This window comes from Perca flavescens, chromosome 22 (assembly GCF_004354835.1).
Source record: "Perca flavescens isolate YP-PL-M2 chromosome 22, PFLA_1.0, whole genome shotgun sequence".
NCBI lineage: Eukaryota > Metazoa > Chordata > Actinopteri > Perciformes > Percidae > Perca > Perca flavescens.
In genome coordinates, this window is record NC_041352.1 from 298,527 (window position 1) to 442,705 (window position 144,179).

Genomic DNA, 144,179 nt, shown 5'->3' on the forward strand with positions numbered 1-144,179 from the left:
TGCTCGGTCATAATGACATCCTTCTGGGTACAACATGATAGGTCACCGCAAGCTGCACAGCTGTGATGGGTCAATTCTTTGCTGTCAGTTCTGACATCCTCCAGATGTACTTTTAAAATCCATTGAAGCAATAGATTCTAGAGGGAGTGTAGCACTCCCTCTAGAATCTGGGGATCAAGCCACACTTGTAGAGAACAGAAGGGAGATTGTTATTCATACATTATTGATTTGCTGTTGTAGTGGTTTCTATTGCTTTCGTTGGTATTAGCAAAGTCTTTTTTCAGTTTGGTTGTCTGAGAGAACATAAAAAGTAAAAGAAGGCACATGTTGATATGATTTTATCAGGCAAAATATAACCTGAGTGTAGCTGTAGCTGAAAATCCAGTCAAAATAACTAATATATAGCGTAAACACAATGTCTCCAGTTTCAGAAGAATGTGTTAACGTGCAGACAGACAAACAGCATTATGACAGTGGGCCCAACTATTTTTCCAATTATTTCACAAAGGATGATGAAGCCATAATAGCAGAGCCAGAATTAGCAAAGTTGACCATTTTCCTATTTAAGATGGGTGGGTGAAGATCATTTTTTGTATTCTGCAAAATCTGAGAAGTTGATTGACAATTTAGGCAACCAAATGCCTTCTTTTTCTGGTGTATGCTGGTGCAATGGAATGGAATAAACTACTTTTAAACTAAGGAGGAGACAAAACCCCTTATCTTCAAGGTAAAGGTTAAATGCTATTTGTTTTCAATAGTTTTGATTGTGCGTGGTTGGCTGTGAAAACACTGTTGTATTTATAACGATAAATAAGTCCAGGACTTTATCCTTCTATCCCTGGGAAAGTCTGATATGGTTTTTTTGACAATAAACCAAATCAAAAGCCAAAGCCAAAGCAATAACAAGTTTTCTACAGTGAAGTCAAACAGGGAAAACAAGTGTTCAGATCATAAGATAGCATTTAAACAAGCCAACAATCTATCCTGAATATTTTTACCTCTAGTTCCCAACATTTTTGGGTTGTACCCATTCTAGCTAAGAAATGTCTACAAACGACCCCTCATCGCAGGTTGCATGAGAAAAAGCAAAGATTTGAGAAAAGTCCAAAAACAATGGAGGACATCATTGTGTGTTTAATTGAAGATTTTTTCTCTTCTTCTTCTTCTTCCCTAAGTTTTAAATCATTTTGTAATCCATAAGATTTATCTTGTGACTCTCCAGGGTTCAAACCTCAATTTGGAGGTAAAAACAAATATGAAAGGCACTCAAAAAGTCTGTTATAATTCTGCAGGAAGACTGTACGCAAGCAACTATGGTTAGTGAGGTATGTCAAAGTTGAAGCAAGAAATCTGTCTGTAGCCTGTGATTGGTGTTTAATAATTTTACTGTGCACCTGTATTTTCAGGCCAATTGTGCAAGCAGCTCATAACGACCCATATTAACGTTTGCTGCAACCTCTTGTGGCCGAAGTAATTATCGCAGGAGCACAGGAGGAAGTGAGGTAACAAATAATGCCAAATTCCATGTAAGCCAGTAGGTTGGGTTAATGAAAGGGTCAAACAAACACAGGACTTTCACTCAGGAGACCGGGTTCGGTGTCAAATCTGCATCAAAAAGTCTCTTTTTGAAACTAACCAACTTTTACAGACTTTAATACATGACGCAGTGCGGCACTTTGCTGCATGTCAATTCTCCTCTCTTTCCCCTTTCCTGTCTTCAGCTGTCCTGTTTAATAAAGGCCTAAAAATTCCCTAAGAATAATCTTTAAAGAAAACAATCGGCGGCCGTTATGTTAAATAGAATGGTCATATGATTCAAACTAGCACCATGGTCGTCTGTTACAGTCACGTGTTAAAAACAGCCGATAGATAGATAGATAGATAGATAGATAGATAGATAGATAGATAGATAGATAGATAGATAGATAGATAGATAGATATGTCGTTTTGGGAGTCAATGAAAATGTACATCTGTTGATTGAGTATGAGGATGTGTTTTCAGCCCAGCTCTGGATTGTCTAGGCTGGGGGATTGCCAATTTGGCCTCAAGTGGTTTTGACAAGTTCCCAGATCTCCAAAATGAACATGGTAGGTATTATCCAACATAGTACAATCAAGGTAATTGTTCATTTGCTGCTGTCTTTTTTTTTTTTTTTTTTTTACCTTGCAGTATGCGCTATTGAGACACATGTATACTTTTAACACAACAATGACGCCTTAGCAGGACATTGCAATCCTCTGCGCTGAAAGGGATCCGCTGGAGTTATCTGTCTTTTATTTATGATTCTTACGCAAATGTACAGTAAGGACATTTATTCACTGTCTGTCATACTGAATCTAAAAATATGTGTATAATGTCTGTTTGTTCAGATTTGACTGAGTTATATATATATATATATATATATATATATATATATATATATATATATATATATATATAGGAAGGAGTAGAATTGTTGATGCAAATTGCAGCAATCAAGTGCTAAAGGTTTTAAAGTAGCTTGTGTGTCACAGCAACTGCTGCTGCTTCTGCTGACCTTGTATGTGAGCGATCAGGGGCGTTTCTAGGACTTGAGGAGGTTCGGCGCTTAGCCTGGACCAATTTAAATAAAGTGATTGCTATGCAAAACAGCAATTGGCTTGCCCAGCTTGTTAATAGCCAGTCTATGTTCATTTTAGCTTCCAGTTTGTAGATGTTATTTAGATGGCACTAACATTTGGCCTAATCATAACTGGCCTGGCAACACAAAGGCCAAGGTTTTCTTTCCAGATCTGTGTGGTGACTTACAATGTGCGGGGTCTGGGGGTCCTCCCACAGAAAATGTTGAACGTTAAACACTTCATTTCCTGCATTCAGGTGAATTTTTATGCACTTATTTCTACCTTTTTCTGAATCAATTCATGCTGGAAATATCTTTATGTAAAGGGAAACATAGGGGACAATTCAAAATATAAAACATAATGTAATATATTGCAATAAAGCTCTCAGGCATTCTGTATTGCATTCATCTATTTATTCTCCTTTGGATCGACTTTTCTAATTATATCTGAGTCAGCGCACATGTAGCCTAGGCATCATTTACTCTTCCCTCCTCTTATGCATCATTTGTTGAGGAAGTAACCTCCTTAAATGTGCATATGACAATTATTCATCTCAATGATATTCATTTTAATTTAATTTTTAAACCCCTGGGCTGTAATATTTCAGATGTTTGAGCAAGATTTCCGCTCATGTTCAAAACTCTGTGCACATTCAAAATATAACTCATTCTCTGACATTTGAGTTGTGGAGAAGTAGGACTACTTAAACTTATGCTGTCCTTTTCTTTCACCTTATACTCAAAACATATTCACTCCCTTATGGAGTTAGATTCCCCTTTACACCTTGTAACATGTAACAACCAGAAACACCAGCACATTAGATTCATCCCCAAAACATGTAGGCTAAGCACTGTAATGCAAGGTTAATAGAGCTGAGTCCTTATAGTTGCAATTTCCAAGTTGAACCACTTCTCACACCACTTTAACTTGAATGTAGCCTAATGGTAGAGCGCTTCTTGGCTTCAGCTTGAAAAGTTGCGCTTTCAACACAGTCTAATCACTGTTGCTTGCAGTTGCTATGGCGACAACACGTCACAGCGAGACACGCGATCAAGCACAATGGGAGAGACCAACTGACGGACAGAGAGAGAGTAAGAGAGAGAGAGAGAGAGAGAGAGACACACACACACACACACAGCCACATATAGGCTACAATTACAGGGCGCAGAGAAATAAGCGTCCGGTATGAATGGCCAGGTGATCAGGCACGTTAACATAGGCTATTGTCCGGTTTCATATTTAGTGGGAATGCTGTTCAACAGCATTCCAACTATTGTTATTCGTTTTTTATTAGTGGGAATGCTGTTCAACAGCATTCCAATGATTGTTATTCGGTTCTTTATATACTTCTTCTTCTTCTTCTTCTTATTTTTATTATTCAGTAAGTTTTTTGGCTCTCCGTAACTTCTGCATACTTTCAGCTATTTAAACCATTCAACTTTTCAAATGTTCAGCTCTTTCAGCTAATGATGGGACTTCTTCAACTTTTTTTCTACTATTTATACTTTTTAAAATGTTAAGCTTTTTAACACTTTTTTTTAACATTGAAGTGAATGAGAGCAGCCTTCAACTCCTTAAAATCTTCTTCCGCTCCCAAAATTTTCAGCTCCTTCATACTTTCACCTACAGACGCCAAACAAACTTTAAAATGTTCACAAAATATTCAGCTATCAGGCTATATCTTTTCAGTTTGATACCTTTAACAGTTTTTGTTAAAAAGCTTGCTAGAGTGGATGATGTCATAGCTAGAGGGTGAAGCTTCGAAAAAATTATCTTTGTCCCTTCTCAATAAATTGTTCTCACGCCCACAATATCTACTTGTCATACACAATTTATACATCAAAACGTAGGTATTTTTGTCTAATTTCAGCCAATCTGCTCAGTTTTGTGATATGCCGGTTGAGCTTCCAAATGACAAGAGGTCCATATCTTTCTCCATTGGCTTCAATATTAAAACTCCTGGATATTTCCCAGCGAAACACTGAACAAACCACTTTTTGAAATTGCTGAAATGGCCACATTTTTACGTTTATCCATATATCCAAATATCTACTTGTCATACACAGTTTATACATCAAAACGTAGGTATTTTTGTCTAGTTTCAGAAAATCTGCTCAGTTATGCGATACGTCTCATACTTTTGGCTCAGCGAGCTTCCAAATGACGAGAGTTGAAAATATTTCTCCATCCGCTCTCATGTTAAAAATCCTTTATGTTTCCCAGTGAAAAGCACAGCGAACCACTTATTTAAATCGCTGATATGCCCACATTTCTAAGTTTATCAACATAAATTTTATACCGATACGTTCACAAAGGCCTTGTGGTGCTCAGGATCACGTCATTTGACTGATAGCAGTTATAGTTTTGCCAGTCCGAGGCTTTGTTTGAGAGCTTGCTCTCAGTGTCTGAATTGCTGCGGTGTGCTACAGAAGACATTAAGACCAGGTGCTATCGTTATCAGATCAAAGAGATGTTTATAAACATGGCCCAGGCCCTTAGTAACCATGACAACCCTTTCACAGACAGTCTACCTGATTACTCCAGGCTTGCTGTAGGAGTCAACTAACTAGACTAACTATGATCATCAGGCTATATCATTTGCGTTCCACTTCTGTCTGTCTGTCTGTCTGTCTGTCTCCTTATCTGTCTGTCTCCCTCCCTCCTGTCTCCCTCTCTTTCTCTATGTCTCCCTCTCTCCTTTCTCTTTTCTCTGTCTTCCTCCCTCCTCTGTTTCCCTCCTTCCTTCCTTTAGTCTCCCTCCCTCTGTCTCTCCCTCCCTCCATCCTTCTCAATCTTATCAATTTTAAATTGTTTTACATGTACTGTAAATGTTTTTTGTTTGCTGTGTCTGTTTTTGTGATTCTGTGTAACTTGTGTACTGTTGCTCCAGGGCTCCCTTGTAAAAGAAATTTGACTATCTCAATGGGACATCACCTGGTAAAATAAAGGATAAATAAAAAAAATAAAAAAATCTCTCTCTCCTTCCATCACTCCTTCTCTGTCTGTCTCTCTCTCTCTCCCTCCCTTCCGCTCTTTCACTCCCTCTCTCCCTTCATTCTTCTGTCTCTCCCTCCAGGGTCATTTGTGATTTCATCCATGTATATAGCCCGTTTCTTTTCAGGCAATATATCCACCTCTCAGTTCTTGAGGTTCATGCTTGTTTGTTCTACGCAATGGATATGGCTGATAATAATACAAAGTCTTTAAACTTTCAGCCTTTTTAGTCAATTTTAGTCAATGTTGCTGTCTTTCTTTTCCTCTCCTCTCTTTCCTCTCTCTCTCCTTCTCTCTTTATTCTCTTTCTCTCCTCTCTCTTCTCTCTTCTCGTCTCTTCTCTCCTGCTCTCCTTTCTTCTCTCTTTCTCTCCTATTTCCTCTCTTTCTTCTTGTTCAGACCCATTCTTTTCACCTAATATATTTCACATCTCATCTCAGCTAGATTGATGCTTTTTCTTTCTATGCAGTGTATATATCTGATAATAATAAAAATATTTCTTCTTTCAGCCTTTTCAACTTTCATCTTTAACAGTATTACAGTATTTATTTGTTTCATTTTTCTGCATATGTGAGTCATTATCAGTTAGAAAATCTACTCAGACCTCACAGTGTTCTACATATGTTATCATTATTCAACATTTAAAGCAAACAGTTCAGTTTAGCATAAACTTTTAACTTTTTAATGAAATTCATACTTATTAAATCAATTTCCGCTTTTTCAACTATTTTCACTACTTCAACTTCTTCTTACGGATTTAAGCTATTCAACCAGTTTAGCTTTAGCAATTCAGCTATTCAGCATTCCCACGCATTTTCTGCAGGAAATGCATTTTCTAGTTGTCAGTTAACTTTTCTAAATACATTCGGAGCTACACTCAAAACATTTGAATAATAAATCAAATAAATCACACATCATAACTGTTGTTATATATGTTTTCTCTGTTTCCTTATTTTTGAGTTTATGTCATCTGTGGTAATGTCTCATGTATGTTTGTTGGTGTTATTAATCTCATGTATGTTTGGATGTATGTGTATGTCCTCATTTTGGATGTATGTGTATGTCATTCACTGTTTTTGGATGTATGTCTACGTGCTCATTTTAAACAAGCTACCCAGGGATGTACAAAGAATTTCAGCCTTCGGCTGACAATAAAGTTGTATCGTATTGTATTATCTCAGCTATAATATTTGTGTGAGCTGTTTTTCACTTCGAAATTAACCTTGCCAGTGAGCATACTAAAGACAAAGGTACCTTGTGTTCCTGTGCTACTTTTAGAAAACAACAAAGGAAGAACATTTATGAATTATTGTTGTTTTTGTACACTATGCATTTTAATTGCTGAGTAAATAAAAAAATACAAAAAGAGTCCAGCAATACAGCTGAATACACCTACCTTGTATGTGGGCAGTAGTTGCATTATTTCATCTATCAATCATCACACATCACTGTGGCTACAAGCATCTCCACACAATTCATGACATAGTGTGGTTGACAAGGTCACTCTACATGCCATTTTACATCTGAATTATTACATGGTTATTGAGTTGAAGAAGGGAATCTCAAAGAGAAGTGAAAGCTGAAGGAAAAAGTTTCCATGGCAGATATGATTTGGAGACGTCTGACTTTTTATAGGATGTCTCAGGGTTTTGAACTGCACGATGCATTTCCTCCATGTATTTTCCTGGCTTTCCTCCACAGGACTGCAAACTACTTTAGCTCTGTAGCCGTAATGAGTGAGAGTATCTGTCTGAGCTAGTAGAAACCTTTTCAGGCTTTCTCGGTGCATGCTGTCTTTGAATAGACCCACACTGAATGCTCTTCATTTTGTCCTACTTAACCTAACATAACTCTACATTTTGCCAAAATGTTTTTGGCTCAGTGAAATGGTGATGTTGAATATCAATTCCAGGCCAGCGAGGCAGTCAGGTTCAGTGAGGTAGGGAGGTGAATCACCACAGCACCTCTACAGGGAGCTCAAACTGGCTTAGTGCCAGTTCCATCTATGCTGATCCCTGGCCGGCTGACTGGCTAGCTGACTGTCTCTTTGACTCGCTTGCTTACTTGCCTGGTGGCTCTGTTATGAAACCTGCTGTCTGATTTGCTTGTGGACTGATATACTCTCTATCTGACTGTCTGGCTGCCTAAGCCATGACTGGGTTTTTGGCTGACTGACTGGTTAAATACAACTTGATGTCATTCTCTTGCAGCTTGACTGTTCAACTGTGGATGAGGGTAAATGTGATAACACAGTCTGGTGGGTAATGCAAAAGCTTCAAAATTACCATCCACTACGTTTGGAAGGATCCCACCAGCAGTTTTGTGTGTTTTAGCTGACATTACTGCAACCATTTTCCAAACCATCTAGCCATAAATGACATGAGGAACAAGCAGCTGATTAGGGCTTAATGTGGGGCCCAGCTAAGGGGTATCAGTATCACTGTTTTCTTCCTAAACCAAAAATACAGATTCTATGAATGTTTTAGCTTATGCCAACATCCAGTTGTTGCCTAAGTACTAAGTAACATCACTGTGGTTGAATGTAACAAAGTACATTTATTCAAGAACTTGTGCTACTTGAGTATTTTGATTTCATGCCACCTGCTACTTCCGCAAACACATTTAATTGATTCTCAGCAGAAAACTAAATACATTATGATATCCAACAGAAACAGCTCTGCATACATACAGATATACATGCATTTACATTAGAAAATAAATAAATGAACAAAACAAATCAATCCATCCTGTCCTGCCCATCCCCCTATGCAAAGATAAACACAACCAAAGTATGTTTAAAACACAGGTGAGCAACTCCACTGCTGTGGAATCTGCTTTTTAATACAAGTTCTTTAAGGTCATCAGGTAAATAGTCCAACAAGGGAGACCACATCCTCGTGAAGGACATCTCATTACCTTTAAGAACTATGCTAATTATCTCATCAGGGAGAACCCTGAAGCTCAGGACAATAATGCCTGAGCCTGTTGGACATAAACTGCTACTGTTGCAGACATTTAGCCATTTATTGTGAGGCTTCAGTGCATCTTCAGCTCAGAATTGAGCTTTTCCCCCCATGTCTTTACGTCTTTTTGTTAGGACACATAGACAGTGTTGGGCAAGTTACTTCCAAAATGTAATACATTATAGATTACTAGTTACTGTCATTTGAGAGTAATTAGTTATATTACAATATTACTGTCTCTGAATTGTAATGCACTCACTACTTTTGAGTTACCTTCACCAAAATAACAGCAGAAGTTTGACTTGGCAGCTAGCTTGTGAATTTCACCACAGGATCAATTAAGTCTCATCTTTTTCCACTTTAATACATCATAGATTATTCATAATATTTTGTATAATTAATATGAATATGCAAAGTAACTAAAGCTATAAAAAATAGATAAGTAAAATGTACAATAGGCAAGGAGGAGAAAATTATAATACTCAATTAAAAGTAGTGTTGTAAAATGTTCGTTTAAAGCACTTGAATAAGAAATTCATGTTGTTTAGTTTAAAACAGTCTAAAGGAAATGGTCAATTATAGTGTGATTAAAACTCACTATTTACATTATTACATTACAGTACTTGATTTACAGCTGATATGTAAAAAAATTATTTAAGAGTAATTTAGTTTTACTGCGAATAAAACTACTGGAAGTGCTTTTATTTTGAAGTAGCCTACACGGAAGGTGTCTGTTGTGTACTCTTGCTAGCTTACTGAGATGAACGTGAGACGCTAGATGCAAAACATGTCAACCAAGCTTAAGTTGCTCACTTTTTTGTTTGTAAAACTGCAACATATTGAAGAGTAAATGGTCACAGTAAAAGACAAGTATTTTTGGTTGTCATTCGAAGCCATTCCACTACAGGCATAGTTACTTTCCACGGCTGATAAAATGCAATGGTATTTACTTGTAGCAAGCCTAAACATTAATTCCCAACACGTTTATATCTCTCAGCAGCTCGAACATACTGCTGTCCGCGCTGACGTACCGTCACCTGTTGGGACACAGATGTCTCTGGTTCTGGCTCTGATCACTGGAACAGTGACAGGACACAGATGTCCCTAGCCTACCGGCTCTGGTTCTGGCTCTGACCACGGGGTGTAACGGGACAGCTCGCTTCAACACAGCGTAATAACTCCTGAAAATAATATCCATCTCGCAAATGTATCCGTCTTTTCAGTCATCTCAACCATTGAATACAGCAACAGGAAATAATACTCACAGCTTTTTTTTTTCCTGTGAAAAAATGTTTCACGGTGTTGGTGAATTCTTAAAAAATCAAAACACCACTAAATGTTGCGCTAAAATGTGTTGTAACTCGCGTTACTGAGATTGTAACAAGTATAATATTACCAAAGCCGGTCTACGGAAAGCCGTTCCACTCCCTATCCAGCCCCATTGTACCGGATTTGGTTGCAGTTCCACCAGAGTTCCACTGGGGGTGATCGCGGTCCAGTGCAAAATGAATGGGACCCTATGGAGCTAGACGGCTAAATGTGTATCTTTCGTCTGAGTGTCGTTGAGAAACCTCAGATTTGATAGTAGATTTTGCAAGTTCAACATAGGTTATAGGTCGAAAGTTGAATGAACGAGTACTTATGTCCTTTTGATTTCTTACAGGTGGAGTCGTTGTAGCCCATAACACGCTAGCATTCTGCTAATGAATGCTGATTGGTCAGTGAAGGACTGATTACGATCGGAGATCCAGCTTGACGGCATCTAAAGCAGAGCCAGAATGTCAGAGTGAATATTTCGGCGTGGTCTTTAAAACATTAGCAAACCTCTTTCTAGCATCTGTATTGACAGGGAGAGCCTAACCTGTTAGCTGTGTTGTCGATGCCTCAAGAGAACGAAGGAAGGGACTCCGAGCTTGCCGTAAAGCAGTATCTCTGGCCGTATATGTGTATGACGTCATTGACATTTTAAAAGGCTTTTTAGAACAGAAAAGCGACTTTAAAAAAATCTAACACCCAGCAGTGTGTATTTTCTTTGCCTCCCCTTTCGAATGCAACATTCAAATTACTAGACAAAAAATTATATCATGAGAAAAGTGGATTTTGAGGGGTATAGTTCCATAGAGTCCCATTCATTCTGCTCTGGCCTGTGCATTCTTTGATATTACCGAAATTTAATTAGTATTATGTAATATTACTAAGTTACAGCAAAAAGGAATACATTACTGTAATTGCGTTACTTTTGTAACGCGTTACTCCCAACACTGCCCATAGAGGCATCCACATGAACTCGAAATGACACATTGACATTGCGTGCGACTGCTTGAGCAATATGAATGCAGCCATGAACAGCAGTCCTGCGGTTCCTAACCACCTACTGGAGTGATGACTCATTGGTGTTCTTTCCTTAGACATATGCAATCGAGGCAGTTTGAAAAAATATGGTGGTTCTTTAAAACAAGGTCAGTGATTTTTTTGTTTGGATGAATGCTTATGCAATAAGCTGAGTCCATATTTGTTTTTCTTTCATGCAGGAACCAGGCTGGCCTCGGGACTGGGGGGACAAGTCTGGCATAGGGGACATTCTTCCTTTTTTTTGCTTGCATTCAGCTCTAGTCACCTCTGTGCCTTGAGAAAACAACACTGCCAGGAATGATGGCCGAGCTGTGATCTAACAGCATCTGACACCCTGGTGGGGAGTAGCTGTGGACACTTGGTTCCTGCTGCTGCTGCTGCTGCAGCAGACGCTCCACAAGGCACAGTCACATTCCCCCCATCTGGAAAGTGCCTCATTGTTTACAGATGCAGCAATGCGGAAAAGGAAAATATCTGCACTCTCCCAGGTTTAATTTCATCTCAGCCCATTTACCTATTGTTGCTCATCTGCCTCAAACCTTAGCGCGGCTGTAATAGAACTCTGTCGCCCTCAGCCGTAACACCTCGGTGCCACTCAGAGAAGGTGGCTTAGGCTGCCTGAGCAGACACGGAGAGGCATTTATCAGTGTCAGACACACCGCACAGAGGACTCACTGCAACACAGTTGTCAGCATAATTTGGCTGCCTCATAATCTCTGACTCTGCAGCCCCGGGGATTATTCAATTTTCTACCTCTATTCAGTGGCAAGTAATATCTTTCTGTTTTGCTTCAGGGTGCAGAAGGCTATCTGAGCCCAGAGCAGGGCCGACTTTGTGTTTGAACTGTCTGACCAGGAAGAAAATGATTGGCATTTATAGATGAGGAGGAAGGGTACTGTTGTAATATAGTTTGATAGTCAGTAATGAAAATAATGCAAAGAGGTAATGAGAGAAATTCACACTGAGCAAAGACTGATTTCCTCTATCATGCTGACATGAGAAATAGATGAAGTGCTACAAAAACACAAACTTACATCACATACATGTAAATGAGGCATTATAAGTGATGGGTAATTGATAGCCAATTCTGTATTTTTAAGTAGTATGAAAATACAGCCACATTTTAGTTCAGTTAGGTTAGTCCACATATTTTGGTTGAGATTAGGGTAAGGTTTTTACTGATACTATTGTGACAGCCCTCTCCAGAAAAACAGCATTGATTGTTTATTTTCATGACCACAAGAAGTTGGTCATGTCTGAACAATCTCTCTTAGTAACAAAGATGGCAGTAGTGTGCCATTGCTATACTGAAAACCCTCTTAGGGAGATGGTAAGGGTGGCTGCATGGGCGTACAAAGTGTTTAATCATAACGACAATCATTCCCTAATCTTAACCAAGGTTGATTTGAAAGGCAATAAACAACCTGTTGTGTCATTTAGGACTCAAACCTTGGATGTTTTCACTTATTGGACTATATAAAAAAACTGATATGGTCTGAACCTTTTCGTCTCTGAGGGTTAAAAAATAAATAAAAATAAAAACTAAACTAAAAAAATAAAAAAATTTTGTTTCGATCTTGCAACAAGGCAGGCCAGGTTGGTTCTTTCGGAGAATGATTGTAAAGATTTACAAAGAATATGTTTACAGCATTTACTCTCTAACTGGGACATTTTGGGACCGCTCGATGGATGATACACTGGTAAGAGCTAATTAAGTTTAACCATGTATCCAGCGGAGTGGCCTCTGGCTCACCCAGTAAGAGCATGCGCACCATGTAGTCCTTTGCAGCAGCCTGGGTTTGAGTTCGAGCTGCGGCCCTTTGCTGCATGTCATCCCCTCTCTTTCTCTCCCCCTTTCCTGTCCAATATTTTAATCTGCTCTTCTGCAGTCTCTCATCCACTGTTATGTTTTACACGAGCACAGCGCACTAGCTCAGCTAATAGCGAATTGTGACGAGCTAAAACATTATCTTAGTTTGCCACATATCTTAAAATTTGGCAAAGTCTTGTACGCTGGCTGAGACTAACTAGCCCCACCTATATCTTTCAGTAAATCAACATGGCAAATTATTATTCACGTCAATGATGTCATCGTACCTCAGCAGAGTGAGGAGGACAAAGGGCAGTATGAATGACTGATAATGACTGATGTCTGTGATAAATACATTTCCGGGATCTTCATTCTTTCTAAACTTAACTAAGTATTTTGATGTCAGGAATATTATTTTATTGCTATTTTAGATTGTTTCCAATGAGATATTAATATGTTTATATAGTGACTTTGCTGTTGTAAACATTACTGTTGCTGCTATAGAAATAGTATTTTAGCCTAGTGATATTGTGAATTTTCAATTATAATCCAGATCTGAATTTAAAGATAACCAGGCTGACATAGGACATATATAGTTCATATGCACACTTAAATATTTGTGCGTGATCCGGCAGAATTTCCAGCAGCACTGGAGCAAGTGAAACGTCGTGGATATAGACTAACTTCTATATAACTGCAGCAAGGTGAGAGGTTATAGCACTAAAGCTAAAACAAGATTTTCAACTGGTGTTAATTTAATCTTTTATCAAATTATTTGTAAAATGACAAAATAAAAGTGATTCAGGTGCCCACATAATATTGAAGTCAACTTATAAAAGGCTGCACAAAAGATTCTACAAGTTATTTGTGGAATACCCTTTTAAAACGGTTGACAAAGTTAAGTAAGGAAATACACATGTTGAGCTAATTGCAGTTATTTAACTTGATGTTATATTAAATATACCCATAACTCCTTACAGGTCAATATGTAAAGTGTTTTCTGTCTCTGCTGCTATATTTATTAATCATGCCATATTTCATTAACAATAACAGTTGGCTGTTCAATCATTTGATCTAGTAAAAACGTGAACCAAAACAAACATAGACTCCAATTTGGTTGCTGCTGGTAACCAATTTCAATAAAAGAATTAGACATATTTAAGATTGCTTCCATACTATCTTTATCATTAAAAAACTAATCAGCAGTCTCATTTAACTTACACACATTTCTGTTAATACAGTAATTTGATCAACCCATAAAGCATTAATTTTCAATGTAAATAAATGATTACAAAGAAAACATGTAAATTATTTAATTATTACGTATACAAATATTTTTAAGTAAAACTTTTGATGTGCCATAGCTTTAGGGAAATATGGAAATATTACTGTATTTTACAGATTGATTGCTGCATATTATCTCTTATTTAAAGAAAGGGCTTCCTTGAATAGGTGAAATCTGTTCATGTTTGTCAAAGAAATCCGCTAGGAACACAGCTGACCTCAACAATAATGAAAGGGTTCGATTATCCTCCACTAGCTTGGTGTGCACGTTTTTCATTTCTTGCAAAGGCTGATGATGTTTGCACTCACCGAGACAACTCAATAGCTACGTATTACACTGCACACATCTTTGAAAGGATTTCAGCCTTACTGTGCTTGATGAAAGACAAAGGTAACATTGATATTCTTTGCAATCTGCTGAATGTAATTACAGACTGGGTATTAGATGATGGAGACGTACTGCAGTTAATCTCATTAATTCCAGTTGTTAAAGTTTAATGAAAATAATGATAGCTTAAAGTCAGTATGTTTAGCATTTTTATATTTATAGCATCTGTCAAATTATTCTAATGGCGTTTTTTTATGCAGAAAAATTTGATAATTTTGGAGAAAATCTGTGTTGCTTTCAGTACCTTATTTACAGTATCCCAGGTTCATATTCAGAGGTGTCTTTCCATCAATATGGGCATGTTCAAATTCTACCCACAGCAACATTTTAAGCAATTGAGGATAATAAAAAGGAGCAATGACATTCTTACCAAATAAATGTGGAAAATTATTTAGAAATGTGCTACTGATTTGGACTAGCCTACTCAGCCAGGGAGTCCCATAGCCGAGCACCCTGCAGCAAGGATACCCTGGGTAATAAGGTGAGTTTTAAGAAGCACCAGAGGAGGCCTGCCTGGGTATCTCAGAAGCTGATCATGGGGATAACTATTTTTTATAATATAGCTGGGAGCCTGACATGTAGTGCTTTAAGATTAACAGTAACGTCATAAAATCAAAACTTACGAGCAGCATGCAAAGGGATGCATAAAGGGTGGAATTTGTTCTCATCTAATAGAATTAGTTAAGAGCCTAGCAGCAGCGTTTTAGGTATGCTGCAGGCAGGCAATTGACTTCTAATTTATGCCTCAATAAAGAGAATTGCAACACTCCAAACAAGATAAAATAAAACCACCGACTTCTTCAATATCTGTGGTGACTGAAAAAAGAACAAATTTTGGCTCTGATCGTCATCTGAGGGAAACAAGATTGCATCACCCTAGCCCCTTGCTTATCAATGGTTATTATTAATATTATAGTTTCTCTAAACAGATTGTACTTGTGTAAGTAAGAGGAAGAAGCAGAGCTAAATAGCGGGGTCTCATATTTTGATTCATTGATAGTGACACAGTGACAAGGCCCGCCACATGGTTCTCCAATTGGGCTCCATAAGAATGCATGCCCATTATAACTTCCGCAATTATGTAATTGCAACTATAAGAAGAATTTTAGACGGCAAATAATTTCAAAATACTTCTATAAGGATTCTTGACAATATTGATATTAACTAATTATTTGTCAGAATTAAGGTAAAAGCGTCTCTATATCTGAGATGCTGAGCTATCATATTTTCATAAAACTTGAGGATCATCACACCTTGGAAGCTGAGGATTTTCCTATGACACACTGAGCTTCTCTCTCCTCTCTTTCTCTCCATCTGTGTGCATTCAAGTCCCATTATTGCATGTTACTAACTCAGATTCTTCCCTGGAGACCTTGTGCTTTCTCGCCTTGCAGATGCTCTTGGATTGTGGTCCTGCTCGATGCCCACTGCTATTATTTGTCATACTTATCTTTAGTGTTACTATAATTGCCACTGTTCAACATGTCATTCCATTATACCCACTGCTATAATTATTATGAGTCATATTTGTGTGTGTAAATAATACAGAAGTATTTATAATATGACTGATATCGTGATGATATCTGGACATGATGGTGGAGACTTTGACACATGACAAGTTTGATGTATTTTAGATTAAATGCATCTTTATTCAATATTGGACAAGTTTCTCTCCGAGAGAGGGAGATAACCATGTGTACACACTCCTAAGAGCATGTACCCATAGTGTCTCTACGGACATCAAAATAACTCCTCCTTTATACTTTTTGGGGCTTCACACATTCCAATCTATCTATTTTTGTGGGACAATATTACCTCAAAAACTAATCCTTATATGGAAATACTTATAATAGATTCACACATTCCAGGCTCTAATTCCCTGTGTGTGGTTGTCCTCATACAAGACCTTAGATAAGATATGAAAATACATTTGAAACGTGAATATCCAATCCCCCCAGTTTAAAGCTCTGATAAAAAACTGTTTAACTGAATAGTGCATTTGTATTATGCATCTATTGTCCCTTGTCTGTTTTTATTTTGCTCTATTTTAGGACTTCCCAATTAAATAAAGGTTAAATGAATAAAGTAAAAAATGCGAGTCTGTGCGTCTGTTTTCTAAAAAGGCCATTTTACACTGGACAGCTATATAAATGCATGCTGAAGTCTGTTGTTGGTTGTTCTCTATCTCCCCCAAACAACTTTTTTTTAGGTAGGTGACTCACAAACGTGTCAAACACATCAGGAACATTGCAGACCAGGCTATATGCTGGTAGTAAAACTCTGACTACAGTTCTTTTTGTCTTCCACTGTGCCCTCATTAAGTAACCTTCCCCCAGGGCCTTACCTGAGCTGGGGTTGTGTTTAGCTGTATTGGAGGATGTGTGAGAGGTGGAGGTGGAGGCCACTCTCTGGTCTGAACTCATGCTGTCCTGGCCCAGAGGGGAGTTGGACTTTCTTGGCTTCTTGTCTGTCAGGTGCAGCGGGGAGCTTTTCTTGGGAGGCAGCAGTGGTCGTCGAGGCCTGGCCGTGGCATTAACCTTCAGCCAGGCTTGGGCTTTGTACTCCACAATCTCTCCGTAGTTAGCTCGTGTCACCCGGCACTCGTACAGTCCTTCGTCACTCTTGCCGACTCTTGAGATTTGCAGCTTGTGTGAGATGTCGTTGCCCTGGACTTTCACTGTCTGTTAGAGTGATTGAAAGAAACCAAAGTGTCATAACAGTGATGGAACCCAACAAGATTTCACGACACATCATGCCAATTTATTCTGCAACATACCTCATTGTCATTATATTGTGACATTTGGATACAAACATATTGAGGGGAAGTTGGACTCGGACTTATAGACATATAGACAAGCGGCAATGATAATTACAGGTTCAAATATGTTGCTTGATGCACAGGTCAAAGTTTGAATAGTGGCTCTTAACTGCGTTCCATAAGCATACTGTATACAGGTTTTCCTTCTCTCTTGTGGTAAACCTTAAGGGCTCCGGACTACTTTTTTTCTTTTCTTCTTTTTTCAATAATATTTTATAAATCTTTACATTAACAAACAAATGTAATGTAATGTAAATAATGTACATTGTACATGTTACATCAACACATATTAGGATCATATCATATACGTTATTATTTTTGAGCTAAACATTTTTGATTATATTAGTAAGAAATTGTGATAAAAGTTGCAATGTGTTTTGTATTTTTGTTGCAATGAAGTTGAAGGAGACAGTGAAAATTGCAAAAAAAAAAGTTTTCCTAGTAACCTTACTGTCAGGGAACGACCAGGAGACAGACTGGAGTAGTTAAACAGAGCTTTATTTCAATGATCCAAAACTGAGAACAGAGAGAACAGGCTGGAATCCGGCAACAGAGTAGGTCAGGCTCAGAGCAGCAGGCAGACAACAGGATACAGGACTACAGGTAAGGTGAACGTGGAGGAACTAGACATACGTGAGTGGTCAGAGCGTCGTGTAGAAACGAGACTAGACAAAGTGCATGTGTGTCTGTGCTGCTTATGTAGGTGGTTGTTGACTAGCTGCAGGTGGTGAACTGAGGATGTGGCTTGATGAGGTGCAGGTGTGTGTAATTAGGACTGAGGGGACTGGGAGCGTCTGATCTGCGTGAGTGACGAGGAGTATGAATCAGTGGGAGGAGTGTGTGCTGGTGACGGTGGGACCCTGACACTTATAAAAAGGTACAGGATGCTGCAAATGTTGATATAGTATGAAAATGGCTGATGGATAAAAATTAAATAAATAGAAAACAAAAAATAATATTCATATGGTTTGATAAAGTACTTATTGGACTTTAACGTATCATTGCACTTACAAGCTGTCCTTAATTTAGATCATCCTGTAAGTCTCATCTCCATTTTTTCCTGCATCTACCGTGTGTGTTTGTGTGTGTGCGTGTGTCAGTCGCAGGGGGAACTGAGCAGCAGCCCCGCCCGCTGCAGAGAGCCCACAGGATTGAAACAGCAGCAGCTTTCAGCGACTTTAGAGTGAAAAAATGTAGCGTACACTGATGTTAAAATGTATACAGGTTGGCAGGACAGTCTGAAATGTTTTGCATGTTCTTTCGCTGTACATTTTGTTGATAAATGTGAGATGTTCGAGTCACACACGTCTCGTCTTCATATCAGAAACAAGCAGTGTTTCCCACACATAGACTAATGTGTGGCGGTGCGCCTCACTATCAACATTGGCACATGGCATGAAAATTTCACTTTATGAGGTTTTTTAACATTAATATGAGTTCCCCCAGCCTGCCTAGCCCCAGTGGCTAGAAATGGCGATAGGTGTAAACCGAGCCCTGGGAATCCTGCTCTGCCTTTGAGAAAATGAAAGTTCAGATGGGCCGATCTGGAATCTTCTCCTTATGAGGTCATAAGGAGCTAGGTTACCTCCCTTTTCTCTGCTTTGCCCGCCCATAGAATTTGGCCCACCCATGAGAGAGAGACATCATGGCTTTCAAACGAGAAAAGTGGCAGTTGGTTCAGGCCACACCCCTATCCTCCACCTTGTCCCCCCCTCTCCTCAATAGCTCGAGACACAGAAATGGCTCATACTAAGGAAAGCTCATTGTGGGACTGGCTCTAGTGGCTATAATTCTGCACCAACTCTGAATTATGGCAAAGAGACTTCAGATACAATATTAGGGGACCACTAAGGTCTATATAAAAGAGACTTCAGATACAGTATTAGGGGACCACTAAGGTCTATATAAAAGAGACTTCAGATACAGTATTAGGGGACCACTAAGGTCTATATAAAAGAGACTTCAGATACAGTATTAGGGGACCACTAAGGTCTATATAAAAGCATCCAAAGAGCACCATGTCATGGGACCTTTAAACGCTATTTAAAACACATTCTTCTGCATTTCCTTTCCCTGCTCTCCTCCATCTCTCTGTCACTTGTGTCTCGCTCACATACACACACACACACACACACACACACACACACAGCTCCTCCCACCGTGCGGTGTTAGGTGTTTTTTGCCCCCAACGTCTCCTCCCAGGCAACGCGGCAATGGTTATGTTTAGGGTTAAGGCATAGGATTAAGGTGAGAGTTTGCTGCCTGTAAGGCGATGTTGGAGGCTTAAAACACCATCGAGCCCACCGTGCACACAGCGTCTGTCTCCATCAAGGAGATAAGACGGCTGGTGAAATTCACAAGTTCACAAAAGGTTGGCATCTATCTCGTGAACACCTTTACACAATCACACATTCACCACCACAGACCCGACTCTTAGCAAACAAGCGATTGTGCCTGCTTTAGAAAGTTAACTAGTCGCAAGTTTGCGGTAAAATGCAGTTGGGTTGTCACGGTCAAAACACTATATAACAGCTGTGAATTAAATAAACGTATTATACTGTAAATAATGTTATGTAATTTTTTACTCTTACACTGAATGTTTGCTGCTTCAATCCAGAGGACTATTGAAAAGTATTTTCCGCAACTGAAAAAGACCCGTGTTGAGGATGAGGACCAGCCTGAACGGAGGTATCAGTCTGAAACCAGTGGAATTAGTTATGTTATTAATTTGTTTACAATATTTTCAGGTTTCAACCAGTGAAAGACAGGGTCAGGGAGAGAAAGAGAGATTCGTTGGGCATTGAAGTAGGAGAGGAGGACAGCATCCAACAGCGTGTCCGAAAATAAGTAAGTTGCGGTGATTGGTCAAAAATTGTGAGTTGCACCGAATTCACGGTGATTGGTTGAAATCGTGTGAATTGTTGCGATCGCGACATCGCAAAATCCTGGAGGGACTGATACACCGCTTCGCCAAAGTTTATACTCAAAAAAAACAAAACTGGGTCTAAGGTAATTGTTTTGTGCCTTCCCCAATGTTTCTTTCCTAAACCCAATCGCAAATTTGTTTTGTCTCCAGCTGTATACAGCATAGACATATAAGTGGATAGCTCAAAATGCGTACAGATAACACGGCATTTGGCTTTAGGAAAGTGGCGTGTATGTTTACACAAAGTCATGATGCCATGTAGGCTTTGTGAAAAATTTAACTAAGCTCCTTAGGGGCATTGCCAAATTTAGTGGTAGTAGGTTCCTATTGCTTTATTACATTTAACACAAAGCGGGGAAACCTGGGGATTCATTTCATGTAAAAAGTGAGGAGTACACTGCATTCTGTATAATATTCTATCTTGACTCTCCCGAAGTCTATTGCATGTAAATATTTTCTTAGCAGATACAAAAGCAGTGGACCACATCTCTGTGCTAAGTTCAACCTCCAAGTTCTTTTCCCATAGCTCCCTCGCCTTGTCAGCATTGACAGACATATAAGAGGTTAATTTTCCATGTAAAAAAGAAATGAATTTCTTCTCATTAAAGACAGTTAAATTAAAATGAAGGACAAAGCTTTCAATAGGACTCGACTGGTTGATCAATTGGTAATTTAAGATATGATTTTACAGAATGCCTCACTTGGAGAAAATCAAAAAAGTGCTTACGTGATACTTTGTACTTAATTAACAAATCCAATCCATCAAGTGTGTTAAGTATAATCAACACCAAGCATCCATGGGGGGGGGGGTTCCCCTTGATGTAGGAAATATTTAAACCAACCTGATATTATGCGGCATGACAAGCCTAATTGTAGTAAAGAAAATTAGGGAGCGCTTGACCGACCCCCCTTGTCTTTTGGTAATTGTAAAGTCTTAATTTTCAATCTAGATTTCTTTCCATGCCATATGAATTTCGACAGCAATCCTTCGATATCCAAAATGACTCTCCTATTGATCTTTAGTGGCAGCATTTGCATAGGGTATAATATTCTGGGAAGCACATTCATCTTAATCAAAGTTATTCTACCCATCCAGGACAATGGGAGATCAAACCACCTGTCAATGTCATTTTTAATTGATGTCAAAGGTGCCTTAAAATTTAGTTTGGACAGCTCTTTAATATCTCCTGAGACTCTGATGACCAAATAAGTAAAACCTGAAATTGACCACCTGAAAGGTAAATTGACAGGAGTTGCCCAGTCCTTAGAGCCACCCAATGTTAAGGTCTCTGACTTGTCTAGTTAATTTTATACCTTGAAATCAGGCAAAAACTGATTAATGACCGATATTTGAGTTGGAATGGAGTGTTTAGGTTTAGCAATAAACACTAATATGTCAGATGTCAGCATAGCAAAATTCTGTATTCAATGTCTCCCAACTTGACACCAGAAAGTTCCTGGTAGGTCCTGACGTGTATCAAGGGGAAAACGTCTGACACCGAGCCATTCACTAGACTCTCACAGCCGGCGATTTGTACAACACTTTGACCCACTCAACAAAACCGGACCCAAACCAAATCTGTTAACAACATTAAATAGATTCATTCCAGTGACACTGCAATAACCTTGTTTTTTATATTTTGTAAAAAAAATTGTATAACATTCAGAAGCTGTCGGACATTGGAGTGAGAGTATCTACCCTTGATAAACCCTGTCTGGTCTGGTCTCACCAAAGTGGGCAGCACCTCCTCCAACCTCCTAGCCAGAAGCTTGGATGGAAATTTAAAGTCAACCCCAAGCAAGCTTATTGGTCTGTAAGATGCACAAAGATCAAGAAGTTTATTTTTCTTTAATATCAGCGGGATATGGGCAAGAATTAAAGTTGGTGTTCCCTTCAAATGACTCCATAAACATGTTGGTTAAAGGACCCACCACAGACTTTGCACAGATCTTTTTTTTAATACAATTCAGGCCCGAATCCATCAGGGCCTGGAGCCTTACCACTCTGTAGGGATTTAATGGTCTCCAGGACTTCTTGGGCTGTGATCAGCGTATTTTGACACTCGGATGAGTATAATTCCTGGTAGAACATTATTTACCAATAATTTTTGTTTCAAAATATTGTTTACCCTTCTTATCTCTGAGCGAGGATATTGCATACATTGCCCTGGGCTAGCCGAGCAAGTAGCATGCCAGGTTTGTTACCGGATTCAAATAATCTGTGCTTTTTGAGTTAGCAGTTGATCTAAAGCAGATCTGGCTGCTTCTAATTTCTTCAGTCCAGAGGTGGAGGGAGATGCCTTAAAAGTTTCTTTCCAGGCTAGCAATGTCTCGCTCAAGCTCTAATTGTTTAGCTAATGTACTATTCCTTTTTGCTGCTGTGTAGGAAATGATGGACCCTCTAAGAAAAGCCTTGCCTGTTTCCCACAAAGTAGCAGCAGAGACCTCAGGTGAATCATAAGATTGTAGAAATAAAAAGTTCCCATTGATTTTCTAAATATGTCAAGAATGCAGAGTTGCTAAGAAGAGATGGATTTAAATGCCAGTGTCTAGAAAAAGGGCCAAAGAGTGGTCTGGGAAAATGCATGTATGCACCTCCTAACAAGGACAGATCTAAAGACAAAGATATAATCAATTCTAGAAAAAGAATGATGGGGACATGAGAAAATGTGAAAATCTTTCTCTTGTTGATTAGTGACTCTCAATGCATCAAATAGGCCAAGATCAGAGAAAAGCTCAATTTTGGCTCTCACCATTTTGGAGGGAGGTTGGGTTTTAGATAGACTATAATCCATCTCAGACGCCAGACTTTAATAATTCACCAAAACGTGCTTCTGAGAACATTTTAAGCAAGAAATAGGCCATGCAGTTGCTGAATCTGTCTTCATTTCAGATTTACAAAGGTCAGTTTAAAAGATTTTGTCAGATTTTGAGAGGCGTTCGTCACACTCATCCCACTCATCATTTCCAGTAATTGGTCATTGAGTGCAACTGCCCACTGGCCGATTCAACAAGTCAAATCGGCCCAAATGAATGCCGACGGCTCCTCCAACTGACGACGGCACGGAACACACCAAACAGACTCAGGTCACCGACCTCGCCAGACTGTCCGACGGGCTGAAATTCGGGTTGGTATGTTAGCGCCTTAAGGTGGGGCTCTTGTAACAATGCCACTTGTACCTTATCTTTTTTAAGCATGTAAAGTATATTGCGTCTCTTAACAATGTGGTTAATTCCTTTAACATTTAACGTTATGATGTTCTAGGTAACTCATTTAAGTAGGTGATTGATCAGACAAAAACAGAAAATGATCCAGATCGAACCAAAAAATTATAGTGAATACAGCACTATACAGAGAAATTTGGCACGAGCTCAATGAGCTGTGCTGGTATAAACATTTCCATCTTCTAATGTAGGAAAAAACAATTAGAACCTTGTTCACACTCAAAAAATATTGTAAACATAAACAAACATCAATGTATGAGAGTTATGAACCAACAAAACAAAAAGCTACCCACTGGGTAGTTTTATAGGAGCACATGCTGCTAAAAGAAGTTTCCACTTCCGAGCGAAGAATGAAGATCCGCTGTCCGTCATGTTCCAGATTAGGCATTGCCCTCACTGCAGCCATTATTCTCGGTTTATCCCTGGAGTTGTGTAGTTTAATAATCACCAGGCGGGAACGCACGCCTCTCGGCCCCAAGCTCCTGTGCGCCCGGTCAATTTTAATACAGGCTTTAACACCTGGACTTGCTTCTACACCGAGCACGGTGGGCAGCCGTGTTTCAAAGAAGTGGATAAGGCATTTTCCCTCAGTACCTTTTTTCAGGTTGAGAACACAAATGTTATCCCGCCTGCTGCCGTTCTCCATCCATGCAATTGGCTATTATCTTAATTTTCCTCTCTGATTTAGCGAGCCTTCTCTCTAGACCGGTCACCGTATCCTCCACATCCGACACTCTCTGCTCTGCCTCAGTAATGGGTTTCGACTGGCTTTCCCGTGTCGTGGATATTTTTTCCAAAGTTTCTGCTCCTCACCTGTAAATGGCGAGTCTGTTTTTTGGCTAGTAGTTGTAGCAGTAGTCATTCTTTGTGAGTTGATTTTCGTCTGTTTCATCACTTGTTGTCAGAAGGGTACTTTTTCTTCTTGCCGCTGATTTTTACACTACTGAATCATTATAATAAGCTGAAATGGGAACAATAAAGTGAGTATAAATATAAATGGGAGTGGGAACTCGGTGGAAACACGCCTTTTAGCCAGCCATCATCACGTGACCCCCAGACTACTTTTTTTATACCCGGTGGCACTTGAGCCAATGTCTTTTGCTTACTGGCTTGAGCACATCTTATGGTGTCTTGAGATGGGTGATCTAAATAAAATCCTCTATCACAGTACATGTATTTGCTTTGATATAGCAAGTTTTTTTTATCTGTATCATTATAGAGGAAGTTTTCTGGAAAGTCAGTGGAGAAACTGGTAATAGATAAAATAGCTAAATGGTAATATGTGTTTTTGGCAGACATTAAGGTACTTAATCACAGAGATGCAGCAATCTTGTAAACCCAATAATACCATTAAGCAGTCATGCTCATTGATTTGCAGTGTTGCCTACAATGGTTTATTACAACTCATCACATTTAAAAGGATATTTAATCTTGGCCTTTTTAGGTGTAGGGTTACATTTGGTGAAACACCTGAGTAAATTGGTACAACCCCTGGAAACCTGGTTTCACACTTTGAGTATTTCTCCATAACATAAAATATTCATAACTAATAAGCAACATCCTTACGAATAATATAAAATGTTTAAAAAATGTCTGATATATGAGCGAGTCTGCAATTGTGTTTATATATAGCTATTTTGTGTCGTTTATTTACCATATACTTTTGAAGGAAATATAATATATTTGCCATTAAATTATGTTCAATGGCAAAAAAAACATTTTCAGTCCACATAATGCTAGATTTTCTAACCTTACAGAGATCACAGACAGATGATTGGGGTAAACGGCAAGCTAATAAAGCACAGCACTTTGACACTGGAGCAAGCGGCAATGTCAGGGTCTGCAATAAACCTGCATTCTATCTCATTTCCAGCAAGGGGCAACTCCACTGGCTCCAAAAAGAAGTCAGTTTCTATAGAGGTCTATGGGGAAATGACCCTACCTCTCACGTGATTTATTGACCCAGTAGCTTAACATTTTTTATAAGAGTTTATGGTCTTAATCGCTAGTTTTTAAGTCTTCTTCAATACAGCATGATGTTCATTTTGTAAATGATGTTCCCAATTATTTTAAAATAGACGATAAAGCAGAGGACATGCCGACCTGTCAATCATGATGAGGCTTAGCAATGTGTATACATAGCACTGTGGAAATTAAATAGCTGTGAACTTGTTTTCGGGGTGCTGTCCATAGCTACCCGTAGCGTTAGCTGGTAACTTAAGGGAAAGTCAAATTTTCAGTACTGCTGTACATGGAGATAAATGGCGCCAGTATGCGGAGGTCCGCGTTTGACCGCCGGTGAAACTCTGCTTGATGACTCGTGCCAGAAGGGTTGAAAATCGGCAACTTTCCCTCTTTAGCATTTAGCTTAGTGCAGCGCCGTTGAAAACATAGAGACACTGGTGTAGCCGCGTCATTCTCCCCCAGCTCCGGCCTTTTTTCCCAAAATGGTCCAAAATACCAAGATGACAACTGCCAAAATGCAAACTTCAGTCTTCAGAACGTCAGTCCACAAACCAATGGTCACTGATGCTACGTCCATTATTTTTTGTCTATGCTATGGAAACTTGTGTTTACATTCTGAGTGCTGCATGTTACAGTAGGTTTAGAAATGTAGGGTTAAGAAAGGTTGTTGTTTTAGTTCAATACTGAAATAGTGAACCTATCCTGTTTTCTGCTTCAAATCACTGGTAACCATTTTAACTTAACAAACATGTTAATAGATGTATGCCATTACTTTATGATGTTAACATAACTCAGAGAAATGATAACCCAATTTGCAATAAACTATAATTTAAATTTAAAAACATCTGTTACCTTGATGCAAGACCTGTCACTTTACATTGCACATGACTGTTTGACTATCTGTGGAGTGGAGACCAGTGAGGTCATTGGAAGGAAGTGTGTTGCACTGGGCACAGAATGCACATACAGAGAGACAGGAGAAAGGGGCAGAACGGTTGGCAGGGCAGGAACGCAGGAAGGGAACCACTCTGACAGTAATAATACACTGCCACTGATTTCACTGATTAGCTCCTTTCTCCGGTTGAAGGTGTATTATTCAGGGGAAATCAGCTGCTGTTGTGTTTGCTCGGAATGAAACGCTGCCAACAACGCGGCACACATCTGAGAAGCACTAGGTTGCAACTAGGAACGCATGACGTGCTATTCAACTCACACTAATTTTTGTCCCCTCGTCATCAGGATCAGGCTCTGGTATCATCTCCATCTGGGAACACACAAAACAAGAGAAGGGGAAAGAGAGCATTAGCGTGCTGTAATGTCTGCTGCAGTGTAGCTCTCAAAGAGCCACATTCAAGTATGTATGTTATGCAAGTCTACTGTCAGACTCCCTAAAACCAGCTACAAGATTACTACGACAACTTTGAAAAAAAGGCATCATCTATCTGCTGACGGTTATAAATATTTCATTCCAACATCAACACACAGTTTACAAACTGTTCTTCTGCCTTTAAAAGTAAATGCACAAAGATGTTGCTCTTGCAACTGTTTTTGATTTATTTTTAGATTCTTTGAGTGGGTCTGAAGAGAAAATAAAGACAGTTTCCAGATGATGCAGTGAATCAAGGGGAAAACTGGTTCAGACCAGGATGCTGTGTGACAAACTAACAGCTTTCTGAGATAAATGATGCCTCAAAACCTCCAGCAGTCTCTGCAGTAAAAGTTATATTATCAATGAAAACTTATGACCAATAATTAAATGTCAGAAAGCCTGGAATAGCTTTTCAGGAAAAGAAGAAAAAAAGAAGATGAAATTCAAAGCACAAAAAGTACTTAACAGCAGCGTAGTTCTGGGGCTCAAGAAATGCCCCTGTTTGAGCTACGGTGGCATAATTCTAGCACGGTGGCAAGCACTAAGCCTACAGCCTACATCATGGACTGGGCATTGATTTTAGAGGCTATAATTTATTTATCTTACATCGGATGCCAAATGGATGTTTGCCCGGAAAAAAAGTCTGCTGACTACAAAGCTGAGCATGAGCAGTGCAGCAGAAAAAGCTTGAGAGGAGGAGGAAGTTTCTCCAGATGACATTAGGGCTCCATGGCTGAGACAAAAAAGGAAGGGTAGGAGAAGGATAAGATGGCTACTTATGAGCATTTGCAGCAGATAGCGTGTCTTGAAGTGCTGTAATTACCTCAGAGGAAACAGGCGCTTTTCTCTCGAGGATGTTCGGCAGACAGGTGATTAATGAGCAGAATTAGGAGCCATAGCTTTCTCTGTCTGCATGTATGCATGACTCTTACATCTTGACTTCACAGATGGACCTGGCATCCGCTTTTGTATCAGGGAGATGTCTTTAACTGTGAGGAAGGATTAATTGTCCTCAAGTCTTGGTGTTGGGCTGATTCAAGTCATCAATTTCAGGATCCTCTTTTACAAACTCTCAGTGGTTATATGGGCTGGGTGTGCAGTCTATATATGTCACCTGAGGAGAATAAAGTTAGGGTTCCACTTGAAGACAAATGCTCTACTCAGGTCTACACATAGTGGTTGCTGCAGGAAAACATGGTCACAGTGATGAAGATGGTGGAAAACAGTTTAATTGCTTCTCAAACATTTCATTATGGAAAGTCCTATGGGGCTATTAAAATAGCTTTTCATTACTGCACAGCTGAACTCTAGGCTATTATTTTCCAGTGTCCAGTGTTTAATCAATGTAATACAAAATTGTTTAATTATTCCTAGTTCTTTGTTTTAATTAAAATCCTTTACTGACTTTTGTCAAAGCAGTAACACAAGCAACATGTTTTCATTGCTTCATTGATTGTTGCAATTTGCATTATTCTCTTCTGACTTAATATGTTCTTTAACTATTTATAATTACTGTAAGTGTGTCATTGTCTTTATCATTGCAAACGCTTTTGATGCTAAGAGCACCAAGCTTGGAACTTTGGGCTCTATTCTGGTGTTGGACCACAATGCACCACCGCATCGGCGAGCTGGTATTTTCCTGTGGTGCCCTGACGTTTTATCTCTTCGCCTGCGCTGGTTTGGTATCATAGTGCACGCACCCCAGCAGAAGCAGAGGTGCAGGAGAGGGTGTCGATGAAAATCCAGTGGTGCACTGCGATCTCACACACCTATGTAAACCTCCCTAACATTACACAAACTCATTTATTAATGTTTTGTTAATCTTTCCAGCCTGTGCTGAAGGCCATTCCTTTTCTCTGGTGACTCTTTACAGCCATCTGAAGGCAGCAGGTATCTGTTCCATCTGCAGTCTCTAACTGAGTGATGATGTGCAACGTCAAGGGGCAATTGTGCACAGCAGATCAATTGGTTACATTTTGTGCAACCAACACCAGACTATTACAAAATACCAAACTTGTCATCTTGATGAATTATTCTACATTTTCAACACATCACCAGTTGTGTTGGAGATGGATGCATTCACAGTTTTATGAAAAATCATAGATTCCTTTTAACTTCTTTCTGCGCTAATAACTCCCTCAGGGCTGTCCGTATCCTGCCAGTTCTCCCTCTGTGTCTACATCCATGTTACAGTAAAAAGTGCGGTTTGAGAGACAGCAAGATGAATGGATAAATACATATTTGCCTTCAATACCAGCAGCCCAATTTGTGTCCTGTCTCAGACTAGAGATGGTACGTGGTGTATTTCCACACTTACCATTCATTGTCTATTTGAGCAGCTGTGCAATGCCTTCTGGTAGCGTTGTGGCGACTTTCGAGAAGCGGGGCGTCTAGTTGCCCACTGCTCATTTGCATAAAGTTGAATCCAGACTACTTTATGCAAATCAGGGACTGCCGGCTCGACACGCCGCCTCTCAAAAAGTCATGCATGGATTATTTTTGAATAAAATGTTTCCAGAATAAAATAAGAGATTTGATGAAATCTGGGAGCAGACAGCCCCACGACTGAAGCTTTCGTCCAATCAGGTGCAGCCATCGCGGTTGTAGGAAGGTGTAGCCTGTTTTCTTTGCTTGTCACTGGTCATTGAAGATAAATTGATAACTGCTAATGGCAAGCCCACAAGCATCCAATGCTGAAAAGCATTTCCCAATAAAACATTTCCTGAGGGTAATTACATGATTTTAGTTGCCTAACTTTAAAATACTGTTGATGCTGTATGCAGATGTTGTAGGAGTGACCAAGTAAAAAACGCTGGCTGAACGTTTTGCACTGATTTAATTAAAGAATGAGTACACTGACTATACTAAATATGTTGAATAGGTTTTAATATCTGTGTCCAAGGCTTAAAATAAACCCAATAGAGGCCAATATTTGGTGACTAAAAGTTGTCCATCATATCAATGGTAAAACACTAGCTTGGGACAAAGCTTCTTTTCTTTTGGTTAACAATTTCAATTCCTCTTCTTCTTTTATTATTCACCAGTATGTCTCACGCAGCAACACACAATTGATGCCAACGGTCACCAGTGTCAATCACAAATCACTTCTGCACACACGCTGAAGAATGTCCAAACAGCTGACATGTTGCAGGTTAATTTACGAGGTTCCCTAGTGCGAGAATAGCGCGGACACGCGCTTCACACATGGCGGAAAAGTTGAGAGAAAGGAAAAAGAGACTGGTGTGTGCGTCCTTGAGAACTGTAACCCGTATAACTTATGTTGTCAGTTAATTGTAGCGTTGACCGGCATGAAATTGGCTTATGTCAGACTGACCTGCCGGTCGCCGGTCATAGCTGAGCACGTGAAAACCGGCCAATTCCGGTCACCGGCTGGTCTATCGGTGCATCTCTAGACGAAACCGTTTTAAAACGTCGCAGAGAAAGTTTGCTGGGGTCTGAAACGGCCCATCTCAACTCGACATAAACCAGTTGATGGCGTCGCCTGCGACTCAGCCTGTCAAGTCGCCAGTGGCTGGTTTTAGAACGTAAGGGACATCACCTGCCAATAGAGAACTCAGCTTGTAAAGTCAGCTTCAAACTATAAAAATAAAATTATTCATAATTCCATTTTTATTTCTGTTACAAACTGTAAACTGGTCGAAATGGAGTTTTAGACCAGTTTACAGCCCGCCAGCAGGGTAACGTGGTCAAGCGAGTGATTGAAGAGAGGGAGTGCCTAGAACAAAGTTGTGAATCAGAGAAATACAACTTTTCGCTGATTCACCACTAGAAATGCAGCTGTAGCAAGCATCTCACTATCATTAACGTTATTTGCATTCATATTTTGACACAACAAATGATATCCACCTAAAAAAGAGCCAGAAAGTCCCAAGTTGGAACGGAAATACAAAGAGTCGTTGCTATGGAGATGATACACTGTCTCGTCGCATTGATGTAAACTGGCAGGTTTCTGAACATTGCAGAACAGCACGTTGCAAGTAGTTGAAAGTTTTAACTTGTCTCAACGCAAAACTTTGGTCTGAACTGGAATCGAATTGGCTCAACTGTCCTAATGTGTAGGAACTAACATTTCCACCACTGTGGGCATATGTAAACTGGGAGTTTGATGCTTTTATTTGTTAAAATGCTAAATTACCAATTTTAGAAATATGTACTAAGCAACATGCACCCATCCCCAGATTTATTTTTTGATTTAATCATGTGTTTCTTTACTTTTGGAGTTGGAGCTGCTCCTGAGCTAATAGACATCCATTAAATTAGCAAAAAGAGCAGACTTTCACAAGACAACATACTAACTCAAAAAACTCTCCCTCAAGGTTTATCAGGACACAGACTAATCACACAAAGCTGTATTTTAAGGAACAAACAGCTAAATGTGTGCGCGGAAACAGTGGGGGGAGGATAAAAGGACTGACAATATGAATCATTTTTGTTTTCAGGACAATATCTCTCTGCTCGGTCCCCGGGTCAGCTGACTGTGCTCACCTTGTTCACATATTGGTAATAAATCCACGTCTGGTTTCACCTCTGCCTTTCAAATATTTAAAAATATTTTATCCAAATTGACTCTTTGAATTTACAGGCACTAAAACAAAAAAATGAGTCAGTATTTTATGAATGTGAACCCTTTAGTCACCCAGCACTGTGCAAATGCAATTAAGGTAATTGTGACATAATGAATGTCCAATATCAATTCAGAATCCTGGCATTTATGATCCGCTGTAAAAGGCATTTATCTGCCACTAAGATGTTGCTGCTGTGTGTCATCAAAAAGAGAGAAAGAAGAAAAAAAAACCTTAAACCTTTTATAGAGAATAATCACTCTGTTGCATTTAACAACAACAAAATAATGACTTTTTCTTTATCTAAATGTACCTGACAAATGTTCCCAGAAGTAAGTTTGGAGCCTGTGACAGCAATGTAAAAGTTTTCAATGACACTGTCGGAATAAACCTCCATTATTTTCCCATTTATATTTCATTTCTATCGCATGAGTGCCTTCTGAGCCAAAGCCACGGCTGCTCACAAGTATCTCAATTTCAATCTCTTGTCTTTTTATTGCAAAACCCTTCCACCATGACACGCTGCCATTCTTCATGCAAATCTCAAATTGACTTCTTGTAAAATGTGCTCTGCAATTATTGTGCATCAAAAGAGCTCCATTGAGTTGCTGCGACTAAATTAACGTCACATGAAGAAAAATTTTTATCATTTAAACTGAAATATAGACTAGACCACCCAGTGTTGCTGTGATTGTATTACAGCTCTTACTGTGACGGGACAGGATATCATGTGAAAGCCCTGACCCTGGATGATAAGACATGCACGGCCATTGAAAACACATTAAAAAGACCAAATATTTAAACAAGTTTATCCAGCAATCATCAGTTTTACAAACACCAACACTCAGATGAGGTTAAACTGCGGTCATGGACTTCATATGACACATTAAACCCTGTAATCTTAAATTATGGTGGTGGAGGAAATGGGTCATTATAATACTGCTGTGAAAAGCTTATCATCACCAGTTTCCATAATGTGATGCCATTTTAGTATTTCATTGAAAGACAGATAAACAAAATAGATAACCCTGGACACATAACCCTAACCCTAACTCTAAATTGTCCTTTACATATCATAGGAAGCAGTAATATTCCACTTAAATGCATCTGTGATGTGATACACGACAAAATTAATCTCAAGACTTATGGATTTAAGTATATGTTTGTGTAAACCGTGAATGAAGCTGCATACAGAGTTAAACTCTACAATTAATTTCAGAATTAGATTAGACCACCTTTAAAGGTACAGGATACTCAAAATCAGTGGGACTGTGGGCCTTCAATTGGTCCATGGTACCACACCTGGCAAAAAACAATCAAATACAGCAATAAAAAAAATAGCCAGAACCTATGGAAGTTAAGCATATTAATTCATTATTACATTTACTGCAATTATTTCTCGTAAGTTTCATGTGACAAATGTATTAATTGATTGACACACAAAGGCCATTCTGAAAAAAACGCTACATGTAATGACATTACATCTACAGGTAGCTCTTTGACCATTTTTGTATTTTTTTAATCAGTATTTTGTAAGTATTTCTCATGTCACAGAAACCACTGAGTGAATTATGTGTTTTAGATGTCATTATCATACTGTCTGTGTTTTTATGACGGTGCTCTGCACAGTCTCTAACAACTGACATGCGCCTGCTGTCAACCCATCCCCAGCTCTCTGGAGCTCGGTGCCGTCGACAGGCCACCAGATTCTGGAATATGTAGAATATTACTTGAAACATTCATGTAAACTCACGTCACAACATCTGCTGTATTGTTCTGAGCAGATAGAAGCCCAGCAGACCAGCCTGATTAAGCTGCCTCTAGCTAGCGTGCAGTGTTGCCAGGTTGGTTGAAAAACAGGGAAATGACCCACTAATACCAGTTAAAAGATTTAATACCAGTTAAAAGATTTAATACCAGTTAAAAGATTTAACTGGTATTAGTGGGCCATAAAATACACTTTAAATTGTTCCCTGTCATTTCTAGTCGTCTGTCAATGACAACTTTCTTTTTTTTTTTTTTGGATTCTGGAGACTAGACACTGCAATGGAGTACTGGTGCCCCTGACAACTTTCGCAGGATGCTATCCAAGTATTTGAGAATTTTGGAAGATGTTGGAAAATGATCCCACCTACAACTTAACAAAATATGATTGGCTAATTCTTACCATTTTACCCTTTACACAAAAATGTCTATCTCTGTACGATCATTTCAATAATGTTGTCAGACAGTTTTAATAACAATCTGAGCCTGTCAGTGACAGCACATTTAGTGGATGGAAAAGTGATGGTGTACATTTGCCCTATCCTCATATTAATGTCTTTAGCCTGACTTAGGTCCAAGTAATGTGACTCTTTATAGGAATGTATTTTGTTGTTGTGTGTGGCTTTAAGATACTTTGTGTTAATTGTTTTTTAACTGATATTTGATGTTTTGTGAAACTTCTAATGCTCTGCACTGAACATCACACACATTCTATATTTAGATGTGAAAAAAACCCTGTACCTAAAGTTCCTAAACAGTTTAGCAGCTCTTGGCTATGTGCCCTGCACATCTGGCTCCATGTTGTTGTTAGCTGGTGTCTCTCTTGTCTTACAACTGGCCAAATGTGCACTCTGTGACACAATGTCATGATATTTCCAGTGCAGCATCAACAGGGTTTAATAGCAGAAAATGTCTCAACAATCACAACAATCTGAACCACCACATTTTGGTGTCAGTCTCTCAGAATCAAAGAGCAAGGCTTTCTTTGTAGAGCCACCATTTGCACTGATGCTCAACAATGATAAAAGGAGAAATCCATGATGTTAGAGGTAGAAAACCGACCAGCATCTATTGTAGCAATATGATAAGTTTTGCTTGAGACAAATGTAACCCACCTGTGAATGTTCTCAATTTTGAGCTAATTATATTTCTGTACAATCACTTTGATTGGATGCAACAAGATCATGGCCCATTGATGAGGAATGTACAGTAGGACCTCACGAGCTGAAGTTGAGGTGGATGAAGCAACATTGACACATCGACCATCACAAATTAATGATGTTTAAAAATGTAAGAGTATCTCTGGAAATGTTTTATCTTTGATGCTGGGAAGGAATATTCTGCAATAGGAAGCATGGAAGCTAGAGTCAGAATAGGTTGTTTGATTTGACTAATATCATAAAAAGACAGCTGCCATAATAAAAACACAGAGATGGATGGATGGAGTCAAGCCAACAAGAGACAACAATCCAGAAAAGTATTGACATGGATACTTACATCCAGTGGCATTTTTATATCAAAGAAATTGGTGGGGCACAATTTCAAAAGATGCTACATACCAGTAATACTAGAATACTTTATCTCACTATGTTAACATGTCAACAAACCGCATGGCTCCACAAAACAGACAGCGCCGTAACGTGAACACATGCAATGTGGCTACCAGCGCCAGTTGTTTAGCAGTCAATAGGTAACTTCAAGCCCAGTTACAGGTACCTCCAGATGACGGTGCTTTTAGGGTCCATGGTAGTAACGTTAGAGTTCAGCCAGAAAAAGTTAACGTCATGTGGCGATGCATACAAATTCATTCTATCACAACAACCGAACCTAACGTAGCTAATCAATCGATCCAACACAACATAATCAACATACGGACCAGCACCACAAAGGCAGGATGATAAAATGTATTTTCACTCACCAAGGCTGAGGGCTCTCTAAGAGACAGGCGACGCAGCGGTTCTTCCTCTGGGCAAACTTGACTTATTTTGTAAGCTTGGCCACGTTTAACCGCGGTTACTTTTACCAGCAGTTTGAGTGATGACAATATTGCAGTTGTGCCCCACCTGCCGCCACTGATACTTTAAAATAAACAATCTCCAACTTGAAATACAAGACATGTCATCATCTTAAAAGAGGCAACCTGTCTGAAAACTGATCAACAACAAATCAAATGCATGGTGCAAGACATCAAATGCTTACTTTAGCAGGCTTCTCTGCCCACTGCCTTGAAGACCAGTGGGTTAGACAAGGCAGTCAGCCTTAATACAGTACATATAATGTCATACTCTAGTTGTTGCTATCAATACTGGACATGAAGCAATTCCTTCCCAACGTGATTCCAACCCCAGAAATTAGGAACAAATACACACTTGTCTTATGGTCTATGAACCCTGATGGCAAGAAAGTCCATATTGGACAATTCTGCCAAAGCTTGGATTATGTTCAAGATACCCACTTGATTTGGACAGAATGCTAAGCTTCATATTGACTTCCACTGAAGTTTAGAATAAATTTTTGCACATAAGGACTGTGGGTTTTTCTACAATGGTGTAGTCAAAAGGAAGTACTTCTCAGCCAGTATAGACAAGAGGAGTCATTACAGCAACCAATAACTCATACACTCAGACAGCCTTGAAAAAATCCAAACCTGTCCATGCACGCTGCTTATTACATCTTATAGCACGGGTATACAAAAGAGAACCTTACCAGTTCTGCTCCTAAATCTGTAAAGGTTTACGTTTGCTACAGTTGTTCTGCCATTGTGAGACTGACCTTCTCTTACCTTCTCAAAATAAGTGGGAGATCTTCCATGTAAAATCCTGTGAACTGTATAACGTTGGATTTGATATGCTCTTTTCCTCAATTCAAAACAAGAGTAGTTCTCTCAATTTATACAACTCCACTTATCCAGTGCAAGCACAACACTCGTGAGTTTGTTTACTTAGTTCAATGCAAAATAATTCATCTTATGAATACATATCACCAAACCTCTAGGGCAATGCAATAGAGAAGTAATCACTGCATGTGTAAGGGACCTACAAATTGACAGCATATTGATACTCAGTGACACATCTCCAATTATGATGGATGTGTTTGGCGCCATCAAGATCTATTACAGCCAGGACAACTTAATCACATCCGATAATGAGCTATGAATGTTTTTAATGAATTTCACATTCAATCTCTCCTCCAGCTGAGGCTATCGGTGGCAGTGTGCCTCCTCTTTAAGAACAAAGTGAGGCTGTAGCGGGTGTAAAGTTAGAGTACATAAAGCACAGTAGTGTGCCCTGTAAAGTGTTTCCTAATTACAATGCTCACTGACTCCCGCTTGAAGATGTTTTGGGTCTAAGCTTAGTTGTTAACCCTAATTACATCCCACAGCTGACATGGGTCCCATTCACATGCAAACAGTAATCCCCTTCACAGTCCATTGGTTTATGACAAGAGCTATGTTAATTACATGTAAAGCCTGCAATTGTGCGTGTAGAAAACATGAAAGTGCTTGAATTGTGTACAATTACTCCATTACTTAATCCAGTGAAGAGGAAATGATCCTTTGACAAGCCAATGTTACAGGAATTAAAGACCAAAGGAGCGATCTTATTGAACTGTGAGATGCTCTCAAAGCAACCAAAAGAAGAGGTACAAGATGGTTTTGGGACTGACACTAAAATGCCATAAAGTCACATGCACTGATCACTGTTATCATTTCAGCTCTATTCATGACACCCATACACACTTTGGCAGCCATATTACTGTTGCAGTGAGGACACAACAATCCCAGTGTGCAACAGCGAGGTCAAAATCAGAGATTTGCCCTCTTTTCAGCTACTGCTCTTGAAACAAGCCGTGCAGACATATCAGACATGCACTTGACTCTCTTTGTGTCGTTGCATCAGACTCCCATAGCGTTAGCTTCATCAAATTACAATTAGTCGCCCCGGGCCCAAAGAGCTGCTAGAATGCTTTCAGCTCTTCCATCATCTTTTCAAGTTTCATCAAAATTGCTGCACTTAGACAAATACTTTTTTGTGTGATTATGTCTCAGGCATTTATCAAAATTCCAGTTTATAATTTGCCAAATGCTTCTCTAAAACATGTCTTTTTATTTAGGTAATTTTGTTATTTTCGTAAAAATATTAGTAGTAGAGGACCTTTGATGACTATCACCCACTTAAAAACCTTTTAGTTTGAAACTGCCTTTCTATGCCATAAAATGCACAAAATGGTGGTGCTTTATCTTCTTTTTTAAACTTCAACACACACAAAAATAACCTTACATGCTACAGCGTTGCAACCTTGATGCAATGTTACCACACTGCACATAGCTGTACATACTGTACATACTGTATCTGTCTATATGCTTCATTCAGAATATCCATATTTATTCTGTTTTTCTTATTATATATTCTGTTAATACACTGCATATATCTATATCTATATTATTCTTACTACTAGTATAATGTCACTGCTACTATATTATACACATATCTGTACATGTTCATACATTGTCCATATTACATAGCCATATTTATTCTGCTTTTATAACACTGCAATATATTTCTTTTCCTGCCTATGCACCACCTGTCTATACTTTGTATATCACATTGCACTTTTCTGCTTTTTTTGCACTTCTGATTGGACGCAAACTGCATTTTGTTGTCTTTGTACTTGTACTCTGCACAATGACAATAAAGTTGAATCTAATCTAATCTAATCTAATCTAACCTTCAGACACACATACTCACAAGAAAGCCAACAAACAATGTACTACAAATCCTTTAACCCCACACTTCTGTTCCTTAAAATAATAAGAACAAACTTGCCAAGTATGAGAATCCACTCATTGAAACACAATTTAGATTTTTCTTTTCCTCAAATATATAGACTGGAGCCTGGTCACTGTATTGCTACCTGCAGATTTCATTACTCATAACTGGGTAATGTCCCCTGGACAGCACAACAACCCCAGCCAACAGGAAACACATGTGCAGTGAAACTGAGGGCCCTATCTTGAACCCGCAGACCAAAGCCCGACGAAAGTGTCTTTGCTAGTTTAAGACCAACGAAGTTGTCAATTTCCCGTCCAGCGCCCCTGTTGTTTAAATAGCAAATGCACCAGTGCTGGTCTTACAGGGAGATGTGTTCAGGTGGATTCTTGGCGTATTGCTATCTTGAGGCAGTGGAAAGGGACCAACAAAAACCTGGTCTAAAGTCAATAACACAACATTTCATTGTTATTTTTACAGCAAATTAGTAAAATGCGCCTAGGCTTATGCACAGCGCACGCACACTATGCTTGTTACACACACAGGGACATGCAGCAGCACACAAACATGCAAAACATTAAAAATAAAAATATTACAATGATCTGCTTGCAAGCTTTCACTTCACGCACGAGCAGATCAGTTTCTTCTCCTGAAAATCTCCTCCATCATAATAGCAATTCTCCAAGGTCCAAACGCGCCTGGCTTTTAAAGGGAATGGGAGATGACACTCTGATTGGTTTATTGAATGTTATGCCCTATGATTAATTAAGACACTAAGTACAACTCTTTTGAAACATGCGCCTGGCACAAAGTGGATTTGGACACGCCCTAAAAGCATCTGCGCAAAGCGCTTCCTGCTGCGTGCTTAGATTGTTAAAATAGATCCCTAAGAGTCTCACTGGCCAATAAGTAACTTTGTATTGCAAAGTATTCATAATTCTTACTATAACATACAAGGAGGAGAAGAGGAAGAAGAAGAAGCAAAAAAATGGAAGCGGAAGATGACAACGCTGTTAATAGAAGGTACAGGGAATTTGTATCGTGGCTTGGTGGTTTACGACACATACAATATGACCACATATAATTGAAAGGCCTCTTTCCAGATGGGGACTTTTGTTATGTTAGCCACCTCTCTATCTCCCCACATGTTTCCCTTCCCTGTCACTATTCAAGACTGTTTAAAATGAAAAAGATTTTTCATATGATCGTTGGGGCAGTAAACCAGACTAATGCTAGTGCATTCGAATAATGCATCATTAAGTTTGCCAGCAGTGGGCCACAAAAACAGTTTCTTCCCCTCTGCAGTCAGCCTTACTAACGAGGCTCTGGACTCCCACTGACCTTGACTCTTAATCCACCCCACCCTGCACTAAACCATTCAACCTCTTTCGTCTTAATGTTAAATGGCTATTTTGTATATATGTTTTTCTGTATTTATTGTTTATTTCATGTTCATGATTTATATATTCATGTTCGTGTATGCACCAACCACCAAGGCAAATTCTTTGTAAGTGTTTTCTGATTGGGATTCTGGTTCATAGCAGATAACAACAGGTATCTTTAAAGGGGCTATACACGACATTTAGAACATTAATATAGCAGCAAACAACTATTTACAAAAGTAATAAGTTACTTTGATGAAGTCATTTAGTTCAGTTCAGTTCAGTCACTTTATTGGGAACTTAATATACTTAATACTTGATATGCAGTCAGGAATGCAAGATACAAAGAAACACATTCAAACAACATACAAATAAATAAACAAGACAACAATACAAAGACAGGAGTAGAACAATGTTTCCTGTATGTAATACACACAACACAATTCATCACTACTGGAACAATCTCTAAAAAAAGTTCTACATTACATGTACAACTATGCCGAGTTATTGCACATGGGACAAAGGAGTTTTTACTCCTATTGCTCTTGAACTGGAGTACTCTAAATCCGCGATCTGAGGGGAGTGTTACAATGGGTGGTTTGTGCAGTCTAATATAGACCGGGCCTCGCGGAGTACTTGCTGGTCAAAGATAACCATCAAGGGGGACTGTGGAAAACCTGTCACCTTGCCAGCCACCTTTACAATATTGCTGAGGTGGTTTTTGTCCCTGATGTTCAGGTTACCGTAACAAGCAATCATGGCAAAAGAAAGAACTGATTCAATAAAGGACTTATAAAATAAGGACATCATTTTCCTATCTACATTAAAAGTGTTTAACTTCCTAAGGAAGTACAAACGTTGCTGTCCCTTCTTACAGACTGCATCACAATTGACATCAAACAGGATTTTATCAATGACGATTCCCAGATACTTATACTGTTCAACAAACTCAATTCCAGTTCCCTTAATGAAAGTCTGAGATGGTGGGAGGGATGATTTCCTAAAATCGATGACCATATCCTTGGTTTTTGTGGCATTTAATTGGAGAAAAGCCTCATCACACCATTGGACAAACTCATCCGCCACTGGCCCATGCTCAGATTCGTCTTTACGGAGCAGGCTAATGATGACCGTGTCGTCAGCAAACTTCAGAATGTGCCTGTCCCCATGCTGACTTCTACAGACATTGGTGTAAAGAATGTACAGCAATGGGGACAGGACACAGCCCTGAGGAGAGCCAGTGGAAGAGGAGCGCTGTTTTGACAGAGAGCCATTCACCCTAACCCTTTGAGACCTAAGTGTTAAAAAATCAACAATCCAGCCGACAAAATTTACATCAAGATTAAAATAGGTAAGCAGTTTCCGACCTAAAATATGTGGCTGGATAGTATTAAAAGCTGATGAAAAACCCATAAATAAAAGTCTGGCATGAGTGCCAGGACCTTCCAGGTGCTTATAAGAAAGTTAAGTAAAGTGATTGAGGCATCTTCAACCCTTCATCCCTGCCCTGCATGGGGTCCAGAGTCCATACTTAACTGTTCCATTTTGACCAGCCTTTCAAATCAATGCCACTGGTCTGAGGTCATTTAGCACCTTAACCTTAGGGATTCCGCTTTTAGCCACCAGAACAACAATGGACTCCTTCAATAATTTTGGGACCCTTTGCTGCTCCAGAGACATCCTAAATATATTACAGAACACCTCACAAAGCTGTTCTGAACAGTGCTTAAGCAATCTTCCTGTAATAACATCTAGCCCCATGCTCTTATTTGTCTTAACTCTCTGAAACTCTGCCTTAACATCATGGGCATCAAACATCAGGCTTAGCTTTGGGGAAGAGGAAGACTCTTTGCATATTTCTCTAAGTTGCTCTGTGAAGTCATGAGTATCAAATCTTAAATAAAAGGAGTTAAGTGCTTCAGCTAGATCTTTGTTGCTATCATAGCTTGCAATACTAACTGGCTTGTTTTCAGTATTATTATGCTGGCCCGTTATTTTCCTCATTCCGTGCCACGCCGTGGCCCTCTCAATTTGCAGTCTGATCTCTCTCCTTGCTTCCTTTTTTTCTGTCTGTTCACCTTTAAGAAAGGCCTTTTGATTTCTATTCAGCGCATTTTTCAGAGATTTAGTGACCCATGGCTTGTTATTAGGGTATACCTTAACATGCTTTTTAGGAATATCAGTATCCTCACAAAATGTAATATAACTGCATACAGTGTCAGTGGGTTCATCAATATCTTTGGCAGAGTCCTCAAACACAGTTCAATCAGTCCAATCAAAGCATCCCTGTAATTTAGAAACAGCATCTTCATTCCAGACCTTAACTTCTTTTGTCTTCACCTTCTCCCTCTTGAGCATTGGCTTGTACACAGGGGGGAGATAGATGGTGCTGTGGTCAGACGAACCTAATGGGGGCCTAGAATAAGCTTATATGCTCCAGAGTGTTATTTTTTCTAGTTGGGCAGGTGATGTACTGGTAAGTTGTGGTTTAGGGATTTGCTCAGTTTACAATTAACAAATATCCCGCATTACCAAGCCTGGGGCATCAAGGGAAAGGGACTGGAGTCTTAGCTCTGTAGACAGTGTCAGCAGCAATCTCTAGGGAGATCAAATGGACGGATAGAGACAGACAATTTGTTAGATGTGCATATGGGCTCCCTGATTGTAACATTATTGCACCCCTGCTAATTTATATATAAACAGACTCCACCTACTTGAGATTTTCCCGTGGCATTCACACCCCTATCCAGCCTGAGAGGCTCTCCAAAGCCGCTGATTGTCATTTCCGGGTCTGAGTCTGTAGCGGTCTCACTGAAGGCTAATAATGCAAGCATCTCTGTACTGTGTAAATAGTTAGTGTTTGCCTGCAACTCGTCAGTCATGTTCCTGAGTGACTGAACATTGGCGAGGACTATAGAGGGGAGCGGGATGTGCCACAGTTTCTGACGTTTTAATCTCATACAGAAGCCTCCTCTTTTCTTCTCATTTTAGCTGAGTTTTTACAATCCCATTCACAAGACTTGTGCTTGGCGATCTCCACAATTTACATCTTGAATAAGGAGCAGATCGATATGCATGTGCACTCGGTTTGGATCGTCCCATTGAATCAGAAACTCTCAAGAATATTGCCTTAGTGGGTGGCTTGGTTGAGGTTGGAGACTCAGACTGCATGATTCCATAGCATCCATAGTACCACTACGTAAAATATACGTAGTATATTTCGCAATCCCTTCCCCCCCCACCCCCTTGTTGGGCCAGCGTTGGGCATAGCGGCGCAAAGACGGTGACAGATTAACCTCCACTTAGCCTGGCTTTTGCCGGGTACACACCACACAAGAATCAAGCCAATTTTGGGCCTGATTTTCCAGCAGTTGTTAAGATATTTTAGTCTGGATCAAAGTGGTGGACCGACTGTCTGTGTTTCATATCAGATAAATATGTGAAACAATGTCTGTTTTGTTTTTACTTTTACTGTGAGTGGATTGTAAATGAGCTACTTTTGCTGCTTGTCCTAAATCAAATTGTACTGTGCCTAACTTCAATGGCGCTCTTTCCAAACCCTGCATGAAAATGCTCTGTTCATATTCAGCAACTCTCCTTTTAAATGTCTATTTTTGTAGGTTGGCACATAGCAAAAGTGCAATCAATAATCCAAGGATAAAAACAGACAAGTGTAGAAAAGGGCGTGATGAACAAGCACGAAAATGAAACTGCACCTTTGAGAAGCCTTAATTGATTTGGCAGTTTAATTTTTGTCCTGTCTGGCTAATCCATTTCCAGGGAGACAAAAAGGTGAAATGGCATGGCTGGAAATGAGGGGACAGAGGCAAAGGCAGTCTCCGAAGAATACTGAATGAAATGAGAGACACTGAGTGAAATGTCAATTCACGTCGACGGCTAGCAGAATGACAAAGTAGTTACTACTCGCAACAGGAATGCCTAATGAGAGCCGAGAGGTGACATTTGAGGGTAACGCGGAATTGTGACAGCTTTAGTCAAGTTTTTAAAGCTCAACTAGACTATTTTGTACATTGACAACTCCGATTGACAACTGCTTGAAAAAACCTGAACTGAAATGCCTAGAAATCCTCAAAAATGTCATCATTCAGTTTCCTCCCTAGTTTTATCTGGGCTGTGAATTGCTCACTATGTAGGAGAAACCTTTAGACAAGTTTAGATTTCTCTCTTCCTGTGGACAGACTTTTCCATCAGTGACAACAAAGAGAATAGCATTTAATTTGGACAAACGGGTGAAACTGCAGCAGTTCAATTAACGGGTAGCCCTTTTCTCCTCCAGCCACACTTTGTAATTTAGGTGGGTCACTTTCACATCAATATTTTGCCTATTACAGCTTTACATCAAGCCTTCCGACTTCCAAATGAACTCTCTATGTGAGGAATCCAATCAGCTCATCTCTTTAGATACCTACATTAGAATATGTAGCAATCTTGGTTGAACAATAACTAATGAGATTGCGTATATTTTAGATCCAAGCACGATATGGTCCAAACACATTGAGGAATCTACAGGATAGATTCCTAATGAGTTCACAAAAACTTTAAAAGATTTGATGCATACCCCACAAGACTTTGGGAGAATATCCTCTGTTCAAAGCACTACAGATGGCTGTAGTTTGCTTACAGTAATTGTGTAAGACTGTTAAAAAAGAGCCACTGGGGTGGTGCAATCTTAGAAGCCCCACATGAAAAAGGACTTTGAAATGACTAGATCACAATTAGAAAGGCAGCCACACAAGCAAGTCAGATCAAGTTGAATGACAATTAGCAGTATATCTGTCAGCAGGGAATAAGTAGACAAAGTTTGGCAGTCATTACACAATGTGTTTTTACAGCCACATGAAGAAAGTAATAGATTACAAGTTGCCCTGACCTGCAAGAGAACTGGTCGCAAAAACAGCCTAACCCTTTGAACCATTTGGCTGTTTACAGTAATATTGATAAATCAATGTTAGGCTTGAATTTGAAGAAATAGCTATTACTGGAAAGAGCAACTACACTAATTCCACCTAAATGCACACTACCTGATGTATGCACATCCTAAATTGAATAAATACTCTGATGAAAGATACATGTTGGCCTACACTGGTCATTAAAGGTTTAATGCTTGCTGAAGAACAACTCTGGAAAACAAGATAAGCAGAAGAACAACTCTGGAAAACAGATAAGCAGGGGTGACAAAAAAAAGCTCACTGTCGGAGTAGAAAATAAATTAAACTGTAATCTCACAAATTACCAGAGAAATGGATAAACACTGTTTCACCAAAAGCTTCAAGACCTAGTGTAAGGAGCACGATCAATGGCCATCATCAGTGGAAATAAAAACAATCTTCCCATCTATGATTTCACTTATGTTGCCCTCCAGCAAGTTCAGACAAACTCAATAAAGTCTTCAACCCACAATGTCTGAAACAGCTGCCAAACATGGTGGTGGATCTGTATGTTCATGTATCGAGCAGTATGAGGCTAGAAGCACAATGGGGTACAAATGCTGCTCTTCATAAGTCCTCCACATTTTATCATCATGCTTAACTGCTCAATAATTAAAGAGTTGTTTCATCAAAAACAAGATATAGCCACCCAAACTAGCAGATCTAAACAAGGAAGGCCCAACATGCATGAGAACATACAGCACACCAGCAGAACATTTGGGACAAAGCTGCAAAGGGTTAACTTGGACCTTGATTTTATTACAATCAGCGCATCCCTATATCTGAATAATGAAGTTGGAGGTTACCTGAACCTTGGCTATCTTACTGTAGCTATGGAAAGCCTTCTCTTTTTACCATGTGGTTTCCAAATTTTCCCAAGCACTTTTTAGTGTCTTTTGCTTTTGTGGGAAACATTACATCCAGGATTGTCCACATGGTTGCTGGAAGGAGAACCCTTAGAGAGGTGTGGTATTCTGAGTGTCTTGTCGTAATTTCCAGATCTATGTATAATGTTTTTTTCAGTGTTGGGAGTAACGCAATTACAGTAATGTATTCCTTTTTGCATTACTAATAAAATTTCGGTAATATCATCATATATTTTTTTTTTAAGTCACCTACACCGCGAAACATTTTGCCACAGAAAAAAAAATCTGTGAGTAAAAGAGTAACGTTTCCTCTTGCTGGGATTCGATGGTTGAGATGACTGCAGAGACTGATTTTACATTTGCCAGATAGTAATACGTAGGCCTAGATGGAGTTATTACGCTGCGTTGAAACGAGGTGCTGTCCGTCACTGTTCCCGTGGTCAGAGCCAGAGATGGTACGGACAACATCTCCCAACAGGTAACAGGTTATTTTTGTGAAAGTAACTCAAAAGTTACGTAAAAGGAGTTTAAAGCATTATAATTCAGAGATAGCAATATTGTAATATGACTAATTACTCTCAAATGACAGTAACTAGTAATCTATAATGTAGGGGTGACCCCGAATAGTCGAAGATTCGATGCATTGATATGCGGAGCCTGATTCGACCACCAATCTCACAGTTGAATCTTCGCAGGTGTTATTATGAAACGAGGATCATACCATTTTGGCAATATGGGGGTGCTCAATGTCTAATTTCACACAGAACAACTGGTTTTATACGGTTATATTAAGTTATTTACAGCCTTTAATTATCATAATGCTGTAAAAAAAAATGTGAAAAGAAAGAAAGAAGCGTTCAATAAATATTTTTTACGTGTGTGTGTGTAAATCCAACCACCCCTGTTACAGATTTAAGTTTCACTTTCCCTGATCCGCGACAGACGAAGAGCATCTTGGCGGCCGGGATTAACAATGTCAGGAAAAAGAAAATCTAAAGTGTGGATGCACTTTCAAATGGTAAAAGATGATCCAAAAAAAGTAAAATGCTAGTTGTGCCAACAGCTCATGTCCTACGACAAACATGGCTTTCCACTTAAAACGGGTAAGTTTATTAACAATAAAGACGTTTCACTCTTTCATATATAATGGCGCTTTTAATTTACAAATAGCAATATCATATGTTGGGACTTAAAATATGTTAGTCTTTTTTCTAGATCCACCCACAGTATCAGACGACAGCAGTTCATCTAGTAGTAGTAGTAGTAGTAGTAACGGAGCTGCGCCAAAACTAACTCAAAGAAAGCTAGATTTGAGACCGCCATTGCCCGAGAAAAGGAAAAGAGAAATCAGGGACAAAATTGCAGAGTTTATTGCGCTCAACATGAGGCCAGTGAATGTTGTGGACGGTGAAGGTTTTAAAGAATTAATGCGCACACTTGAGCCAGGATACACAGTTCCCAAAAGAGAGACGGTTATGCATGCGGCGGATGCGAAATACGCGTCCATACTTAAGTAAGTTGTGAATATACTGAATTACTTCAGTAAGAAAACTACTGCGTCCAACATAAGCAGAACAAAATAGTAAATTGTTTTGAGTCTCACAAAAGTTGGTAAAATGTTAAAAAAGGACGGTAAATGACTAAAAAGGGGACATTTTGAGTTTCTGTTTGGGTGTGGTTAATTTCACTATCAAGTGTAGATCACAGCTGATTAATATCAATATCTCAACTGATGTTGCTTTTAACTTCTATAAAATCTGCTTTGACGCATCACTTTAAGACAAAAGTTTAGTGAGGCTTTTTGTTGTCTTCAAACTTAGTATCCTATTTTCTGTGGTACTTTCGAAAGGTATATCCAAACCATTTCGTTTTCAAAAAACCAAACCCTCCAACACCCCCTTCAAAGCTACTATTCATAAAGTAGTGTGCCTCCAGGCATTTGTAGCATTACATATGTATCGCAATAGTCATCATAAATGCATGCCTGATGGTCACTGGAGAGAAGGGAGGATGAGGATTTTCTGTTTAAAAAAGTAAACTGAATCTTTCACCACAAACTAATATACCATAGATTACCTTATAGTTTAACTTAACTTAAGCTGCAAGATTTCAAACACCCAAGGGGTAAATATTTCACTATTGATCACTTAAAACTGCAGTATATTGCACAGTAAGCCGCACACAGTATGCTCATGTTTACCAATCAGGCTGATGTGTGGTGCTTCATATCAAAACCACCAAAGGTAAAACACAAAATAATCCACCTCTGAGGTTGCTTCTTATGTCATATTTTTCTGTTCTGCTCATAAAATGTGTTCATTAAATACTATCTGTTCTCTGAGGTTTCCTGGCATTTGACATTTCCAACATGAGTTTGTACGGACAAAACGAGGCTGTTGTTAAATTGCAGTCTGTGCTTCCTGATATACATCAACATTGTGCATTATGTTTAAACGCAAATTTTAGACTTACAGAGCGCAATCTTCCAATCTACATCTTGCAGGCTCAGTTTTTAATGATGGAAACTATTCACTGAAGAACTTATTCAGCCCAGCCAGTTGTGTTGGCACAGTCAGTGAACTGCGGGGAGTTGTTGATGCATCTCAAAACTCCCGATTAAGCAACTGTATGACCTATTTCTAGCCTCATAATTTACTTTGACACAGATATTGATGGCTACTTTAGAGGAATTGACCTTTTTAGTATATATGCTGTGTTTTTCCAATTTGAAAATCAGATGCAAACACCAGTGACAGTTCACTGAGAGTTGCATGCATCCAATCAGATATGGAAAGGGTTGGTGCACATCAACCATTCATTACAGTTAAGCCATGGTGCAGAGATCTGCAGTTTCTTTAAAGTCACTGCTACAAAATATAACTACGACAGCCTTGGATCAAGAGTAAAACCACTGGTGGGCTTCTGATTTTAATATGGGCACTAGTAGTGCAATATAGACTTGTGTTGACATGCAATGTCCATCATTAATATGTATTGTACTGAATATGGTATTAAAGGGTGCAAAATAACTATAGGCAGCAAAACAATTGCAGAATTAGATTTTGGCACGGCATTTTGATATGTTTCATCATTAGAAGCTAAATGAGGCTCATGGTGCATGTTAAAAGGAGTCAAATGAGAAACTAGAAAGGTGGGGTAAAATCGGTCACCACTCATCACTACTTATAATCTCTTTGTGACTGTCATTTGATTTAAGTGTCAAAACGTATGGTACAAAAATGTAAAACTTGATTGATTTCTTTGATTGATGGGATGGACTCTGGTTGTCTTTAGAGCCTGATTGGAGTCAACTTGGTCGACTTTGGCATAGATTGAGAGATGCTGCAAAGTCATTTCTGACTGTAGCACAGTCTATATTTCAACGCACAACAGCTTGGCCTCAAATGTTATATTTCCGGAAAACACATATTATACCAGAACCTGCCTGAGAATCATCAGGTTTTTAAGTTTTCTTCAGTATCAAAGTAATCTAGTGGTACATTGTAAATAGGACCTGCTAATAGCTGATTCCCCACATGTCTAATGGTGCCAATACACCCTAGAGGAATAAATGAGGATCATTTATTTGTTGTGATCTACTTCAGTTTTGTAAAAAACACATGCTGTTTGCATCCTTTTAGTCTTAGTTTTTGTGGCCAATAAGACGTGTTTTCATATCCATGTTGAATGATTGCTATAATTAAATAATAATGCGATAGCTATTACTTATGCAGAGTATAATAACAGTGTAAGATATTAACTTATTCGATAGAAATTAATTGGCACATCAATCACACATTCAGGAGTTCCATTTTTCTTGCTTCCATGTCAGGAGTATTAATAGATGCTAAATCATGATTTAAAACTGAGTGAATTGTATCACAAGATTAACAAAGGTTGACAGGGGGAGTCACATTAATATCTTGACAAGCTTGAAAATTATGGAGATGTTTTGTCAGAGGTGTAGAGAAAGAGACCGTGGTTACGCTTGTCTTTTCAATGCAACTTTTGTTGTGTCCCCATTTGTGTTGACATTTAACACTTCAATGTGACTGACCTGATCAAATATGTCATTCCCATTCTAAAATGGCACTTTGGTGCAAAAGAGAGCCTTCTTCTTTTCTTTATATTTTGTTTATGTGATGATGGCAGAGACGCGTACGAGACACACTTTGTTGAGGAGAGAGCAGCTCCCCAAAGCTCCACTAATTCGGTGATAAACACATTTCATTTCCTATAAATTCTTCAAAATCAAAGTCCCCAATAATTTGTTATTTAAAAGTGTTTGTGAAGCAACACAATCAGTAAATGTTGGGTTTTCATTAGCAGTAATTTAACACAACTCCTACAACAGTAACACAAAGCAGATATCTGAAAGTACAAACAGGGCAGGAGAGGTACTGATTATGCAGAAAGGCTCATTTCAGAAACCAGCCCTGGTTCCCTTTGCTCTCGCTCGGGATAGGAACTTCCGTGTGGCGGGGAGATGATGCAAGACCTACATTTGATAAATTGTCCGGATTGTGCCGACATGCTGTCCACATTTCACTGAGCTCCAAACTCAATGCGAGCCAGGTCATCTCAACATGTAGACTGGCTAATCAGATCCCAATGGGAGCAAGATCTGATCTTGAGGCGTACAGACTTGACAGTTAATGCGTCCTGGCATGATCAGATTGCAAACGTTGCATTGGAAAGGCAAGTGTAATCACGGCCAGAGCTGTGTTTGTCAGTCACAGTGAAAATGAATTCAGTAATGTGACAGGTGCTTCAAATCAATGTTATTTAACAATTGTCTCTGGAGTTTGGAGTCAAACCTTTTCACTTTTCCTCCAGTGAGCCATAGCCAGGGAAGGTGTGTGTGCTGCATTATTGAGGGGGTGTGCTCCAGCAGTGCTTTGATTCTATGAGCAATAGACCTCTAGAAGCAGATAAAAAGTTTGCGAGAAAGAGAGCGAGAGATATAGAGAGTCTCTTCAGAATACTTGCCATGCCATGAATCCATATCAGCTTTGAAGTTCAGAAGCCTGACTTCAGAAGGTAATGAAATAGTTATCACAAAATTTCCCAAAGTTAAAAGGGAGAAATGAAAGCATGGAAGGGGAGAAATTTAAAAGTCACTAGTGCAGCGCCCGTTTAAAACGTGCCTGTTCGGGAACTGGCCAATTGCTTGGACTTTAGTATTGCTGCTTGCAGCTTTCTCGGGACCACTCATCCAAACAACCTCACACTCAACACTGCGCTTCTTTGGGTACTCAGCAATACACCTGCCTTGACATAGTTGCGTCCCCTAGCAATGCTAGATGATATGCGTCATTTGCTAACAGCTAGCTATTTGGGACCAGGCTATTTCTGGGAACAAAAGTGTTTATTTCCCGCAACTTACATCGCTGATGCTTACATTTTTTAAGTTAGCTACAATGTAAAATCTCCGGTCTCTCTGGTCTCTCTTTATTAATGTGTTATTGCATGTACTGTAGTGAGTGACGGAGAGCGAGCTGTACCCAGCATGCCATTCGGCGGTGTAACAGTTAATAGGGGGTCCCTCTCAATAAACTACAGAGTGTGTACATAACGCACTACTAATCAGTGGTGGGTGGGAGAGTAGTGAAAATATTTACCCAAGTAAAAATACAATTAATCCCATAAAAAATGGCTCAATTAATAGTAAAACATTACTATAACTATGAGGTTTCTTTGTGTTTTAATATTGTTTAGTGTGTGCAGGCCAGAGATCCTTATAAGTAATTTCAAGTCCAAGTCAAATTTCATATCTTTGAGTCTAAGTCAATTCTCTTTTGTAATAATAAAGTGTTACATCCGCTGTGCATCAGCTTAGAAATAGCCACTTGCTTTGATATGAAAGGTGCTGCATATGATTTGCCTTCTCCAATAGCACAGCCACCCAATATAATATTATTATTCCTGAAGCATCTATGAACATAATCTTTACAAAATGGCAACAGCCCATTGTTGAATGAAGTAAGGTAAGCCTATATATAGAGGGAGACCTGTGCGGGACACGTAAAGCCCAACAAGAATGTTTTGTTCACCCATATTTGCTCTCCCCCTATGTTTCTCAAAAATGATTGTTTCCTGAATAAATAACAACAATATAAAACAAATTGCATCCAATGCAAATTGACAAAAAGAAGGTTAATTTCCATCAAAAGAAAGCCATGCTCTGTGCAACAAGATGATTCTGTTATCAGGACAACCAAACCTTAAATCTCACAAAAATGTATTGAAATCACACAGAGAACTATTGTATTGTTTTGTATGAACAAGACCTTTGGCTTTTGAAAATTGTTCTCCAAAGTCTTGGCAATCAGGGAAAACTAAAATAAACGCTGTAACTAACACAAAATCACAGTGGCTCAGTGGTTAGCACTGCTGCCTCACAGCAAGTAGGCACTGCAAAGTTCAATCCCCAGTCTGGGCAGGGCCTTTCTGTTTGCATGTTCTCCCCATGTTTGCATGGGTTTTCTCTGGGTGCTCTGGTTTCCTCCCACTATAAAGACATGCATGCTAGGACTACAGTTATGAATGAACCTGCTGGCTAACATTGGCACATTAACAGAAATATTGATTAATGTGCATGTCTTCATAAAAAAAAAAATCTTAAAGGAGAACTCCGGCCTATTTTTACCTGAAGTACTGTCGATAGGAAAAATACGACCAAACTCGGTGCTAGCAAACTAGAGTTGCTGCAGCTAATGGTCAGAGCTCCCAGTTAGCTAAATGCCAGTTGTGGGGGCATAATTCTAAAAAGTGCCTTTGTGCCTCTTAATAGACACAGTTGGTCTTATTAAAGTATATGAACACCGTCAAGGTTTTGTTATGGTGTTCAGCAGGAGAGATAGTGCTGTGTTTAATCATAGCTATGCTATCTGGGCTATTGTGCGTATAATGAAACACACTCAAAATAGATATCTGGTGCTGGTCACCGATGTCCTCTGGAGGACATAGCCAGACTACCGGGTGCTCTGTGGATTGTTGTCAGCAGCGGCAGGTGAGGATGCTGGTCGGGCTTGCTAGCCCGGCTAAGGACGCTACCACACAGATCTCCACTGCACACAAAATGGATGAGTTGGAACTCAGCATAGCAACGAACAACTACACACGGAACTGCTGCGTGATGATTATCACCGAAACCTGGCCGATTACCCTCATCCCGGACACTGCTCTGCAGCTAGCAGGCTGAGCTAGCTACTGGCAGTATAGAGACAAGGTAAGTGACAGTACAAACTTTGAATTTAAATGGTTTCATCACAATGTCTGAGTTGAAAACGCATCTTGTTGTCACGTAAGGGCCCTGTTCATGTTGCACAGAAATTTTGATGGCATTTTGTGTCTGCTACGAGGCACTCTTTAGAATTATGCCCCCACAACTGGCATTTTAGCTAACTGGGAGCTCTGTACTAATGACAGTACTCGTAGATATCTAGCGATCAAGATTCAGGTAAAAATCGGCCAGAGTTCTCCTTTAAATGAACAACTATTTTGATTTTTTTCCCAGAAAAGTCCACACGCTTTTATCCAAAAGGTTAATTGTGCCATTTCTAATGCATTTCCTCTGCTATGAGAGCCAATTTATGTGACATCCCTGCATTATACATATCCTACGTTATTACTGACGTTAGTATGGCAAACTTGCACAATTTGAGTTGCAATGGCAGAGTGGATTGCTCCTGTAGGATCGCTGTTTATTGACTTCAGGGAAATGAAAAAGAGTTTGGCTATGACATTAGTATATACAGTATGTTTCCATTGGAAGCACACACGGAGGTATTCATTTCCAAATATGCTATTAGCTATTCACTGCGAAGACATGCTTGAAGTCCGCAGAGCCATGAAGCCCTGGTCCTCATTTTATTTACAATTTATATTGAATGTGTCACATTTACAAATTGCACCAAATTAAACACTGCACGTCATTGTACCCAGCAATACACTCGAGTATGAAGTAGATCAGATGAATATTGCAAGATTTTCAAATGAAAGACACACACACACGTGCACACACACACACACAGATTCCTTGCTTTATCATTAGATATTCCTTTAAAACGATTGTAAAGAAAGTAAAGACTGTGCTTGATATCTCATGCAATAATTAACTGCCTGGATAAAGTATACCAGGCTACATCCATTGAAAAAAAATCAATTCATTTGAATTTCAATTCAAAGCATGCACGCTTATACTGTATTGAAGTTTTTATTCCAGATATCACAGAATATGAGCCTCTCCAGTTAAAAAAAACACAAATCCTGTGCCCATCAACCTGACCTTCTATCTGTAAAGTTTAATTGCATGTTGCTGGTGGATATCGTTTCAATGTGAAGAGCAACCTTGACGACTTCTTCAAGTCTCTCATAGGCAGACATTAGTGTCTTAATCAATTTTATGAGGTAAACGATCCGGGCAGTCAGTGGAGACATTTCTATTGTGGGCGTTGGGAAGCAGATGGCGAGAAATAAATTGTGAAACAATGAACTGAATTGCAGATGTTTGCAGCAATGACAATTTGACTTTAATGAGGTGATTGTGAAAATATTGATTAGTTATAGTTGCACAGTGGAGCAGCCTGAGTGCCTCCCTTATGAAGCTCAGCGCAAATTCTTTCAGGAAGACGTCATTACCCCAATCACTACTCATTCTTAAATCAAATCAGCTGTTCAAGAAGTGACGTGTCAGTTAAACCAATCAGACTCGGCCACGAGATTCAAGGGCCAATCACAGCCTTACAACTCTGCTTTAAATCTGTTCTCTTCTTGTGCTGTCAGCCAGAGGCGCGGGAAGTCATTTTCAGCAGGGGGTGCGGGGTGCTGTCGGGGGGGGGGACAACGACTCTACTTCTGCTTCCCCCCTCCATGAAGTACGCTACATATGGTGCAAACTAAATGTGCACTAAATCACATGCCAATCACTACTGGTCAAAAGATTCCTTTGCAGCGGCCCGGGTTTTAATCCGACCTGCGGCTCTTGCGGGAATGCTGCGTGTCATTCCCTCTCTCTCCCCCTTTCCTGTCTATCCACTGTCACTATCGAATAAAAAAAATAAAAAAAAAAAGATGAATGACTAGTCCAGCTGAGCAGGCATCAAGTATGCCTTTCCAGTTCAATAAACCAAGTACTGCCATCTGATTAACACATCACAAGACAATGTTACAATTAATTAAATCATACCAAAGTGTTGTATGGCTCAAGACTATGGCGATATAGTATTCACTAAAAATCACCCAAGCAGAAAGCACAATAGTAATTCTGAAACGTGATTGACTGAAGATACAACAATGCCATCACACAACACAGCTGAGCGCAGGTTGTAAAATAACAGTCACTTAGTCAGCTGCAACTTCACAAACTGCAAAAGCCAACATATAGGCTACTGCACTTGACAACTAAGTCTCACACAGGCCTATATAGCAGCATGACAAAATTATGATGCAATACGTCTGATATGCATGGCATTTCAATAAACTAAACAAAATATGTACATTATCTGGTCACACGGTCACAACAGATTATATTAACCTACTCAATTTACAGATAGCATAATAGCTCTTAACTTTAGAAGTTCTAATTTCTTGTCTTTTTCTTTGCAAAGTCGCAGATCAAATCCTCCCTCAGCAGCTCGCTAAACCCTACTACACATGCGCTGCTGTGTGTTGGGAGCACTTTACAGGCAACGCGACAAATGTCTCCGGTGGACAGTGAATATAGAATCCACTCCCGTGATACCATTTCACCGTTGTGAAGGTGTCGGGTCAGTGCCTCGTTAGTGAGAGAGCGGGTCTTTCTGCCGCCAGCCTCGTCCCCCCTCCGAGATGTTGAACATTTAGCCGCCGATTCTGAAAGGCAAATATCCCTCTGGGTATAACTTCCTCCCGGACGGTCTCTGTAATCGGTCCCCGTAGTGCAGGCTCTTCAGAGATGATGGTACCTGAGGGGCCATTACCTTGTTCTGTAATGCTGATGACCGGCCTCATCTCTGTCTTTTTCCACAACAACTTCGTTAAAGTTAACGGTAACGTTAGCCACCGTTAGCTGTGGCTGAGTATAGCTGGTAGAAGGCAGCGATTCTTCCAAGCTAACGTTGGCTAGCTCCTCGACATCCTCCTCTACGTCATTCCCAGCTCTTTTTAAAAAGCTATTTATTCGCGGGACATTTTTATAGCAGCCGCTTTCTCTCCATTTTCCACACTTTCACTCGCTGATGCAACCCAATCTGACCGGGGATCAGTTACAAATTAATTCCACTCTTTCAATCTCAACTCGTTCTTAGAAAGCTGATCTTGGATCAGTGCGATGTAAACAACCTGCTCTATGCCCACCCACCTTTATCTTTAGCCAATCTACATTAAACAACTTATATTTTATTCTGATTGGACAATTATCACCATAATGATTAATGCCCATTGGGTAATACGGGCTTGATCGCAGTTTGCCAACAAGGGGTGCTGCCACCAACAGGGGGTGCCCCTACTTCCCGCGCCTATGCTGTCAGCTGTCGTTTCAGGCAAAGCGCTCGACTTTTGTCTGTCGGACGGTTTCATGGATCACTTTCCCTCTCTGTTTGGTGTGTTTATTTTGGTGATCGCTATGTCGGATTGCGAGCCTGCTCTTGCTTCGGACCCGTTTCCTGTACTCTGCTCGTCGCCGGAGGCGATTCCTGGTTCTCCGGACGGCGTTCGCAGGAGCTCGCGGCTGGCTTCACTGCCCGGCTCCCGCTCGGATGGGTCGGAGTTGCTCCTTTGGCGGCTCCGTGATCACGGCGTCGTGCCGGCTTCGGGTTTGCCGTCTCCTGAGCTCCGCAAGCTGGCTGTCCAAGTCGGGTGCGTCTCGCCGGATCCCTTGCCCGCGCCCGCCGCTCCTGTGGCTGCCCGCGGTCGGAAACGGACCAGGAAGGCGGATCCCTCCCTCGGCGCCCCCGCGAAGACCCGAGGCGCGGGTTCCCTCTGCGCGCTGCTGCCCTGGACGTTCCAAGTGGGTCGTCGGACACAAGCCTCATTCTCGCTTCTCTCCAGTCTCTGGCTGTCTCGTTGCAGTCAATGGAAGCACGACTGCAGGCCGTTGAAAGCATTCCAGCTGCCGCTGGTTCCGCGACCGTCGGGGCTGCTCTCTCCTCCGCGGCGCGTGGATTTTTTCAGGGGCAGTGGTTTGCAGGTCACTGGCCTCCCACCTCGATTCTTCGGCCTTGCCTGAGATTTACCCCATTGCCGTAGCTTGCCGCGTCTGGGGCCATCAATGGCAGCGCAAACGTATCTCCGTTTTGTGCGATAATCGAGCGGTCGTCGACATCTTAAATAGGGGGCGCTCTTCATGTAGTGCAATTATGCCATTTGTGAGACGCATCACCTGGTCTGCCGTCATGCACAATTTTCTCATCACTGCCCGTCATGTTCCCGGTCATTCTAATGGTGTGGTTGATGCTCTGTCTCGTTTTCATTTTCAGGCCTTTTGGCACCTGTGCCCTACCGCCAGCCCCTTCCCTGTCACTCTGCCTTCTCTCCAGGAGCTGGCACTGTATTGAACCTATCGCCCCTGCATCATTATCTAGATTCCTCTAGGGAGTATATGAGAAAAGGCTTGGCTGCATCAACTTTGAAAACCTATGATTTTGCTTGGCGTACCTTCTGTTTCTTTTGTGTTTGTATTTCTGTTCCTCTTAAACCTGTTCTTACAAGCAGCATTTGTGCATTCATTTGTTATTGTACTGACACTCGCAAATTTAAGTTGCGGTATACTCGAGGTTTGCTCGCCGGCATTCAGTGTCACATCCGCTGTTACGACCTGTAGTTTCCAAGCATTTTTTCTAATCAGGCCGTTAAATTGCTGCTGAAAGGCATTTCCAAGTCCCATCCTTCTCCCCCCTATCCGAGGCAGCCTATCACTCTCGGTATTTTGCACGCTATGGTCTCGGTTCTTCGGGCGGGGGTGCTTTCTCCCTACGTTGACTCCTTACTGGAGTCCGTGTTTTTGCTGGTTTTTATGCCTTTCTCAGATGCGGCGAATTTACTACCCCTTCTAAATCTTTTAACCCTGATAGTGATGTCACTTTTTCTGATTTGGCTTTTTATCCTGGTCATTATCGCTTATCTCTCAAACATTCTAAACGCGGTGGCGCTTGCTCGGTCCTCGTCGCCCACACTGATACTTGTTTTTGTCCCTTCAAATCCATGCTAAACTATTTACTGTTGCGGCCTCGCACTGGCTCCTTAGCGCCTCTGTTCCTCGTCCCCGGGGGATTTCCCCTGTCGAGAGCTTGGTTTGGGCTTTATCTATAGCTCGTTCTCCTTAGAGCTAATATGTCCCCTCAGCATTATTCGGGCCATTCGTTTAGGATCGGGGCTGCGACGACGGCAGCTAACCAGGGCATATCTTGTGCTTCCCTGCAACTGCTGGGTTGCTGGTCATCTGCTGCTTACTCCTCATACATTCGTCCTGACATCGACGACCTTCTCACCATCCAAAGATCATTGAAGCCTTGATTCTGGTGAGCATGCATATAACTGGTGGTGGTGTGTTTTCACGTCTCTGTTATTGTGTCTCATTTAGGATGTTGTCCTGCTTGTGTCACATTTATTCTTTGCTTGTCGTGGTTCATGGCCTGCATTGCACTGCCGGTCATCGTGCCGTGGTTCTTCAGACTGGTTAGGGTTTTACTTTGTTTGGCCAGTATCGCCATTCCGGTCTCCGCGCCGAGGTTAATAAAATCAGTTAGGCTAGGGCTTTATTTGGTTTTGGCCAGTATTGCATTCCGGCCACATACCAAGGTTACTAAACATACTTGGGACTTTATTTTGCTTGTTGCTGGCCTGAATTGCCACCCCGGCAGGTATGCCGTGATTCGTCCTGCTGGTGCAAGGCGTGGAAGTGGAGTTAATTCCTATATGTAGTGGTAGGGCTCAGGGTTTCGTATCACTTATGTTTGAGTAATTGCTAGAAATGTGTTTTCAATGTTTAGTCAGTCGATCATTACTTATTTCTGTTGCACGTTTCTTTGTTACATATTTTCTTGTTTTCATATTTACCTCCAAACAAGGTGGTGTTGTTGTTTTAGGTGCCCAGTTACGTACCACTCGAGTAGGTCCTCAGTCTTGGTCCTGCTGTTGTCTGATAGGAGTGATTCCCCTCCATATACCAGGCCCTCGCGGTGCACGGGCCTGACTTGCCTCTCCGGCGGGCATGCCGTGCTTGTCTTGCCATACCAGCAGATATGCCTCCCTGTGCTGCGTCCTAGGGTTGTCCCTGAGTTGCCGATGCCGGCTGGTGTTGCCGATGCCGGCTGGTGTTGCCGATGCCGGCCTGAATTGCCGATGCCGGCTGGTGTTGCCGATGCCGGCCTGTCTTGCCGATGCCGGCTGGTGCGGCCGATGCTGGCTGGTGTTGCCGATGACTGACTTCCAAGATGTATTTTGCCTGCTGTATTAGGGATGGATCATTGCATTTGTTTTCTACTTCCAGATCCATGGAGGTGCTGTGTTATGCCGACCTGATTTGCCGATGCCGGCCTGAATTGCCGATGCCGGCTGGTGTTGCCGATGCCGGCCTGAATTGCCGATGCCGGCTGATGCGGCCGATGCCGGCTGATGCGGCCGATGCCGGCTGGTGCGGCCGATGCCGGCCTGAATTGCCGATGCCGGCTGATGCGGCCGATGCCGGCTGGTTCGGCCAATGCCGGCCTGTCTTGCCGATGCCGGCTGGTGCGGCCAATGCCGGCCGGTGTGGCTGGTGCGGTCAATGTCCGCTTGAGTGGCCGATGCCGGCTCGAATTGCCGCATGTCATTCCTCAGTTTTTGCCTTTCTATGTTACTCCGTGCCTGTGCTGCGGGAATTATTTGCTTCCGTTTTGGGGGTGTATCACTTAACCGATATTTTTATTTTCAGATCAGTTACTGCAAGAGGTATGTATTAAAGTGTCTATGCTAGTTTGTATGTAGCCTATACCTTTAAGAATGCATGTTACAGTCTACATATTAAATGTTTTATATCTATAATCTATAATTCCCGTCACATTTTTTGGGGGTTATGTTCCTATTCCCTACCCCTTTAAGAAGATTATTTCGATGGAGTCCAATCTCCAAAAGACTTTGTACATTCAATATCATACAGTTGTACAATAAATATCTTTGCATATCCGCAAACGACGTCTCTCCTGATTGAATTAATTTTAAAAGAAATAATTGTTTATATGAGAGCTCCACCAGTCCATCCGTCAGCTTGTCCAAAACTTTGATCCAGAGAAAGATACTGTATCTCAATAACTACGAGCCAGATTGGTCCCCAGATTCCTAATGACTTTGGTTGTTTCCTTTCCTCTGGGAAACCATGTTTGGGTAACATTCTCTTCTTGACTTCTTTACTCCATGAGAGCATCTAATGGCTGATTTCCATATAATTTGTTGTGTTAGTTATGGGTCCCAGGGATTCAATTAGGGCTGGGCGATAAAACGATAACGATATGTCTCGCGATAGACACGTAATCAATATCAATAGAAAATGCGGTCGATAAAATGTTCGATAACTTGTTTTTCTTCATCAGAAGAAACCAGAGATTGTGAAGCAAGTTTGGTTGCATGAACAAAGGCACTCGCTCTCTGGTAACCTAGCAACGTAGGGAGTGACACTCTAACAGCCAATCATGTAACAGTATCAAGTTTGGTTGCGCCACATCACTGTCTCGTGTTCTTCAATAACAGAACTGGCGTGGAGTGATAAGTGGAAAGTGAGTGCCGCAGCGAGCAAGGAAATTGTTGATAAAACAAGTCAGTATGGCAGTTTTTGGGGATTTTATAAGTCTGACCGTAGACAGACCAATGTCGTCAGACCGTCGTCCCCACCAACACTGGTACTACCACAAACTTGTTTTACCACCTTAGCCGCGCTCACACTTTGGAGCACAGCCGTATTCGCCAGCAACGTCCAACAACATCTGCAGCTGCTACAGCGCACAAGCAGCAGACCGCCATGGAGAGGTACTCTGCATCAGCGCCTTACTAAACGCTACAAAGAAATAACGGAGGCAGACATGTCTGTTCAGAAGCCAGGTTACCAACCTAGCACTAAACCTGCAGAAAATAGTTTCTCAGGTTTCTTATATTTAACATTTTGCACTATTTTATTACACTTTATGAAGCATTTCTTACTCATTCTTTAAGTTTGCACCTTAATGTTTAGAGATAATTGTTAAGTGTTCATTGTGATTTTAGACCTATGTTTACATTTTAATTATTTGAGTGTTTTCCATGGTTGTGTTGACATTCCTGCTTTATAACTGAAGGGATTATAATCAGAGGAAAGTTAAGTTTAAAATAAAAATGTTTAAATTTAATATATATTTTTCTCCTGGTCCTTATTTTAAATAGGTCATAAAAAATATCAATAATTATCGATATCGACCGATATGAAACACTTATATCGCGATACAGTTTTCAGCTATATCGCCCAGCCCTAGATTCAATCCTAATGTTCTTGGTGACCCTCTAATCTTTCCTCAAGAGCTTAGCCTGACATCACGAGACCACATCGCAAATGCGAGTTAAGGGCAGTCAACACCAAGAATAATTATAACGATAACTACAAATATATAGTTTTAAAATGGTTTATATATTTATGTGTTGTATTTGTTGTTTCTGACTACCTTTTTATGTAAGGTAATTGATGGCATTTTGGAAACACAATAATGCACAATACAAGGGACGTGCAGTGTTTATTTATCGTTCATCAGTGTGAATGCTCGTTATATATATATATATGTATATATGTATATATGTGTATATGTGTATATATATATGTATATATATATATATATATATATATATATATATATATATATATATATATATATATATATATATGTGTGTATGTATGTGTTACTGTTATTGTTCTTGGTGTGGACAGCCCTTTAGTCTGGAATCTTTCAGTGCAGTTTTTTTTTTAGATTTCCCAGGGGTGATATTAACGGCCGTAGACCGAAATACCTCTGGATGCAATGGGATAGACTTACAACCAATCAGAGCAACAAAATGTGACGTAGCGCTGAGTGACAGACAAATGTAAATAGACTACAGCATGAAGATGAGCTGTGATGGTGTAGCATGTCTGTGTTTTAGTTTTTGCCATCATAATTTAAAAATATTACTTCAACAGAAAGTTCTACATCAGCTGCTACCATCTTGGTTGTTTTCAGAAATGCCTCCATGGCGCTCCTCTTTACTAAGCTAGGTTTATGCCTGCCATACTGTCGCCGGTGCGAGGTTGCGCAGGCCAAAAATAACATCATGTATAAAGCATGAATACTCCACAAGTTGTCAGTTATCGTCGGAAACCTTCCCCAGATGAGATAAACGGTTGTGATTGGCCCAGCTAGGGCCTGGTTGGCTCAAATTGACTCTTTACTTCATCTCAGCTATTATCATTCATATAGACTGTCTTTACATGTATGCTGTGTTATTCCTGATATAGACTATCTATTTATATAAACTGCATTATAACTGATCACTGGATCCACATCACTATCTTGACCACAATTTAATTTGCACTAACTGTATTCTGACTCTTTACTATATCTCAGCAATGTTATAGATTGTCTTTTCATGTATATTATGTTATCACCATACCACTTTTGCATATCCATCGACTTACTTAGACCTCACTTTGCACCGGCTTTGAACTGCCTACTTAATCTGTACCTTTGTAGCATATTGTATTCTGTTTTCTAGCACTATATTGAATGTGAGACTGTATGTTGTCTTGTCTTATGCTTTTCTTGGCCAGGTCGCCATTGCAAATGAGAACCTGTTCTCAACGGCCTACCTGGTATCTGCCAGAGCAAATAAAACGTGAGCTTAAAGATTTGTCTGGTTCCCAGGCTATCTAGGTCCATGATTAGGCCACAATTTCCTCGGCCAGAAACTAATCTAATAGAAAGACTGCCATGAAACATATTGGAGCATTCATGCTCCCTGAAGGGTGAACCCCTCTCCATTGTTTTACCCTGAGCAGCACCCTCAGGCCAAAGCATTAACTGTGAATGCATCATATAAACATTCAGGCCCTCAATGGGATAATCCCTTTAAATTGTAATGCTCCCTGTGCCTTTCTTAATGCGTCATAAACAGCACAAATTGAAAATGTTTAGCCCCACTTTGGTAAAGCCCTAACCTCTCCTTCACACATACCCACTCGAACACAGACGGCATTACAGAATGCTGTTGGTTGAGAATGGAACCACAACATACCATCCTGGCACCATCCACCATGGCTCAAGACTAAAGTTGCCCAGCTGCTCAATCTGTTCTCTGGGCATGCCACCCAGGAAAATTAACTACTTCATTCGGTGTTGTGTTAACAGGTGAAATTAATTGGAGCTGAATGTGTTATTTATGTGCCCAGTGCAGAAACACACAAAAGCTTATGGCTCATGAGAGGAAAGTAAGAGCCTGAGTCAATTTGTGTGAACAGGGAATGAGGACCCTATTTTAAAGGCCAAAAGTGGTAGCTCATGAGTACATTGAGTCTGTGGGCATTCAAGCCCAACTGCTTGGTTAATCTAGACACAGCAGTGCTGTGTGCAAACGGTGCATAAAGAATATAAATCATAGGTAGTGGTGACAGCAAGTTACGGTACATGTCTCACAGTGCTAAAACAACTGTGCCAATCACACAACTTCTAAGACACAATTTTTACCAAAATCCAACATATTGCTTTGCTCTGCTTCATTTGAATGAAAATCCCACTGGTTTGAATCTTTCCCCCCATGGGCAAGACTAGTTTCAAGGTCAGGTAAGTATTCTGGTTGTAACAAACTAATTCCCCCTTTGAGGACAATAATATCTGTCTATCTATCTTGTAACACCATAAAGACTTTTACTATTTCCATACCATTCACCTGTTCGTAATGAACTAAGGATAACATGGCAACGGAAAGTTTTGTGTTTGACGGTGTTATACAAATGCTATTCTGTTGTCGGAGGCAATGACAACAAAGCTCTGTTAAAGGTATTCGGTCTTCTGGTGCTGTTGTTGTTAGGCCTACCTCCCACTGTCCTGGGAAACAGCACATTGATTTTGTCAGCAGCCAACAGATGCTCTGCCCTTATCTTAACAAAACTGAACTTTAATCTCCCAACTGTCCATCAAGAGGAAACAGCGTGATTAGCTGACACTCACTTCAATAGAATAAAAAAACGTTTGCTGCAGTTTTGTATCCTTCAAATATTCCTGCTTGTTTACTTTTAAAGAATACACATTTGGAACTTTGACATTCTTTTCCGATTTTACTCTGCTGTAAACATTTCTTGAAGTGTCTAATTGTGATGGTGTTCTGTCTTGTGACTTTTCTATTTCTGAGTTTGAAAGGCATATTTAGAACTCGTCAATTAAAAATAGTTTTTAGTCAGAATAATACAATGGATCGAAAATAGAACCTTTGATGGGGACTTTTTAACACAAAGCAATGTCCACGTTGTGCTGCAATATTTATAGGGGTGCCCCAATATGAAAATTCTGGCTGATACAGTTAACCAATATTAACATTGCTGTTATGGCCGATAGCTGATATTTACAGATGTCGATATGATCTGTATAAAACAAGTTTGTATGGTAATCATATTTTTTACACTCTGAATTAAAAGAATTATTGAATTAAAAGAATTAGGTGTTTCTTTATTTGCAAAACATTTAAAAAAAGAAACACAACAATGTATAAAAGGCTCCATTACCTTGTATCTCACGTTATGGCTCCGTAGCAGACGTTTTTGCAAAAATAGGCTAATGATTGTGTCATCACCACGCGACTTTCTTTTTTCAGTAGAGAAATTACCGTATAGTCAGGAGAAGCTCGCAGGCAATTGATGAGGGAGAAGCCCATGGAGAGTCCACGAAAGCATCGGAACAAAATATTTCAGCAACGTTTTGATGGATTGGAAATACTTCGATATGATGATTGAGATTTCTCTTGGCACAGCTACCAGAAGACTTACAAATTTCAGACCGGTTGCTCATCAATCTACGTCGTCAAGCTCAGTTTGAGGCTGCGCAGCAGCTGCGCAGTACGCTCAGCCATCACCGGAAAAGTGCTCTAATTGGCTTCACTGGTCTCCGTTGAAGTCTATGGCGTCGCTGTGTCCATTCCTTTCACTGTCTATGAAACTAACCCCCTTCCATTCAACCAGCAGATAGCAAGCGAGCCACAAGAACTTGGCTTGTGTCTTGAGGAATTGTAGCATTTATTCACCGACGGATGAAGTGGGCACACTCTGCACTGCTACATTCACAGACATAGCGTTACTGCTAACTTCATACTCACCGACACACACCTCCCTCTCTCTTTTTTTCTTCTCTTTCTCTCTCTGTTTGTGTTTAGGCTGCTTACTAGTAGACTGTTAAAATAGTGGACGTAGCATCCGTGACATCACTCATTGGTTTTCATTGGCTTTAAATTTGGTGATACTAGATCGCCATCTTGGTTTTTTGCAACCCGAAATTATGATTTTTGACAAGAGGGTGGAGCTGGGGAGGATGAAGCCAGTGTTATTAATATAGTTATCAGTATAATTTTAAGCAATTACTGGTGGGCTAACATGGACCCCCAGGCACTGCCGCCATTCTGCATGTACAGCAGAACAGAAAATCTCCAAACCTTCCCTTAAGGTACAGGCTAACGCTATTGGTAGCTAGTTTGCTTGGTTGGCAGAATGACAAGACATTTTTAGACGACTAAATGTTCCAATTAACTTTGCAATGTGAAAACACTGTGAAAGGGTCAAAGTTTAAGAGGAAAACACAGACAGAAAACACCCAGATACAAGTCCATGGCTATTTGAATGTACACATGACATCGATACGCATTGCTAAGCCTCTGTCATGATTGACAGGTTGGCGTGTAGCCACGCCCCTAAAGCATCCCCTGCTTTATCATCAATTTTAAAATGGGACCATAATTTACAAAATGAACGTCATGCTGTATTGAAGAAGACATGAAAGTAACGAACGAGGCCATAAACTCTTTATGAAAATGTTTATTGAGGTAATACATCAAGTGAGAAGTAAGGTAATTTTCTCATAGACATCTATAGAAACTTTTTTTTCACCCCGATAGAATGCAAGTTTAATGCACTTCCACACTGGCTTTACTTTTCAGGCCCAAAAGCATTATCTATTATTTTTGCAGTCTATGCTTGCTTCTGTCATCTAATATTTCTCATAATTATAGTGTAAGGGGTGTTGATGAGAATGCGTCAGTGATAATGTTGAATATTACTAAGATAAGAAGATACTAAGAAGCAGGAACCACCTAACCAAATACAGTAAGACTACAGCTGGACTGATTCCAGCATGATCAGAGACTGATCCCCAGTAACCAGTCCTCAGTTTGGGTCTAATGTCACTGCTTTACCAGTACAAATGCTGCTGCACTCTGAGTGATTGATACCTCCATCTTCGAGCAGATGTCAGCGATTCCTTTTGATTGACAGCTTGAAATGACTTTCTTTACTCACCCAAAGTGCTTTCTGTCTGCTTTCACCTGAGGATATTGAATCAGTCATTCCTGCTACTTTCCCCCCTTCCTCCCACACACACAAACTCACATACTCATGCACGCATGCACACAAACACACACAAAACACACACACACACACACACACACACTTTGCGATGTAAAGAACTTCTTCCTTTCTTCCTTCAAAGTGTATGCTGGCCTTCACACTGTCATTGACCTGTGACTGATAGAGCTCTGTCAATAGAATGTCTGCAGCGTGGGCGTATTCAATTTCTATAAGCCAGCCAAGACTCATTCGCTACAATTGTGGAATTTGAATAAACAAAGTCTTGAGGACATGACTGCATTATATTATCTTATTGTGTTGAAATATACCTTTCTCTTAGTAGACACTGTAATTTGCAGCCACGTTCCCTGCCACAGTAGCACCTTGACAGCACACGTCACTGTTGTGCCATCTCATCTGGGGTTATACAAGTGGAGACCACAGATAATACTTAAATAAAGCATTGCTGGGAGTGTAATTTCAGGCCCTTTATGCAAAAGTGCTGGTTTCATCATCTCAAGCATGCTGTGGAAAATTGCCTAAATGTTAATCCAACTGTTGTACAAGCGTGTGACAACTCCTCTATCCCTCCACACTAAAAGCAATCCTCTTCTTTTTGTTCTCTCCTTCTGTTTTCCTAGACAGTTACTTCATTTGAAATGATAACATTATTGTTCCAGACAAAGAGGTAAAAAAAAGAAAAGTCAGAAGCTGAAGGTAATTCAAACAAAAACCCACAGGATGAGTCAAGATTTAAGTGGCTATTTAAATTAGGTGTGAGGAGTTGGAATGAATGTGAAGACTCAGGTGATGAGGCAGTGTTACAGGATGAGGTAGGTTTTAAATGAGCTCATCCCAGCTTGCCGGAATTGAAAAGCAGACTACAGCACTATAAAAAAAACAGGGATCTCAGGCAGTGTTTGAGCTGACCTTGACACATTGAGTCAAAGTGCATTCAGTTTATATTAAAACTCTATTAAGGGACGTTTTTGATATTAACATTAAATCAAATGACTCGGTAATATAAAGGGCTGCTACTACTGCTAACCCCTGGGAAATAAGAGCCATCTCTGCAGCTTTGAGGGGAAGTGAGTCAGTTCTGAAAAAAATACTTTATAACAGGGGAAATAAGGGATCGAGGTGTTTCAAATGAAGGTCTGGGTCTCATTTAGGTTGGTGCTCTCATTCCTCCCAAACACAAAATGTATGTCCTTACAAGTATTGTAAGGACATACATGTGTGGTATACAACCACAGAGCTGCATTAATCTTTTCTCTTTACTTTTGTTATTGCTAATGGAACATTAATGCATCATAGCAGCAAGGACACGCAGCCCTCACATGATTTTCACAGCCACATGGCTAATCCAACAGCTTGAACCCACAAACTGGTATACTCTTAGCAGTCTAAAATGCGCTGTTTTAGAAAAAAATATATTCACACTGCCACCCGACGCAGTAATAGTCCGTTCATTTGCGTTGTGTGTCGTTCAGTTCAGTTCAGTCCAGTCAAGAGTCAACACTAACTCTCGGAGGTTTCCATTGGTCTCTCCCTCCGCCAACCCATTCTCACTCACAACTCGTCAAATGCTGAAGCTTGGTCAGACAGCTGTTTCGTGCAAAAAAAACTCAGATAAACCCACTGTACACTACCTGCCCAGTACCAAACAGCAGACAGACACAGTTAGAGACTAGCTGGTGAACATAGTGGAGCATTTAGCAGCTAAAGAAACTGATATTTTTATTAGGAGTCAAGACCAACACAGAGCTAAAAGGACAGCAAATATTGGGCTCACATTCATAAGATAGCCAGAAACATGACACCTAATAAATGTGTGCTGGATGGGTGAATGGGTAACTGTTTGCTAACATGTTTGTCATATCAATTAAAGGTTTTATTTTGTTCATGTTGTGGTTGCAGGTGACCCCCAAAGTGGCCAAAAAAGATTATTGTATTGTATTTAGTGTAAAAATGACACTGCATGTAGACAAACTGACATGCCTAACATGTTTTATATCATTCTATTTATTAGTGTTGCAACAAAACAGCTACTCAAAGGACAAGGTCGTAACAATTAGTCTATTAATGTGATTTTATCCCTGATTCTTACATTTTCCAGTTCACTTTGCATTGCCAACCACCAATAGGAGTCACCTGCATCCCACCCAAGAGCAACTTAATGGAAGCATAAGATCTGCCTAACAAATGTGCCCAAATTTCAAAATATTGCACCCATTTTCAGTTAGTTTACTGAGATGTTCCCAAAGCTGTCTTAGGTTGGAATTATAGTTCTGAACATGTAGATGTTGCTGCGAATCAATGCAGAGACGGGTGTTATGGGTAACCGTTGGTCACACCTCCCAAAGCTCAACAGTGTGCCGTGATTTCCTGCCTGTCTCTATCTGATTTTTGTCTGGGTTTTACCCACATTTGGACACCAAAGACACAGCTTAGTGAATTCCTCCAAATGACATGACGTCTTATTTGCAGACCAAAAACAATTCATGTTACAGGCTCCAACATTATGCACAATTTGATTTAATTTCTTACAGCTGTTAGTAGCTTTCTGATTTCTGTTGTGGGACAATAGCTTCTATCAACACTGCCTTAAAAATCAAGTATTAGCAGTTTTCCCATATAAATAAAAAACCAAAACCAGGTTGGAATTAGTGTGGAGTGTTTAATTGGAACACAGCTCAGTTTTGCAATCATTTTATCTTCTGTGCCTCCTCTCTTTAAAATAATCTGTCACTGTAAACAATGTGCAACAACCAATATGAAGCTTCATTTAGAAAGCTACATTAACCTGAGCTAACTACAGTCAACAATTAGCCTATAACAGTGTAGAGCAATTATGAGCTCCAGAATATCCAATGCAACATGATGGAACAGTACTAAACAGTTTAGTATTGGAATTAGCAATTATAAATACATAATTTGAAGTGTATTTACATATTTAAAAAAAAATCCCCTTCTTTTTCTTCCTCCAAGCTCAGGTCCTTTTTTCCTTTCATATGTTGCTATATGTATATAGGTGAGGCTATTTGCACCCCTGGTACAATTAGCAGTGTATGCTATTCATACCCTGGTGCAATTAGAAATGAATGCTATTCGTACCGCCGGTGCACACAGCAATGTGTTCTATTAATACCCCATCTGGTACAAATATCAATGTATGCTATTTGCACCCCTGTGCATTAACCTTGGCATATATTTGCACACAGTTATCCATAATACTCATGTATTACACCTTTTTGGAATATTATCGTTGCAGTGTCCAATATTTTGCACATGTCAGAGAGACGCTGATACATACACTTGCGCGGGCTGCGATATTTTTTTTTTTTACAGGGTGGTAGGGGAAGATTAATGAATATTCATTAGGGAACTCATCACTGATTGGCTCGCCCTAATCATAACCAATCCCACTCCTCTTGCCTAAACCTAACCAACCTAACCAGAGCAGGCAACGAGTACTAGCCATTCAGGGATGAGTCCCCTAATGAATATTCATGAGTCTTCCCCTACCACCCTGCAAAAAGGAGCTGCGCAATGGCATGCAAATTATCCAATCCAAAATAAAAAACAAAATCTCCTCACCAGGTAATTGAACTCCAGACTCTCCGACCATAGCTCCGTGTTCTATCCACTCATCTAGCACTTATTGTGGAATGTGGTACCACAACATTCCACAATTCCAAGTTTACCACTTGGTGTCTTCAAGCCTCAGTTGCTATACTGTATACAAAAAATAGGTACTAACTAACAGTTGTATGCTTTCACTGAAGACAGAAAGCGCAACTGTAGTATCCATTTTCTGCTAGAAATATCAATTAATCAATAAACTTTAGAGACAAAACTTTCTTAATATGCCAGTTTCTGCTGTCAAGGAAGATGAATGTCGGCCATGGTTTTGGTGCACGCGAGCAACGTGTTTTTGGAGTGAATAGCTCAGCTGTGTTATTTGTACCGGGGAGCAAATAGACTAGGGGAGGATGCACTCTAGACTATGGGAGGGGAGGATGGTGGAGCAAAGTACAGACCAAAGGTTTATATATATATAGAAAGAAATAATTTGTCTCTCAATGTGGGGAAAACTAAGGAGGTCATCATAGATTTTAGGAAGAACAAATCTACACATACACCTGTCTTTATTAACAACTCTCCAGTTGAAATTGTTAACACCTATAGATTCTTAGGCGTCCATATTTCAGACACCCTCACATGGTCCTTCCCTATCAGCTGTGCCATTAAGAAGGCACATCAGAGGCTTTACTTTTTGCGGTGTCTTAAGAAATACGGTATGTCTCTTAACATTCTACTGAACTTCTACCGTTGTACAATTGAGAGTATACTGACAGGTAATATTGTAGTGTGGTTTGGTAGGGCTACTTCACATGACCTTAATCTACTGACAAAAGTGGTCAGGACTGCATCTAAAATCATCGGGGTTCCACTTGAATCGCTCCAACAAATTTACTGGAAACGCAGCACTAAAAAGGCACAAGGTATTCTGCAGGATTCTAGTCATCCGGCACACAATCTCATCTCCCATCTTCCATCAGGGAGACGTCTACAGAGCATCCCAACGCGCACAACACGTTTTAGGGATAGTTTTTACCCCCAGGTAATAAGGTTATTGAACAATAACACAACAGGAAGGAGGGCTGTGGTCTGAATTTAGTCACTTGTATATATTATGTTGGATATTTTATAATGTTTTTAATACTATTAAGTTTTTAAAATTGTTATTATTGAGTGGTGCAGAGGGAGTACTAAGGCACATTGTATTTCATTGCTGTGGTACTTTGTACTAATATGCATATGACAATAAACTTGAACTTGAACTTGAACTTGAACTATATACTGTATATACTGTAAATTGTTGGAGATGATTCAGGGGGCTTAGCTGCTTTTTTTTTTTTTCAAGCCTGTATCTTGCAAATAGCATAGTGGCCTGTCAGATCTCTGTCTTAGTATGCATTATAAGGGTTCAAGGCTAGGAGTTCCAACACATTAACCACATAATGAAACACAATAAAGCCACCATGCAGAGTGCTCCGGTCATACAGCATATTAGCTGACTAAATCAATATTATGATAAAGAACTGCTTATATTATGATAATTCAAAGAAATGAAGAAAAAGTGCATAGTTCAACTCAGTCATTGAAAGGAATCAATGGAGATACGTAGGACCATTATGTCAGCTTAGATTTTTTTTTTTACAATAACAAAAAGCACCACCATCAACAAAAACTAAGGCATTAATAATTATAAGTGCAACATTCCCTATTTATGTTAGTCATTTAGGGCATCAAAGGAGAGCGGTGGCTTTAAAACCTTAGGTAGCTCTTTGCAGCATACAAGTGTGAGTGTATGCTAACAGTTTTCAAAGAGTCAAAGTATTTGGTGGGGAAAGTTAAACATCTATCAAGCCAAAGAGATAGATACATTCATCAGGTGGACAATGAGACAACAATGGAATGCTTATCTGTTGGATTTTTCTTAAGAAGGCAATTGTTATGCTTGCATGTTACTGTAACCACTAGATATAACAATGGTACATCAGGACATTGGGCCTCATTCACCAATATCTTCCTAAGTTTTCTCTTAAATATGTTCTTAAGAAAGTCCCTAAGAAAAGTCTACGTTGGAATCATGACGTGTTCTTAAACAGCAGAATTGTTTGCACCTGTGTTCTTAGGATTGATGAATCCCACATCTTCGTAACATTTCTTATTAACAATGATGCTGGGTATTGGGTCAGTTGTTCCTAATTAGCTTATGCTAATTATGCTTATGCTAATTAGGAATACGCCCCGCAAATTCCCATATAAGGACATGACACTTCCTGTGCACTTCCTGGGAAGCGCTGAGATGGTTGTCGGAGTCGCAGATGACTTGTACATTGCAGTGGTAGAGGAAGTACTGAATCTCAGTACTTAAGTAAAAGTACAAATAACCAGAGACATATTTACTTTAGTACAACCCTACTTAAGTAAAAGTAAAAAGTACCTGATTTTAAATGTACTTTAAATATTAAAAGTAAAAGTACTTGCATAACGAATTATTCTCTTAATCTTATTAGCATATTACCATTTTAAATGGTAATATGTCCACTACCACAAACAAGGCCTGGCTTTTAAAAAAAAAGTTCCTATCCTAACCAGCATAAAACGGAAATATGTCGTTAGAATTGGAATGCGGTTGGTTTTATTCATGGATGTATTTTAAGACAGTTTTATCTTCATTAAGAATGGAAGCGTAAGCAAATAAAGTGTGTTAAGCAGCGGGAATGGGGAGGCGATGTGAAGAGGTCCAGCCAAATAAATAAGATATGAACGCGTCTTACGAAGCCTGGCAGAGGAGTAAATGACGCTGTGGAGAGAAATAGATGGCAACTATGATTTACAAACGGGAATAATAAAAAACAAACATTTTCATTTTCACTTTTACCGGAGGCTTTATTACCGAGGGTCAGCGGCGCTGTGCCCAGGCTCTGGAGCACCGGAGCCGGCTTGGAAACCGATGAAGGATCGGCAGTGCCCCATATCTATGGCAACCAAACTTCACTGGTGAGACAAACGTGTGACAGTCAGGAAGACGTTTTGGCAGGGGAAAAAACTGATCAGAAAATGTAACGCAACGTTGTATAAATGTAGTGGAGTAAAAAGTATAGATAATTGCTGCAAAATGTAACAAAGTAAAAGTCAAAAGTATGCACTATTGATTCTACTTAAGTAAAGTACAAATACTTGAAAAATGTACTTAAGTACAGTAACAAAGTATTTGTACTTCATTACATTCCACCACTGCATTTTGCCCCTATAAATAGTGCGATCAATCACCAAATAACGCAGGATTTAATCAGTTTAATTCCTGATGTAAATTGCAGATGTAAATTTCTTAGCATACTATGATTTGTTTTCAACAAATGATCAGAAATACATTACAGTAAAATACTATCATTGTAAACGACTGTAGAATTAAATAAAATGCAGTAACCAGTTATTTGGAGCAAATTGTCATCACTCAAATGTGCGTAAGAGTGCTCTTCAGTGTTCGTAGATTTTGTTCTTAGCTAAGAACAAATCCATTATAAGAAAACATTAGTGAATGTCAGAATATTCGTAAAAAGTGCGTAAGTGGGGTTTAAGAACACATTTCTTCGTAAGAACAGTTGGTGAATGAGGCCCATTGTTTCTATGCCTACACAATATAATTTACAAAGTGATCTTGCAACAGAAAAAAGTACCTTAACCACCTACCTAGTACACCATGGTATGTAATTATACAGTATAATTAACAATGATGCTGGGTATTGGCCAGCCCGTCCTCACCCAGAAAACGACTATAGGCTATGGGTCGATTATGCAAGCAGATCATTATGACTGACAATTACATTTCTTGTTAAGCGACAAACTCTTGTGGCTGTATTAATTATCGCAAAAGCGAACGAGGAAGAGAGGTGACAAATTCTAAGAGCACCACATTACGCATAAAGAGGTAGGTTGGACTGGTGTATGGATCAAACAAACACAGGACTTTCACTCAGTAGACCAAGGTTTGTGTCCTGTGTAAAACCAAAGGTCAACTGTCATTTGTTTTTTGAAAGATTACTTTTTGGGCTTTTCCACCTTTAATTGACAGGACAATTAGGTGAGAAAGGGGGGGAAGAAATGCAGGAAATCGTCACAGGTCGGACTCAAACCCTGGACCTCTGTGTCGAGGCATAAACCTCCACGTATATGTGCGCCTGCTCTAGCCACACAATCCGGCCACACTCAACTGTCATTTTAAAAACATGAAGCAGTGACATCGGTGTAACATTACAACCTCATTTCGGTAGTTTTACGTCATTTTAAGCCAATTCCTGATGTTGTACTAACCGTAACTATTTTTGATGCCTAAACGTAACTAGTTATGTTTGACAACCTTTACTATGCGGTTAAAACTGCTTGTTATGTTAAATAGAACGGTCACATGAGTCACACAATTAAACTGCCACCGTGCAACAGTAAATAGAACATATGTGTCGTTTTGGGAGTCTTTGAAAATCAATCTATGATGATGTTTAGATATGAATATGTGTCAGTATGGCATTGCACACAATGTGAGAGGAGGACATATTATAACCTCACAGTTCGGGGTAATAAAATCAATCAAACATTTTAAAACACCATATGCTATTTCCTGCTTTCATTTAGGGCTGCGAAAGTGAGAAATGGCCTAGCACAACTTCAAAATAAACAGGCTGACATTTGGGGAAATACACATTGATTGCCATCTTACTCAGTCAGATGAGATGATCAATATCATTTTCATCTCTGGACATCCACTTAACAGATGTTTAACTTAGCTTTGCACAAGGCCTGGAAGCAAGGGGAAACTGTCAGCATAGCTGCATCAAAAAGTGAAAGAATATGCCCTCAAACAACGCCAAAGCTGTACTTTTTGCACCTTATATCTTTATTGATATATGTAGAAATATAAATGTTAACTCCATAAGTTCTATTTCTAGAGGCTGTAAGGTAAAAGAGCTATTTATTGCAATATCTTAAAAATACTGTTCTCATTTTGAGGTTGCCAGGGTAACTCACTGTCAGAACTCAGATGACTGCTGGATACAGCTATCTCAACAAGCCTAACATGGCAATCCTTGCAAAACATTATTTTGCATTGCCTTTAAAAATGACCCATATAGGATTGTGAGCAGAATGACATTGTCAGTGTCTGTTACAAATCACATTGTTATGGTTTGTTAGGTCTAGACACAGAAATTACTTGTTAATCTCATGGAAAGATCTTGAATTTGGTAAAAGAAAAGAAAAACAATTCATTTTTCATCATGGTTTAATGAAAAACAATTTCGTAAGATTTTTAATTCATGAGACAGCTAGACATCCTTGTTAGTTAAACATAAACCTAGGCCATTTCAACAATTTGACTGATGGTGTCATTTTTCATCATGCCAGCTAGTTACAACATGCAAATAAGGCATCTTTAGAGTTGTTGAACTACAAGTCCCAAAGAGATAACATGGAGTGAGAGGTGGAGTTTTATAGAAAATGATGAATACATGCTACAATTTTGAATTCAATTCAGAATTTTAAATTTGCTAAAACTCGGATATCAATGCTCTGGATAATATATTCAAAGATGACTGAGCACATTAATCCCAAATTTGAACAACTTTTACACCTCACCTCCTGTGTGGCTGTTCGTAACAGCTATAACCCCTTTTTAGAATTAGATTGCCATTAGATTTTTTTGATTATTGCCAAGTAAGTAACACTTACAAGGAATTGCCTTGAAACATGATTGACACTTTGTATAAACTAGATTGTCTCGGTCATACCCCGGCTTTTAGACTGTTTTAATGTACCAATGAATGCTTGGCAACAAAAAGACATTTCAGTCAGCTCTGTAATGACAGAGCTGACTGAAATGTCTTTGTCAAATGGGAAGGACCCAGGGTTCCTGCAGCACTGGCATTTCATCCTGATATAAATGTTAGTTCTATCCCTTTGAAAATCATTGTGGACAAAGAATCATTTAAAAAAATAAGAGGACAGGGATTTAGGAAATCATTAGTTTGGCTCAATAAAATATCCATGCTGGATGAAAACAGAGCGCCGCTCTGTCTGAGTTATGCCCCTAAACAATCGCCGTAATTGTTTGGAGGCGGCCCCAATCGATAAAAGGATTATTGGCACTGACAACACATGAGTACATATCAGTGTGTGATCAGTGTCATAACCGTTCTAGTGCAACAATACATTACATTTAATATCCTTGGACTGGTATCGAGCAAATGGAGGCCTAAAGCAATTAAAGGCAGAATCAATGCCCTGAGTCAAAACACTGTGACAGCTCTATTATCCCTAGATATAGGAGGCCTAGTGGAGTCCCATTTCTCCGCTTCTCTCTCTTCCTGTTGTCTGTGTGCACATACACACACACACACACACACACACACACACACACACACACACACACACACACACACACACACACACTCTCTCTCATTCGTCTTTGAATATCTGCAGTAGAGTAGATACACCGCAGCACTATCACATACACAATACTCCGACCTTTCACATTTTTTAAGCCATTTTCCTTCTCTTTTTTCCAAAAACATTCTTACCGTCTTTGAGTCTGAAATAATCCCTTCTGGTATTTTCTTACTTTTCCCTTCATTACCTGCCTCTCCTCATTCTGTCTCCCTGTCTGTCAGCATCAGTCTTTTACCGTTGAAATCTACCCCATCAATGTCAGCCACACATCAGCACTGACAGCGCTTTCATCTATTCACACTCTTTATGTGCTCAGGCTCTTCTAGCCTTCTAAGGTAACCACAGGTGAAAATGATTTTTGCCTGCATTTGTTCAATACTTTGCTTCATTGACCATTATTTAAAAAAATTATCTTTCAATAACCACCACCCGACCCCGGATAAGCCGGCTTGAGCCCCCCTAAAAAGGGTCTAAAATTGCCCATGAATGAAAACATCCTGGATTGGAATATGGTGCTAATTAATACAGTAACAAAGTTTACAGACACTGGTTTTTGTTGTTGAGTTTCGAAGGAATTCCCTTGAAAGAGAACATAAACAAAACTTGCATTTAAACAAACCACAATAGCTACAGCCAATGGCCAGCAGGTGCCAACATTAGATCTTGTTATTGAGCTCTTTTAATGCCACTGTGAATTTATCTGAGATGGGGACTCGAGTCTGAGAGCACTTAAATCACACAAACAGTGACTTCAGACTTGACTCGGACTCGAGCTTCGAGACTGTTTTCATGCAATTATTGCTTTTTAAATGTAAATGTATTCATGTATTTCTATTTTCTTTTATTCGGTGCATATACGTTGGGGAAATGTATGACGAGCTGCTTGTACCCTGGCCTTTGCCATAATGTGCAACCTAACGCATGCGCTATGCCAATGAGCGTGCACTCACATATCGAAAAATGCATTGACGATGGCGACACCAAGTCCTCCCGGAGTTGTGCCTTTTGTCATTAGTTTTGCTTTCAATAACTTCGTAAACAGTGGCAGTAAGCGAACAGCTACATCCAAGGTGTGTGGCTAAAGATAAATGATGCCGTATCAACAACATTGAACATCTCAAAACGCACCCACATAGGTCAGTCACTGGATAATGTGAAAGAGACGTTACATTTAGCATATATCGTCACAGGTAACAAGCTAACTATTCGCAAAGTGTTGTGCTAATGCTGGGAACAGGCAAATTGTATCTTTATAGTTGTATCCATATGATGTGACAGACTTAGGTTAATATTTCACCAGGTTGTTGTTTAATAGCAATACAGAAAGTATCAGTTCTCTCATGTTTGCACCATGGTTGGTGTATTAACTTTCAATACAGATGTTTCCCTCAAATGTTGAACACTGAAAAATGTAATGCATGATGAGGTTGGGCTTTACAGCCAGTTAGCAACACAGGCAATGTATTATTTGGTGCAGATACCAAAATGTTGAAAAATACAGTTATGAAATTGAAACAGAGTTCTTAATTTGTGGTTCTTCCGATTGCATTGCAGTAGACCCCATAAAGTTATCCTACAATTGATTTTGATACTGGACCGTATGGATGGTAGCTACAGGACATGCTTTGAATTCATGAGATGATTTAACAATACAGTGTTAGGGACAGATCAGATGGCCAGAGACTTAACTTGTGGCAAAAGACTTGAGACTTGACTTGGACTCGAGCTCAAAGACTTTAGACTCGTCTTGGACTTCCAAAAAATTACTTGTGAACATCTCTGGAATTTATACCAATCTTAAACAATCATATATGATCAGAATACAAATTTAAAATATGTCTGATTAGAAAGTTGCAATTGGTACTGTAAAGTTTGCTCAGCTTGATGACCCTTTTCCATAGAGTGCTAGAGAGATTAATTTGCATGTCATTTAAAATGTTCAAAACACATACAAACACTGACATACTGTACAATTGGCACAATTGGCAGAGAACACAAGTTCTAATAAATATATGCTTACAAGTCCACAAATCTGCACAGGTGTTGGTGCTTTTGCGCACATAGACTACAGGCAGTGATAGCAAAGAGTCATAGTATTCAAACTGGTGCATAATCATTGTCCTTTGTCCTTTATGGATTTATCATTTGATACTCCATTTAGCGAGCCCCTTGTCCTGAATAGCATCTGCATTTTTTGTTTCTCCTCTTATTCATTAAGATTTTTCCTTGAGTTTGTCACAGTCTGAGCAGCCAGTCAGACAGCTGTCTCTCACAGGCTGCCTTTGCTGCTGATTCAACATGATGGGATGCCTAAATAACCACTGATAAGAGCCGACTACAGCCAACAGACAATGCCAAACACACTGCCAAAGCTGAAAGCGGCAATCAGCCACAGATGCTCAACGGTGGCCCAATAGTGCCTGATTATCTTTTAGATATGGCCAGATTTGACATGCTGGTTCTTAGCCTTAGTGACTTCACTGTGTCTTTGATATATTCTGTAACTGTAAATGACTACTCAAAGCACTGCCACCTGCTCATCAGATAAACATTCACACACATTTACACTCAGATGCACAGCATCAGGGGCAAGTTTGGGTTCAGTGTCTTGCCCACTTTGACATGGGACTGCAGGGCCAGGTATTGAACCACCAAGTGTAAAGACTATTATACTCGAATTGTCTAAGAAAGTATCTTGTAAGTTATATGCTACTGTATGTATTCATTCAAATGAAAGGAAAGTCCAGTTTTAAAACATCTACATGAATTCATGTCTCTCAATGTAAAACTATTTAAAATATAGACAAAATGAACAAGTGTAATATAAACTGTCAGTCTAAAAGAATAACTGACTCACTCATCCTGTTCACCTGTGCTGCTTTGTCTAGACAGTCCATGAGCATCATGGTGGTTAGTAAGCTTAATGCCAGCAGACCGACTGATGACCGCTGCCTGAGGAAGTCACACTTCCTGCAGAGTCCCTACATGTTTTTTTGTCACTTCACCGTTGGTTTGTTGCCTTAATATAGTGTAGCAGGTCCTGCAGTCTGCCGGCTTCGCCACATATGAGCATTGTTACAAGACAAGCATCTAAGGTAATGAACATGGTGCTAGATTTAGAATGTAAACTAAACTCTGCTTGTCATTGATAATTGACAAATAAAAACATGATAGCCGATGGTGTAACAAGACTAATTCTAGTATTTCTGACCATGGCATTTTAAATACAATGAAACGTCATGCAGAATTGGTCAGTTTATTCTGACTGAGCGGTTATTTGTACATGATGTAACTTAGATTCTGATTATTAGCTGTTTTTTTGGCTCATCTGGCCTTTATATGGAAACCGACAACCTTAAAGTCTTCATAACATCTAGTCACATGTGTTAGGTCCACCACGTAAAATAATTTGGATATAATACTGGATATTCTGCCTAGTTCAGAACATTTCCAAAACTGAAATTAATTCTCGTCACATTCAGAGGTATTTCTCTTGTTACCTAGTACTTAACAGCAATCTGAAGAATCAATGGGCAGCTTGTTACATCTACAGCAAGGTTTAAAAAAGAATTACAAATTAAATGTGCTACTCCTAATTAAATTAAAACTACATAACTGTAAATTTGTGTAAATGTGCGAGCTTGAAGTTATGCAGTGTACTAAGCATAAAAACTTGGGGTTGACTCAACTTTTTTCAACCTGGACCCTATTTTCCCATGTGTTTGTGTCTAAGTGACTGATGGGAACAACAATCTCTGACATTTGTCCAGTATTACGCAATCTCGCTGCAGTTGGCAGCTACGAAACAAGCTACAATGTAAGTTAATAGGGCAATTGTCCGGCTTGTATTTACGTTCATAAAAGTGCTCGTTTTGCCGCTAACAGGCTCAGATTAATATTTTAAGTGTCTGACAACACAATAGGAAAATAGGGTCCAGGTTGAAAAAAAAATGGCAGTTACCCTTTAAGGCTGGATGTAACCAACCTGGAAAAACAATGGGCAACTGTCCCAAAAACCCAGACCTCCTGTCTGCAGTTTCAGTACCTTGCTGAATGTCTGAATACAAAACTTAAAAATATTAACCATCGACCATTGTTGGAATTTTCTTTTCTTTTCATTTTGAAGAATTTGCACCACCAATCACCTGGATTAGTTTTAAATGGAAGTAAAGGTCTAAATCTGATGATTATGAGACAACATCTGAATTAAAAAAAATAATAATAAAAAGTATTAAAAATAAAAATAAAAGTTTATAACTATAAAACCAAATCAAATGTATGGAAGGTTATTGTTGATGGACATTGTACATATTAAATTCACAGGAAACATTGAGTTCTGCTGATTGTAGCAGTGTTAGCATCTCTTGAGTTCTGACTAGGAAAATAAGAAGTCTCATGCCAACAATTTCAAATTACTGCATACAGTTGAATGCTGTTCAGAGTAAATTGTTTCTTAATATGTGAAAATATATATATAGAATCGGCAGAGAGTGGAAGAAATGGTACCATCATAGGGCCTGACAGCTCATTTATTTGCTCGGTTCACCTGCTACTATTAATGATTTGTAATTACTTCATCTTGTCACACTGTCTTTTTTTAGTTGTTTTTTCGTTTTTGTTTGTTTTCTATTTCTAAAGGTTCCATTAAGTCACCCAGACATATTTGTGGAAAAAACAGAACTCATAGCTTTACCCAGAAACAGTGAGCTTCCTGTCACGGCTTCTACATCTATATGCTGTTATTCCTCAGCCATAGCCATTTTATTTCAGGTATATCGTCTTCAAACATGGTTGAAAACTGTTAAAAGTAATTATTTCTACTAAATTAGAAACAATCAGTACATATTTAACCCTTGTGTTGTCCTTCTGGGTCAAAATTGAAAATGTAGTTTTATTTGACACTTGACGTTTTTAAGCCACTTTTTAAAAAACGTTTTTGTCTCTTTTCAAGTTTTTTTTCAATGTTTTGTAGCATTTTTCTGCGCTATTCTTCACACTACCACCAGTATACACCAACACCAAATTATTACCTCTATTTGTACAGTCATTTTTGGGATTTTATGTTCAATAAACCTCATGTAGCCTATATTAAAATGACATCAAATTTTTGAGTTAAAAAAAGCAGGAAGTTTGAATTATTTCGACTAATATTTAAGATTAGAGGATGTTGATGGGTAACACAGACTAGCAAAGTTTAGTCCGAATAATTCTATAAAATTACATAAAACACCCAAAAGTTAATGATAGTGAACCAATCCTTAAGTTGACTTGTGAAGAGTGTTTACTTTTGGGTAATTTGGTTGAAAGAAAACCCAAATGTCTGCTATTGAAACTTTAAAAAAGGGGCAAATTTGACCCGAGGACAACATGAGGTTTAACACATGGCATTGGGTATGTAATTATCTATATTTCAGTGAAGATAGGTGTATAAGGGGACTGGAAGCAATTAGACAAATGAATCATGAAGGCCAATAAATGTCCTCTACATTAGATCTAAGCTCCTCAGGGAAAGCATTATGGGCCATGAGTCCTGTAAGATGAAACAAATCATCCTCTGCTATTCCTCTGGCAATAGCCTTCTACCATTATGATCTAGAGTTAAACTAAAAGCAATACTGTCTTCCTTACTGTATATATAGTGAGGTCGTCCTGCCCCTGCCTTACACTTGGATATTCATATTGAAACACAAAAGAGAGCACAACAAATATGGGACATATAGAACCCTGAATGCTATTTATTCTTTTCCCATTCGTGCTATTTATTCTTGGGTTTCACTGACAGTTACATGCTGTATGGGAATGGAGAAATAGAGATGATGACATGCAGCCATGGACATGGATTGATTATAAGGTTCTGTATGAAAGATTAAGGTAAATAGTTTTTGGAAATGCAATTTTTATGTTTACAACACAAGGTTGAAATGAATGATCCGCACTGCAATCTGGAAACACAGAAGAGGCTAAAATGATCACAAAACACCTGAAAAGTAAAGGGAAATCCAGACTACAGACACCATTGACAATCTAATAATGAATAAATATGGGAGCAAAAGGTTGATTTTGTTGATTTTCTGTTCATTTATCTCTACGTCCTGTACTCTTTGTTTTCTCTCCCTCTTTGTATTCACTGGGACTCCTCACTTGTCTCTCCTGCCAAAGTGTATTCAAGATAATTCAGTAAAATTATATACACCTTCTGTATTTCATCAAAATGTGTGTGTTATACAGTAATATATTTAATGAAACAATAAAACTATATTATTACACTCTATATTATGATGCTAGGATGTTTGTATTGCTGTTAAATTGAGCATATAAATTCCACTGTAATTACCACAGAACATATCTTTGTGGTAGGACACTTTTAATTGGATTATGTCAGTTTTTGTTTGTGTTGAACAGCACAGAGACATAATGCTAATCCTATCCTGGACACAGTGGGCAGTACCTGCTCTTCCTTTCTCATCTTCATCACCTTCTCTCCTTTTTCTCTCGTCTCTTCATCTTGTCCTCTATCTCTTCCCTTGCCATGAGCATTGATTGACGGAGTCTTTTCATTTTCATCTGACTCAGTGACAGAAAGTAAAAACAACTGTCAAATGATATTTATGATCAGAAACAACATATTTTATTTATGTTTATTTACCTAATTTATGTGCACTTGTTTCACTTCAGCTCAGTGGGAGAGTCTTAACTTGGTTTTGCAAACATTTACGGTCACTCTAGTTTCTCTCCTCTTCTCTGCTCTCACTTTGCCCCTCCGCTGGAGAGTGGAGCAGAGGAGAGACAGCTGGAGTGAAGATAACGCTACTCAAGTTATGCAATAAAAGCTTCCCAAAAAGAGTAATTTAGCCATCTAAAACCAAAGATTGACAGAAGTCGACCCTAAACATCTGAAATTCAGGTGAAAATATCTGTTATTTAAATGCACCTAACCTGTATATGGCGACAGGCTGCTAGAAGCTCTGCTGCTGATGGAAGAAAAGCTAGTCCTGGCCAAAGCAATAGCTCAATAGTAGTTCTCCTGCTGAGGCAATTCACTTTGTAATATTGTAACTAACTGGGTTAGCAAGATCATCCACTTCACCACCCACCCTCCCACACACAAGCAATGATGAGCAAGTGGTTAATCTTTGCATTGTACAATAGTTTTTCTGCACAAAAGTAATTTGTTTTTTTCAAAGTAAGTATTATTTCACAACTTTTATTATATACAGTATATCTCAGAAAAAATACTCTGGACCTTGGTGAACTCAATGCTGATTGATGAATGATCAATGGACCTGAGATGCAGCAAATAAATGTATGAACATCAAGTCTGTATTATGTGTTTGTCAATGATGTATTGTCATTACATTTGAAGCACAGATAAATACGCAAACATACAACAAAAAGCAACCCAAGCAAGTGTAGTCACTATACACACATTATGCTCCAAACTAACACATTTAGAAACATCTTGTTTGTGCTGAGTTTACATCATTCAGACAAAACAGCTAAAAAGAAAATACGAGCAATAAAACTAGACTTTAATCACATTGAGTATAAAAGAAAATCAGCAGAGCAAGTATTTATTAAACGCATCAATATATGAATTAAGAGCGTCACCGTACAACGTGTACAGCTAAGATTAATCATGCTCTTAATGAGTTCTCTGAAATTATTCAGGGACACCAGAGTATCCAGCTGCAAGATCTGTTGGAAATGATTCCATGAAGATGGAGCAGCACAGCACAGCTGAAAGAAGACTTTGAAACCTCTGAATGACATGGAATAAAAGTAATATATCCTTGGAACAATAGACAGTATACCTTCGACTAAAGGACCTTAAATACTGTAGGATTTTGAGCTTGTTGTGTTTCGGAATTAAAACGGCATTGACACAGATGAATACTGGGACTTAATTACGTGTCACTGCTTGCACATTGTAGCACTACGATTCACCAGGCATGTACAATCTGACATGGCTCAGAGTTGACCTTATTAGGTTATTTTTTATTTTTGGGGGGCTTTTTATTTTTATTTTATTAGATAGTGATAGTAGATTAACGGGGGAGAGAAAGGGGATGACACGCAGCTGTTGAATCTAAGGTGAATCAATATTAAAGCACAGCTGAATCAAATTGTTTACAATCAGCTTTGAATTGCAAATCTGTTGTTTTAGCATATGTATCAGATTGTGAATGTAGACTGATATGTTTGGCAAGAGATTGCTAAAGAAATTAATACATCTTTAAAATACTCTTTGCTGCAAGCAAGAAAGCCAGCACACAGAAATGGCTGCAGTCAAACCATCCAACAAACTGGATACTGGAATAAACTGCATGGAGAAATTGACCTTCACCTTAAGACTATGATATGTTTAAATCAATATGTACTGGGAAAAATGGACTACATAAATGTGCCTATAAGTCATTGAAGGGCCCCTCTTCTTGTAACAAGTATGCTGTTGCCCATGTTAACAACATTCTTGCCTGAAACTGTTATTAAATATAAAGTTGAAATGTATGCACATGCGCAAAACATAACCAAAAAGGATCGTACAATAAACAAAAATGCATCCCGGTGTCAGATAGCATAGCACAGAGTAACAGAGCAAGCAAAGGGCTGCAACTTGGCAACCTTTCCAACAATGGAAGAGCATCCCAACAGAGCAAACATCAAAGGCATTGTCTGTAGGCATTTGGAGAAGCCTCTAATTCAATTTGAAAAGTACTTCTCCGAGCCTGACAACTGCTGTTGTGACACCAAATGGATTCAGTTTTCTTTTGGTGACAGTGTTACAGAGGGGTCAAGAAGAACAGTGACAGCAAAGGATCTGTTGATTGAATTATCTGCAGTGGCTGTTAGAAAAAGGCAGATATGAGATCCAGCCCCCCCTTGTATTGCGGTGGATCGGCTGCATGCCGGTTACTTGGGCTGACATCAAAAGCAATAAAGTGACTTTGCTGTTTACGACCATGCATATGTGACAGTGGATTCTCCACCCTTGTGTACAGAGAACAAATGTAATGCCACACTTGGGAACGAAAATAATAATTCTGTGTTCAATAGAAGAAAAATAGGAGTGTGAGCAGCTAAGGACGTTCAGATGTCCCATCAGCAGGATACAAAAAGCATTTTAAAACTTTTCTATTAATGAAAATGATGGAGGTTAATTGATTGCTCTTGAGCAAATGTGGAGGTTAAAAACTCCAGTGAAAATCATCACCCACTGTAAAAGTGAAGCGCTGATATTGTGTATGAATACAACATCTTGTCAGGCAGCAGCAGGTCCAATTTTCAACATAATCCTCACTGCCATATCAGCAATAAAATATATAAAATGGAGCTTGTGCATTCAGATCAACATAAGGGAAATAGTCAGTGTATATAAGCTGATTTTCGATGTGTTAAAGTCAAAACCAACCTTAACACCTCCATCATTACGCATGTATTATAATCTGCCTCTGCTATCAAACAGCAAGGATAAACCATCTTCCCTAATCCATGTTTAATTTCCTGTGACCACTGTGATGTATATAAGCTCTTTTTCTGCCATCACTGGTCATTATGTGCTGCTGATTAAAGCATCGAAAGGAATATGGTGGATTGTAGAAAAGCTGTTGGTAAATATATTAGCTGCAGGAAATGTATAGACACAAAGTGATTGATCTGTATTCTATAGAGTATGTTTTTCAGAATCGATAATTTGTGTGGTAACCGATTCTTGTAAAGTGGGGTTGAGAGGTTAAGCTTTTGGCAATTTTTTCTACCCAGCCCTTCTTCACTCAGAAAACGACCGTATGGGTCGATTGTGCAAGCAGCTTGTAACGACGACAATTACATTTCTTGTTAGACAGTGAATTGTCGTGTCTGTAGTAATTATCGCAAGGGCAAACAAGGAAGTGAGGTGACAAAGTATAAGAGCACCAAATTCCACCTAAGGAGGTAGTTTTGCTGGCATTAGTCTGTGATGTCACAAGACATCCTCATTTTAGTAGTTTTAGGCAACTAATTTTAAGTCAAATCTTGAGGTTTTACTAACCCTAACTGTTGGCAATATGTTACATTCCATTCTGTAAAAACTCTGAATAAAGCCTCTCTCATCTGTTTAAATTGGTATCATAAATTTGTATTATAAATTGTTACACTGTTTTCCTTCTGGAAGATTTATCTGCATAAAACTACCTTGAACCAATCCTCCTTTCCTATAATGCCTCTTTCTTATCTATCTACTCTCAGGTCATCGAAGTGAATGGAGCGATTGTTAGTCAATCTATATATTCTTGTGTCTTATTAAACCTTTAGAACATTGTGAACTGAACACTGCTTTGTGTCACTTTGTTCTCTGAGAGCTTGTAACTGCTTTCAGAATCAACTCAAAAGAGGTCAACCAGTAGATGATTGAATACGAACAATTTTGATGGGATTAACACTGCATATTTTTGCTGCCCAACAAAGTTAAAACTGTGGCTGTTCAATTAGGTTTTTCAAGTCCAGCTTGTGTTTGCCTTCACAGGGGTGCTCGTTTTGCCGCTGACAGGCTTGGATTGGTGTTCGGACAGCCGGGTAGGAAGTGAAACGAGAGCATCCAGTCAATTTACCAAAAGAGAGTTTGTGGTAACACTTTACAATAAGGGTACATTAATTAGCATTACTTAATGCATTAATAAGCATGAATTGACAGTTAAATAAGGTGTCTAATAAACATTTATTAACAATGCTCATGGTTGTTCATGTTAACTAAGTTATTAATTGATGCATTATTTACCATAACTAATAACTAATTGTTAATAACAGTTAATTAAAGTGTATATTATATAATTAGTTAATGCAATATTAAGCATTGAATAACTGTTAGAAAAAATTAACAAAGGTGTGCCCGGATAGCTCAGTTGGTAGAGCGGGCCTGGGTTTGACTCCGACCTGCAGTCCTTTGCTGCATGTCATTCCCCCTCTCTCTCCTCTTTCATGTCTTCAGCTGTCCTGTCAAATAGACGCCTAAAAATGCCCAAAAAATAAAGTTAATGTAGTAATAAGCCTTGACCAACTGTTAGTAATATTTAAATAAGGCATCTATTTTACCATTAGTAAATGCAATATTAAGCCTTCACTAAGCTGTCTATTTTACTATTAGTTAATATAGTAAAAAGCCTGGACAAACTTAGGCGTCTATTTTACCATTTGTTAATGCCTTGACTAACTGTTAATAACAGTTAATTAAGGTGTCTATTTTAACATTAGTTAATGTACAAATAAGCCTAAACTAGAAATAACAGCTAACTAAAGTGTCTATTATTTACTAATACTGTTAATGTTAACTAAGTATTGATTGATTCATTGTTTAATGTTTTTCAAGATGCTATTTACATTACTTATTACAAGCATCATTTTAACAATTCATCATTAAACATTAGGAAAATGTTGACAAACGTCTCTTGATAAAATCAACTAAGAGTTTACTTGTTAATTAAGGTATTTTCTAATATTACTAGGTGGTTGATGAAGATGTTGGATAGCATGTATGTCCTAAGGTTCACAGCCAAGCCATCTCATTATGAGAAAACAGTTTTTATTGTTTATTTACGGGTTATGGTTGTCCACATACTTTTGTCCACTATATTTGTCCATCCTCCAACATATGACTTACTTTTAGTAGAGGGTGAGATCAGTGAAAAGACTCCATAGTCTCCATGCAGAGGTTTGCTTGTTCCTTTTGTCTTCATGTAGACATTAACTTAAAGCCCAACCTATATGCATGCTATATAAGCATTACTTAACCATAACTGGTCACTTGATTAATGTATAATAATACTGAATAAGCATTACTAACGTGATGCTAGTTAACACTGCACTCAACAGCAGGTAACGTTACCGCTAGCTAGTAGCTGATTAAACACGGTTAAATGCTGACAGCTAAACGGTGTAAAGTGTGACTGTATTTCACTGTAGAGGATTCCAACAGTGGGACGTAACAGTGTGCAGCTGCCTGTCGCAGAAACAATACAGACGGTGAGTTCACTTGAAACTGGTAAGCCTCGTGGTTAAAGTTATTGTAAAATACCCTTTTCTCATCTGGTGGTTGTTTTTGGTGGTTAGCAATTTACTAGTGAAATAAGTTATTTTTATAAGTTATAGTTATTACATTATTATTAAATCTTTAATTTTGACCATATGGCCTTAACAATAAACAAGCCGTTCTTTAATGTCGCTGACTGTTGTTTAGTACCCTTCTTTTTTTAGTTTTTTTTTAACGGTTCAGGCACCGTTTAGACACGGCACCGTTTTAAAAGTATCGCTTTAGCACCGGTATCGGAAAAACCCAAACGATACCCAACCCTAGTTAACATTAACAACATTAGTAAATGATAGTTAGCTGTTATTTCCAGTTTAGGCTTATTAGTACATTAACTATTGTTAAAATAGACACCTTAGTTAACTGTTAACAGTTTGTCAGGGCTTATTACTGCATTAAACTAATGGTAAACTGTAATTAACAATTAGTTAAGGCATTAACTAATGGTAAATAATGTATCAATTAATACCTTAGTTAACATGAACAAACATGAACATTGTTTATAAATGTTTATTAGACACCTTATTTAACTGTAATTAACAGTTAATTAATGATTATTAATGCATTAAGTATTGCTAATTAATATACCCTTATTGTAAAGTGTTACCGAGTTGGTTTTAGTCTTGCGTGATGATATTTTATATTTTTATATTAACAATGGATGTAAAAGATATCCCTTGTAGTGATGAATCCACAGAGAATTTACACCAACTCTACAGCTCTTCTCAGCTTGGACAGGCCTAAATCAGGCTAGTTTTTAGGCTTGGCTTCTTACCAGGCATAAATCAATTATTGTATTCCTTTTCATGACATTGCTAGTTTATTGAATCCACTTGAATGCATCTCCTTGGTTTGATAATGATCAGTCAGCCTTCTGTCTATTACTTTGCAAGGAACTGCAGGTAGTACACAAAGTTGCGCAAGTCAGTGCCATCTGGTCTAGTTTAAAAGAAAGCACATTTCACTACATCTTTCTAGATTTTATCCCATGCTTTAGTTCCATTTAAAAAAAAATGTCATAGGGGCAAGCTCACAACACAATCAAAGAAAGAGTCTGAAATTAGGCAAGGCAAGGCAAGGCAGCTTTATTTATATAGCACATTTCAGCAACAGGGCAATTCAAAGTGCTTTACATAAAACATTAAAGAGCAGTTAGAAAACAATTAAAAAACAATAATAAACAAATTAAAAACATTAAAAGACAAGAATAAAATTGATAGTGCAGTATAAGAATAAAAGTTACAGTGCAGTATAAGAAATTAAAGTTAATAAAATAGATTATTTTAAGAAAAGCAACATCAAAAAGATAGGTCTTTAGCTTAGATTTAAAAGAACTGAGAGTTGCAGCGGACCTACAGGTTTCTGGGAGTTTGTTCCAGATATGTGGAGCATAAAAACTGAACCCTGTTTAGTTCTGACTCTGGGGACAACAAGTAGTAAACTTGATCTACTTTACTCTCTGCGTAAACTCTACTCTAGTATCTGCTAATGGACAGCCGGGCAGGAAGTGAAACAGCGAGAGCATCCAGTCAAGACACCCCAAAATACTGTCTATGTCTCCACTTGATTAATCTTGGAGGTGGAAACACCTACATCACAGATCCTTTTTATATGGACAATGCCAGAAATGAGAAGGCATGGAGTTTAATTGCCGGAGTGCTTGGAGTGGAAGGTAGATACTAGCTTAATAACGCAATTATCTGTGAAGTAGGCTACTTGTCGAGACAATAAAATCTGAATGCCAGAATGCAGCCCAGTGGAAAATCTGGGGTTAGGTAGAAAATATATACATTCATCCAGGCCAGCTTAGTTTCATTTTCACATTAAATGCACACATGCAGGGAGAGGAAACAATATAATTATTGTTAGGATCTAGGTTAGTCTTGAGAAGCTGTGTTTTGTTATTCAACAAGCCCATGTTGGCTTAGCCCCGTAACACAATAAACACAGTAAAATATAGTGTAAGACGCCCTTTTGGACCGGAGGGTAGATTTGGTAAGTCCATAGTCCAGTCACTGTTTGGAGGCTGATCAGATGGAGCCGAATGCTCATAGCAGAAGTGTAAAGAGCCATGTAGTCAGTTAAACCATATTGTCTCTTACTGCAGATTTGAGTGTGTAAATGCGTGTAAAATACACTAAGGAAACAAGACTTACTCTGATACTACCGCACGGATAATTCTCATCTCTGTTCAAGGCATAATAACCTCAGGGGTTTTAGAATAAAGTGTTATGATATAATATTGCCAGTAAACAGACGGTAAAGATTCATGTGAGCTCCAAATGCTACTGAAATGAGTCACTAAGCTAACTAGCTGCTGTTAGCTCTCCTCCCCTCATCGTGGACAAGAAGCACGGATAGCTTGCTTCAATGTTACAGCAAGTCCCTGCTTTGTGAGTCTAATGTGTTCATGTCATACAGTCTTGCCAATATACAGAGCTGTGCAGATACACATGGGACAGTAAATGAGGATTTGTTTTGCATGCATGTATGAATCTCTTCCAGATATTTCCCCAAAGGCATCCTGTATCCTTATTGCATCACATCTCCCATATGTTTTTTCCATCTGCTCGTCCCTTCATCCCTCCCTCCATCATTTCATTCCTCTGCAGCACACAAATGGGCTCAACATGGCTGAAGCTGCCCTGGATCCAACAATAGAGCCATTTAACCCATTTGTGCCTAAAGATCATATTTAGTATGATAGATCAAATGACAAATCACACTTCAAAAGTCTAAGTCAGGTTTCTTTATTTTTTTTAAGAGAAAAAAATGCTAACATTGTGTTTTTTAAATGTCTTCCCTATAATTTTTTACCCTGCATATGTGTGCATATCTTGAATATTCAACTTATTATGAGTTCATAGATACCATGTACTTGATTGTGTTCCTTGTAGTTTCTGAGATACAGCCATTTCTTTCATTCTTATCATACTTGTCTCTGGGCACTTGGGACTGTTTTTCCCTAAAATATAATGAAACATATATAAAAAAATAGTAGTCCCATGTGGCTAATAGCAGCCTTAGCCCCATAACCTTTTTACTGATTTAAATGTACTGTATGCAGTGCACATGCTTTTCTAAATATGTTTGACTTATTTAACCTATTTAACAACACTGGAAATCAGGCCATGGTGCAGACCAAAAAGTACAAAACTTCCAGAGTTGGAGGAGTGTCATAAAACCACAAAAGGCAGACCAAATTCAAATTGTGCAAATCCAAACACAAATAAAATCCTTGAAAGAGTGAAAAAAACGTCTCTCTGACCTTCACATTTCAAAACACATTATGTTTGTATTGCGTGACAAACCAATGAGTCATTCCAGCGCTTTGATTTTCAAAGAAGAGAAAAGCAGACAGGCATCTGAATCATATTTTTCAATATGGAGAAACATAGCTGTGGCTTTTTTTTCCTGAGATATTGCAGAGTCGGCGGTCGGGCTCTGTCTTTCAATCTCTCTGACACCAGAGCAGTCAATCATATTCCATAACCCTCCATTGTCTTTATAAGATAATAAATGCCCTCTAACTAGAAAACCTTGGCATATATGTTTTCTTATTGTCACTTTTTGACCATGAAAAGATCCACACAAAAAAAAATGTATGTATACTTATGTCTAAGTATTGTGTGTGTGTGTCCAAAGCCTGATGTATCTTCTTCCTCCATTGTTGTCCAAAAACACATCAATGAGCCACCATGTTGCATTGGGTGACATGTTCCTTCATTACCATGAACACACACACACACACACACACACACACACACACACACACACACACACTATAGTTTATTTTGATTCCATCCCACCATTCTGCTCCCCTAAATACTCACTTGAGCATCAAATGTTGATTAAACTGTCATTGAAAATAGTCCCTAACAAAAGCACAATTACCTCCTGTTTGAGTAATGTTTTTTTTTAAACTATAGTAGCCAGCTATTTCAGTAAATTACTGAGCCTTTTCTAAAAATGTAATTAAATATTTGTTTTTGTCATTTATGTTTTGTAGGTTAAAAAAATAATAAAACGTTAATCACAAGTGCAACACAAGGCCAGTGTTCCAGCAGCACAATGCAGTAATGCACCAGCTTTCAGTGATTTCAAGGAAGCCTTCCTTACATGACTGATGACTGTAGTGGAGCCTGACAGCGAGTGGTCCACAGTCCACTAGTCGAAAATGAAAGCAGCAGGCTCTATCATGTGTAGGTGCATGCTCACACACAAACACAGCCTCCTGTGGAGAAATCATATTCACCGCAAACCATTTGGAAACCATTACAATTATTACAGACGCGTGTGCACATAAGGGGGGCGACAGGGCTGATGAGAGCAGTTACCGGGACTATGCCTGGTGCATCATATCGACTCTTGATGCAGTTATCTCAGCGAGAGTGTTTGAGGAGGCTGCACAATCTGCAGTCAGGCAGTGATGGAGGGATGGAGAGGCAGACAGTAAGGTCACTCAGAGAGCACGGCAGCCAATGGATTTTATGCTTCCTTGCTGTTACACCCACTGGATTTATAAACTCACTTGTTAAGAGAGGTAAAGCTTGCAGTGGCTTGAGTGCAGTTTGGTCAAAGTGCGCTGGTGGATGTTTTATGTAATGGTCATTTGTATTCTGACCTGAAGGCCAAGGCTGATCCCTATTTCCGCTGCCGGGCTTTTTGCGAGGGCAGCTTCGCATCATGTCCGTTTACCTTTCCTTATCTCATCTCACTTCTACAGACACATCACACCGTCTTTTAACTTATCCCAGGTCAGGTGAATCCAGGTTTGAATCCAGCAGCCTAGCAATTTATGCACTCCAGGCGGTATTTCAGGAATGAAAATGCAGTATGAATTTTTAAACACCCCACATATGCGTTGAGTCTCCAGCAGCATCTCTGATTCTTTTTTTTGCCTCAGCTTGATCCACCTTCGAAATTCATTCTGTCAAAATGTAGCTTTTTTGATATTCCAGATATACACAGATTTTTCTCCACTCACAAAAAGCATTAAATTGATTCTTAGCTGTTTTTATTTTGTATGTATTTATTCTTAAACTAGGTAGGAATAAAGATATACGACGAAAACTCACTGAGCAGTGGCTGAGAGGATCAGAACAGTAACCTTCACAGATATAACCCAGCTCTTCTCCATTGTTTCCTTATATCTAACCATAATCCCAGACCAAATAGAATTACCAGTGGACAGGGTTGTAAAGATTTACTCAATAAATTGATTTTATGGCAAACAATAGCGGTGGGATTAGCTGGATAAAAAAGGGAGATCAGCCCTGGGAAGAATTGAATCCACCTCTTGAAAATAAGAGGGATTTAGGGTTTGAAACCAAAAGGGAAATTCACAACTGTATTTTTAAATTGAAAAACATGGAAATGAGGCTCTTTGTCCACAAAGTGTGACATAGCCATCAGTTATTATAATTACCTAGGAGGTTGTGTTCTGTTCTTTCTATGCTTTCTGATTCTATGATGGAGGTGAAGGCAGCAAAGCAGAAATACACAGCCTCAGGGTATGCTTATTTAGTGTTGGTGTACGTATTATTCCACCAGTAAAAGCCCATCATGTTTTTGCCTCTGACTTGTACGTATGATATAACAAAAGTAACTACAGAGTAGATTGATATGTGGTTAGATTAGGAGGTGGTGTTAATTTGCATGGACGACGTCCAGCATTGGTGATTTACATCATCAGAACTACATAGTATAGCTATGTATATAACTACTGTATAGTGTATAATAGTTTATCATTGCAGGCTTCAAGTCAGCTGTTAAACTGTCTTACACTTGGATGGTAGTTTGACAGAAAATCAAACACAGAAGACAAATGATAATCAATAAGATAACATTTTGTTTGTACCTTCCGGTCAGTCAGTTATAGATTTAGATTTATACTGATTTAGCATCACAGAAAGGGATTAGGCTTTTTTTAGATCACAATGAATAACATGCATAAATGAAAAGGAGCTAATTCAGGCAGAGTTTGTTGCTACACTGACATGGCACATTATTCTTACATCGACATATTTACAATGAACCTTTCTTATATTGGCGTTGTAATTAACCCTTGCATTTTGTTGACTTTGGCTTTACTTTCTAATTTTTTGGGATTCCTACAGACCCTAGTGTTTTATCATTAACATTTTTTCTTTTCTCCTGACCTTATTAAAAGCCAATATGTAAGCAAAATGTGTAAATAATCTTAAAGCATTATTGAACCAAATGAGAAAATATGTTGTGTTTCCTATGTGCATGCATAAGCAAATGTAGGTATGTTCCTTTAGCAGCTGTCATTACTGTCATAATTCTGCTGCTGTTCATTTAGCATTTCATAAGACACAACTGAGCCCCAGCATCCATCTGTAGTCTACAGCTGTGTTCGAAACCGACCCTTAGGGGGTCCTCAGAGTCAATGCAGGTGGGCTGCCAAATTAATGTTTTAATACTTCCCCCCCCAAACTTAAAATATGTCTAAAAAAATATACATTAATACAAATTCAACATACTATCAGCAAAGATAAATCAGCCTATTTGTCAAAAAACAACAACAACCTTAACAACATTAAAGATACGCTTACATATCGATACAGGTAGGATTATGGATTCACTGTGCCTTCCACAAGTATGTTTGACATTAAATGATGATACATGAATATGTAAATAGTAGCTTAGTATTGTAGGGCACCATAAAAAAGAATGTGTATAGGCTTTAGGCTAACCTACATGTTATTGTCGGCCAGTTTACTATGCAACTTAATTTTATTCCCTGCTCCATCTCTCTTTCAGGTTAGGGGTCCTTGGCCTTTAAAACATTGAAGACCCCTGCTCTATAGTGTTTATTAAATAGTGAACTATATACGGAACAACCAAATGAGATTTTGGACACTCACTGAACACATCGTTGCGTGACTTCCATCAGGAGATGCGGCCGTTGTTTGTGTGACGGAAGCGGGCGCGCCCAGCGTCATGTAAACAAACCCAAACTAAAATACTTCGGACACTTTACTATTCCCAGGTGGAAGTCACTGATGTAGTCAAACAACTCCACAGTGGCAAAGCCCCTGGGATTGATGAGATCTGTCTGGAAATGCTCAAGGCTCTGGGTGTGGAGGGGCTGTCCTGGTTTACACGCCTCTTCAACATTGCGTGGAAGTCTGGGACGGTGCCAAAGGAGTGGCAGACCAGGGTGGTGGTTCCCCTTTTTATAAAGGGGGACCAGAGGGTGTGTGCCAATTACAGGGGTATCACACTTCTCAGCCTCCCTGGTAAAGTCTACTCCAAGGTGCTGGAAAGGAGGATTCGGCCGATAGTCGAACCTCAGATTGAAGAGGAACAATGCGGATTCCGTCCTGGTCGGGGAACAACTGAACAGCTCTTCACTCTCGCAAGGATCCTGGAGGGAGCCTGGGAGTATGCCCAACCGGTCTACATGTGTTTTGTGGATTTGGAGAAGGCGTATGACCGGGTCCCCCGGGAGATACTGTGGGAGGTGCTGCGGGAGTATGGGGTGAGGGGATCTCTACTCAGGGCCATCCAATCTCTGTACGACCAAAGTGAGAGCTGTGTCCGGGTTCTCGGCAGTAAGTCGGACTCGTTTCAGGTGAGAGTTGGCCTCCGCCAGGGCTGCGCTTTGTCACCAATCCTGTTTGTAACATTTATGGACAGGATATCGAGGCGTAGTCGGGGTGGGGAGGGGTTGCGGTTCGGTGGGCTGGGGATCTCATTGCTGCTCTTTGCAGATGATGTGGTCCTGATGGCATCATCGGCCTGTGACCTTCAGCACTCACTGGATCGGTTCGCAGCAGAGAGTGAAGCGGTTGGGATGAGGATCAGCACCTCTAAAGCTGAGTCCATGGTTCTCAGCAGGAAACCGATGGAGTGCCTACTCCAGGTAGGGAATGAGTCCTTACCCCAAGTGAAGGAGTTCAAGTACCTTGGGGTTTTGTTCACGAGTGAGGGGACAATGGAGCGGGAGATTGGTCGGAAAATCGGCGCAGCGGGTGCGGTATTACATTCAATTTATCGCACCGTTGTGACAAAAAGAGAGCTGAGCCAGAAGGCAAAGCTCTCGATCTACCGGTCAGTTTTCGTTCCTACCCTCTCCTATGGTCACGAAGGCTGGGTCATGACCGAAAGAACGAGATCCAGGGTACAAGCGGTCGAAATGGGTTTCCTCAGGAGAGTGGCTGGCGTCTCCCTTAGAGATAGTGTGAGAAGCTCAGTCATCCGTGAGGAGCTCGGAGTAGAGCCGCTGCTCCTTCGCGTCGAAAGGAGCCAGTTGAGGTGGTTCGGGCATCTGGTAAGGATGCCCCCTGGGCGCCTCCCTAGGGAGGTGTTCCAGGCACGTCCAGCTGGGAGGAGGCCTCGGGGAAGACCCAGGACTAGGTGGAGGGATTATATCTCCAACCTGGCCTGGGAACGCCTCGGGATCCCCCAGTTCGGAGCTGGTTAAAGTTTGGGGTCCCCTGCTGGATCTGCTCCCCCCGCGACCCGACACCGGATAAGCGGACGAAGATGGATGGATGGATGGACTTTACTATCTACATAAGAGTGACATGACACTGTCGTGAACACATGACACTGTCGTGAACACATGACACTGTCATGACACAGTCATGACACATGAACCCTAACCCTAACCCTAACTCTAACATAATCATAACCATATCCATATCCATATCCATAACCATAACCATAACTTGTCATGACAAAAACTGAATGACACTTACTAAAAGAAGCGTTATGTCATAGACGTTTATGACTTGTTTATAATGTTTATGACACGTTAATGACAGTGTCATGTCACTCTTATGTAGATACCTTAAAGTAAAGTGTAACCAATACTTCTAATACGTCGCTGAAATAAACACCCAGGACGAAATAAACGTAAATGTATTAAAACGTATTTTACAACGTAAAATGTTGTATATATGTGGCATGTTACATTTCCACTGTTCCACATTTTTCAGTTTTCGCGGTGTCCTTCTTCTTCTCCTCCGGGAAAACGCGACCACGTTACATTGTGGTATACAGGAGTAAAATGTAGTGTACATGTATGTACACTCAAATTAGCAGTGCATTGTGGGTATTTTATAGTGGACTATATAGTGAATGAAATTAACCGTGGAAAGTTCGAACGAAAGGGAATGGTTTCCAACACAGCTTATGAGTGCTCACTCTTAGGGGCATATTCTACATGTATTGTATACATCTATTCTATATTCACATACTAATCTATATGAACTATTGAAAACAATATTATATTAAATTATAATACTATATTACTTTGGTGTTAGTTTGGGTTATCCATCAGTATTGAGACATGTAAGAGATGTGAGTATACTGTGTTTTAAAACACACACAGGATAGGGAAGAAGAAAAAATTACATTTGTTTTCATTTTATTTCTGACTTTTAAGTACTGTTTGGTTTTTCCTTGGATGAAATGAAAGAAATTAAATGAATGAATGAATGAAAGTCAATTTAGATAATGTATCTGTTAAGTTGCTAAATACTTTCCAGTATCGTAGGCTTGTTTAAATTATAAGAAAATCGACAATGTCTTGAAGCACAAGATGTGTTTACCAATATTTAGCGCAAATAATGATCTCCTGACCGTTTAAGGAATGTTGCCAGTGGACGTATTTGCAGGCAGTAATTGATTTTCCTTCAAAACATGTTTGGCAAAACATCTTAGTATTATACAAATGTAATTTTGAGGAGTCAGGGTTGGGGACGCAATACACACTTCACTTTAAGGGGTCACAAACTAAAAAGGTTGTGAACCACTGATCAACACTTAGTTAGTTAGTGGAATTACTTGTAATGCTTAATATACAATAGTTGTGTGACATGTGTTAATTTTTATGAAATGCATAACTGAACCTGGATCACTGTTTTCCAGGTGGTTACCAAAAACAGACCTAGAAACATCCAAAAGAAGTGGACTGCATACTGGATGTGCAGAGACAAGATTCTACCGGATGAGTATGACACACAGCATCTCTAATTTTAGTCCTCATCCCGCTCATTACTGTCATCTTTTGTCATCAGTTGTTTTCAAAAATGTATCCTGCATTAAAAATGATAGAAGAATGGCTTTGCTTTTCAATGCAACAAGCTTCAAAGATGCTTTTAAAATGAAAGATGTGCTATATAAGCCCTCCAACAAACTACTTCACCTGCTCATAGCTTTTCAAATCTCATTCTCCAAGTTATATTCTGTCTTTTGAGAGCTACTTTTCAGCCTTTGTGCGATTATAATCCAAAATACCAAAAACTGACCCAGAGCATGCAATACAATCAATCAAATTACACATATTCATATGCAATACAGCCCCGTCTCCTAAACATATCATTCCCATACAACTAAACTGCATTCTCACTTATGTTTCGAGGGAAACATAAGTGAGAATGCAAACATTTTCTCCCGAATTCAGTTTGTTTTTGACGCATCTCAAATACATTTCTAATCAAAGTCTGCGGCGGGGGTCAGGGTGGAAGGATGGGTCAAACAAACAAGCACTTTTACCCAACTGAGAATGCAGTTTAATTTTATAGGAACATACTTTTTAGGAGACAAGGGTACCCAATGCTGCCTTATTTTGTACTTTCAAAACTGCAGCCAAAATGCCATGTAGAGTGATGACCCATTGCTTCCACAGCAATCTGTTCATGTTCTATAACAGCAAATGTTAAGCTCACACTCGTGCTCCACCATCACTCTCCTCCTCTCTTTGTATCTTGACTGTATGACTTGAATCAACAATATCACAAGTGTAGCAAATCTCGTCAGCAACATGAATCCTCTTTGTCACGGAGGTGTGAATATTTTGTTTCCGTCTCTCTGTGTTTGTGCATAATTATGAACTGGCAGCGTGTCATTTATAATCTGAGAGGAGAATCATTTACCACTTGGTGTGGAAGCTGGAGCAGCCTTCTCTATTGACGTGTGTGTGTGTGTGTGTGTGTGTGTGTGTGTGTGTGTGTGTGTGTGTGTGTGTTTCTTTCTTTCTTTCTTTCTTTCTCTAATCCATGTCCAGTGCAGAAATGAGCACAAACATTACAACATGGAAAGGATTTTCCTCCAATACAAATGAGACTTTGTGAAAACATCACAAATTGATCATGCTATGTTCTTATGTTCTTCAGCATGTAAAATCTACATGTAGCTAACTGTATATTACCGTCAAGTAAGACAAACAGAAAACATTTCTGAGAATCCTCAATCCCAATATTTCCCCCGACATCCAGAAATTGCAACCTTGGGTTGGTCACCAAAATAAGCAGACTGTAACCTTTTAAAGTTTGTAGCTTAAAAATGAATTCTAATAGTTTGGAATAAAACTCTTTCTCACAAAATGAACAGCGGTTGACGGAATTAATTAGCCTGGAAAAAATTAGATATGATGTAGCTGGAAAATCAAACGTTTATTTTTTATTATTTGTTTTAGATGCACGGAATCCATTTTTCCTGTGGCACACCTCAAAAGACCCGAGTGATCAAAAGGGTTCATTAATGTTTATTTCTTGAAAATAATTGAATAGACTGTTGTATCACATTTTTAATTGTCTACAAAGTCATTTTTGTATTCCTGTCTGAATCCAGTTTCCACTCATTGGAATACTGTACAGATACTGGTTTCCTGTGAATTATGCTCCCACAGACAAGACAATGGATGCATGTGTGAAATGAAACAAGATCTAATTTGATAACTCATAACTAACTTATATTTGTGTACTGCATAGTTCTGTTTCAGGTGTAGATATATGTACATATGTTTTTCTTTGTGATATAAATAAGCCTTAAATAAATTATTCAAAAATAAATAAAAATAAAGGTTGAACAACAAGGATTTTAGCAAAGGACAAAAATAGCACAATTTCACAGTATATCCATTTGTAAAGTTGAGAACTGATGCTGGGTGGTTGGGAGTTGGAGATAAAGTATCCACCCACCCATCCACCCGACTCTTGCTTTCCTTCTGCTGCGCAATTTCAATGGAAAACTGTTTTTTTTTTTTTTTGGCGTTGCTCTTTTCATGTCATCCTTTCGAGGATCCAACAACTCTTACTTTTCATGCATGCAGCTTATATTTGCATACATATTTGCATTTTCAAACATTGCACTCATTTCCTCTTAATTTCCAGGAGACCAGCTGCTTTCCAAGCAGCATCTCTGACACAGCCTTGACTTTGTTCCCATTCAAACTGCAACACTGCAGGACACACACACACACACACACACACACACACACACACACACACACACACACACACACACACACACACACACACACAGCGGCTTTCATTTCAAACAGCCTTCCATGATAAGAAATGTGGGTAACAATGAGATGTCTGCATCAATAGCCCACTTCAGCCCGACATCCAAGAGTCACGTGGGATCAAACCCACATCAAAGCCTGGCCGATGCCACTATGAAAGCCCAGCAACAATGGAACAATAATTAAAACCACATGGATATCGAACTACCCCCCTGTCACACACACGTATCTCTCTCTCTCCCGCTTTGTCACAGAAATAGAAAGAGCACTGTTTGATGTCTGTCATGACAATACACCAACTCTTCACAATCTTGACATGCAGCAACCTGCCATACATTGTGTAAGCAAGTCATTTCCATCCATGTGAATGCAGTAAACACATTTAAATAGACGCTCTCATCCACAAAGTAGGTGATCATTATTTGGGGCGAGGGAAGCTGTCATAGCCAGCAGTAATGCAACAGCAATACTTCACAAAATGTCAAAGTGCCTTTGCAAGTGAGGCAATATACAAGAATATGCTTTGGCTCTATTGATTCAGACACTTTTTTTTTTTATCCATTCATGAATAGTCAGGCTCATTTACTTCATTTATCATGTAATTAATATCCAGTACGAGCTCATTTTCCCCCCAGTAGTCTTGCTTCCTGCTCAGTGCCTGGAGGGATTATTTTAAATATTTGAGAGAAAGAAACAAAAAAAAGTAAAATGAAATATCAAAAGAATTTAAGTTTTAACATCCACATTTTTGGGAGAATTGATGGGTATTTAAAGCATCAACAATGTCTTATTAAAATGGGTTCTCTGTTCTGATGAAAATACAACAACACAGTGGTTCCCAAACATATGAGGGGGCTTTAGCGTTCAAGATACATGAGTTTAAAGCAACTAACTGCGCATGAAGTTTTTCATCACCTCAAGGCAGCAGATATTAGATATTTGAAGGTTATAACAGGTACGAAAACAGGTCAGTAAAAATTTCTACCATAAGTGCCGGATTTTGTCTTCAGGGCTGCTACACGCGCACGACACTGATGACATAAGGCGCGTAATAGCGCGGATACTTGTTGGATGCTTATTCCCTTTATGAGGGGGTGTGCTTAATACATAACTCGAACAGCTCATGGTAGGGAAAGGGAGTGTGTGTGTGTGTGTGTCTGTGTGGCATGGGGAGAAAAAAAGGTCCCTTGTACCTCTTCAACATCGACCTCCTCCTCGCTGTCAGTGGGTTCCGGCTCTTTCACGAACCACCACTGGATCTCCAAATACACCGACGCGGTACCGCTCTGGAAAGCACACGCCATTTCTATGTTTTGTCCTTCTTTAACCGTCATGTTGGAGGGCAGATCCGTGAAGCGACCTGCAGATAAAAGAAGGAAGGAAGGGGTGATATGATGGGGGACAGAAATGCTCATGAATAAATCACTTATATGGTCTGGTTGTGAATGCAGTCATGAATGTGGCGGGCAACAGCAGCTGTGTTATTGAAACCAAGCGCTTGATAAAGGTGCGTTAAGGAGATGCTCCCCCCCTCCACCCCCCACCCTTAGATACCGAAGCGTATCATCGGGAATTTACATAATGCACAGTCGCACCATAGCTACATTATTCAGACACTTAATTGCGAGCTATGTTGAGATTTCTTCATGGGAGTTGTTTTTATGTCATTCTGTGGCCGTTGCTGTACCACAATTAGGGCGAACACATGAACGCATAAAGGGAAAACCACAAGAAATAATAAAGGAGTTTGGTTTGAAGGAGGCTAAAGGGGAAATAGATACAATCTAAAAGGAGAGTGGTGGCGACGACAGAAAAAGGAGTGAGGATATTCGTGCATGCAAACTTCCATACAAAACCATCATTCCAATTCTGTATAAGAGACTACAGCCCTGTTCAGACATCTAAGGGCTTGTGCGCACTTGTCACAGATTTAAGAATGCAGCTATAAGGAGGAAGAAGAGCACAAAGGCAGTTTGAAAGTGGTAATCTCAGTCAGATGAAGCTTAGGTTTAGGTTTTCAGGACCACGGGCAGTCGCATGCAGAAGCTGTCCGTGGTGCTGAAATCACCGGCTAATCGCTCACTTTTTACTCAAGGAGCCTCTTAGAATAAGTTATATTTCTTATACAGACATTTTCTGGCATGACAAAAAATAGCAAGACAAAAAACAGCCGCCCGCTCTCTTCCATACGACGTGATATGACTTGATTCCAAACAATCACCAGTTGCATTTTTTTTGTCATCGCGGGGTAAAAAAAAACCGCAACCTACTTCATCTTTTATTTTGAGTTTGCTTTTCCCTATTCTGGGCTTACTACAATACAGCAAAAATGCAATACAAAATATTTCCCTCCAAACATCCTGCTTTGCTTTTCTGGAAAGACTGCGCACTTTTAACACTTTCTATCGAGCAGCTTCCACCATGCAGGGCAGCGAGCTCGACACGATGACACCAACAACGACTATTTGTTACGAAAATATGCAATTCTTACCTTCAAAGGAGAATCCGATTTGCACACAAAACCCGGCTAAGAAAACAAATCCAACAGTATCATGAGAGGTCCACATCCTTCCAATATAGAGGTGTTTTCTTTTTTACATCAGCCGTAAAAAGGGAAAAAGGGCGAATGTTTCCACAAAGAAAAAGAAAAAAGAATTGCCAAGACACCAGCAAAATCAAACAGTTGCTGGGCGAGTATGTTTAAACGGAGATTGCCGACGGTGGAACATGCTGCAAAACTACAGCTTGTCGTTGGTGAAGTTCTATTTTCCTTCTCTGTATCTCTGCGGGAGAGACAGTCGACTGCTTGCCTGTACTGAAGTCTGTAAAATAACCGTGCTGCGGTCTTCGTCTGCGCTACCGGAGAGACGTCAGTCTAGTGGATCACTGTGGCATCCACACACTCCACACCTCTGCAAATCGGCTCCTCATCCGGCCCCTTACTGTCACCTTGACCGCTTGATTACAAAATGCGCCGCACATTTTTGCGTCAACAACCAATAATTGCATCTTTGCGGGGTATCTTTATTTGGAAATGTCTTTAAACATGAGCGCCAAATGATGTGGAGTTTGTTGTTTTGTGTCTTGTGCTTTAGTGTGTCTATATTTGCTGATGTTTGAAAGGCCTTCCACCAAACGTATAGGCTACTTATTAACAAAACAGAAACAAGCAGAATAGAAAACTTCCCCTCTCAAAGCCATATTTAGTATGGGTGTGTCCAACTCTGGAGCGCTTATGCAGTCAGGAGACACTCCGACAACCCGTCTAAGAGGCCATAAAACAATATTGTAGCATTAGATAGGAGCAAACAGGGAGGGGGTGGGTTTGGAGCAGAGACCCAGCAAAGGCAGGGCAAGTATAGCATGTCCTGAGTCATTAAGATAGAAGAGACCCTGTTGGAATATTATTAGTCTCCTGCAGCAGACTGAGAACACTGTGCTCTTTGTTGCAATGGGCCCAACTTGTGCCACTCCTAATATCTGCTCTCAATTGATTCAGAGACCAATCAGGGATCATCCCTTTGGGACAAGCACTTTTCTCTTCCAAAAAAACCCAAAAGCATCAGAGGTATTAAAGTGACTGGTCTAAAGTCAGCTGGATAATCACTGTTCCCTCCTGTCATCTGCTTCCCAGCAGATTCAACAGCTTTACTTTGAGTAGTAAAGTTACCTGAAAACACTTAAAATATACAAAGATTATAGACTGTAAATATTGCAAGTATTTTTTAAGAATACTTTCTTTTAATTTCTGAGCTGTTGCCAGAGTTATTTCAACACCAGTCTAACATTTTCCCACTGTGAATGGCTCTGTAATTTCTGTTAGTCTATGTGTTCTATTGTGGAGGAAAAAAAGTGTTCAATATTATTGAAACTATAGCAGTCATCAGTAATTGTTAAGGGAGGACATTTCCAAGCCTCTATTATTGACAGGGGACAGTAGAGAAGTGACAGGAGATGAGGATAGAGTGATGAGGCACGCGGGAAAGGTTCCCAGCTGCACTTGAAACCCGGACCGTTAAGATTGCATGATAGGTTAACATTTTTGTGAAAAATTGTCTCGGGTTCTGAATTTAAAGTCAGAATTCTAAGATTAAATTCAGAATTCTGACTTCAATCTCAGAATTCAGATTTCTTTTTTTTTACTTACATTTTTTTTTTTACTTTAAAAAAAAGTCAGAATTCTGAGAAAAAAGTAAGAATTCTGACTTTAATCTTAGAATTCTGACTTTATTAAACTCAGAACTCGAATACATTTTTCACATGTGGCCCTAATCCTCTTCCGTACGTCTCTGTATGTACGTTGAAAGTATTTTTATTTTTTTTTCTAACCATACTGTATATACATATATACATATATGTCCCTTTCTGAAGCTATTTTAATGTAAGTGATGGGGGACAAAATCCACAGTCCTGTGGATTTATATTTATATATGCCATATTTATAAATTAATTATAAATCCTATAAAAACAGTGTTATTAAGGATTAAGCCAAATAGCATTATACAGTGGCAACCTCTGAATTGTCACCTTAATTAAATTGAAATTGAAGACTTTTAAAGTTATATATTATTTACATTTGGTCAGTTTTTAGGGCTTTTGACTCTTGGAAGCACCTTAAACTCTACACACAAACTTAATATATTACAACTAGGGCTGGTCAATATATCGATATATGAGGCTAGATATCATCTTATATTTTGGATATCGTAATGTTGTCTTTTCCTGGTTTTAAAGGCTGCTATTTTAAGAAAGTGATGTCATTTTCTGAACATACCAGACTGTTCTGGCTGTTCTGTTATTTGCCTTTAACATCTTAGTCATATAACCCATATCAAGATTAACAATGATTGTTCGTCAGAAATATCGTGTCAATATTTTGTGATAGCACCATCAGTCAACCCTACAATATCGTCACAGTATCGATATTGGCGTATTTGGTCAAAAATATCGTGATATTTGATTTTCTCCATAACACCCAGCTTTTATTACAACCCATCAGTTTTCCCCTTTAAATCTTTGTCAAGTTGTGAGCTGTGTGTGTGCGTGCGTGCATGCGTGCATATGCGTGTAAGTGGCGCCAGAACTGTTGTCAGCTTCTGCTTCTTGTCATGTCAAAGTCATCTGAGTAGAGAAGTCCGATGTTGACATGTGATAGCCTGTGGTTCCTGGTGCTCAGAGGCCAGCCATGTCACAATGTAATGAGGGCACTTTAAGAGTCACCTTGGGATCGGATGACGCCTCTTCATATTGGCAGAAAATGCACATTGATACTGACATTTTCCTTATGAATTCCACAATGTTTATCTAAAACTTTGCTGTGGATTTTGATTGTTAAAAAAGTATTTCATTTGGTGGTATGACTTCCTGGTATGGCTACCATGCAGAACAAGCTGTCCTACTGTACCTTTAATTACAAACCTAAACAAAACAAAATGATAAACCTTTCCATTATTATTATTATTATTTAGACAAGGACTGTCTTAAAATAATCAATTCTCCAATTAAAATAAACCTTTGAGTGATCTAATATTGACTAATCAGATCCTGAAATCAATGTTTTTATGTATGCCTTTTCACCGTGGATTTGGTAAATTCTTAATGTAACCTGGCGCATTATAAATATCACTTCAGAGTTGCTGCTTGCTTGTACAGTTCAAGTTCTCTGAGAATCTCTTTTATATCCTAGCAAAATTGGTATTGTAATTGTAATTTCCCTATCCTAATTGGTTACAAATCGAATCGGAAATGTAATCGAAATGGGACCTTGTTAATCGGAATCGATTCAGTAAATCATTGGCAATACCCAGCCCTAATTTAGACCAAAGAAAATCAACCATCCAATGTGATCACACTCCTGAAGAGAACATATTTAACAACATAGTACATAATATATTTCCCCTTTGAAGCTTTAGTGTGTAACTTTTTGATATTAATGAACGTCCGTTACATTCAAGCCATTGCCAAATGAGTTGCTACAAGCTAATTAAGACTATCAGCTCCACATAACTCTCTCTGGATTTCTCAGTATGACTATGTTCAGAAGATTGTGGCTTAATACTTAATACTAATACTTGCAATATTTTGTTAATATTTTATGCATAATTGTTTTTGAAATAACTTACAGACCAAAATGAATTTCAATAAAAAGGATGCTTTTTTATCTTATTAGCTGTAAATCTTCTCTCAGAAAATCACTAACTATCATGCCAAATAAAAATATTTCATTATCTACAAGGGATGTAAGAAATCCTTGACAGATCTGGGATCCCTGCTGTGAAAATAAGAAAGCTCTCCTAGACTGTCACATGTTAATCCGACTTTGTATCCCAGCACTCTGATACAGCAAGTCATTCTTGTTTGATTAATTAAAGCATTGACTCAGTGTTAGGCTATAAGCAAACAAACCACAACACCAGAGTAGAGCCACAGATCTGTGTGTCAGATAATGGCTAAATATCAGATAGAGACATGACTTGGTTGCTGTTCCTGATGTCTGTTTCCTGCTTCAATCCTTCTGTTTCTTAATACACAGTTTGTTGTTCTAACATCTGTTGTTTGTTCCCATGCCTAAATATGACATTTATCTGACAAAGAGCTCTAGCAGCTGGTGTGAATTATGACTGTTGTCTGTCATGAGCAAAAGCGGAAGTAGCAAAGCGTTATAAAAAAAAAAAACAGGGCTAAATTAACAGTCCAAGGACAAACATATTGCATTGCTTCCCCAAAAAATATTTGACTGGGGGCAGTAAGCCACCAAGATCCTTTGAAATAGCACATCCATTCTTAAAACATAAAAATGTATATTATTATTTATGAATTTAAACGTGGTGTTGACGACATCGTATTATGTGTGGATTGGTATTTTGTAAAATGTAGTAAAAATTACATACATTTAGGAATAAGCACTATATACACTGAAATACTAAAGGTCTTAATACGAGATTTTTACTTTTTACTTTACCTCTACAGCACATATAATATATATATATATAAAGTTGATATGATTTATGGAAAGTGTGCAAGAATTATTTAAACTAAATTAGGCATGTGCATAAATTTAGGCACCCTTGTCATTTTATTGATTTCAATACCTTTAGCACTAATTATTAGAACTCAAAATTGGTTTGGTAACCTCAGTGACCCTTGACCTCCATACACAGGTGAATCCAATCATGAGAATGGGTATTTAAGGAGGCCAATTCTAAGTATTTCTCCTCTTTGCATCTTCTCTGAAGAGTGGCAACATGGCAGCCTCAAAACAACTCTCAGATGACCTGAAAACAAAGATTGTTCAACATCATGGTTTAGGGGAAGGATACAGAAAGCTGTCTCAGAGATTTAAGCTCTCAGTTTCAACTGTGAGGAACATTGTGAGGAATTGGAAGACCAGAGGCACAGTTCTAGTTAAGGCCCGAAGTGGCAGACCAAGAAAAATCTCAGATAAGCAGAGGCACAGGATGGTGAGAACAGTCACAGTCAACCCACAGACCAGCTCCAAAGACCTACAACATAATCTTGCTGCAGATGGTGTCACTGTGCATTGTTCAACTATTCAGCGCACTTTACACAAGGAGATGCTGCATGGACGAGTAATGCGGAAAAAGCCTTTTCTCTGCACACGCCACAAACGGTGTCCCTTGAGGTATGCTAAAGCACATTTGGACAAGCCAGCTTCATTTTGGAATAAGGTGCTGTGGACTGATGAAACTAAAATAGAGTTATTTGGGCAAAACAAGGGGCGTTATGCATGGCGGAAAAAGAACACAGCATTCCAAGAAAAACACTTGCTACCTACAGTAAAATGTGGTGGCGGTTCCATCATGCTGTGGGGCTGTGTGGCCATTGCAGGGACTGGGAATCTTGTTAAAGTTGAGGGTCGCATGGATTCCACTCAATATCAGCAGATTCTGGAGAACAATGTCCACGAATCAGTGACAAAGTTGAAGTTGCGCCGGGGCTGGATCTTTCAACAAGACAACGACCCTAAACACTGCTCAAATTCTACTAAGGCATTCATGCAGAGTACTGGAATGGCCATCTCAGTCCCCAGACCTGAATATTATTGAAAATTTGTGGTGTGATTTAAAGCGGGCTGTCCATGCTTGGAAACCATCAAACCTGACTGAACTGGAGATGTTTTGTAAAGAAGAATGGTCCAAAATACCTTCCGCCAGAATCCAGACTCTAATTGGAAGCTATAGAAAGCGTTTAGAGGCTGTTATTTATGCAAAAGGAGGATGCACAAAATATTTAGTTAATTATTCTTTTGTGGTGCCTAAATTTATGCACATGCCTAATTTAGTTTAAATAATTCTTGCACACTTTCCATAAATCATATAAACTTTATTTCACTTCTCAAATATCATTGTGTTTGTCTCCTATATATATATTTAATTATTTTAATTTAATTTATTTATTATATAATATATTTAACTGAAATTTCTTATCCAGACAACCAATGATTTTTAAAGGAAAATCATGAAAGTTTACAGGGGTGCCCAAACTTTTGCATACCACTGTATATAGTCATATATTTAAACAGCTATCTTAAAGAAAAGGAATATTGCAGGTATTGCCACACAGCGAACCTGGAACCTTCGAGGCCCCTGAGGGTCTCGGGTCCCAGGGCAGCCTTACCCAGTTGGTAATCCTGCCTAGAGTACTTTACGGATTTACAATTTCCACTCCAACTCAAAGAAAGGACAAAACCAGAGATATTGTCTTTTTAATCCACATTCTTCTTCCATGTCAAAATCATGTCACCTACATTATTCACAATGCAACGCTGACAGTTCGGTTGGCGATTCTGGTGTTATGCTATAAGCAGCTAATGTTGCCTCAAATGTTGCCTCAAGCTGAGGCTGCAGAGTTCTGTTATGCTCACTTCTGTTTATTAAAACTCCCCATTAGCCGTAAATTGGTCTGGATCAACGGTTTGTTTACTGGATAGTTTAAACAAGGCAGGCCTGCGTGGTTCGTTTGGGGAATGATTATAAAGATTGTAAGATTGTAAAGAGGCATTCACTCTCTGGGACATTTTGGGACCGATTAGCGGAGATTAGCTTTGGACAAAATACACACGGTGATACACTGGTAAGAGCAAATTACATTTAACCATGTATCAGTTAATTTAAATAGCTCATGTTACTGTACTGTGTGAACAGTTAACTTCATTTAATATTGTATGTGGCGTTTTCTTTTGTGGCAAATGTTCCACCAACAAGTTCCTTTCCGAGACTATTTTGCATAGACTCGCTTCCTGCGTCTGGAGCTTAGCGCCGCCCAAAGGCAATTGTGATTGGTTAAAAGAAATGCAAACAAACCCTGACAGTTCTTTCTCCTATCCAGGAGTGTATGCTCCTGTTGCCAGACCTTCCACCGCAGCGCTGTGGAGATAACTTTGGCAATGCGAGACTAGCTGTAAATAGACTTTGATGTGTAAGGTTGAGATCCCCTTTGTCAAAGCTCATGGGAGGGGGCTCAAGGTGAATGGATGGAACAAATCGTGAGTTTGACACATGGGACCACTGTTTGCTTCATTGGTTGTTTTTTTTACCCACAGTCAACGCTTACTTTCTCCTAACCATGACCACGATCTTTTAGGTATTTTAACCCAAACTACAGCACTATCCTTTCCTCACAAAGTAGCTTGTGTGCCTAACCCTAACCAAACCTTAACCTAAGTGGTGGCAGATCAGAAAAGAGTCACGTGAATCATTCAAAATGGTGATTTGTGTCATTTCAAAGACAATAACAATTGATTTAGTTTGGAGAAATAAAGGATGATATAACCAATTAACTGATTAAATAAAGCACTTCCTGGAAGTTGAGGGAATTTGGATTGACTTCTGATTTCAGTGTTTCTAAAATCCTGGCTACTGTCTTGTTTAGAGGACTACCGAGAAACAACATCCATAACTGCAGTTTTATACGGTATGTTTTAACATGTTGAGCTGACCTGTTCAGCTGCTGCAGACATTGATCATTGAGGGTGTGTGTGTGTGTGTGTGTGTGTGTGTGTGTGGGGGGGGAAGAAAACCCTTTAAAACGAAGCAGTGTCACCTCTGCTGCAACAGACCTCAGTGCATCTCCGCTGTCAAGAAATACCATCTGCCCTGCCAGTACAATAGCCATTAGGCAGTGAAACCACAGTTTAGCTGGTACTCTGCCAGCATCCATTTTGTCAGCCTGAGCACACTCCACGAGGCTCACTGAGTGCAACAGACTGCATCAAAAAATAATTAAACACTTTTTCCAGGTTGATGATGCAAGCAGTAATTAATTGCCTGTGCATTCAGTAATGTTCATTAATGTGACTGCCACAATACTAATGCTTTTTACCAAACTGTCTCACTTTTCCTTATCTTGCTTCCCAAGGTTTCATGGTTATAATACAGTATGTTTGTAGAGAACAACTGCATATCAACAAGACCCAAAGCCCACAATAGCCAGTTTAGCAGTGTACAGTGAGCAATGGTGTACATTTGAAATGTATTAACACAAAGTTAAAGTTTAGAGAAAGCAAATGTAGTTCATCTGCTATACCTGAACGGTTTATTTTGTGCTTCACTGCTCTAATCTTTTTTCTTTCTTAAAAAAGTGGATGGCTCTCCGTTCTTCTTATCATCATCAACCTCTGAGCGCAGTGTCACATCCTTCCCGAAGCAGCCTGATGTCAGAATGATGCAGCTTTGGTGTTTGAGCAGTGTGAGAGGTCTTTGAGACGAGCCTGTAGTGTCTTTTTACCTTTGATGCAGGGAGAATGTCATCTATGATAGGACTAGTTGAGCCGAGTCTGCGTGTGTAACACAAGATAAAAGCCAAGTCACTTTTAATGGAATGTTTAACTTTATTGGTTCCTGTGGGCAAATGCTCTTTTTTTCTTCTTGATCTATTTTACAGACAGGCCAGAAGTCAGGGTCAGCTCCAAACCCCCACCACTGAGGCACAACTGATTTGACTTGTGGTTGGATTTATTTAAGATATGTGTAACCTTACAGTGTAGAAAACCCTGCCTATGGTTCCACTCTGTGGAGGAACGAAATCTTGGAGGAATGGAATACCATCTGGGCTGACAGAAAAAGGCTTGCACCTGTCAATTAAACAACAAAGCAGAGTTTTAAACGATACAGAAGATATACGTCTTTAAAAACTACTCACACATATATAGTTTCATTTGTTTAAAAAGATTAAGTCATTTCCTAAAAAAGTCCTTGTCGTTTGAATCTAAATGTAGCCCTTCTCAGCTGTAACTGAGAGTGGGTCTGGGCAAGGTTCATTCACAGCTTATTTGCAAAGGGACGCCACTCAAATGCCTCTGGGCGCATTAGATAGTCCTTCAATCAATCAGACCAATGATCTGGGTGACGTAGCAGCAACAGCGGCATCAACGGGTTGCTCCGCTGCACTATCGTCATCATGTAAAGCCCGCCTCAGCGGCTCTTGGCCCGACCGACTTGCAAAGCAAATCTTCAAATATATTGCAAATGTTCGGGACTATTTACAGTGGTGGATTAATCCACATGTGGCGCTCTACAGAGTATTTGTGGCAGCAGGACGGTGTATTTGGGATTAGTCAAAATAAACTACAGTTCATAACAATGAAGGAACATGTCACCCAGTGCAAGCATTTTCTTTATTTTCTGAGGCTTATACAGTGTGCTCTCTGTTCAACAAATGGTTGAAAGCACACTTAATTGCCATTGCTTGAGCCTTTTTCTTTGAACCAAAAGCGCCATCTAGTTGGGTCAACAAATACAACTAAGGATCACTACTTGTTAGTAGGATACATTCATTGCTGGTTTGATTCTGCACATGGGATTTTTTGACAATAAGAAAAATATAGAATATGACCAGACTCATCCTTGAGACTTTGCTTCTTTGGAGGGGAACATAGAACACTAACATTTCAAAATCAAGTCATAAGGGCACCGTCATTATTGCACTTGAATGTTGTCCAAAACTTTTTTCTAACTATTTTCTACCACCTGCTAGCCTGGGTAAACCCTGACAAACTTCCGGCAAATTTGAGATTTGCTTTGCAAGTCAGTCTGGCGAAGAGCCCATTCAAACCCATTTCCAATGTTCACAAAATTGAGGCACCAATCACAACTGCTGAGGCGGGCTTTACACCAATCACAACCGTTGAGGCGGGCTTTACGTGACGACGATAGCACAGCGACGGCGAGCAGCTTTTTGTTTACATTCAACATGACGGCTACTGAAGCCGTGCTTCACATGCTCAGCAAACTGCAGGTCAGTCTGACATATGCCGATTTCATGCCGGTCAACTCTACAATTAACTGACACCATAAGTTATACGACTTACAATTCTCAAAGACGCACGCACACAGCACAGTCTCTTTTTCCTTTCTCTAAACTTTTCCGCTGTGTGTGGCGCGTACCTGCTCGAGGTGTGAAGCGCGTCTCCACGCTATTCTCCCACATGTCGGGAATGTCGTGAATTAACCTGCAACATATCAGCTGTTTGGGAATTCTTCAGCGCGTGTGCAGAAGATAACAAGTAAGCAAGCAATATGCAACACCTGCAAGGAGAAAGTAGGGTTTGGAGGGACGACACCAAAAACCAAAATCACTTTTTTTTTTTAGTGGATGTGAAGCGTCACCTGGATCGTTGCTCTGATTGGTTGAAGGACTATCCAATGCACCCAGAGGCGTTTGAGTGCCGTCCGTTGGTGACGCCCCTCTGGAAATGAATTGTCAATGAACCTTTCCCAGACCCACTCTCAGTTACAGCTGAGAAGGGTCTGGTGTCAACCAGGCTAACCACCTGCTTCATTACCTCTCAAAAACAATCATTAACAACCATACAACATTTTTTTTGTCATAAATATCCATTAAGTCTGCATTGTAAATGTCAATAAAATGTAATGAACTCATTTTGGTCCAGATGCTCGGCAGCTCTTTATACCCAGGGTCAAAGGTCACTCAGTGGGTTGGAGGTGTCTTCCTGATGAACAAAAGAGGTAAAACGAGTGATGAACACCATCTATACAGCCCTGTAAATGATTTATTAACCATTAGTTATGACTTATAAACACTTTATAAAGGCATAATTATTATAAGGGTACCACCATTTAAATGCTTAAAGTACACACAATGATAAGGTACTGTAACTGACAAAAATGATAAGGTTTATTCAGTGTAAAACCTTACCCAGCTCAAACCAGTTAATAGTCTTTGCAAACTGATTGTAATAGTGTACTGAAATGACTGGTGACATATTTATAGTATCAATTCATAACAAGAGTTATCTCAAGGCACTTGAGATAACTATCTGTCTATCTACAGATAGAGTAGGTCTAGACCACACTATAATTTACAAAGACCCAACAATTCCAGTAATTCCCCCAAGAGCAAGCATTTAGTGCGACAGTGGCGAGGAAAAACTCCCTCTCAGGTAGAAACCTCGGACAGACCCAGGCTCTTGGTAGGCGATGTCTGACGGTGCCGGTTGGGGGTGTGATGAACACTGGTAATAATAGTCACGATAAAGACAATGGATCAGTGACTAGAAATAGTAGTTGTAGTAGTTCATGGCATAGCAGGGCACTGCAGGGTGTCACAGGATGTAGCAGGGTATAGCAGGGCGTCACAGGACGTAGCAGAGCACTGCAGGGCGTAGCAGGATGTAGCAGGGCATAGTAGGATGCAGCAGAACATAGCAGGGCACTGTAGAGCATAGCAGGTGTAACAGGGCATAGCAGGGCGCACAGCAGGACCATGGTGACAGGCTGCAACTATGATTTAGGGGCCACCCTAATCCAAGGAAACATGCTGGGCGAAAAGAAAACATATGGACTCCGGGGAATAAGCTCCCCAGAGCTAAGTTAGTAACAAGTATTTCTGGAACATGTGTAACCGGCCCAATAGAGGGCCTAGCCCAAAATTTTGCAATTTAACAGTCGACAACACCACCTTGGGACTTTCACCCAAAGAGTTTAAAATTTTATTTGATATCAGTTGGTACCAATCCGGGGACTCCCACTACACAGGCAAACCCACATAAATAATCAGAGACGAGATTGACTTGGGCAACTCAAAATCATTTATTATAAACCCAAAGACAATGTTCAGTTGAACGTAACTAAAAATAAGTTAAAACATAACAAATGCAATAAAAACAAAAACAGAGAGAGGAGAATTTCATTAAAATAAAGACTATTAAAGTGGAAACTATTTAAGTGGTTACAGTGGTTGGATGCATGGGTGGATCATATAACAAAAAAACAAGGACTACAAATGAACACAACATGCAAATATCAAAATAAACACAAATCACACACTAAAACCATGCAATGTTACTAGTAAAATGAGCCAGTTATACGTCACCACCTCTACAAATAACTCAAGCAACTACTAGGTTTCTAAAATGTCAGGCCAGATTAAAAGTCACTAAATCTAATGCACAATATTCAAACGAAATGAACTCTCCTCAGTACAAACATAAAACCCCCTCGTAACAATAAACAAACAGGCAAAGCTTCCAATACAGATAAATTAAAATTAATAAAACAGGTAAGCTAAGTGAGTAAGTGTAAAACTCAGACTAGGCAAAACAGCAGTCTGTGCACTGCACGGACAGAAAAAAACAAAGGTCAATGTCTCTCCCGGCATGGCAAAACACACAGTAAAAGTGACAAACAAAGCAAAAGTACCTTGGCTGTCTCCTCCAGCAAACCCGCAAACCACAGAGCGTTAATCTTGAACCATGGAACAGCACACGAGGCACACCAGGTAGCAACAACAGCAGAAAAAGGGGAAGTCGGAGTTTACCGGACGGGAATTTAATTCTGTGTGTCTCACGTAATGTCTCACAGTGTACTTAACCTACCGGTTACACATGGAAGCACACAGATGGAAAGAGAGAGGAGAGAGGAGCTCAGTGTGTCAAAGGAAGGCACCCGGCGGTCTAAAACTATAACAGCATAATTAAGAGAGACATTGTAAGGAGAGGAGCCTGGTCGGCCTAGAACTCTCCCCTGCCGGATTGGGCTGTACTGGCCTGCCTCCCTCTACTTTGATTATATAATTTGATTATATGGTAGATGAGACTAACGACTATGAAGAGAAGCAGAGAAGAGAAGGGGTGCCGTGTCTGAAGCTACACACTCTCCCCTGCCGATCTAGACGAACGCGGCAACTCCTCACTCCCTTACTATAAGCTTTATCAAAGAGAAGAGTTTTAAGTTTACTCTTAAATGTGGTCACGGTGTCTGGCCCCGAATCCAGACTGGGAGCTGGTTCCACAGGAGAGGAGCTTGAAGGCTCTGACTCCCATTCTACTTTTAGAGACTGTAGGAACCACAAGTAACTCTGCATTCTGGGAGCACAGTGCTCTAGTGGGACAATAAGGTACTATGAGCTCTTCTAGATTTGATGGTGCTTGACCATTTACAGCCTTGTAGGTCAGAAGAAGGATTTTAAATTCAATCCTGGATTTTACAGACGCCAATGCAGAGAAGCTAATACAGGAGAAATATGATCTCTTTTCTTAGTTCTTGTCAGAACATGTGCTGCAGCATTCTGGATCAGCTGGAGAGTCTTAAGGGACTTATTTGAGCAACCTGATAGTAAGGAATTACAATAGTCCAGCCTGGAAGTAATGAATGCATGGAGTAGTTTTTCAGCATCGTTTTGAGACAGAATGTTCCTAATTTTGGCAAAGTTATGAAGGTGAAAAAAGGCTGTTCTTGAGGTTTGTTTTAAATGGGCGTTAAAGGATATAACCTGATCCAAAATAACTCCTAGATTTCTGACAGTAGTGCTGGAGGTCAGGGCAGTACCATCCAGATTACCTATATCTTTGGATAATGATGTTCAGAGGTGTCTTGGCTCCTAAATGGAGGAACGAGCTCCCCATTGACATAAGGACAACTAAAAGTCTAACCATCTTCTGCCGCAGGTTAAAACTGCACCGTAGCTAAGAAGATGATATATATATATATATATATATATATATATATATATATATATAAACAAAATGTAATGTTTATTATTCATAATCAAAAATAGAGGCTTGTTAAAAACAAAGTGCTGCGTTTGTGTGAACATGTTGCATTGCAATGAAAAAATTTAGTAAAAACCAGATAGTCTGGTTTCAGGCAAATTTGAAGGGCTGCAACATTCTTAAAATATTTATAGATACAATGAATGTAGGGTACTGAACAATAAAAACCCTTTAATAAAAAATATATTTATTCTATCATTGCAGGTGAAGCAATGAAGTCCCAAAGGCATCAACTATCCCTTTTTTTGTTAAAAACAATATTTGCAACCTGCAGAAACACAATAATTTGCAATGATAAAAAATTGTGTGTGTGTATATATATAATATAATATATATCAATCTATTCTGGGTTAGGGGGAAAAACACTCTTAAAATGTTTCTATTTCTTTAAACCTATCATAACCACCTTGGGTGGTGTGAAGCATTGAATTTCAGGCTTTATTCCAGCAATGTACATCCATTGAGCCAGACTAGTGTGCTTTCAACTCATTGATGAACAGATAGCGCCATCTATTTGGCCCAGAAAATAAAGAAAATGCTGCTTTTTTTGGACATTGCTTATTTTCAAATACATGTAGTCTTTTGACCCGTTGTTAATATAGTCATTCATTTCAGTTTATTTAAAGCTTTAGTACGTAACTCGTTAGTCTGTTGCATTCAAGCCATTGCCAAATGAGTTGCTACAAAGCTAATTAAAACTATCAGGTCCACACAACTCTCTCTGGATCTCTCAGTATGACTATGTTCAGAAGATTGTGGCGTCCGGTGACTTTCCCGCGCAGAAGCTCGAGTGAAGACAATTACCTCTTCTGAGTCCATCATATTTTTTTAATCCTCCGTGTCCTCCTTGCCTACTAGCAACTGCGTGGAGGTGGGGTGGGGGCGCATGCACAATCACGTAAGGCTTGTATCATGTGGACGCGCCAACAGTTTTGTTGTCATTACTAAGAATTCCTCATGGGGGGCACCTTGGTAGCTGCACACCTGGTGGAGCATGCGCCAATGTACAGGGGCTTTCCCTTGGCGCAGCGGTCACAGGTTTGATTCCGAACTGTGGCCCTTTGCTGCATGTCTTTCCCCCTCTCTCTCCCCTTATATGTCTAAAGCTGTCCTATCTAATAAAGGCCTAAAAATGACACTAAATAATCTTTAAAAAATAATTAATTCCTCATGGTGGCGACAGAAACTACGCACTATAGCTTTAATAAAAGGACAATGCAAATGAATAAAATGCATGATTATACATGGGTCAAAAACGCAAAGTCCCCTTGCCTTGATGTTAAAAAGGCATTTTAAAATACAAATAAATAAACCAGAAAGAAAGATAACACAAGCAGAGCAGAACTTAGCACAAAACAAGACACAGCACAGAAGCAAAAAGATTAGCATCAAAACAAAGCACAAAGCAGAACAGGTGACAAGATAAACAACGAAGCATAGAGTCCAAAGATTAGACCAGACACAGCTGTTGAGAGCAATAATAGCAGTAGTGGACTAAGAGGAAACAAAAAGTAAAATACATATATGTTGAGATTAATATATATTACATATATGTTAACATACATATATGATGAAACTAACAGAATACATACAAGATAAATAGTTTTAGTGCTGACATGTATATGTATTGACCATATGGTGTGGGATTGAATTCCACTTTCTGACAGGCTGACTGACTAAAAGAACGTTTCTGCAGAGGAATAACACAATCTCCTCTTGAGGATGCCCTTTGTGACTCCATCAGTATCTGTTCATCTGTTGATGTAGGCAACAAGTGGCGGTGGAGCTAGGTTGTGAGTGACTTTATATACCAAGCACACATTAAAACAATAAGGATAAGTGCAGCTTTAATTGTGGTCACCAAGCAGCTAGTCCAGCAATAATCTCTTTTGAAGACCAACCCAGAGATTAGAAAGCTCCATTTGGGATTCCAATGGTAAACGTCCAATGGAATGTTTGCGTTTGTATAAATAAAACAATAAATAAAGACATTATAAAAAAGAAAACTTCGTGATATACAGCCAAAACATTTTAGATTTACATTCTACCACCTTGCCACCTTTACTACATTCATCAACACATTCTAGCACGTCAAAAACCAACGCTTGGTGAGGTGCCTTTAGCGTTACTGACGCAAAAAAATTCCTTTAGCGTCTCAGTCAGACGCAGGGGTCTTTGGTGTCATTTTTCAACATGCTTGGTCGGGAAAGATCATGGATGGGGTTACAAAATGTACCTTTTTGTAAGTCAGATTTTTCAGTCTTTGATACTACTTGCTACTGTTGTCACTCTTAATACTACGTCATCCTATAGCCTCGTAACAGTATTTCAATCAGGAGAGACTTCATTGCAGATATGAAAAGATTTATTTGAAAGTTACATAAGCAAAATATGAAATGTACAAAGTCTTTGAAGATTAGACTCCATCGTATCGAATATGTTTAAAAGAGAAACGCAGACATATCCCCCGATGGAGTCTAGACACTGGTGGTGGTGATGAAGGAGCACAAGACACCAAATCGAAAGTGCCAAGGGGGCGGTCAGCTGGACTTAGACCCAGGGTATCATGGGTGAGAAGACCGGTGGTAGAAGGGGAGGAGGCGGGCTGCACTCTATTCCTGAAAGGACAACTGACAACCGCAGAGGGGAGAGCAGATTTAAAGCAGGGATGTCATGCTGTGATTGGCTTGTGAAATACATGGCTGAATCGGATTGGTTTAACTGAAAAGTGAATACCTAGAAACAGCTGATCAATTAGGAGAGATGTGAAAACGTTAGAAGTCTTCCTGAAAGAACTTACGCTGAGCTTCATTACCCAAACTGTTTACCTCCAAGTACAGAGGTTTATCTAATCTAGTTTAGAGTCTTACTCTTGTTTACATCCTGTCTGATCTTCTGACCTTTCATTTCTTGACCTGTCAGACATTGTTGTAGAGATTTTCCCATGTCTCAATGATCACTCTGGTTTGTTCCATCATTGTTCATAGCTGTTCTTACATCATGTGCTCGCGTAGCATCTCTTTCCTCTTCTCCCCCTGTGTGAAGGGTATCTGTGAGTCAAGTCTCTTGTATGCATTTTCACAGTACAGAGGAGGTGTTGTGGACAAGTTCCTACCAGTGCTTGGTAGCACCTGGAAGTATTGACGTGTCTTCCGTTTCCGATCCATATTATTCTTGAACGTTACCTCTTCATTCACTTAACAATGGGCCCCATGCAAGAACATTTTTGTATTCATATCCTGACCCTTTTTTTGTTAAATATGTTCGTATGAATGTCCCAAGGCAGATTCAGCAAACCCTCTTAACTGCACAATTTTCGTAAACAGCTTGCTTAAACTGACCACTGGTACATAAGTAGGTTTGCATTTGTGAGTTGAATAATTAGCTGCCTGAACCATACCCTGATAGCCCTTGCTATAAAAGGGCTTCCTGTTATGCTCCATTTGTGAGAAAGTTTCATTGTTCCAAAGTCACCAAAGAGTAAGATGAGGTGTTAAGGGGCCCGCAAAAATGAGAATATGTTACTACAACTTGTCCATGAATTAGATGGTCAAGGGTATGTGACAGTCACAGAGATGGATCAGAGAATATGTTCCAGTATAGGTGCTGTTATACGGACGGTATAAAGAGGATGTTCCCCTAGACAGCGACCGATTATAATCCCAATTCATTCAAAGTAAAGCCCTATTCGCAAGGGACTAGTATTACCTGGTGACCTCTAGTCATTTGTAATATTTACAGAGGTTGTCTGTGATCTTAATCCCATGCGAATCAGCCATGTCTGTAATTTGTAAAGGAAAAATTCCCCCACAAATGACCTATCATATTTCACCTAACACCGTGGTCCTGTGATAATATTAGTCCAGGGGTTAAACTTTTTTCAAGGTTTTTGTTTCCTGTGTGTTCCTTTTTATCCCTCTCAGGAAGACGGATATGAGATCGCCAGGGGCTGCGGACGCCCCCTTTCATGACCAACCAAGTCTGGAACACCTCCCAACTGGAGACCTCCGTCCCTGAGTCGTCGCCCTCCCTGCAGCTTTGTCTGAGGGCTGACTGTGATGCTGTGTGGGTGCCACCACGGCATGGATAGAGGATGAGCCTCTGGTATCCTCTACTGGGCATGGCCCAAAAAGATACGGAACCTCGACCAAGTGCGATGCAGTGGCATCACTCTGGCTGTCCTCCGCGGGCCTCCAGGTACCCAACTTTTGGGGCACAAATAAGTCATTAAATTTGAGTAAAATCACAGGCTTCGCTTATCCCATGCAAATGTGCCACACTAAAACTCGGATGTGGGGGGTAAATTTCTAAATCATAGAAGTTCCCCAATAGATACTAATCCTGTGCATATAGGGCTTTTCACATTGTAATTCTTCACCCAATGTTCTGTTTGGGGTCCTGAAGACCCTTAACATTGTTTTATCACTTTGATACTTCAAGGACCTTGTCAAATCTCTAAATTTTGGGTTTTAATTAGGTCAGAAGAAAAGAAAGAAATGGTTACTTGCAATGTGGCCCAAAACAATGAGAAAGTAAAGTCAATGATGAGAAAATACAAGGATTAAGTAAACTGTTTTTTTGTACTTTCTTTTACCGACTTTCTGTATATTCTCGTATAACAGGTATGGAATTTTGTTTGTACCTAAGAGAAAATTGATGAATGCCACAAATTCTAGTATGAGCCACTTACCAACACATTTGAGTTTGGTCCTATATAAATGAAATTGACTTAACTTGATACAAATCTGAAGAAACAGATGGACACATTGTTTTCTATCATAGCGGTACTTTAATGACCCATGAGGCCTGTTTGATTAAAATGCAGGGTTGTAGACAGTAATTGCTCTCAACTTGTTTCACGCAGCTGACCTTTGACAAATGACATATTTGTGTGAAAGCAGTATATTGAGAAAACCCCTCTCCCCCTGTCCTTGATTTTATCAACAGTGATTGAGGCAAACACTATCAGTGATGAGGGAAAACTGTAAGCCTCTCTCTGGCTATAAAGCAAAGCCAGTCACACATCAATGAAAACATCTCATCAAACATTTATGATATCAGCTCCGCAGCAAATCCATTTGGATGCACCGAACCCCAGGCATCATTACAACCCATGATGATAAATAATCTTCATCAGCAAAGTTAGAGAGACACATTCAGACATTATGTTTCTCCCAGCCAATGCATGTGACGAGGTAATTAATAACAGCCTGAAAATCATGACACAATTTCTTAGTTAATGCTAATTACCTGTCTCTCCATGGTGGATTTCAGCAAGCCCACTATATCTTTTGTCAATGTGATGCTGTAAACCCTGGGCCTTAGCTCTGTGTGTGTTTAATCAAATAATATGTAGACGAGAAGATAATATGAAGTAATGAAATTAAATCTATTTTTGAGGCTACAGAGGAGATTAATTGTTGTCTGGTTGGACTCTCTGGAGAGAGAGAGAGAGAGAGAGAGAAAGAGAGAGAGAGAGAGAGATAGAGAGTGAGTGGGATTAAGAAAAGTGGAGTTTGAATGACAATGTTAAGGGCTATGAAAGATAGAAATACTTATATTATTGGTGATATATATGTATATTAGCAGTAGACTTTATGGTACCACTTTCTATATAATGTATGCCTGGTTGACACCAGACCCTTCTCAGTTGTAACTGACAGTGGGTCTGGGCAAGGTTCATTCACAGCACATTTCCAAAGGGGCGTCACCAACGGACGCCGCTCAAATGCCTCTGGATACTGGACTTGGATAGTCCTTCAACCAATCAGACCAACGATCCGGGTGACGTAGCAGCGACAGCGGCATCAACCGGTTGCTGCGCTTCGGTAGCCGTCATGTTGAATGTAAACAAAAAGCTGCTCACCGTTGCTGCGCTATTTTGTGTAAAGCCCACTTCAACGGTTGTGATTGGTGCCTCGATTTGGAAAAATTGGAAATGGGCTTGGCCAGACTGATTTGCAGAGCAAATCTCAAATTTGCCGGAAGTTCGTCAGGTTTTCCCAGGCTATATAATGTAACTAATGACTTTATGAATGAAACAAGAATGCTTATAGGTCAATTATAATCCATCAATGCAAACCACTTTTACATTCCTGGAACTCTACAATTCGTTAGTGCCGCTAATTAACAAATGTTCACAAGTTTTCACTTTCTAAAAAGCCTTTAAGTCTGCCATTCTAAATGGTAGTATGTCATTCATAAATGGTCACAATGTTCTCACTGTCTAAAGGCCAACAGCAAAAGTTAGTCATAACTTTTCATTAAGTCTGCATTGTGGATGTCAATAAAATTGGTCCAGATGCTCCGCAGCTTTTTATACCCAGGGGCAAAGGTCCCTCAGTGGGTTGGAGGTGTCTTCCTGATGAACAAAAAAAAGGTAAAAAGACTTTAAAAAGGTAAAAAGACTGGATGAGGATAAACACCAGCCAAAGGGATTTCCCACAACCTGCCAACCACAAATTGTTCTTATTAATTACTTATAACAGATCTATAGAGCCCTAGTAAATGATTTATTAACCATTAGCTACAACCTATAAACCCTTTATAAAGGCATAATTAAAAGGGTACCACCATTTAAGTGGTTGTGCTTAAAGTGCACACAGAAACCCAGCTCAAAGAAGTTTACAGTCTCTGCAAAATGATTGTAATAGTGTTCTGAAATGACTTGAGACGAATGATTGCCTGGTTTTGATTTAGGTTTAGATTTTGGTTCACATTAGTCACTTAGACACCAATGCATGGGAAAATAGGGTCCAAGTAAAAAAATACTGAAGCACCATTATTTATGCAAATTAGCACATTTAATTAGACAATGCCTAAAGTTCAGGCAACTTGTAATATAAAAAATGGTTGTCTTAATGTAAGTAATCAACTGCGGATTCATGTTGATATCTGTTTGTTAAAATATTTTCCCTAATCACCTGTAGTGTCTCCTTTTAACATGGGCTGCAATGGGAACTTGGCATCACAGATTTTAGTATTTTTCAATACTTTCCACCACTTGGATTTCTTAGGACTTTTTTACGAACAAACAACTTTATGAAACACATGCAAATAGACCAAACATAAGCAAATTAAGAAAAAATTTGACAACACATGCGCAGCATTAGCAAATGTGCTGCATATACACAAAACACAGCCAAATACACAAATACAGAAACAATGTAAAAAGAAAAGCACACAACCCCCGAAAACAAATGCACCAGAAAAACGCTGCATCAAGATTACACAACGGAAGTTCTCCAGGCCTCAAGGGGGAGCGTTAAGTGGAACAGCTTGATTTTCAAACCCCACGGGGAGAGAGCTCTCTGCCTTTTTATTACCACGAGTTTACAGACATGTCTCTGCTGTTTGGGTATCACCTGTGACCTGAGCCAATAAACTAGAGACCAAACAAGAGAAAACCTATCACATACATAGACTTAATATTTACAGTCTATGATCTCAAAGCAAAGCACACCGTTTCCCAACAGTGCGCACTGTTCTAAGATTGAACGTGCCCTCTCTCCCTCTCTCTCTCTCTCTCGCTCTCTCTCTCTGGGGTCGAAAATCAAGCTGTTCCACTTAGCGCTCCCCCTAGAGGCCTGGAGAACTTTGGTTATGTAATCTGGATACAGCATTTTTTTTGTTGCATTTGTTATCGGGGTTTGTGTGCTTTTCTTTTTGCATCGTTTCTGTTTTTGGGGTTTGTGCACTTTTCTTTTTGCATCGTTTCTGCTTTCGGGGTTTGTGTGCTTTTCTTTTTGCATCGTTTCTGTTTTCGGGGGTTGTGTGCTTTTCTTTTTGCATCGTTTCTATATTTGCAGCGTATATGTGTGTTTGTTAAATGCTGTGCATGTGTTGTCAAATTAATGAAGAGGTTTTCTTAATTTGCTTGTGTATTGTCTATTTGCGTGTGTTTCATTAAGTTGCAGTGCGTTTTTGCCCTTGTTGGCCACCGTACTTTTAATATGTTATAGAGGAAGACTTTTATGAGACTAGATCAGTTGAAAGCGTTTCTGTTGCAATTTGTGTGGGGTAATGTTGCATAATGCCTTTACTATAATTTACATTCAGCAAAAAACCTTGAAGTTGCTCTTTAGTAGTTGGGCTTTACTGATCATAATAAGCAGGATTCTTCTTGAGTTCTTGAATTGGAACGACTTTGAATAAGCTCTAAGAAGCATAACCAACCATAAGCAAGTGCTTCTGCTTAAGTGTCTTATGTAAGGCATATATAGGCTTTTATTTAGTGGCTGGTTTAGATGAATGCCAAATTTGAATAAAACCCAACATAAAGTGTCTCCAGAACAGCTTCATTACTGCTTGTCACAGATTCTCTGGAGGAATCTTCACAGTTCTGTCGAAATATTTTCCCTCATGTGATTTTGAGAATGGTGGTGGACTGTTTGATATCTCCAAAATGTCAAAAAGGTGAAGACCATAGTATATAATTCATGTCATTTTCGTAATTATATTTCTTCACTTAATTTATCATCTTTTGTATGTGACTGTATAAGCCAAAAGGGAGATGTGTGCATGCAGCAGTAAAGATTTAACATTGTATTGTAACACTTATGTTTCCTTCTACTGGGCCAGCAGACTAACCGGATAGAACCAAATTCTTTTGATAGACAGACAAACACGAGGCTAGACCTTTGTGAGTCCAGAGGGTGACAGGCAGTCCTCCTACATCATTAACCTAGTTTGTTGTGAGGACCTGCTGCCATTGTGAGGTTGTGTTTTTGGCACGCTGTGTTATCAGTAGTGATGGGGAGACTGATTGCAGCTACACAAGGGGGAGGAAATTTCCACAGCCCATCTATCACAGCTTCAGATAAACAGATGGAAGACTGTCGGCAGTACAGGCTGCCTCCCATGCTGTCCATTAAAGCAAAGGATTCAGTGGATCAGTCAAAAAAGTTAAAGATGCGCTCCAGGCAAGATTCTCTATAATGTAAAAGAGGCTTAATCACTCAGTACAAAGGACAGCCCCTATCATTATCAATCCAGATGTCGTAGGTTCACACTATTTTCCCACATTAAATTCTGGTATCAGAATTGTCATTGGTTCCCCTCAGAAACTGGTGACTGAGGACTAATCATGACCTTTATCTCTATATATTTATCATAGCATGACATGCCTATATATCCCATTATAAAACACTTTCTCTATGACATAGGAAGGACTAATCCCTCCCCTCCCACCCCCCCGACCCCAAAGAAAAAAAACTGCATGCAATGATGCAACCACATGTAAAAGCGTGATAAGAAAGCTCTGAAAAAGTCCATGATCACAGTCTTTCTAATAGCATTATGTGTTACAGATGGATCTAGTGTTCCTGATGTCGTTGTGTTGTGGATATTCCACCTAGATCAACTTTGACAAAAACATGTGACAGTCTAGAGCTGTTCCCTAGAAATTACATTTATATTGAATGATTCTGCCAATCCAGGAACTACAGATATGAGTTGGAAGTAAAGGTGTGGGTGGTTAAGCACGTAGTAGCATATTAGACTTTCATGCAGTCTGTGTCCCATAATATTTGCCTTTTTGTAAAAGGCGCTCTCTTGTGCAAATACGAAATTGTTGGACTGCCCCTTTAATCATCTCCTTACAGCACATCCTCTACGTGCAGCTGTCAACTGTCCAAACAATAAGTTACCTTTTAATCCATATGAGTTCATCTTAAAGCTGTTTTACACTGCCGCACGGCAACCGCACTGACAACTGCCTACCTGTATGAGAGTTCCCAAAAAAAGAAACGTTTTTTTTGTTTTTTTTTTAAAGTGGCTGGCCAAAGCTTGTCAGTTCCCGGCAAAAGTTTAGCAAGGTGAACTTTGCGCGGCAGAACAAAATATGTGCACGCTTCACGCTTCATGCACCTACCGCTGTTAATGAAACCGCTTCCCCTCTGCCGCCTTCCTGCATTGAAATGACTGCATGATACCGCATGATGAAAGCCACTTTATCCTCTTGGTTCATTTGTTAAAAGCCAATGTGAACACAAACCGGACCAGAGCTAGTGTATATGTTTTTTTTTATTAGTCTGAACCAAATTAACTGAACTACATGTGTGTAAATGACCTACATTTAAGTGTGAAGCATCACTGTGGATAATAGCAGTATATGTGAAATATGAAGTAAATCTTTTGTAGTAAATAGGCTACATAGTGCAAAAAAACTGTTCTGGTTCCCTTAAACAGTTGTGTAAATGTGATGTAACAATTAAAATAAACCCATCATTTTGTTTTTGAAATGAAAGTGTAACCTAAGCAAGAAGCAGCATTATCTTCTTGAGAGCAATCAGCACACACCCACACACACTGAAAGTCCAATATGTTCCCAGCAACTGTATCTGGAACTGATTGTTACAGTGGCCATGATAATTATGCCCTGCAAGATTGCAGATTGGGACCTTGCTCTCTGATTGAATGCTGGCAAAACTAGAGGGAGGACAGCCTGGCAAGATGGCACAATAATAAGCACACAAAGCACAGCGCTGACTTTCAAACAACTGGCCCTGAAACGTCAACCACGGTTGATGAGTGCATAAGTGCGTTTGTACTCTGTGTGGGCATGAAGGGATGATTCATGCCACCAGCCAGTGACTCACCTTAAAACAGCGGAGAACAATGACAGGATATTGCAGTTAAGACAATAACAACCTACCCAGCTGTAAATTACTTTCTTGATGCTGCAATTACTGTAAGTGACTTTTTTTGATTCAATCATCTGCAGCCTTTCTGTCCTTTTGCCATGCTCACTGGAAAGTGCTTTTTTACATTAAGACAAAATCTTTGCCTCTGGAACTTTGAGATTTTTTTTTTTTTTTAAATGTGCATGTAAAAGAAACTCAGCTGTGAAAAGGTTAACCATGCCACTTAGCATTCTGGAAGGATCGAGCTTCAACCTGCGAGTCAATCTGTCATTAAATCACCTGCAGCACCATCTTTGCTACACACAAAGTGAGGACATCAATAAGCCATCTCCAGCAGCATCAGGTTAGGCTGCTGAATTGATCATTGTTATCCTGATGGCCATGTGCCATTGACACTAAAAGGCTGGATCTATGGAATGGAAGTCATTTTCAGATAAGGTAGGCCTGAGGTGTCTGTCCCTCATACTGTGGCAGATGTATGTGGCATTATGTGCTTAAGTTTATGGTGTAAATCCTCCCTAAATTGTCTTAAGTCTTTCAAAAATAATCCCCCACCTGTTTTTCTTTCCGCCTCTAACAAGGATGATCCCAGCTGACCCTCCAGCTGTAATAATAATGCCCTGCAATGTGAATAATTATAAAAAGGTTTGTCTATTTTCTGAAAAAAGTGGGCAAGTGTAAGAAGTGAAAGAAACAAGATATGGGGGAAACCATATCTGCTAGGGATGTGCATCTCTCTCTAACAGGACGATCCGATACGTATCTAGGTACGTGGACTACAATACAGTTCAGGGACAATACATTTTAATGTGTATTTGTATTTGATGTTGAAACAATTTGGTGCGATATGATGAGATATGATTCAATCTGATACAGTTAATATTTGTTTAATTTACACACATTCATTTCCCATTATAAATTAAAATAAGCCAATTTTATAAAAGATGCATTGCCTACCTTCAAATAAATATATATTTTGTAAAAGGGACCAGGGAATAGCAAAGCTAGGACATGCTATTAGTATACACTGTAACTTCAACTTAATTAGCTAGCCACTTATAACCAAATCACATCAGCTCCATGTTAACTGAAACTGCCTCCTTGCTGCTGTAATCTTAGAGACAGTAACTCAAACACAGGTCCACGTTACACAGCCATTGTGAGCACTCCAATAATAATCATATAGCTACAATATTACTTGCCGTGGGTAAACATGTGAGCACGATAATACTGTTGTGAGCATTAACATGTGGCTAGTGGACTTTTTATGCTAATATTACTGAACATCTTAGCACATATAAACGTCACAAACTTTATATATATTTATACCATTCTACTCACATGTTTATGAACACACACATAGATGGTTGACTCACAGACCGCAGCTAGTACAATTTACAATATCCACAACGTATTCCTCTCAGCCACTTTCACCGTAGTGTTGACGAACTGACCGAAGAGGCGGTTAATTAACATGTTATCTTGGTAGTTATGTTAAGTTAAATGTTAGAGAAGTGAATGTTGCAGGCTGCATGGTAGGTAGGTTGTCACCAGGCTACTGAACGAGACCGAATGTTACCATGCAACCGCTCGAGTCTATGTAATCAAACGGGTGTCTAGGTTCAACCGATCCCAGAAGCCTTTATTTCTCTTGCATCTTAGATGATTGTGTACATAGAAATTTATAAGCTACATTATCATTGGATATCACATACAAATACACTTCATGTTATCTTGGTAGTTATGTTAAGTTAAATGTTTGTTACATGGTAGGTAGGCTGTCACAAGGAGACACCAGGCTTTATTCATAGGCTACATTGCCCCCCCCACCACGGGCTCGCGAACCGGTGACCGAATCTTTTAACTCAGTAGGCCAAACAATGACCGTCTGGTTGAACCAACTCGCGTAAAAGAGGCGGTTGTCCCATCATTTCATCTATTTCAGCGTTAACACCAAAAACGAAACCTAGCAGTCTAGTCGGCATTTTTTTTCTGCAAACCCAAACAAAGCCACTGATTGGCTGATCCCTGCCATCACAGATCAGTCACACAAACACATACCCGTCTCTTTCAACAGCATTGCGCATGCTGCAGCAGCTACGTTGAATTGACAGCACAGCTTCAGTCAACCAATTCGTAACATTAGAACTGGGCCATTGGCCGAATCTTGGTCCATTTAGACCGGTGCAGGTGTCAGTGTATTGATGTAGCCATATCTGTGATAATACAACCATATACCGATTCCTATCGGTGAATCTTTACACCTGTAATATCTGCAGTTCTGATAGAGTCTGGGCGGTGATGAATGAACAGTAGTTGGAAGCAGTTAGTATTATACTTTAATCATTGGAAATATTGCACAGTTGAAAACATCTTCAATGGATAGAGAACTACTGTAGCATTAGTCATTTTAGACAGGCATAAGATTTTTGCTATTCATATCATTTTATCAAACAACTCTTTTACAAAGCCAAAATGGCCTTAAAAGGTGAATTAGCTGTTACAGAACAGCTAAATCCAAATATGTATCATCTTTGATATTAGTAAAATGTAGGATTAATAGTTATTGAACTAACATCATCCCCACTCCTTCCATTTCTCCTTACTGGATCAGAATCTGAGTTATATTTGTCTGGGTCTTTATATTATTGACATTATAGGCTATGGGGTAAATTAGAGTTTTGTGACATAAAATCATACCTCGGTTAACAGAGCTAGATAACTCCTTTAGTAACAATAATGTGCACATGTATACACCTTAAAGGTGCCGTAGGTAGGATTATAAAGATCCAGGACATGGCCAAAAAATTTGAACATCAACAACTTCTCAGTCCCTCCCCCCTTTTCACTGAAGCCCAAAACGGTCTCCTAAGCCCCTCCCCCCACAAGGGAGAATGAATGTGTGTGCATGAGCAGTGATTGATACGCAGTTAGACATCCTCCCTGGCCCTGACTGGTGCATCTGAACAGGGAGCTGTGGATTTTTGCAAATTGAACTAAAGGCTGTAGGTGGTGCCAGAGGAGCCAGATTTTTTTTAAATGACCTGCTTTATGTAGTTCTACATAATACTGTATGTTTGTTTATTTCATGTGGCGACTGAGAAACGTAATACGTCTCCATAACAGCAGGCGGCGCTACTCGGTATTGTTGCCCAAGTAATGAAAACCGGCAGCTGATTGGACGAACGCGTCACATGGGTTTGTTTTCTCTGGATGTTGAGAGTTGAGAGCCAGACTGTCATGGCGGCCGTTCAGAATACGATCTCATATTGTACTAAAATAGTTCACTGAAACATGTTTCTGAAAACATTTTAAGCGAGAAATAAGCCGTGCAGTTGCTGAATCTGTCTTCATTTCAGCTCAACAAAAGGTCAGTTTAAAAGATTTTCGTCAGATTTTGAGAGACTAGTCACTTCATTGCGCTCGCCATTTCAGGGTGAGTCCCGACTGCCCTGCCGGCAACTGAACATAGGCTTGTTGGAGATGAACTGAACTCTCGGCTCGTTGGAGATGAACTGCGCCTCGCCTGTAAATAGACGAGAGCAGGCGACAGCAGCCGGGGACGGTGACAAAAATCTGCTCTCAAGTCAGACAGTTTCTAGCCGTTTCAGGAGCCTTCAGCAGGACCAAATAAGCCAAATTGTTGCTGCTGTTGTTCTGAAAGATATTAAACATTCTGAACTTAGCAGAACCTTTCCTTGTTTGTTTTTTTCTTCATATTTGCAAAGTTCAGTGATTTAGCATTTAAATATCCATTATTACAAGCTTCAGTCTCAATTTAAAAAAGCAATTAATCGCGATTAATTACAGCAAATTGTGCAATTAATTAGTTAATTTTTCTTACCTACTGCAGCTTGGATTACACTCTGTAGGTTATAACTGCCCATCCCCACTCTGCTGCAGTAAGTTTTGACCCAGAAATAGAAGAGAGCTGAATTTTTGGGAACATCTATCACATTAATGCGGCTGTGGCTCAGGTGGTGGAGCTGTCGTCCACCAATCAGAAGGTCAATGGTTCAATCCCTGGCCCTGCAGTCCCATGTCGAAGTGTCCTTGGGCAAGACGCTGTACCCCAAATTGCTCCCAATGCTGTGCCATCAGTGTTTAAATCTGTATAAATGATTATCTGATGAGCAGGTGGCACCTTGTACGGCAGCCTTGGCCACAGTGTATGAATGGTGAATGGTTGAATGGTTCCTGTACTATGTAAAAGTGCTTTGAGTAGTCGTTAAGGCTATAACAGCACTATATGAATACAGACCATTTACATATCTCCATTTTTAATCATTGGTTTGAGTCTCAGACCTATATTGTAATGAAATAAAATGTAAAATATAAGTTTACATTTGGAGAAAATTTGAAATGATACCCATCCTTTTTTGGCACATTACATTATATACCTACACCCTTGGATTCAGTATAGTGGATCTGTGTTACAACACTTTGTATATAATCAGTAAATTGTTTTTAAGTTACTAGTCACACATTGCCAGACCTATCTTCACAGCACTGTGGAGTAAGGTCTGGCTACACCACACATACATTCAAGGATAGGAGAAAAAAACGCTCTGGGTTTTTTGCATTTCTTTAAACCAATCACAATCATCTTGGGCGGCGCTAAGCTTGGGTCTCAAAGACGGTGGCTCTGCAAAATAGTCTCGGGAAGAAACTTGTTTTGGTGGAACATTTGCATCTCGCAAAAGAAAACAAACAAATATTTAATTAACGGTTCACACAATACAGTACCGTGAGCTACTTAAAAAAAAACTGGATACATGCTTGCATGAATACTTGCTCTTACCAGATGTCAGGCTTAATCCTGAAAATGTACTTCCGTTGATCCAGTCTACTAACCCACAGACATAGAAATATACTTGTATTCAGGTATAGTTTGGTACTTTATAGGGATGGGTGATACCACACTTTTAGGATTCGATTTGATACCGATACTTTTTCTTGCATTTTCATCGATATCGATACCGTTAATTTCTTATTGGCAATTTTTGTCAGTAAAAATATTATTACATTTAAGACAAATCAGAAGACAAATACAGAACATTTATACAAAATGTATTATGGTCAATACATAATAAAATTAAAATTAAAATAAATAACATAAATTTGAATTAAATGAATTAAAAATGAACAAAAACATACACATTTTCACTTTTCTTATTTCTCAAAAAAAGAAAAAAGACCAATCTTGGTAGTGTTGGGCTGGCCTTGGCTGTGTGTGCGACACAGCCAAGGCCCATTCGCTCATCTCCTGTCACGTGACATGGGCCAGCTCAATACGCCGCCAGGTACAGGGGTGTCCCGGCACATAGTAATTTAAGTAAGTAATCTAAAACAGCTGAAAGTGATGCATACACCCCCAATTATTATTTTTTAGTTTATATCGATATTTTTTTAAGGAAATCAATGCCAAATGAGTAGCGTGAGTATATCGATCTATCGATACCACAGGATCAATACGCCCATCCTGATGGATGGATGGATGGATGGATGGATGGACTGCTGCCTGTTTTTGCACTGTGGGAGTGCAGGGTGGTTCACATCCTTGAACCTGCCTGTCCTTGATCAGTATTAGACTGCCTACACCTTTATAACATTAGGAACAACCAACTTCCTTTTCAATTCATCCATGTTTATTTGTCTATTTCCTTTTTTTTTATTCAGAGCACATTAAGCACCTTGAACTGGATTTCATCTATAAATGTATTTCTCCTACATAAATACATTTTATCCTCTCAAAATACATGCAATTGGTATTTTACTTTGTACTATGAAAAGATCATTTGACATTTTTCCTGTGCTTTATGTAAATAGGGGTTGAACTGGTGGAGACTAAAGCCTTTCGTTGAGTTCAGCCATATGTTATAATCCTCAGCGCCGAATAAAAATAGATCTGAATAGAGCTGTATACCTCTTCAGGCTCTCAAATATCACCGCCTAATTTCAACTGAATAATTCCGTCATATTTTAATTGGGCCAAAATAATTACGTTCCAATTTTATGCTGCTGTAACATTTGCAGATCTGGGCCCATTAAACCCTGCACTACTTCATTTCTGCAAGGTGAAACCTTGAACAATTAATGGCTTTAGCCTGTGCTGAGGTGCAACCATAAAGCATTTTTCCCCACTTAATGTAATCATAAAATGTGTCAGAAATCTGTTCAGTGCTTTATTAGCCTGTGAAGAGGGATTTCTGAGTACATCCAATTATGTCGGGACGCACCACCAAATGTCATTAAGTGCTTCGCAAGACCACAGCTTCATATTAATGCTTCAATGACTCTTTGCCACCTATCATGATAATGCACTGATGGAAAGCACAAGTAGTGAATTATGAGGAGGTTGGAGTAGCAGGAGTGTGTGTGCGTGTTTGTGAGCAGCTCTGTGGATCTCTGTGTGTCTGATGATCCCTAGTGAGAAGTAAATGAAGCACTTGTCACGTTGCACAACAGAGTGAATACTTTGTCAATGCAGGTACGATTTAAACATGAACACCAAAACAAAACACAATTGCACGAGGTGTGCACACAAAGGCGATGTTTCGTTTTGCATGTATGGCCTTTGTTTTAACCTTGATCAAGTGTTATATGTATATGTATATTTTATGCATGTTATAAATGAGACTGTGAACAATGTTTTAATTTCAAGCCCCAGGCAATAAATCATGAGATCTGAAAGACTGTAATGTTTTTATAGTCACTGTAGGTATGGAATTATTTTTTGTGTCTTTAGTTCAAATAAAACTTCTCAAGTATCAAACAAAAACCACTAACTGAAGCAAAAAAATTTAAAAATATACAACAAAATATTTTTAGTGTATAAATATTGTAGTTGTAAACTATTGGTCTATTATTTGTGATATGAAATGTCCTTTTGTTTGCAGTTCCCTCTGCTTCGTTCTCAGTGATCAGTCTTTTGCGCTCGCAGCTTTCTCGTTTGCGCTTCCAGACTCTTTGTTTGCAGTTCTGGCACAAAACTACTGCGTGGGCGGGTCTTTCAGGGGTCATTGGCTGAGTTTTTTGAGCAAACTTAAATGACAGCTCAGTGCCTGACCTGACGTTTCAGTACACCTAACGTTAGAGCGAGGTTGGAGGACACTCTATATTCACGATGTTTCACTTCCGGAATTGCTCCGGTTCCAGCAGAAATTCCGCCAGATGTCCCTTTTTTCGGGCCGGATGTACGTTACCTTCCGCTTTCTTTGTGTTGGAATTTTGAAACTCCAGTGGATTTGTGAGGACTATGGTTAACTGCTCCTCAGATCTCTGCAGGGTAAATCCAAACAGCTAGCTAGACTATCTGTCCAATCTGAGTTTTCTCTCACACAACTAAAACAACCTTTGAATGTACACGTTCCACCAAAACAAGTTCCTTCCCGAGGCTATTTTGCAGCGGCTCCGTGCGGAGCTTAGCGTCGCCCATGACGGCTGTGATTGGTTTAAAGAAATGCCAATAAACCATAGCATGTTTTTCTCCCATCCCGGAATGCTGTGTGGACTAGCCAGACCTTCCTCCGCAGCAAATTTAATTGAAGGTCTACCTATCAAGTATCACACCACTATACGATTTTAACAACTAAATCACAGCCACAAATCTTTGATCGGTGTTGCTCATAACTGGACCAAATAGAAGATACCATTTAACTATGTAGACTACTTACGTTCATGCTAGAAGCACAAATATCCAGGAAAAATTATTTTGACGAGCAGGCAAATGCTCCACTTCTGAGACGCTCATCATCATAAATCACAAAAGTAATATGTTACTAATGGTAATTATCTCAAGGAGGAAACCTCCCTTTCAGCTTGGAGTGCATACTTAGCTATTAGCATATAGTGATCTGGTCAGAACCCTGCATTTTAATAAGGTGGTGTATAGGTTATACAGAAACCTGTGAAGAAGTAGGCCCTACTTGTTTTAAGGTCAGACAGCTCACACTGCTGCTGCATGTTTATGGCTGTTCAAAGTGGACATATTATGCTTTTCCGTATTTTCTGTCATATAAACAATGTTATAATGTCGGATTTTCATGTTAAATGTGCCCAAAACTTCAAGGAATGTGGTCAACGTATTTTAGAGAAATCCCAGTGAGACTAAACATTAAGATTTCTCTACGCTCCGGTTTCAACAGTTTTTTCTATTCTTGGCTCTGTGTCACGTAACACTTAGCTGGCCTTCTATGGGACATGGGATTGGTTATCTGCTCCAGGCAGGAACTACTGGAATGTTTTTTGTTAAAGCCTCTGAACAGACACAATGGTGATTTCAGTTGTTCTGGCTGATTAGACCTCTGCTAAGGTTGAAGGTGGGCAAGAGCGTTTATAGGTATTATTACGTCACAAATTCCATCTACCAATAAGAATGATAAAGGTATCATTTGTCCTGCCCTAACAGGTGCAAAAAGCTAACAGGAGGCTCAGGAAGATGTCAATCAGTCAGTCAGTCTATACACACCCCACACCCATGGGTCAAATTAGTGCTGCGACATGTCCGGTTGTGTAGTATTTGGTTTAGAAGCCTTTATTGGTGATTTTTCACAGTACAAAGTCTGCTATATACTCTGTTGCAGTAGCTCCTGCTGAGCGGAGATTCCAGGAGACTCAGCGTTGCCGAAACACGCTGGCCAATCAGAGCAGACTGGACTTTTTCGTGAGGGTGGGGGGTTTAAAGAGACAGGCGCTCCAACAGAGCATCTCTTACAGAGGGTGAATACAGGTGCAGCAGCCATGGGCAGTATGAGAAACATTAAAGCATGTAAACATGTCCTAGTAGAATCACAAAATACAAGTATGAACCTGAAAACACTATATAATAGTTCCCCTTTCATAAATAGTGCAAAGTTCATCAGTCTCTATGAACAATGCTTTGGTGATCAGTTTGACGTGTTTATGTGTGACTTCGACAGAGAGAGGAACGGAAAATCATCAAGATAATTTATTTAAATTTCTCAGGGTATAAAAATCACAAACAGGTGTGTCTTTTCATGATCTGCTGTTGACAAATACAACATATTAAACCTCTATTGACACAATTTCTTATGAGAGCAGCTTTGTCTGTATATGCTGCAGAAAAATATGAGATCTGATATATATCTAGTGTCTGGTATGTTTTAGTGGGTATTGATTGGGGTTCTTTGCTTTTACATTGTGCAGATAAACAGCAGGAATTTTATGCATGCTAAAATTAGAAGTGTGATAGGTCTTAAATTATGTGCTGCCCATTAAGGGTCTTGAACACGTAATTTTCACTACTTGCAAAAGATACCTTTGAGTGGGGCCTAGTGTTGCTTTATTATCACTACTAGATGTTGTCTCTCAGTGTAATTCCATGTGTCATGTTACTTATAGTCTCACACTGCCAGACATATCTCCACAGCGCTGCAGAGTTAGGTCTGGCCCTTCCACACATACATTTTCTTGGATAGGAGAAAAAAACACTCTAGCTTGTTTGCATTTCTTTAAACCAATCACAATTGTCTTGGCCGGTGCTAAGCTCCGGTCACAAAGACAGTGGATCTGCAAAATGGTCTCAGGAAAGAATTTGTTTTGGAGGAACATTTGTATCCTGCAAAAGAAAACACCACATAAAATATAAAATTAAGTTAACTGTTAACTGACAGACACCAAATTTCTCCCAGTTCCACTTGCATATTGTACTGTATAATCACATGTAATCCTAAAATGTTTGTACTTTTTCTTCAAACATTTTGGTGTTCTTTGTTAAACAAACTCAAAAACAAAAAGGGTTAAGCAGGTTTTCCTTTTTCTCCTCAGGCACTCAAATAAAGCTGGTCAATGAGGCCAATTACCATTTTCTCTGCTTTCATATTCCATGCTTCAAGGATCTGTTGAAGACATGGTTCCAAATCCAAATCTCATGGCCAGATTTATACAATATGTATTTTTTTCCAGATCAGTATTATGTCTATGGGTGGCCTCATAGCTGTAATCAATTGACTCCCCCCTCCCCCCATTCTTTCCTTGAAAGACCGCACCCGTTTTTAATGTTTTATCTCTTCAAATTACATCATTTTTACAATAGTGTTGAATGCAGGTACTTGCAGATTATGAAACCTAAGGCATGCGTGCGTCCTGAAAACATGGGCATTAACAATCAATTCAAAATACTCCTTTAATCGTTGGTGGTGATTGCCATCTAAAATGTGGAATATTCAGATCAGAAAATGTTCCGAATGGTTGCTCTTTTTAGCTAACGCCAGTGTTGTAGTCGAGTCACCAACTGTTGAGTCCGAGTCTCGAGTCCTCAGTGTTCGAGTCCGAGTCCAAGTCTGAGTCACCAAAGAAGAGTCTGAGTTGAGTCACCATACCTGAGTTTGAGTCTGAGTCAAATCTTAAGTCCCCAGTGTTTGAGTCCAAGTAGAGTCATCAAGGTTGAGTCTGTGTTATATTTCAAGACTGCCTACATTTCTCAACTCTGGCACCTTTAAAGAGCTGATATAATTATATCTCTACATTAAACAAAAATGGCAACACTGTCACAATTGCAAAGGGTGTTTATTTACTGACTTTTTTCTGCCACAAAGCATAATTTTTTCATTGATTACATATACACTTTAATAATAACAGTAATACAGCAGCGACCTAATTTATTGATATATTTCAATATCAATCCATCCAGCTTAATGTTACTACAGTGTGCTACGTTGACAAGTAGCTAATGATTGTTGGGTAACATTAACAGTATATTACATTACTACAATTACAACATCGTTCATCACGCAAAAACGAATAACGTTAGGAAGGGTAAGTTAAGTAAATAATTATAAACTGGTCTCATGCCAGGTTTTTATCAATTTTTTATTATTTTTTAGCACCATTTATCATCCAGACATACAGAACAAATTTCACAATATGTGCCAGGTAATGTCAAGTGGTGCATAGAACAGATAAACACAAATTGAACAAGAACAAACTCCCACCCCCCACCCTCTGCAGTCTTGAGGAAAACAAAACAAACAAACAAACATAAATCACACCTTAGTTTCTTAGTTGCAGTTGAGCCGGCTAGCCAAATCTTTCTCTGTCTCTCAAGCAGGTGCAGTTTAGAGTCATCATTAAGTAACAAAACAATCGGGTCGGTAGGGATTAGATATCCTATCACATCAGACAGTATAGTATTGATGTTGTTTTATGCCAGAACTCAGGCACCTGTTCACACTCCCAGACCACATGTAGGACAGTTCCAGTTTGTTCAGGTTGACAGAATGTACAATAGGGAGTGGGAATGGCTTTCGAGACATATCTCTTCTGAGGAGTCAAATATGTTCTATGGCATATGTTGAAGTGGATATACTGGTGATTTGGGTTCTTGGAACAGTGGAAAATGTTGTCCCAAACTGTCTCTCAATGAATTGCGTTCCCCTCAGAGCTCTTGTTCCCATTTCTTTACTATTGGGAGTTCTCCATTTGCATCAGTTTAGCATAAATCTTGGGCACTAATCCTCTCACAGGAAAATCAACAAACCATTTAATGACTGGGTGTGCCTCAAGACTGTTTCCCCATGGCACTCCATAACATTTTAGGGCTGATCTTAAGCGCAGATAAAAAATAGAAGGATGTCCTGGGGACCTCAAAACTAGCTCTCAGGTCTTCAAAACTCAACATACCTTTCTCATTGAATATCTGGTCTAAAGTATAAATACCTCTGTCACTCCACTGCTTACAAGCAAAGGGTTTGTTACCAGACAGTAAGTGTGTGTGGTGGAGTATTTTAGCTTAGGTTGTTTATTATTCCAAATATACTGTCAAATTAAGGTATTAAGTTTCTTTCAGAAAGAGGGTAAGGGGATCATTGTACTTAAGAAATTCACATAAGGAACTATGTTCATTTTAACAACAGCAATCCTGGAGTGATGCCGGCAGTGCAGACCAATTGGCCAGATCCCTTTGAACACTTTTAACACTTAGTATAGTTTCATAGTTGTCCTGGACAACTCGCTGTAGCGATGCGTGTATGGTGATGCCCAAATATGTAATTTTGCTTTGGGTTGGTATTGTAACACTAATGGCTGATGTCACATGTCTGTTGTTCAATAAAATAAGTATGATTTATTCCTGTTAATTTTATAACCGGAGATTGAGCCAAATTCGTTGAAGATCTTAAGAATTTTTGGGATAGAGTCCTCAAGATCAGAGATGTACAACAAAATGTCATCTGCAAATAATGATATTGAGCTGCTATTGTATTTAATCTGGACATTACAGATTGTATTTTGCCTTATGGCTTGGGCTAGCAGTTCAAGAAAGACTGGGGGAAAGCGGGCATCCCTGTCGTAAGCCCCGCCGGATGGGAACTGGCTGAGAATGCAAGCCATTGGTTGAGACTATGGCCGTGGGATTCGCATATAGTGTATGCACCATGTCAATGAATTTGGCCCCCAAACCAAGCCTCTCCATTACTTGCCACAAGTAGTTCCACTCTAGGCGGTCAAAAGCCTTTTCCGCTGCCGTTATTTTTACGTTGTTATACCCTTTTTGGGTATAACAGAAATTAGCACAGTGTTGGTTTGTTGGTGGAAAGTACCCATCTCTATGGCTGAAGTTAAAGCTTGTAAAATGGTAGGTCCTAATATGTCAAAATACTGTAGAAGAAGTTCTGATGGAATTCCATCCAACCCTGGCATTTTCCCTTTTTTAACTGTTTATAATGCTGATTTAAGTTCCTCTAACGTTATAGGTTGCCCCAGTTCTTCTGCCTCCTCTGGGTCAAGAAGAGGCAGGTTTAGTTCTTTTAGGAACTCCTGGCACTGTGTCGGATCTGGGTTGCAGGAGGACTTATACAATTTTGAATAGAAGGATTGAAAAGTGGCGCTGATATCCTTAGGATTTGTTGAGATACCTCGGTCTGTGTGGATGCTGTTGATAGTAGCTCTGGATTCGCTTTGTTTTAATTTCAGAGCAAGCAATTTACTTGGTTTACAGCCATTAAAATAATAATTTTGCCTCACTCAGTGCATTATAAATTCAGCTCTCCTTCTTAGCAGATCATTTAGCTCTGTTCGACTTGTGACTAGAAGAGTATGTGTAGATTTAGAAAAACAACTCTTAAGAGACTGCTCTAAAGCTTTAAGGCCGGGACACACAGGGCCGAAAATCGGCCGTTGGACAGTCTGGCGAGGTCAGTGACTCGAATCTGTTCGGTGTGTCCCATGCCGTCGTCAGTCTGGGGGGCTGTCAGCGTTAATTTTGGCCGACCTTACATGTTCAGTCGGAGGCAGGGCAGTCGGGACTCACCCGGAAATGGCGAGCAGAATGAGCGTGACTAGAGTCTCTCAAAATCTAATGAAAATCTTTTAAACTGACCTTTGATGAGCTGAAATGAAGACAGATTCAGCAACTGCATGGCCTATTTCTCACTTAAAATGTTTTCAGAAACATGTTTCAGTGAACGATTTTAGTACAATATGAGATCGTATTCTGAACGAGCCACCATGACATTCTTGCTTTGAATTTCCAGAGAAAACAAACCCATGTGACGCGTTCATCCAGTCAGCTCCCGGTTTTCATTTCTTGGGCAACATTACAGAGTAGCGGCGCCTGCTGCTATGGAGACGTATTACGTTTCTCAAGTCGGTGTCGCCTCAATTTGTTCCGAGGCAGTTTTTTGGACCTCTGGGACCCGACTGATCATTTGGACTGGCTTTTTTTTTCAAAAGTTGTGTTCTGGAGAAGGGAATTATTAAATTGCCTAGATCTTTCTCCTAACATATCACAACGGAATGTGGTTATCAGCGCATTGTGATCAGACAGAATTGCTGGTTCTATTGCTATCGTGTGAAACATTGCCTTAAGCTCACTGGAGCACAAACTATAATCAAGGCGGGAGTGGGTGAGGTGACGTGTGGAAAAGAAGGTGTAATCCTTCCTATTAGGGTTATGCATCCTCAATATATCTGTAAAATGGTGGGATACCACAACTGCTGTAAACATGTTTTGATTGTCTGATATATGTTTTTGGGCTTTTGTGTGATTGACCCCTGATCTATCCTGATTTATATCTAGCACTGCATTCATGTCTCCCCCTATAATTAGTGAATATTCATTGAGAGAGAGCAATTCATTGGTTAGGCACGGGACGAAACTTTCATCATATGTAGACGGTGCATATACCGAAACAAAGGCTATTTTCCTACTCCTTATCGTGGTACATATATAAGATATCCTACCTGATAGGTCTTTACTATTTTTGTCTACGGTGAGTACACATTTCCGTGGCAGCAACACAATGAGGCAGCAACCTTAAAGTATTTATTTTGGAGACGATTTACATCTCTTTTACGTAAATGTGACTCTTGTATAAGCGCCACGTCTATGTTCTTCCTTCTTAAAAGTCCATGAATTTAGCTCGTTTGATCAGCCCGTTTAGCCCGCTGATGTTAACTGAAAGGATTGAAAGCTCAGCCATAATTTTTACAAATTTACACGCATACATGTCTCGAGTAACCTACCGGAATTCACTGATAAATTTGTAGCAAAGGGTCAGCTGTTAGCTCTGCGCAAAGTGTGGTAAAAACATAAAAAATAAAATAAATCCCCTAACACTCTGAGACCGCAGACCCCAACCCCTATCTGCAAGATACATAGCCACATCAAACACAGCTTGCGCAAACTCCACCCCGCAATTACCCCTCCTGTCTGAAGTTACAGGTACGTTGAAACAGGTCTAGTGAACTTCTTATGCTAAACATGAACGGTGTTACAAAAACCAGGTCTCAACCAGCTATCAATGTGAAAAACACACCAACCTGGTCAGAGTAATACACTGTAGATTATATAAAGTGACTGTTTTTCCAGTCTGGTTAACTGTTAACAAACATAGATTATAAACTGGATGGTCAGCATCCATCCTGTTTTTCCAGTCTGGTTACATGTTCAAAACATAAACTATAAACTGAATAGCCAGCATTCATCAAGTTCTTACAGTCTGGTTAAATGTTCATTTAAAGCTTGGCTCCAAAAACGTACATACAGTGCTTCGAGATGAATTCAGCGTGGTAGCCCAGACACTGCTAGTCCACAGCTGCTAGGTCCGCCAGCCTCGGCCCTGCCACCGGCTCCAGCCCTAGATGCGCGGTCCCCCCGTCATCCTCTGGCGCCATCCTCTGGCGCCGTTGTCGGCAACAGGCCCCGGGGTGAAGCGGCCCGTGTTGATGTCGCGTCGTCCTCCACATCCACCTCCCAACTGAAAACGTCCACATCTGTGGTTGCAGTGAAGGCGAACTCTCTCCCTCCGTGGGTCACTCTCAGGGTGGCCGGGTGGATGAGCAGGTCTGGGGAGCCCCTAGCATGTATCTCGTGTTGTGCTCCTGATGCCGCTGGGTTGTGAATGCGCCGCATTCAGGTTGGATCAGATCACACACCTGCTGCAGCGAGGCATTCATTTCTGTCAGCGCTCCCTTTACTGCATTGTAAACCACCGATTCAAGCACACTTAGTTGCTTTTCCAAGACCTGAGCAATCAAGTCCTCCATGTTTGGGAATCGGAAAGTATCAGACGCTATGTTAGCCACCACTCTGCTAGCCGTCGCCATGTTTGCAGATTTTGTGTCCGAGTATTTAGCTTAGACGACAACGGGACCTGTTTTCTCGCACCTGCAGGCAATTCACTGAGTTACTGTGATAGCAGATAAAACGATTTTGGGTCGACGAAAAAGTAATAGACCTGGTTAATCAATGAAATGTGGAGGTGGGTACGAGAGTCTTCTGCGACCATCATACAGATGGTCATGCTGGTCATATAATCTTCATGATAAGACATTTTGTTAATTTATTTCAACACAGTATCACATCACGCAACTTATAACTTGTAACACTATGACACTTTAACACAGTAAAAAAATATATCGGATTTCACCGGAGATAGTTGGTCGCTATAGAAATTCTACAGGGAAACATTGTCCATCAACTTTGACTACATTTTAGCATCATTAATGTATTGTGTGTGTCTGTGTGACACCAGTGAGTGTGTTGTCAAGAAAGGAGAGCAAGCGATAGCGGTGTCCAACTGAGTATGTGTGGCTGCGTAAAGCAAGTTAACAGTTACCAATAAAACGACAAGCTTCTTCTGTTTATTGTCATATGCATTAGTCAATTATACGTTTTCCTTGTGATGGAGGTTCTATTACAGCACAAAAAATATTGAGGTGTTTTAGAGTTTTTTTAGTGTCTCACTAAATCCAGAATTCAATCCAGTCAGCTATTGAGTTATTTACTATTACTAGTAGTTCATTTTAACAATACAATCGTGTTATGAATACAAAACTTTAAGAAGTGTAATGTTTTCTTAGCCTGGGTAAACCCTGACGAACTTCCGGCAAATTTGAGATTTGCTGTGCAGGTCAGTCTGGCGAAGAGCCCATTCAAACCCATTTCCAATGTTCACAAAATTGAGGCACCAATCACAACTGCTGAGGCGGGCTTAACACCAATCACAACCGTTGAGGCGGGCTTTACGCGACGAGGATAGCGCAGCGACGGCGAGCAGCTTTTTGTTTACATTCAACATGACGGCTACCGAAGCCGTGCTTCACCATGACCAGGGACCGGCAGGTCAGTGTGACGTATGCCGATTTTATACCGGTCAATGCTATAATTAACAGACAACATAAGTTATACGAGTTACAGTTCTCAAGGACGCACGCACACACGGACAGAGACACAGTCTCTTTTTCCTTTCTCTCAACTTCTCCGCCGTGTGTGGTGTGAAGCGCGTGTCCACGCTATTCTTGCACATGTAGGGAGCCTCGTGAATTAACCTGCAACATATCAGCTGTTTGGAAATTCTTCAGCGTGTGTGCAGAAGATAACAAGTTAGCAATATGCAACACCTGCAAGGAGAAAGTAGGGCGTGGAGGGACCACACCAAAAACCAAAATCACATTTATTTTGTTGGATGTGAAAAGCGTCACCCGTATCGTTGGTCTGATTGGTTGAATGACTATCCAATGAGCCCAGAGGCATTTGAGTTGCGTCCGTTGGTGACGCCCCTTTGGAAATGAACTGTCAATGAACCTTTCCCAGACCCACTCTCAGTTACATCTGAGAAGGGTCTGGTGTTAACCAGGCTAATGTTTTCTATTTTGAAATACATTTTCTATTGATCAATAAATTGTCAGTGATGATGAATATACAGTAGTGGTGTAACGAACGCTTCTGCGGTTCGGCGTGCATGTGAACCACTAATGAACTGCAAAGTATAACCACCATAGTGTGAAATCGTCATTAAGCTGTTCAATTGAAATAACTAGAACTTTAAAACAGCGCTTGGCGTCAAGCAAGAGTGGTGCACGCCGCCAAGGGTAACGTTAGCGCTTTCCTCCGAGTTGTCTCCACCGCTATTTCCATAAGAAAACACAGCCAGCAATGCCGATATAGCATACGCAACTGTGGTTAAACAACCCCACACAGACGATGCTTGGTTTATAAAACAGTGAAGTGGCATATGATGGCTAACGTTAGCCAATGGAAACCATTTTACTTACTTTTCTGGGTGCAGCCGTGACAGATGTCTGTTAAAGTTTGAAGTTGTCCCAGTCTTGTCCTCAATT

At 39.7% G+C, this 144,179-nt stretch overlaps 1 protein-coding gene across 1 annotated transcript; it reads right to left on the bottom strand.

The window, feature by feature from the left end:
• Positions 1 to 11,167: 11,167 nt before the first annotated feature.
• Positions 11,168 to 102,490, bottom strand: vstm2a (V-set and transmembrane domain containing 2A). Its single transcript, XM_028569943.1, has 6 exons — positions 102,415 to 102,490; positions 101,117 to 101,283; positions 26,540 to 26,590; positions 16,619 to 17,073; positions 11,450 to 11,528; positions 11,168 to 11,290 (listed from the first exon to the last, which is right to left on the bottom strand). Exons 1-6 carry the CDS (start codon positions 102,488 to 102,490, stop codon positions 11,168 to 11,170), a joined length of 951 nt encoding a protein of 316 aa, XP_028425744.1.
• Between the last annotated feature and the right edge of the window lie 41,689 nt (positions 102,491 to 144,179).

Coding starts and splice junctions, on each gene's coding strand:
- vstm2a (XM_028569943.1), bottom strand. CDS start 102,490: ATGTGGACCTCTCATGATACTGTTGGATTTGTTTTCTTAGCCGGGTTT. Junction 101,284..102,414: donor AATCGGATTCTCCTTTGAAG/GTAAGAATTGCA, acceptor TTTTATCTGCAG/GTCGCTTCACGGATCTGCCC. Junction 11,291..11,449: donor TCTATTACAGCCGCGCTAAG/GTTTGAGGCAGA, acceptor CGTCTGCTGCAG/CAGCAGCAGCAGCAGGAACC.